The sequence below is a fragment of the Musca domestica genome, unplaced genomic scaffold (genome assembly GCF_030504385.1).
Source record: "Musca domestica strain aabys unplaced genomic scaffold, Musca_domestica.polishedcontigs.V.1.1 249, whole genome shotgun sequence".
NCBI classification, from domain to species: domain Eukaryota; kingdom Metazoa; phylum Arthropoda; class Insecta; order Diptera; family Muscidae; genus Musca; species Musca domestica.
The window spans coordinates 131,196-273,194 of NW_026712276.1; the positions used below are offsets into that span (position 1 = coordinate 131,196).

The 141,999-nt window shown below is 33.1% G+C and overlaps 14 protein-coding genes and 1 non-coding gene across 19 annotated transcripts; 10 read left to right on the plus strand and 5 right to left on the minus strand.

Moving 5' to 3' along the window:
- The first annotated feature begins 10,173 nt into the window (after window positions 1-10,173).
- On the plus strand, window positions 10,174-66,834 carry LOC101892060 (nuclear RNA export factor 1). 3 transcript variants are annotated; one of them, XM_059123462.1, is made up of 10 exons: window positions 10,174-10,455; window positions 10,514-10,692; window positions 10,756-10,884; window positions 54,601-55,122; window positions 55,190-55,299; window positions 63,510-63,546; window positions 63,662-64,066; window positions 65,184-65,471; window positions 65,752-65,876; window positions 65,943-66,834. In XM_059123462.1, exons 1-10 carry the CDS (start codon window positions 10,353-10,355, stop codon window positions 66,040-66,042), a joined length of 1,998 nt encoding a protein of 665 aa, XP_058979445.1. In that variant the 5' UTR covers window positions 10,174-10,352; the 3' UTR covers window positions 66,043-66,834. The 3 variants fall into 3 exon arrangements, with proteins under 3 accessions (XP_058979445.1, XP_058979446.1, XP_058979447.1); XM_059123463.1 differs by having other exon boundaries at window positions 10,174-10,443; XM_059123464.1 differs by having other exon boundaries at window positions 10,175-10,455; window positions 10,774-10,884.
- Window positions 11,629-11,731, plus strand: LOC131802816 (U6 spliceosomal RNA). Its single transcript, XR_009342400.1, has one exon. It is a non-coding gene; the product is annotated as a U6 spliceosomal RNA (small nuclear RNA).
- LOC101893997 (putative sodium-dependent multivitamin transporter) lies at window positions 14,377-26,374 on the plus strand. Its single transcript, XM_005187933.4, has 2 exons — window positions 14,377-15,917; window positions 24,130-26,374. Exon 2 carries the CDS (start codon window positions 24,267-24,269, stop codon window positions 26,286-26,288), a length of 2,022 nt encoding a protein of 673 aa, XP_005187990.2. The 5' UTR covers window positions 14,377-15,917; window positions 24,130-24,266; the 3' UTR covers window positions 26,289-26,374.
- On the minus strand, window positions 50,520-51,144 carry LOC105262107 (uncharacterized). Its single transcript, XM_011296037.3, has 2 exons — window positions 50,883-51,144; window positions 50,520-50,820 (listed from the first exon to the last, which is right to left on the minus strand). The coding sequence occupies exons 1-2, from the start codon at window positions 51,006-51,008 to the stop codon at window positions 50,602-50,604; spliced, it is 345 nt and encodes a 114-aa protein (XP_011294339.2). The 5' UTR covers window positions 51,009-51,144; the 3' UTR covers window positions 50,520-50,601.
- Window positions 66,835-68,397: 1,563 nt separating the features above from the next.
- Window positions 68,398-71,203, plus strand: LOC101892348 (pre-rRNA 2'-O-ribose RNA methyltransferase FTSJ3). The gene is made up of 3 exons (XM_005187923.4): window positions 68,398-68,556; window positions 68,618-69,893; window positions 69,954-71,203. The coding sequence occupies exons 1-3, from the start codon at window positions 68,490-68,492 to the stop codon at window positions 71,065-71,067; spliced, it is 2,457 nt and encodes an 818-aa protein (XP_005187980.2). The 5' UTR covers window positions 68,398-68,489; the 3' UTR covers window positions 71,068-71,203.
- Window positions 71,204-71,234: 31 nt separating this feature from the next.
- LOC101892516 (mitochondrial outer membrane protein SLC25A46) lies at window positions 71,235-75,965 on the minus strand. 2 transcript variants are annotated; one of them, XM_059123465.1, is made up of 9 exons: window positions 75,701-75,965; window positions 75,481-75,627; window positions 75,268-75,422; window positions 75,097-75,150; window positions 74,816-74,939; window positions 74,590-74,748; window positions 74,478-74,534; window positions 74,204-74,419; window positions 71,235-72,097 (listed from the first exon to the last, which is right to left on the minus strand). In XM_059123465.1, the coding sequence occupies exons 1-9, from the start codon at window positions 75,730-75,732 to the stop codon at window positions 71,542-71,544; spliced, it is 1,500 nt and encodes a 499-aa protein (XP_058979448.1). In that variant the 5' UTR covers window positions 75,733-75,965; the 3' UTR covers window positions 71,235-71,541. The 2 variants fall into 2 exon arrangements, with proteins under 2 accessions (XP_058979448.1, XP_058979449.1); XM_059123466.1 differs by lacking the exon at window positions 75,097-75,150 and having other exon boundaries at window positions 75,701-75,964.
- Window positions 75,966-76,305: 340 nt separating this feature from the next.
- LOC101892981 (large ribosomal subunit protein uL3m) lies at window positions 76,306-77,841 on the plus strand. Its single transcript, XM_005187927.4, has 4 exons — window positions 76,306-76,468; window positions 76,552-76,648; window positions 76,712-77,259; window positions 77,318-77,841. Exons 1-4 carry the CDS (start codon window positions 76,431-76,433, stop codon window positions 77,739-77,741), a joined length of 1,107 nt encoding a protein of 368 aa, XP_005187984.2. The 5' UTR covers window positions 76,306-76,430; the 3' UTR covers window positions 77,742-77,841.
- Window positions 77,755-79,085, minus strand: LOC101892810 (beta-lactamase-like protein 2 homolog). Of its 2 annotated transcripts, none has more exons than XM_005187926.4 (4): window positions 78,880-79,085; window positions 78,654-78,820; window positions 78,296-78,505; window positions 77,755-78,242 (listed from the first exon to the last, which is right to left on the minus strand). In XM_005187926.4, the coding sequence occupies exons 1-4, from the start codon at window positions 78,996-78,998 to the stop codon at window positions 77,854-77,856; spliced, it is 885 nt and encodes a 294-aa protein (XP_005187983.2). In that variant the 5' UTR covers window positions 78,999-79,085; the 3' UTR covers window positions 77,755-77,853. The 2 variants fall into 2 exon arrangements, with proteins under 2 accessions (XP_005187983.2, XP_011294341.2); XM_011296039.3 differs by having other exon boundaries at window positions 78,296-78,520; window positions 78,880-79,083.
- A 2,456-nt stretch (window positions 79,086-81,541) lies between these two features.
- LOC101894175 (adenylate kinase 8) lies at window positions 81,542-82,696 on the plus strand. Its single transcript, XM_005187934.3, has 4 exons — window positions 81,542-81,687; window positions 81,740-81,980; window positions 82,040-82,395; window positions 82,457-82,696. The coding sequence occupies exons 1-4, from the start codon at window positions 81,589-81,591 to the stop codon at window positions 82,625-82,627; spliced, it is 867 nt and encodes a 288-aa protein (XP_005187991.3). The 5' UTR covers window positions 81,542-81,588; the 3' UTR covers window positions 82,628-82,696.
- A 3,241-nt stretch (window positions 82,697-85,937) lies between these two features.
- Window positions 85,938-87,921, plus strand: LOC101893160 (phosphatidylinositol 5-phosphate 4-kinase type-2 alpha). Its single transcript, XM_005187928.4, has one exon. It carries the CDS (start codon window positions 86,524-86,526, stop codon window positions 87,733-87,735), a length of 1,212 nt encoding a protein of 403 aa, XP_005187985.1. The 5' UTR covers window positions 85,938-86,523; the 3' UTR covers window positions 87,736-87,921.
- Window positions 87,922-88,005: 84 nt separating this feature from the next.
- LOC101893321 (CXXC-type zinc finger protein 1) lies at window positions 88,006-90,099 on the minus strand. The gene is made up of 3 exons (XM_005187929.4): window positions 89,940-90,099; window positions 89,726-89,847; window positions 88,006-89,663 (listed from the first exon to the last, which is right to left on the minus strand). Exons 1-3 carry the CDS (start codon window positions 89,967-89,969, stop codon window positions 88,229-88,231), a joined length of 1,587 nt encoding a protein of 528 aa, XP_005187986.2. The 5' UTR covers window positions 89,970-90,099; the 3' UTR covers window positions 88,006-88,228.
- Window positions 90,100-92,043: 1,944 nt separating this feature from the next.
- On the plus strand, window positions 92,044-94,127 carry LOC101893823 (E3 ubiquitin-protein ligase RMND5A). Its single transcript, XM_005187932.4, has 3 exons — window positions 92,044-92,663; window positions 92,729-93,510; window positions 93,574-94,127. The coding sequence occupies exons 1-3, from the start codon at window positions 92,405-92,407 to the stop codon at window positions 93,844-93,846; spliced, it is 1,314 nt and encodes a 437-aa protein (XP_005187989.1). The 5' UTR covers window positions 92,044-92,404; the 3' UTR covers window positions 93,847-94,127.
- LOC101893660 (DNA-directed RNA polymerase III subunit RPC1) lies at window positions 93,882-106,060 on the minus strand. The gene is made up of 10 exons (XM_005187931.4): window positions 105,901-106,060; window positions 105,070-105,843; window positions 103,923-105,007; window positions 103,717-103,862; window positions 96,181-96,598; window positions 95,964-96,121; window positions 95,628-95,905; window positions 95,037-95,564; window positions 94,460-94,967; window positions 93,882-94,391 (listed from the first exon to the last, which is right to left on the minus strand). Exons 1-10 carry the CDS (start codon window positions 105,942-105,944, stop codon window positions 94,197-94,199), a joined length of 4,134 nt encoding a protein of 1,377 aa, XP_005187988.1. The 5' UTR covers window positions 105,945-106,060; the 3' UTR covers window positions 93,882-94,196.
- LOC101893493 (brachyurin) lies at window positions 100,835-101,831 on the plus strand. The gene is made up of 2 exons (XM_005187930.4): window positions 100,835-100,995; window positions 101,060-101,831. Exons 1-2 carry the CDS (start codon window positions 100,918-100,920, stop codon window positions 101,786-101,788), a joined length of 807 nt encoding a protein of 268 aa, XP_005187987.2. The 5' UTR covers window positions 100,835-100,917; the 3' UTR covers window positions 101,789-101,831.
- A 1,819-nt stretch (window positions 106,061-107,879) lies between the features above and the next one.
- On the plus strand, window positions 107,880-111,619 carry LOC101899470 (pyruvate dehydrogenase E1 component subunit alpha type II, mitochondrial). Its single transcript, XM_059123459.1, has 5 exons — window positions 107,880-108,099; window positions 108,298-108,369; window positions 109,951-110,140; window positions 110,212-110,414; window positions 110,475-111,619. Exons 1-5 carry the CDS (start codon window positions 108,037-108,039, stop codon window positions 111,150-111,152), a joined length of 1,206 nt encoding a protein of 401 aa, XP_058979442.1. The 5' UTR covers window positions 107,880-108,036; the 3' UTR covers window positions 111,153-111,619.
- Window positions 111,620-141,999: the final 30,380 nt, after the last annotated feature.

Below are 141,999 nucleotides of genomic sequence, written 5' to 3' on the forward strand. Positions count from 1 at the left end.
AAGTATTCTGCACCAAATTTTACTATGGGTCACCAAATATCGGAAATTCATAGGTATCACATATCACAGCGAAATAACACTATCAATTTGGGTATAAACATAAGTGCTTTCTATGGTGGTAAATTGGTCTATTAATTTGGACGTCTTTTGACTTTTGGTTGATTTGAGCCACTTAACTTGATTTTAGGAGTTTGTAGTCAATGGAAAAAGTGTTCTACGTCGAATTTCACTATGAGTCGCCGAAGAGCTAAAGTCGGTAGCTGTCATATATATCAATTAAATATCTCTGTCAATTTGGGTATAAACACAAGAGCACTTAAGTGTGGTAATTTGGTATATTTCTGCTTTGGGCGGCTTGCATACCCTAGACTTCATTTTAGCGGTTTCATGTCAATGGAAAAAGTATTCTACACCAAATTTTACTATGGGTCATCGAAGATCGGAAAATCGTAGCTGTCACACATCCAAGTGAAATAACACTGTCAATTTGTATATAAACAGAATACCTTTCTATGGTGGTAATTTGGTCTACTTTCTGGTTTTGGACGGTTTTGATCACCTAGACTTAATTTTAGCGGTTTCGTGTCAATGGAAAAAGTATTCTACACCAAATTTTACTATGGGTCACCGAAGATCGGAAATTTGTAACTATAACACATCCAAGTGAAATAACACTGTCAAAACAGAGGAGCTTTCAATGGTGTTAATTTGGTCTTTTTCCAATTTGGACGATATTATCCTCCTAAACTTCATTTTAGAGGTTTCATGTTAATGGAAAAAATTTTCTTCAGAAAATTTTACCATGGGTCACCGAAGACAAGAAATGTATAAATATAATTTTTGTTAATCAAAAAATCAATTACATTTTTGGTATAAAACAAAATCAGTTTTTTGGTCTAATTTCATTACCACATTGCATTTGAGTCATTTTGAGCCACTAAACGGCAGTTTAGAGAAATTGTATCAATGGACAAATTGTGCCCCATCGAATTTTATTATAGGTCCCCACATAAACCTAAGCTCTAGCTATAATATCTTAGCTAGAAAATTAAAAATTGTTTCCCATTTTTTTTTTCAATTACATGCCATGTGTTCACCCCCTTTGCATGTTTTGATTGTTGTGGCAACAACCACAATAACAACACTCTGTTTTATTAGATTAATTAGAGCTTAACAAATTTCGCTGTTTTTTGTTTTTTAATTGTTGTTGTTATTGTTTTTTAATTACATTACAATACATAAAAGTATACCGAGGCAGCGCCACTAGGTCTATTCCACAATAGAATTGTATTTCTTTGGGAAACTTGAAATCCATTCACTGCCAGTCAGCCGCCATGCCTTAACACTGGATGAGTATGCGCGCCAGATTGGGTTTTTGTTTTATTGTTTTTAGAATTGTTTGCTGTTGTTGTTTTTGTTTGTGTGGCCAACAAAAACGATGTTGGGTGCTGGTGCCGCCGCCACCGCTGCTGGTTTGTTTGCTGATTGTTTGTTAACGACCCAGTGACACAATTTAACATGTGTAATTTTTTTATTGCTATTCTACACCGATTCCTGCTCCACACATTCCCCGCCGTCGACACCATGTACCCGCTCTAGCTTTTGGCGGATTGGGTTGGCATGAATATAATTTGTTCATGTTGCTTTTTTTTTCAGAAACAAGTTTTTTTATTGAATATTTTTTGTTGTTTAACTTTTTTATGGTGGCTTCCATTCTGCCCACCAATACTGTGCTGGGCGTTTGGAATTTGTAGAACATGTTTTTTGTATTTTCATAGTTGGAGTTTTTTCAATTTTCGTTTTTATCAAAAATATGTTATTAAAATGTGCCTTTTTTAAAGCAGACGATTTAAAAAGAGAAGGAAAGTGAGAAAGAGAGAAAAGGGGTAAAAATGCTCTATTTTCTCCCTCCTTTATCAAGTAAATGCATGTTTACATTTGATCACTCGTTCTTGGAGCACAGCTAATCAGTTGATTTAAGGCAAACATTTGTTTCCTTAGGGTAATGGGAATGGATTTGCAATGAAGTGGCATTAAAAGAAACCCAGGGAATGGGACACAATATCATTCGGTGTGAACCGTATTATGTTTGCCTTAATTAATTGTCCAGCAGAAGCGATTTAATGAAACAAAGAAAGTGAGAAAGGGGAAAAAGGAGTAAAATAATGCTCTCTTTTCCCGCTAAATGTATGTTTACATTTGAACACTCATTTTTTGACCAACAGCTCATCAGTTGATTTATGGCCAACATTTCTTTCCTTAGGTTAGGCGGCCACATTTCAAATCAAATAGATAATGGAAATGGATTTGCAATGAAGTTGCAGTTAAAAGGCAAGGGGAATAGGGCGCACTGAATATTATTTGGTGTGAACCGTATTATTTTTGCCTTAATTAGCTGTCCAGCATAGGCGATTTAATAAAGAAAAGAAAGTGAGAAAGGGAAAAGGAGTAAATGATGTTCTCTTTTCTCTCTCTTTTTTGCCCGCTAAATACATGTTTACATTTGATCACTCATTCTTTGACCAACTGCTAATCAGTTGATTTCTTTAGGGTAGACGGCCACATTTAAAATCGAACGGATAATGGAAATGGATTTGCAATGAAGACGAAGTTAAAAGTCATGGGGAATGCGACACACTGAATATCATTCGATGTAAACCGTATTAATTGTTGTCTTAATTAACTGTCCAGCAGAGGCGATTTAATGAAGCAAAGAAAGTGAGAAAGGGGAAAAAGGAGTAAAATAATGCTCTCTTCTTTCTCTCTCTCTTTTTCCCGCTAAATGCATGCATTTAATCACTCGTTCTGTGACCAACTGCTAATCAGCTGTTTTATGGCCAACATTTGTTTCCTTAGGGTAGACGGCCACATTTAAAATCGAATGGATAATGCAAATGGATTTGCAATGAAGTTGCAGTTAAAAGGCAAGGTAAATAGGGGGTACTGAATATTATTCGGTGTGAACCGTTTTATGTTTGTCTTAATTAGCTGTCTGGCAAAGGCGATTTAATAAATGAAAGAAAATGAGAATAGGGGGAAAAGGAGTAAATAAAGCTCTCTTTTCCCCTCTCTCCTTTCCCCTATAAATCATATTTTCTGTGCCCCATAGCTAATCAGCTGATTTATGGCCAACATTTGTTTCTTTAGGGTAGACGGCCATATTGTAAATTACGGCATTTATTAAAATGGAATAGTTAAAGGTTGTAATTGCAATATGAAGTTGCAGTTAAATGGCATTGGGGAATAGATAAATGAAAACGGCAAAGGCTGATGCGTTGATTTTGAAGAAATTTCACAAGTTTTTGTTCATTAATGTCCTGGAGACTTCTTGTCAAAATATTAATTGAAATATGAATTTTTGTGTTTATTTTCAAACGAATTTATGTATAAATTAGACTGAGACTTGGTTTAAGTCAGATTATTGTTAAGATTTTTTTATTTCGATGTTTTTTTTTTTGTTTTTTTTTTTTCGTTTTTTGTATTTGTCAACTCAAAACTTGTTCTCTAGGCCAAGAATCAAATGTAACACTCACACAAAACCCAAAAGCACACAAACCAAAAAAACATAAACCAAGCAAAAACTAGTTTTTTATTTCATTCATTTAAGACTTTTGACGCAAATCTTTGTTATCGCCCAGCCAGCATTTAGAAGACAAGATTTTAATTCGTTTTTTTTACTTGGGGCCAAAAAAAAATTAAAAAAAAAAAATTAAAACAAATTAAGAATTTTGAAAATGCAGATGACGTTTCTCATTTCACAATGACAGACAAATTCATCAATTACAGTTAAATTTGTTGTTGTTGTTTTTGTGGTTTTATTTACTTTTCAGCCATAAATTAAACAACTTAATTCTTGGGTGTCAGTTATTAATTTTTCAAGCCATTTGTTAACACACTTATTTTTCAAAGATTTCAATAACACTTTCATTTCAATATTCAATTTTTTTTTAAATTACCTTTTTTATAATTTTCAAAATTTCAGATTTTTTTCTTTATTTTATTAATTATCTTTCGTTTTTTGCACAACCGCGCGTTCACACACTTCAATAAACCGTAAAACCGTCGATGTTACCGCCGCGCCTTTACCACGTTACGAATTGAAAATACATTTTGGGGTTTGTTTAGACTTCTCGGCCTGGTGTTTGAAGCTTTATTTTCGTTTGTGTTTTTTTGTTGTTATTTATTTTTTTGTTTTAATTTTTGTTTTTGTTGTCGTTTTGATTTTTTTTTGTTTGGTTTGGTTCCATCCGAAAAGTCAGCCTGCTGCCGCGCTCGTTTTTCTTAGTTCTGTTTTGTTGTTATTACGTTCGGTCCCGTTGTGTGTGTTATTTTTTTTTTTTTTTCTGTTTTTTTGATGTGTGTGGTGTTAATGTTTCGCCGCTCAGCACACGATCACTACTACTTACTGCTACGTTAAACACACAAAAATATATTTAAAGAGTGTTTTAAGCTGCACTAATCCGATCTCATTTATTACATTGGGAGAAATATGTGAAGATTTTGAAAGAATTTTTACCAAAAAAAAAATGATGACCGCGGCATATTTCTACCAGGCTTTTGATAAAACTAGTCATCAGGGAGCTTATGAAATTGGTAAAAAAGTAGACAATTTGATGTGTGGCCATTCACCTTTACTGGTTGGGTGAAAAATATGACCTCAAAAGCAAAACAATGTGTGGCCAGTAAGCTTTACAAATTGGTCTAAAAATCTAACTTTAGTTGAACAGTAATATACATGATTGTATGTGTGGCCAGTTACCTTTATATATAAATTTACAATTTTAAACAAGCATTTGTCTAGGCGATTACTTTCAAATTAAATTTGATGTGTGGCCAGTAATCTTTACTAATTAGGTGAAATATATGGCTTTAGGTGAAACACCTAACAAGCAAAATAATGTGTGGCCAGTAAGCTTTAGAAATTGGTCTAAAAATGTCACTTTAGTTGAACAGTAATATACATGATTGAATGTGTGGCCAGTTACCTTTATATATAACTTTACAAATTGAAACAAGAATTCCTCTAGGCAATTACTTTCAAATTAAATTTGATGTGTGGCCAGTCACCTTTACTAATTGGGTGAAATATATGGCTTTAGGTGAAATACCTCAAAAGCAAAATAATGTGTGGCCAGTCAGCTTTACAAATTGGTTTAGGAATAGTAATCTGGCCGAAAAGTAATATACATGATTGCATGTGTGGCCAGTTACCTTTATATATAAATTTACAAATTGAAACAAATATTCGTCTAGGCAATTACTTTTAAATTAAATTTGATGTGTGGCCAGCAATCTTTATTAATTGGGTGAAAGATATGGCTTTAGGTGAAACACATCAAAAGCAAAATAATGTGTGGCCAGTAAGCTTTAGAAATAAATCTAAAAATATCAATGTAGATGAACAGTACTATACATGATTGAATTTGTGGCCAGTTACCTTTATATATAAATTTACAAATTAAAACAATGATTCGTCTAGGCGATACACTGTATTCAATGTATGGCTAGTCACCTTTACTAGTTGGGTGAGAGATATGGCATCATGAGAACCACCTCTATGTAAAAATGATGTGTGGCCAGTCATTCTTAGAAATTGGCCTAAAAATGATACTCTGGCTGAACAGTGGTATACATGATTGAAAGTGTGGCCAGTTAACTTTACATTTATGCCGATAAAAGTATAAGCATATTAAATCGGTTCAGATATAGCTATAGCTCCCATATATATGTTTCATCCGATTTGGTGTTTAAGCCTCTCACATTCGTAATATGCATTCGACCACAATGATATTTGCTACCAGATATCAGATACAGCCAAGAAATAGCTTTGCCAAATTTTATCAAGATCGGATATAGCTCTCATATATATCTTCAACCGATTTCGATATAATTGTGCCCCAAATGGCCAATATCAGTGCAAATGACCTGCATTTTGGCACACCGAACATAATTCAGCCTAGAATCAAGTACATGAAATTCAATGTATGGCTAGTCACCTTTACTAGTTGGGTGAGAGATATGGCATCATGAGAACCACCTCTATGTAAAAATGATGTGTGGCCAGTCATTCTTAGAAATTGGCCTAAAAATTATACTCTGGCTGAACAGTGGTATACATGATTGAAAGTGTGGCCAGTTAACTTTACATTTATGCCGATAAAAGTATAAGCATATTAAATCGGTTCAGATATAGCTATAGCTCCCATATATATATATTTCATCCGATTTGGTGTTTAAGCCTGTCACATTCGTAATATGCATTCGACCACAATGATATTTGCTACCAGATATCTTATAGAGCCCAGAAATATCTCTACCAAATTTTATCAAGATCGGTTCAGATTTGGATATAGCTCTCATATATAGCTTCAACCGATTTCGAGATAATTTTGCACCAAATTGGCCATATCAGCTCAAATGACCTGAATTTTGGCATATCCAACCGAATTCAGTCTAGGACCAAGTACATGGAATTTGCTGAAAATCGGTTTAGATATAGCTATAGCTCCCATATATATGTTTTATCCGATTTGGGGTTTTAGGTCCCTCACTTAGTAATATGCGCTCCACAACAATGATATTTGGTACCAGATATCTTATAGAGCCCAGAAATATCTCTACCAAATTTTATCAAGATCGGTTCAGATTTGGATATAGCTCTCATATATAGCTGCAACCGATTTCGAGATAATTGTGCCCCAAATGGCCAATATCAGTCCAAATGTCCTGAATTTTGGCACATACCGCCGAATTCAGTCTAGAAGCAAGTACATGAAAAAATTGGTGAAAATCGGTTCAGATACACCTATAACTATAAATTTTTCTTACTGATTTATCAAGCATTTCCCTTTTTTGACAGCGAAATGAATTGAAGGTTGAGCCACAGAGCCGCCTTTGAATTAGGTCGCACTTCTCCATTATACTTTTACCAGAAATGCAGCAGCATTTATTTTTAATATCTGTTTGGAATAAAAAAAAAACAAATTAATATTAGGGTGACAGCTCATATTTGGCTCATAAAACATCCTTCATTTAAATTAAAAACCGAACCGTAGCTCCTCCTATGTGCATTTTTTTCAATTATCTCCCATTCTCTCAGTGTATCACACAACAACTACAGCAAGAGCTTTGTATTTTTTTTTACTTTTCCCCACACAACATTCTCGGTCATGTACTTTAACGTCCATTGACTTTGCATTCCCTTTTTGCCAGAGTTTTCTTTTATTTTTACATTCAACGCTTGCATTTAAGCTGCAATGCTATCTCGAAACAAAAACATGCATACAAAAGAGCAGAGCACAGCAGTTTGACACATTCTCTTTTCCACGAACAGAAAAGAATATTGCACACACATGCATGCATTGCAATTGCATGGCACTGCAAGTGTGTGTGTGTGTGTTGGTGTTACTCGTTTTTTTTCGAAGGGAAATTATGTTCATTCATGAAAAAATTAAATGAATTCATTGTTTGCCTGGTGTGCTTGCTTGTTTGCAATAGCAAAACAGAGAGAGAGAGAGAGCGACAATGTATCCCATCTATGGGAAATTTCACACCTACCAAAATGTAAACAAACAAACAAAGCACTTTCATTAGTGCGGCTCACATGCCAGACAGCTGAGCAGATGTTCATAAAATTTGCATGGTTGGAGAAGGGGAAAAATCAAAGAGAACAGAGAGGACATAAAATGAGAGGATCGTAGAGATAGAAAGGGAGAAAGTGCGCCATGCCAAGATAATGAAATGGGGTAGTAATGTTTATGGAGGTAAAATAGAACTGGGTACCCAACAAATAACATTGCCTTGCATTTGTCTGGCACCCAAACAATAGGTGCCATTATATGCCATGTCTTAGCTGACAACTTAACAATTTTCCCTTTCTTTCCCTTTTGACGTTTAACTAAAGGAATGCAATTTAAATGCAATGGCTCTAGCCTGGCGCTAATTAATCAATTTATTGTTGTTTATTTTTTTTTTTTCACAAAAACTCAGTTCAAGACCCATACAAAACAATTAATTGTTTTGCGGTTGTTTTTATTGTTGTTTTTTCTCTTTCCACGTTCGTTACCAATTAACTGCACGTATTAATTGTTGAAGTGTGAATAAATGACGTGTGAGTGAGTGAATGACATACGCCATGGAAATGCGATAATGACCGACAAATTAAATGGCCAATTAATTAAAAAAAAATATTTTTTTTTGTGTTCAACTGCACCCAACTGAGGTGCCCAGTCGATGTTTTGTGGCAGAAAGACAAGATGTACAAAGTGAGTAGTATATTTACCGGGAAAGTAGGGAATGAATGAAACCATCTGAAAACCTGTAAGGAAAACTTAAAAGCCGGGCGGGGCCGACTATATCTGAACCGATTTCCACCAAATTTGATGTACTTGCTTCTAGACGGAATTCGGTCGGATGTACCAAAATTCAGGTCATTTGGACTTATATTCACCATTTGGTGCACAATTAGCCCGAAATTGGTTGAAGATATATATGGGAGCTATATCCAAATCTTAGCCGATCTCGATAAAATTTGGCAATGGTATTTTCGACGACAGCTCTGTAGACCTCTTTAAAAATCCGTAGAAATTCTTTTGACTGGCGGCCTTTTAAGAAAATCTCCTTCGCAGATGGACTCTAACAAACCCCAAGAATATCTTGGAGTCCTTACCAAAGATCCTTTAATCACTAAAAATCCGTAAAAAATCTTATCTTCAAACTATTTGTATAAATGTCTTACTGGCGCCCAAGCTTTGTGGATCAAAAATTATATTTTTAAGAATGATTTAAAGTTAATAGTCCTGTAAAGTTCAAAAGAAAATATTTGTTTCTCTAAAAAATCTTAGAAATCGCTTTAAATCCAAGAAACAATTTTCTCAAAATGTTTCTATGAATTTCTTGGTGGCGCCCAAGCTTATCCATAAACATTTTTAAGCCTTCCCAAATGGGCTCAAAAAAAAGCCCTAGAATATATTGGAGCCCTCACCAAAGGCCTATGAATGACTAAAATCCATGAAAAAATTTATCTTCTAAATATTTTGATATGAATGTCTTGGTGGCGCCCAAGCTTAGACCAAAAATTATATTTTTAAAGAAAGGTTTTCAGTTAATAGACCTGAAAAGTTCGGAACTTTATGAAATTTCTTGCTCAACATAAGATATGCTTAAAAATGTTACTGGCGCCCAAGCTCAAATATCGTGCCAGCGAAAAAAATCCTACGAAATCATGCAAAGTAAGACATTCTCATTCTGTTCGGAACTTTATGAAATTTCTTGCTCAACATAAGATTTGCCTAAAAATGTTACTGGCGCCCAAGCTCAAATATCGTGCCAGCTAAAAAAAATCCCACGAAATCATGCAAAGTTAGACATTCTCATTGTGTCCCTGGTTTAAGAACGTCCGGATAATAAAGTTGTGGTTACATAATTTGACATTAATATGCATTTTTCCGGATTAAATTATATCTACTTAAATTAAATTAAACCCTACACTTGGAAATATCGTCCATTTCTTTTTCTTAAAGGTGATTTTTTAGTTTTTTTTATGGCGACTTGAACATTAAACGTATTTTAGTACAATACGTCACTTATATGAAATTACTTTTGATTTTGCATTAAATACAAGATATCTTTCTGAAAAGCTTAATGTAAACCTTCTATAACTCGGAGTGCATAAGAAGAGTATGTAAATTCAAAATAAATATATTACCCAGTTTCAGCCGATCTAATATGTTAATGTAACGTTTCATACATAAAATTCTGGAATATCTACTTCTTTTTCTTTAAAAAATCCATTTATTTTCCATTTCAGACAACTGTTATTAAAATACATCAAATAGGATTCACATGCTGTGATACGTCTGGTGATATAATATTTTATATGGATTACAGACCATTTTGATAAAGAATAACATTTAAAGGCTTGCAAAATTTAAAAAAGTCATTTCACAGCACATTTTTATCGTTTAAAATAGGAAATTATCAAATTATTAAAGAAACCCCTCTCTTTTTGTTTTCTCTTTCACATGCACTCCATTATAATGCCTTATTTAGGGTTCACATGCCACGTTAGGTGGCAACACTCACAACTAGTGCTGGATGATACAACGCTGTGTTATCAATTGCCCATGAATGCAACCCTCCTCATGCAAACTTTGACAGCTTCGTTTACACACACACAACAACAACAACGCACACACACGCGGCTGGCATTTACACAAAAAAAGAGACAAAAACGACGGAGTAGAAGAATTTTTTTGCATCATTTCGTTGAAGAAAAACAAGAAGCTCGTGTTACTGGAATTGGAATTATTTAGTTTTTCACAAAAATATATTTAAATACTATTTAAACAAATATGCCTAAACCCAGAGGTGGACAACGTCCAAATTACAACAGTGGCCAAGGTGGTGGTTCACGATTTTCAGCCTTAAATGACTACCAAAATGGTGGGATACATTGTAATTATTGCGAAATACCTGTTTATGTTTTTAATTGAATTTTTTTCATTGTTTTTAGATCACGATGATCGCTCTAACGATGGCCGTAAAAAGGAACGCAACACCACACGTCGTGTCAGCTTCAAGCCATCGGCCTTGCAGAGTAAGGGCGGCATAAAAGGTCGCGTCAATGAATTGGCATTGCGTTCCCGTTTGGAGGACGATGAGGACATGGATGGTTTGGTCACCAACTTAAATGTAGGCAAAGATTTTGTTTTTATTGTGTGATGTTGTTGCCAAAGAATTCATTTAAACATTTAGTCACTTTCTGTGTTGCAGTATGAGGATCGTTCACAGGGCCCAAGGCGTAAAGGCTCGCCAGTTCCCAAGGGGAAATTTGGCAAAGGACGTAAATTATCTATAAGTCAATTTGGCTGGTATCAAGTGACGGTGAGTCCAAAAAGAGATTTTTTTGTTATTATTTTTAGATAGGTTAAGAAGTGTGTAAGAACATTTAACGCAAAAGGGGAACTTCCCTTAATCCAGGGAAAAAAGTGACTTAAGTGACAAAACAAACAAACATGAAATGTGTTCCTTATAAACAAAAGTGAAAAAAAAACTTACGATCCTGAAGGGATTATTTTTTATTTTCTATTATATGTCAATATTGTAGCTGCCTAAATTTAGTTCCAACGAGAGTTGGGTTGATGGTCCAGAACGAGCTGAGATTTACTTAGGCTAAAAAATAACCCAGCCCATTCTTTGATAACAATAAGAACAACAAATAATTGTCGTTGATGACATATGTGACATGGTGAACACCTATCTGGCGGAGCTTATCGAATTCTTTCATGCGAGGAATGTAAAAATACCCGTCACTAAATCAGCGGTCACACTCTACTGTATGGCCTGCGGAGATGAGAACACAGCCGAATGTGCAAATCGGGCAGTAGCACATAATTCAGAACTAACTAACCCAAAATCCTTAGGGTCACACTCGACAGCATATTCAAGTCGTTTGCGCAAACCACAGCTATTTGCAACAAATTGAAAAGTAGGAAGAGCCTTTAAATCAGGAAGACTAGCAAGCAGATCTGAATAGCTTCATACTGATGCAGTGGCGAAATATTTAACGTTTTGGCTCAACTAAAAAGTATTCAGACCTACCAGAATGCCACCCTAAGAACTGCAACAGGTTGTCTCATGACTCCAGTGGATCATTTACATAAGGAGAGAAGATTAGCATGGCCCCTGCGCAAGGATGTAAAGCAAGGATCGTAAAGCGTTCCACATTTTTTAACCAATTGTGGAACTTTCTTGCTAAAAGGTTCTTCCTTTGCGTCAGCATAATCATATGATTTCGTTGCAGTACCTGCTTGAATGTTACCGTATGAGTCATTCTAATCATTATATCGTAGACAGAACTCACCCCACCCAGGTGTGTCTGCAAGGACTTGCATGATCTAGAAAGAAAGACCCAAGAAGCCTATCCGGCAGTTCTGAATAAAATTCATAATAATGCAGTTTACCATTGCAGTTTGAAGCCATCCCCGGAGTCCACTCCCATCTATTGCAGTCGAATAACGGCTGCATGTAACAACTAGGTCTATTGTTGTTACAAGTCCAGGTTTGGGAATTCACCAACTCATATGGGATGTAGGCAAAGATCCACTGGAGTGGGTTGGATAGGTTTGATAGGGCAGAAACATGTTATTCTTTATATTCTCATGCAGACATTTTGAAGAGTGAACAAATTTGTTTCCTCTATCTGGTTTGAGAATGTGTAACGACTTTCGGGCATCACACCAACCGTCCGAGTTACATCCGCTTATATCCTTTAGCAAAATTTCAAATGTTAGTCTGATCTATGTTTGAAAAAATATTGAAATTCTCAATCGGGTGGTGTTCATACAAAATGTCTTCTGATATCATCCGGTTACCGGCAGTATTGGCTTTCGCCTTTCTATTCGCCATTATCCTTTTTGGCCACCACTGAAGCAAACAAGATGGACTGTTGTTCCCTTTGAGACGTCACTATTTTCTTCGGTGAAAATCGGTTCAGATATGTATATTTTTTATCCGATTTGGTGTCCCTCACATTCGTAATATGCATTCGACAATATTGATATTTGGTACCAGACATCAGATACGGTCCAGAAATACCTCTGTCAAATATTATGAAGATCGGTTCAGATTTGGATATAGCTCCCATATATATCTTCAACCGATTTCGGGTTAATTGTGCACCAAATGACCAATATCAGTCCAAATTACCTGAATTTTGCCATATCCGACCGAATTCAGTCTAGAAGCAAGTACATCAAATTCGGAGAAAATCGGTTCAGATATAGCTATAGCTCCCATGTATATGTTTCATCCGATTTGGTGTTTTAGGTCCCTCCCATTCGTAATATGCATTCGACACCAATGATATTTGCTGCCTGATATCTTATAGATCTCAGTAATACCTTTGCCAAATTTTATCGAGATCGGCTCAGATTTGGATATAGCTCCCATATATATCTTCAACCGATTTCGGGTTGATTGTGTACCAAATGGCCAATATCAGTCCAAATGACCTGAATTTTGGCATATCCGGCTGAATGCAGTCTAGAAGCAAGCACATCAAATTTGGTGAAAATCGGTTCAGATATAGCTATGGCTCCCATATATATCTTCAACCGATTTCGGGTGAATTGTGCACCAAATGGCCAATATAAGTCCAAATGACCTGAATTTTGGTACATCCCACCGAATTCAGTCTAGAAGCAAGTACGTCAAATTTGGAAAATAGGAGAAAATAGGTTCAGATATAGCTATAGCTCCCATGTATATGTTTCATCCGATTTGTTGTTTAAGTCCCTCACATGGGTAATATGCATTCCACAACAATGATCTTTGATACCAGACATCAGATATAGCTCTAAAATAAGTCTATCAAATTTTGTCAACATCGGTTTAAATTTGAATATAGCTCCCATATATATCTTCAACCGATTTCGGGTTAATTGTGCACCAAATAGCCAATATCAGTCCAAATGACCTAAATTTTGGTACATATCACCGAACTCAGTCTAGAAGCATGTACATCAAAATCGGTTCAGATATAGCTGTAACTCCCATATATATGTTTCATCCGATTTGGTGTTTAAGGTCTCTCACATTCGTAATAAGCATTCGACAACAATGATATTTGGTACCAGTAATCAGATACAGCTCTGAAATAAGTTTATAAGATCTTGTCAACATCGGTTGGATATAGCTCCCATATATATCTTCAACCGATTTCGTGTTAATTGTGCACCAAATGGCCAATATCAGTCCAAATTACCTGAATTTTTGCATATCCGACCAAATTGAGTCTAGAAGCAAGTACATAAAAATCGGTTTAGATATAGCTATAGCTCCCATATATATGTTTCATCCGATTTGGGGTTTAAGTTCCTAACATTTGTAATATGCATTCGCCAACAATGATATTTGCTACCAGATATCAGATACAGCTCTGAAACAAGTGTATCAAATTTTGTCAAGATCGGTTCAGATTTGGATATAGCTCCCATATATATCTTCAACCAATTTCGGGTTAATTGTGCATCAAAATGGTCAATATCAGTTCAAATGACCTGAATTTCTGTACATCCCACCGAATTCAGTCTAGAAGCAAGTACATTAAATTTGGTGAAAATCGGTTCAGATATAGCTATAGCTCCCATATATATGCTTCATCCGATTTGGTATTTAAGTTCCTAACATTTGTAATATGCATTCGCCAACAATGATATTTGGTACAAGACATCAGATACAGCCCAGAAATACGTCTGATAAATTTTATCGAGATCGGTTCAGATTTGAATATAGCTATAGCTCCCTTATAAATGTTTCATCCGATTTGTTGTTTAGGTCCCTCATATTCGTAATATGCATTCCACAACAATGAAATTTGCTACCAGATATCTTATAGAGCTCAAAAATACCTCTGCCAAATTTTATCGAGAACGCCTTAGATTTTGGGTATAGCTCCCATATTTCTGCAAAAAGTTATCTCTTGGTTTTTTATATAGCCATTTATTTACCTACCCATTTAATTTGTTGCATTTTATTGCCATTTGTTTGCCTACATCATCATCATCATCATTATCATCGACATGGAGGATATATATATTCTAAATTTTACAACGAGATATCAAATCCATATATAAACAAAGCGATTTTCTGCTCTACACACAACAAAACACCTTCAGTGTAAACAAATAGCTATATTTATGGCAACACTAAACAGATGTAAATATAATTAAGAAAAAAAATGTGCAACAAAACGTTTAAAAAATTTATGAAAACCGGCAGAGAGAAGAGGGTTAGAGATAAGAAAATGACTAGGCTATTTGTGAGGGAATGATGGTAACGATAGGGGCAATGAAGGTTGAAAATAAAGCGGGAAAAGATATGGAATATTTTGAAAAACAACATTTTGGAAATAAAGAAAAATAACTATTGAGTCTCCTTAGAAGTCCCCATTTAATTTCCGATTTCTTACGACCGTCTTGTATCTTTTTTTAATTAATTTTTATAGCACCTCTTTTATAGCTCTACTTTCATTTCGCTATAAGCCCCCCTGTTGTTGTGGGCACATGTGTTTGCCAATATTTGCGTTAATTTTCCACAGGCGTTAAAAACAATTGGTAATTCTATTCTGGTATTTGTACTTGTTTTTGCTGCTGCTGCTTCTGCCGCGATATTTGTACTCAAGTTCAGTTAATGTTAATCTCTTTACGCCATTGAAAATTTTGTTATTATCTCAATATCAACAATGTTGTTAATTATTATCATAATACCGAAAAACACAACGATTTCGATTCAATGCATTTGTTTGGTGTAGCTGAACGGAATAGGAAGTCTAAAATCGCATTGTCTAGAGGTACAGCACGACCCATTGAAAACGTGGAACCACTTGCCAGTCAGTGGTCGCAAAAAAATACCCAAGAAAACAACTTGTAAATCTTGTTATCGTTTCAAAAAACTGCTATTGTTCATCAATTCATCTAATCTACCATCCGCTGGTTGGTTGTTTGCTTGAAGTTACCGGGTTGAGAGTGAGTGAGAGCGCGTCGAAATTGGTCTCATAAAATTTAATTATAGTACCGTACCCTGCCCTAAATATTTCCCTCCCGACACAAAAACTATTGTATAATCGCATCAACCAACCAAGTGTTTTTTAAATGGTTCAATTTGTTGCCGAGAATTATTTGCCTGGGATTGGTGTCTGATTACCTACCTACCTGTCTGGATAGATGTCTGGCTGAGTGACTGCTGATTTTTATTTTCCCTTGCACCCGTCTGTCGATGGTAAAGATAACTAAATATCGCTTTAAGAGCTTTATTTTGCCAAAAAATAAGACGAGACGAAACGAAACGTTTTAGCCAATATCAGCCAACATCCGAGCGCCGCGTATCATTCATTTCAAAAACGTGTTGCAAACAAGGTGATTATAAGTTCAGATCAAAAGACCAACAATTAAAAGAAAACCGAACATAATTTGATAATTCCAAATAAATCAAGAAAAGATTTGCTAAAAAGAAATGGCAAAGATTAACTGAAGTAATAAAAAATTAAAAAAAAAAATAATAATATTTTAAAATAAAATGCAAAATAAATAAAATTTAAATTAAATGTGGTATAAATGAAAAATAATAAATATTGTTATTAAAATTTCTGAATGTTCTAAATTACAAAATCAATAAAAAATAAATAAAAAAATAAAAAATAAATAAATACAAAATATAAAAAAACGAAATAAAAAAATAAATAAACAATAAAAAAAGAAATAAAGATAGAAAAAAAAAAAAAAAAGAATACAAAAAAAAAAAAAAAAATACAAAAAAAAAAAAAAAAAACAAATAAAAATAAAATAATGGCAACGAATAACTAAAATTGACAAAAAAACAAAAAAAATGTATAATTAAATACGAAATAAATGAAATTTAAAATTAAAGCTAAATTAGAAATAAAATAAATGAAAAATAATAAATTCTCTTTGAAAAAAATCTGACTGTTCTAAATTAAAATAAAAAAATAAATAAATATACAAAACAAATATAAAAAAATAAAATATCAAAAATAAAATAATGGCCAAGAATAACTAAAATTAACAAAAAAAAATATATATTTTAAAATTAAAAACGAAATAAATGAAATTTAAAATTAAAGCTAAATTAGAAATAAAATTTATTAAAAATAATAATTTCTTTTTAAAAAATTTGACTATTCCAAATTAAAAAATCAATAAAATAAAAATACAAAACAAACATAAAAGAAATTAAATTCAAAAATAAAATAAAATATCAAAAATAAAATAATGGCCAAGAATAACTAAAATGAACAGAAAAAAAATATTTTAAAATTAAAAACGAAATAAATGAAATTTAAAATTAAAGCTAAATGAGAAATAAAATTTATGAAAAATAAAAATTTATTTTCAAAAATTCCGACTATTCTAAATTATAAAATCAATAAAAATAAAAAAAATAATTAAAAATACAAAACAAATACAAAAAAAAATTAAAAAATATAAAAACGAAAGAAATAAAAAAAAAACAAATGAAAAATTAAAAAAAAAATAAATAAAAAAATATCAAAATACAAAAAAAAAAAAAAAAAATAAATAAAATAATGGCCAAGAATAACTAAAATGAACAGGAAAAAATATTTTAAAATTAAATACGAAATAAATTAAATTAAAAATAAACCCTAAATTAAAAATACAATAAATGAAAATTTATAATTACTATTAAAAAATCCGACTATTCTAAATTAAAAAATCGATAAACATAAAAAAAATAATAAATAAAAACAAATACAAAAAAATAAATTCAAAAATAAAATAATAGCGAAGATCAACTAAAATTAACAAAAAATAAATAAATAAAAAATATTTTAAAATTAAATAGAAAATAAAGTAAAATAAAAATAAAATAATAAAAAAAAAATAAAAAAAAAACAAAACAAATACATAAAATAAAAAAATGTTAAAATAAAATAAAAAACAAAAGGATTAACTAAAATTAACAAAAAAAATATTTTAAAATTAAAAACAAAATAAATTACTTAAAAATAAAATTTATTAAAAATCTGGCTTTTCTAAATTATAAAATAAATAAAATTTAAAAACAAAAAAATAAAATAATGCCAAAGATTAACTAAAATAAAAAAAATCTGATTGCTCTACATTAAAATATATAAAAAGATTGAAATAAAACATAGAAATAAAATAAAAAAATTGATTCCAATTCTTAAAAAATTTATTAAAAAAAGTCTGCAAAAAACAATGCTCTTAATATAGGTTGAAAAATTTCTTAAAAATTTCACAATCCATAAAAAATCCTCTATAAAAGGTCTGCCGGTATTTAAAGATCTGATGCATTATTTTGCCCTAGGTCCAGATTTCGACCATAGGTTAGGCTTGTCCATTGTGTTCATTCTAAAGTTCAAGAGAAAAAGGAAAGAGAAGAACGAAAAAATATAGAAATAATATGTGATCTACGAAGAGATTAACATGTGTCGTCTTTAGCCACTTTAGTCTACTGACTGCTGGCTCAGTTTCGGTGAATAGTAAGAAATCATGCAGAATTTGCTTCCCCATAAGCCTATGTCTAACACTGAAAAGAGTTGGATAGTGGCAAAATAAGTGCTCCACCGTTTCAGTTCCCTCTTCGTCTTGTGTCGTCATCCCCCCACTGTTAAGTCATGGACCTTACGTTGCAGTGACCTGTAATTAATTCCACCACAAGTAGGACCTTGAACTCTTCTCAAAGAGCACCGGCCAATTGCACCCCCTTTCATTTAGACAGTTTTGTTGTTGAAATCGCCTGTAGAATTTTTTATGTATCACTCGAAAGAAGTGCCAAAAGGTTGGCTTCACCGAGTTCTCCATATCCTGATTGATTGGCTCGGATCCACATCGGCCTGGAACCTAACAATGCTTAATGGACGACTTAATGTTTCTCCAGTGTATTCCTACAATCAAAAACATGAATTTAGAGCTTTCAGGGCCTCTTGAAGTCGCCGGTTCAATGTTTCTCTTTGCCAGCAGACCTTTCTGCCTGGAATACGCTGCAATTGTTGTTTAGTTTGAAGGAGTTTCTGATATTCAGGCTTTCGCAGAAGACACGCACACCCGTTGCACTTTCCATTATTAAACCATCGGCATACACGGCTTTACCATTGAAAGGTGGGTGGTTCCGGGTTCAGATCGCTCTGTTAGGTAAATTGATGTCCAGTGATTCGAAGTTGAGCTCAGGAAAAATGTCACTGGTTTTGACCCTACCTCCTATATTCTCCACATGCCTTAAAACAACCGAATGTCCACTGAGTTCAAGTTCTCTGAGTCTCAGGACATACCTAACGGCATGTTGCTCTACAAATAGACTTAAGGTATTCAAGATGTGTAGGGTGTCAAACACAGATTAGGGTAAGCTTCTAAATGCATATGTGATCGGCAGATATGCTTCTCTTTTAAGATGTTCTTCTTAAAGAGTGCCACCAAACGAGTGCTACATAGGTGAGAATTGTCGAACAATTGACTCCATTTGATAATATGAGGTAATAGACTCACAGTTTTTACCTAGAGAGTACTTGCATGAGTAGAATGCGAGTAAGTAAGTACGCACGCTACTCGAAATTCCTCTTCCAGTTTAGTTGTTGGTCGACAACAGTATTGAGGTATTTGGCTTCCAAATATAGGCTTAGCATGACTCCATCCAACATATGTGACGAGAACTCTGGGAATTCCCGTTTTTCTGTCAAGAGAAAGAGCTCCGTTTTAGATGGGGTTCACACACAGACCGTGTGTTAGTTTGACAAGATCTCCTCGCATTAGATCTGATATAGTTTGCAGGTATTTTCCTGCAGCCTATGGAAAATATGTAATTTATCACAAGACACCTTGTGATGCGCCTCTAGTAACCGATCTCCTAACGAAGCTTTCCCCGATGGTTGAGTTAATGATTCTGCTACTGAGAACATCATCGATCCACTCAGTGAGAAACATATGAGTTTTGAAAGAGGAAACAGTTAATTGCCTCAAGTGTGGCATTGTTAAAGGCCCCCCTAAATGACGAGAAAGTCTGTCAAAGTGAAACAAGAACAATTCAAGTTTTTCCTCGACAGATTTGCCTTTCTTGTTGGAATGTTGAGCAGTGCTGATCGAAATGTTGACCATATGTTAGGCACTTTTGTTCCTCCAGATTATTATTATTTTTTTATTTTATGGCCATATTTTTCAAAACATTTCAAGCGTTTCAAATCGAATGGGCATTAACATTATCGCCTGTAATAAAACAGATTTTATTTTGTTAATGGTGCTAACTTATCTCAGGTTGCATTGATGACAAAGCAAAATTTCTGTATAGCACGTGAAGATTAAACTTTAAAGGTAGTAATATTTCCTGGAAATAATCTCTAAAGGAAAGAGGTGTTTTGAAATAAAATTCAAGAGAGAGAGAGAAAAGGAGACAAGGAAGAAAAAAGCCTTAATATACATTTAAGAGAAGTTTTCGAATAATAACCTGGCGGAAGGAAAAAGCTATATTTATGTCTGATATCCCGTCAAAGAAGTAATTTTTTTTAGCAACTTCAGATAGTTTTGAAGTTCAGCATTTAATTACCATCGAAAGGCGACCATGTTGGAAACTTGAAATTGTAAAAAAAAAAAATTATGAAAACATATTTCAACCAGTTAAAAGCAATATTTTCAAAATAATATCCGAATTCTTTTACCACACCATAATTTGCACTTTTTTGCTAACATTTTGGCTTTTCCAACACTTGGGATTTCCCAATATATGAGCTTTTTCCCCTTACATATTTCATTTCAATGGTCTGGTCTAATAACTTGATTCAATTAACCCCTTTAATAAATAACAATAATCATAATAATTATATTTAATTTTAATCTTATCTATAAATAATATATAAAAAATAATAAGTGAAACAAGCAACCAGATTATTAATCTACCAAAGAAGCCAGAGCCTACGCAATAATATAGAGCAAAATAATCGCGGAGATTGTAATCAATGAATGGATGACATCGTTCAGTAGTACTCGAATCAATTTGAAAAAAATAACAGATAATGTTGCCTAATCCCCAGAAATAAATATCGGAAAAACAACCATAAATCTATATAATGAAATTATGTTCGGTTTTCTTTTTTTTGTATATATATTTTGCTATATAAATCATAGCTGTTGTGGCCATGAACCCGCAAAAGGGTAATGTGTAATTGTGGTCTTGAATACAATGGTGTGGAACAAAATTTACAAGATTTTGCAAATGGATTTGGAAAAAGGAACAAAGGAATTAGCTCCATTTCTCGTTTTGGGATAGGGTCTCAATAGAGAAAATGTTCTCCATAAAATGTTACTCTGGGTATCTAATATGAAGAGAGGGCGTATAAGAAAAATCGTTATAAAAACGGGTACAATTTGGGAATCTGTATTTGGGTAGTCTAATTTCGTTTATTTTCAAATGAAGGCGTTTTCTCCTATCATACTTTCCTTAAGCGACTAGGTCTCAATGGAAAAAATATTCCCGACTAAATTCCATTATTGGTCCTAGAATACGAAAAATCGTTATATATAATAGAAAGCACTACAAACCGGGTACAATTACGGGTATCTGTCATTTTTAAAGGTTATTTTCATTTATTTTCTAAAACAAGAAATTTCTCCCTTCAAAATCCCTATTTGCGGCTAGGTCTCAATGGAAAAAATATTCTTGAATAAATTCCACTATGGGTTCCTGAATTAGAAAAATTGGTATACATAACAGAACTCGTTAAAATATCGGGTAAAATTCGGTTAAAAATAATTGTGTACGTTAATTTCGTTTATTTTCAAATGGAGGCGTTTTCTCCTCTCATACTTTCTTTTAGCGACTAGGTCTCTATGGAAAAAATATTCCTGACTAAATTCCACTATGGATCCCCGAATAAGAAAAATCGGTATATATAATAGAACGCATTAAAAAATCGGGTACAAATTGGGTAGAAATAATTTTTTTTTGTTAATTTCATTTATTTTCAAAAAGAAGTCTTTTTTTCGTCCTACATATTCTTTTAGAGATTAGATCCCAAAGGAGAAAATGTTTTCGACTAAATTCCACTATGGGTCCCTGAAAAAGAAAATTCGGTATATATAACAGAACGCATTAAAAAATCGGGTAAAATCTTTAATTTTGTAGGTTAGGTTCGTTTATTTGCAAAAAACAGGCTTTTTCTCCCTTCATACTTTCATTTAGAGACTAGGTCCCAGTGAGGAATATATTCTCCATTGAATTTCAATATGAGAGCCCACATAAGAAACATCAGTATATATAATAGAAAATATAGAAAACCCGGTTACAATTACGGGTATCAATAGTTTTTGTAGGTTAAATTCGTTTATTTTTAAAAACAAGAATTTTCTCTCCTCATACTTTCTTTTAGCGACTAGGACCCAATGGAAAAAATATTCTCGACTGAATTCCATTAATGGTCCCTGAATACGAAAAATCGGTATATATAATAGAACGCATTAAAAAATCGGGTAAAAACTTTAACTTTGTAGGTTAAATTCGTTTATTTTCAAAAACAGGTTTTTTCTCTCTTCATACTTTCATTTAGAGACTAGGACCCAGTGAAGAATATATTCTCGACTGAATTTCAATATGAGACCCCAAATAAGAAAAATCGGTATATATAATAGAAAGCATTAAAAAATCGGCTACAATTAAGGGTATCCATAATTTTATAGGTTAAATTCTTTTATTTTCAAAAACAGGCTTTTTCTCCAATCATACGTCCTACTACCGACTAGACAAAATAAAAAATAAAAAATTATCCTCGACTAATTCCACTATGGGTCTCTGTATAAGAAAAATCGGTACATATAATAGAAAACATTAAAAACCGGTTACTATCACGAGTATCTATCACTTTTATAGGTTAGTTTCATTTATTTTCAAAAATAGACATTTTCTCCCCTTATACTTCCTTCTAGCGACTAGGTCTCAATGGAAAAAATATTCCAGACTATGGGTCCCTGAAAAAGAAAAATCGCTATATATATTAGAATGCATCAAAAATCGGGTAAAATCTTTAATTTTGTAGGTTAGGTTCGTTTATTTTCAAAAAACAGGCTTTTCTCCCTTCATACTTTCATTTAGAGACTAGGTCCCAGTGAGGAAGATATTCTCGATTGAATTTCAATATGAGAACCCGAACAAGAAAAATCGGTATATATAATAGAAAGCATTAAAAACCCGGTTACAATTACAGGTATCTATAGTTTTTTTTAGGTTAATTTCATTTATTTTCAAAAATAGACATTTTTTCCCCTCATACTTTCTTTTAGAGACTAGACCTCAATGGAAAAAATATTCCTGACTAAATTCCATTATAGGCTCCTGAATAAGAAAAATCGGTATATTTAATGGAACACATTAAAAATCGGCTACAATTTGGGTATCTATAAATTTATATTTTAAATTCGTTTATTTTCAAAAAAGACCTTTTCTCCCCTCATACCTCCTTTTAGCGACTAGGTCTCCATGGAAAAAATATTCTCGACTAAATTCCACTATGGGTCCCTGAAAAAGAAAAATCGCTATATATATTAGAACGCATTAAAAAACGGGTAAAATCTTTAATTTTGTAGGTTAGGTTCGTTTAATTTCAAAAAACAGGCTTTTTCTCCCTTCGTACTTTCATTTAGAGACTAAGTCTCAATGTAGAAAATATTCTCGATTGAATTTCAATATGAGACCCCAAATAAGAAAATTCGTTATATATAATAGAAAGCATTAAAAAACCGGTTATAATTACGGGTGTCTATCATTTTTGTAGGTTAGATTCGTTTATTTTCAAAAACAGGCTTTTTATCCCTTCATACTTTCATTTAGATACTAGGTCTCAAGGGAAAAAATACTCCCCACTAAATTCCACTATGGATCCCCGAATAAGAAAAATCGGTATATATAATAGAATGCATACAAAATCGGTTAAAATCTTTAATTTTGTAGGTTAGGTTCGTTTATTTGAAAAACAGGCTTTTTCCCCCTTCATACTTGCTTTTAGCGACTAGGTCTCAATGGAAAAAATACTCTCATCTGAATTCCACTATGGGACCTGAATAGGAAAAGTCGGTATATATTATAGAACGCAATAAAAAAATCGGGTAAAATCTTTAATTTTGTAGGATAGGTTCGTTTATTTAAAAAACAGGCATTTTCTCAACTCATACTTGCATTTTGAATGTAGGCCCTAAAGGAGAAAAGTTTCTTCTCTTATTTCCACTATGGGTCCCCAACCACGAGAAATCGGAATATATAAAATATAGCATTCAAAAATCGGACAATAATTTTATTTTCGGGCAATTTTAATAAAATTAAATTTACTTTAAATTACCTCCCCCAGACTTTATTCTAGAGGGGAGTTGTCAATGGCGAAAATATTCCATACTGATTTCCACTATGGGTCACCAAACAAAAGTAATTTGTAGCTTTCGTATTTATCACAGGAATCTAACAATTTTGGGGTACATTCTAAATCCTTTGGCAAAACCTTGTTCCACCGAATAAATTTCTTTCGATTTGTATGGCAAAATATATGGCAAAAAACGTATCTAAGAAATCAGTGATAAAACTCCCTTCCATTCACAGAATCAGCAATGACCCACTGAGCAAACTCAACAGCTGGAAAGAATTTGAGAAACCTCGGGAGCAAAAAAACATTAAAGGATCCTGAAGTAAATTTCCACACCCACTCGAAGAAAATCTACTCAGAAAAACACCTGAAAATGGCTCAATTTGGACCATGGGATTACACCATATTGGCCATTGTGCTGCTTGTGTCGGCTGCCATTGGTGTCTATTATCGCTTTACCGGTGGCAAACAGAAGACGACCAGAGAATATCTGCTGGCTGATCGTTCCATGTCTGTGGTGCCGGTGGCCTTTAGTTTAATGGCCAGTTTTATGTCGGCTGTCACTCTGCTAGGTGTCTCGGCGGAAAACTATCAATATGGCACCCAATTTGTAATCATTAATTTATCCTACGTTGTTGGAACACCTGTTGCAGTCTATTTAATACTGCCCGTATTCTATCGCCTGAAAACGGCCAGTGTTTATGAATATTTGGAATTGCGTTTTGGTTATGCTGCCCGCCTGTGTGCCTCATTGGCGTTTTCTTTGCAAATGATCCTCTACATGGGCATTGTGCTCTATGCCCCAGCCCTGGCCTTGGAAGCTGTGACGGGGCTGAATTTGGTATTCTCCATTATCATTGTGGGTGTGGTGTGTACCTTCTATGCCACGGTGGGCGGCATGAAAGCTGTCCTGGTTACGGATATTTTCCAATCTCTACTTATGTTTGCCTCCATATTTGCCATTATCATTTCGGCTGCCATCAAAGCTGACGGTCTGGAAGAAATTTGGAACACCGCCAAGGAGGGTGGCCGCCTGGAGTTCTTTAATTTCAGTGTCGATCCCACAACGAGACATACCTTTATTACCCAAATGATTGGTGGCCTGGCCACATATCTGGCCATTTATGGTGTCAATCAAACCCAGGTGCAACGTTTACTTTCCGTACGCACCCTCAAGGAGTCAGGGCGAGCCCTGTGGTGGAGTTTGCCCATTTTGATATTGCTCAGTGTGACCACCTGCTTTTCGGGGCTGTGCATGTATTATTACTACAAAACCTGTGACCCCTTGCTGGAGGGTAGAATCACCTCCCGTGATCAATTGATGCCCTTATTTGTGGTGGATACCATGGGCCATATACCAGGCATATCGGGGCTATTTGTATCCGGCATGTTCTCCGCCAGTTTGTCGACAATTTCCTCGGCCATATCATCATTGGCCGCTGTGACCCTGGAAGATTACATCAAACCCTTGGTTAGCTATCGCAAAAAGGAAGAGCTCTCCGATGCCAAGACCACTTTCTATTCCAAATTGTTATCGATTATTTATGGTGGAGTTTGTTTGGGCTTGGCCTTTTTGGCAGGATCCATGGGTGGCCTGTTACAGGCTGCTTTGTCGATTTTTGGTATCATTGGAGGACCCTTGCTGGGGCTCTTTACCTTGGGCATGTATTTCCAAAAGGCCAATCAGAAGGGAGCATTGACCGGCTTGGCCCTGAGTTTGGCATTTTCATTTTGGATTGGTTTTGGCCAGCCCCGGCCACCCATACCCAGTTTGCCGCTGGAAACTGATGGGTGTCCGGCCACACCCACCACCACAAGTCACATAAAAGAGATTTTTAATCCAGCCTTCGAAATGCGTAAGGAAGATTCCGATTATTTCTATTTATATCGTGTGTCCTATATGTGGTATGCCGTCTGCGGTTTCCTAATATCCGTGGTAATTGGCTGGCTAAGTTCTTGGGTGTATGAAAAACTCCATTGGGCTAGTAATGACAAAATCTACACCGATCAAAGTAGGACCGTGATAAAATATGATCTCTTTGTGCCACCCATTGCCAAGAGAATAAGGCAGAGGCAAATGCCTTTGGTTGTGGTCACAGCCAGTTCGGAGATTGGTGGCAACTCATCGAGGACACCGAGTTTTGTGGAAGAGGAAAACGGTGGGAATTTAAACAAAGCTTATAGCCACTCAACGGAGCTGAATGCAATTGAGGGGAATGAAAGTGGTGGAGATGAGTCCAAAACGGAGCAAGTATCTGCCAGTCGAAAAAGTTCCACCAGCAGTGGCAAAGGCAGCATGGAGGCCATACCCGAGGAACAGGAACAGCAACCACAGCAAATGAATGGTTCCATTAAAAGTGGGGCATATGAAAATCAAGAAAAAAGTATTAAATGAATGAATGCATTTTTTAATTTTTAAGTTTTGAAAAAATAAATTATTTTTATTTAAAAAAAAAATTAAACAATTTTAGATGAAATATTGAAAAATAAGTTCCATTATATGTTAGAATAGTTATGTGAACTCAAGAACTTTGTATGTACTGAATATAATTAACATATCGATGTAACCCACCGGATATATGTATTTTATGTCTACATCTGAATTTTTATTAAAATCGCCTTTTATACTTAATTTTAGATGAGGGGACCTAATGGAAAAAATGTTACACAGATAATTTTACTATGACCCTCCAAACAAGAAAAATTAGTATATATAATATATATTATGAAAATATCGGTATAACCTTGGATAGATAAAATTGTAAGGTTATTTTATACGAATTTTCAAATAATAAGGATTTCTCATAAAGAACTTCGTTTTTGAGATATGGTCCCAATGGAAAAAATATTATTCACTAAATTTTACCATGGGTCCCCACATAAAAGAAATTACTATATATAACATATATCATATAAAATGGGCGTAACCCCTGGGGTATAACACATTTTTGGATTTGTTAAACGTATTTTTCAAATGCGGTATTTTCTTTTAAAAAACTTTATTTTAGAGGAGGGGTCCCAATGGAAAAAATATTCCCCTCAAAATTTCACCATGGGTCCCACATAAAAGAAATTATTATATATAAAATATATCATAAAGATGTGGGCGTAACCCATGGGGTATAACACATTTTTGATCAGTTAAACGTATTTTTCAAATGCGTTTTTTTCTCTTAAAAAACTTTGTTTTAGAGGAGAGGTCCCAATGGAGAAAATATTCTACACTGAATTTCACAATGGGTCTCCACATAATATAAATCAGTATATACAACATATATCATAAAAATGTGGGCGTAACTCCTTGGGTGTAGAACACAATTTTGGATTTGTCAAAAGTATTTTTCAAATACGGCCTTTTCTTTTAAGAAATTTTATTTAGAGGAGGCGTATCAATGGAAAAAATATTCTACACTGAATTTCACTATGGGTCTCCACATAATAAAAATCAGTATATACAACATATATTATAAAAATGTGGGCATAACCCATGGGGTATAACACATTTTTTGATTTGTTATACGTATTTTTCAAATACGGTCATTTCTTCTAAAGATCTTCGTTTTAGAGAAGTGGTCCCAATGGAGAAAATATTCTCTACTTAATTTCGCATGGGTTCTCCAAACAAAAGAAATTAGTATATAAAATATATATCATGAAAATAGCGGAGTAACCCATGGGGTATAACAATTTTTTGCATTTGTTAAAGGTATTTTTCAAATGCGGTCATTTCTTCTAAAAATCTTTGTTTTAGAGGAGGAGTGTCAATGGAAAAAATATTCTCCACTAAATTTCGCTATGGGTCTACACATAAAAGAAATTAGTATATATTACATATATCATAAAAATGTGGGCGTAACCCATGGGATATAACAATTTTTTGGATTTGTTAAACGTATTTTTTTGAAATGTGGTCATTTCTTCTAAAAATCTTTGTTTTAGAGGAGGAGTGTCAATGGAAAAAATATTCTCCACTAAATTTCGCTATGGGTCTACACATAAAAGAAATTAGTATATATTACATATATCATAAAAATGTGGGCGTAACCCATGGGATATAACAATTTTTTGGATTTGTTAAACGTATTTTTTTGAAATGTGGTCATTTCTTCTAAAGTACTTTGTTTTAGAGAAGAGGTCCCAATGGAAAAAATATTCGTCTCAAAATTTCACCATGGGTCCCCACATAATAGAAATTAGTATATATAACATATATCATAAAAATATGGGCGTAACCCCTGAGGTATAACACATTTTTGGATTTGTTAAACGTATTTTTAAAATTCGGTCTTTTCTTTAAAAAAACTTTGTTTTAGAGGAGGAGTGTCAATGGAAAAAATATTCTCCACTAAATTTCGATATGGGTCTACACATAAAAGAAATTAGTATATATAACTTATATCGGGGAAATATGGGCGTAACCCATGGGGTATAAGAATTTTTTTGGATTTGTTAAACGTATTTTGCAAATGCGGTATTTTCTTTTAAAAAATTTCGTTTTGGAGTAGTGGTCCCAATGGAAAATATATTCTCTACTTAATTTCACATGGGGTCTCCAAACAAAAGAAATGAGTATATAAAATATATATCATGAAAATAGGGGCGTAATTCCTGGGGTGTATAACACATTTTTTGATTTGTTAAACGTATTTTTCAGATGCGATCTTTTCTTTTAAAAAACTTAGTTTTGGAGTAGTGTTCCCAGTGGAAAAAATATCCTCCACTACATTTTACCGTGGGTCCCCACATAATAGAAATTAGTATATATAACATATATCATAAAAATGTAGGCGTAACCCCTGGGGTATAACACATTTTTGGATTTGTTAAAGGTATTTTTCAAATTTGGTCATTTCTTCCAAATAACTTTGTTTTAGAGGAAGGGTCCCAATGAAGAAAACGTTCTCTACTTAATTTCACATGGGGTCTCCAAACTAAAGAAATAAGTATATAAAATATATATCATAAAAATGTGGGCGTAACCCCTGGGTTATAACAATTTTTTGGCCTGTTAAACGTATTTTTCAAATGCACTCTTTTCTTTTAAAAAACTATGTTTGAGAGGAGGGGTGTCAATGGAAAAAATATTCTACACTAAATTTCACCATGGGTCCCCACATAATAGAAATTAGTATATATAACATATATCATATAAATATGGGCGTAACCCCTAGGGTATAACACATTTTTTAATTTCTTAACCATGTTTTTCAAATGCAGCCATTTCTTCTAAAGTACTTTGTTTTAGAGAGGTCGTCTCAATGGAGAAAATTTTCTTTATTAAATTTTACTATGGGTCCTCAATCGAAAGAAATCGGGATATAGTATATATATTGGTCAAATATCGGCTTAATCTTGGATATTTCCTAATAAAATGTTGACCATTTCTGCCTTGGAACTTCGATTTAGAGTATTGGTCCCAATGGAAACATTTCAATATTCGTCTTCAAAGAAAATAAATCGGTATATATAATTTATCAGGGTCAAACATCGGCTTAAACTTGGATTTTTAATTTCTTTAGGGTTATTTTTTTTAGTTCCGAATTGAAGGCTTTTCCACGCAAATTTGTGATATTAGTGTGGTGGTGCCAATAGAAAAAATATTCTACACCAAGTTCCACTATAGATCCTCAAAAAAATGTGTAAATATATATATTTTATGTCTCTAAAATATCGGTGAAAACTTTCGTACATTAAAAAAATCTGTTAAATTCAAACCTTTATATTTGGAGGCGAATTCTCCATGCTATTTCACTATAGGTCTCCAAAGACCCGAAATCTGTATATATAAAAAATATTGCTCAAATATCGGAATAATTGAGGTTCACATTTTTCATGTTATTTTAATTATTTTTATTTAGACCTTTGACCATTTCTGCATTAGTACTTCGATTTAGAGAATTGGTCTCAATGAAAAAATACTTTTCACGAAATTTCACTATGGGTCTTCAAATAAAAAAAATCTGCATATAAAATATAACAGGACCGAATATAGTATCAAACTTGGATATTTAAATTTTTAGAGGTTATTTTTAGCCTGCCATAATACTTCGATTTAGAGCATTGGTCACGATGGACATTTTTTGGGGAAATTCAATCCTTTGTCTTTGAATGAAAAATAAAAATTTGGAAAATTTGTTTGAAAAAAATATATATAAATATAAAATATATTTTGTATTTTTTTTTTATTTGATTTTTTTCAATTCCATTTTGGTTGAACTTTGGAAAAAATAAAAAGATTTTTTTGGGGAAAATTCAAGACTTATTTGTCTTCAAAAAAAAAAAAAATTGAAAACATTTTTTTCGATAAAATATATATTTTTTGTTTTAAAACGGGAAAAATATTTTTTTTTTCAAAATTAAATTTTTTAATTCCATTTTAATTGTATTTTTGAAAAAAGGAATTTTTGGAAAAATTCAAGCCTTTGTTTGGAAAAAATTATTATTTTTTTTAATTTGTAAAAACATATTTTTTCCAAAACTTATTTAAAAAAAAGATAAAAAGAAATTTTAGGACAAATTCAAGCCATTTTTGTCTTTGGAAACAATAAATAAAAATTGGAAATTTGTTTGAAAATAATATTCTTTTAAATTTTAAAAAAAATATATATTTTTTCAAAATTTCATTTTTTTAAATTCCATTTTAATTGATCTTTGACCATTTTGCAACAACAAAATATTAAAATAATTTTTTTTATGAATTTTTTTGTCTTTAAAAAAAAATAAAAATTTGGAAAATTTGTTTCAAAAAAAAAAAAAAAAAGTTTTTTTTAAATTTGGATTTTTTTTTTGAAAATTCAATTTTTTTAAATTTTATTTTGGTTAAACTTAAAAAAAATAAAAACAATTTGTTTTTGGGGAAATTCAAGCCATCTTTGTCTTCGAAAACAAAAAAATTTTTTGGAAATTTTTTTCAAAAAAATTATATTTTAGAAAAATATGTATTTTTTCAAAATTTAAATTTTTTTAAATTCCATTTTAATTGATTTTTGGAAAAAATATCAAGCATTTTTTGGGAAAATTCAAGACTTCTTTGTTTTTGGAAACAATAAATAAAATTTGAAAAAATTGTTTGGAAAAAAATATTTTTTTTTAAATTTGAAAAAATATATTTTTTTCAAAATGTATTTTTTTTAATAAATTTTGGAAAATTCAAGCCTTCTTTGTCTAAAATTTGGAAAATTTGTCTGAAAAAAATATATTTTTTAAATTTAGAAAAATATATATTTTTCAAAATTTCCATTTTTTCAATTCCATTTTAGTTGATCTTTGGAAAAAAATAAATAGAATTATTTTTGTCTTTGGAAACAATAAATAAAATTTGGAAAATTTGTTTGGAAAAAAATATTTTTTTAAACTTTAATTTTTTTTTTCAATATTTCATATTTTTAATTCCATTTTAGTTGATCTTAGGAAAAAATGAAAAGATTTTTTTTTTGGGAATTGTTTGTCTTTGAAAAAAAAAATTAGAAACTTGGAAAATTTGTTGGAAAAAAATACATTTTTTTATATTTTGAAAAATATTTATTTTTTTGAAATTCCAATTAATTGATTTTTGGAAAAATTAAAAAAAAATATTTGTGAATTTTTTGTCTTTGATAATAGATTAAAAATTTACAAAATTTGTTGGGAAAAAATATATATATTAATTTTTTATTTTGAAAAATACATATTTTTTAAAATTTGATTTTTTAATTCCTTTTTGGTTGATCTTGAAAAAAATAAAAATAACTTTTTTTGGCAAATTTAGGTCTTCTTTGTTTTCAAAAAAAAAAAAATATAAAAATAAAAAATAAATAAATAAAATAAATAAAATAAAAAAAATTCCTTTTTTGGAAAAATAATTTTTGGAAAAAAAAAAAAAAAAAAAAAAATATATATATATATATATATATATATATATATATATATATATATATTTATATATATATATATATATATAAATATATATATTTCAAAATTTGCATTTTTTTAAATTTCATTTTAGCAGAACTTAGCAAAAAATTAATATTTTTTTTGGAAAATTTGTTGGGAATTTTTTTTTTTTTTTTTTGAATTTTGAAAAATATATATTTTTTCAAAATTTTAACTTTTTAATTTCATTTTGGTTGATCTTAAAAAAAATAAAAAAAGAAATCCTTTAATACATTCTTATATCAAAAAATCAAATTTTGTGATTTTAAAAACATCAATTATATTTTGGTACACCCTGTCTACTGCCTTTTCTAGCCCCTCCAAATGAGTACAACATCATCGAATGTAGAATGAATGTTTTTTATTTGTTTTTTAAAATATTAAAAAAAAAAACACTTGATAAACAATGCTTCCCCCCAAACACTCACGCCGCCAGCTCCGTTGCTGCTGCTGCTGCAACCCCTCAACTCTTTATCAGTTCACTTTTATTTGGATTGGCATTAATTTTATTTTGCCGACAAATGAATCTCAAACAACTTAATTAAAAAAATAAAAATAGTATTAATACAATTAAATTATTTTGTTCTTTAGATCGTCTCCCCTCTTTCCCCCTCTCTCTTTCTCTGCAACTAATTTTCTTTCAAAATAGCACCACCTTCCGTTTGCATTTCATAGAAATTCTGTTCGCGGGCCAATTGCCAGAGGGCCACAATTTTCATGAGCTGTGTATAGGTCACCGTATCTTCGCCACCTTCTTCATTGGTCGGCTCCATTACCTCGGTATTGCTTAGCTTGTTCGATCCAATGAAATTGATAATCTCTTGTAGATTTTCGGGTTCTTTTATCTCTGAAGGTTTTACAATTTTTCCAATGTGACTCCATGCTTCAGAGGTACTGTCGCCGCTGGTGGTGGTGGTGGTGAATTCATCGTCTTCCGCCACGGCCTCAATACGACGCCCTTCATCGTCGATGTGTTGTGGATGTGTGGTCTGAACGATAACATAACAATGCAAATGGGCCATAAACAAGCCGATTATTAACAATTTTATAAAATTAATCATTTTTATTTATTTATTTTCAATCGAATATTGTGGATTCAAGTGTCGTAGCTCTGATGCGCCGTCGTCTCTCTCTATTTCTATTAAATGATTTTGTGACAAGTGTCAAATTGAAACTAGACTTGAAATCTTGAGATTTTATTTTGATTTTCTTTATTTTTTTTTAATTTTTTTTTGTTCTGTTCTCTTTGTTGTCTTGCTTTTGGGTTCACAGAAAATTGATATGATGCTTTTCATCATCCGAATATTGGGGGTAGGAATAAGTTAAGATGGTGTAGAAAAGGTTTTTTTTATTCTTTTAGAAAAAAAAACACACAATTTGGATTTTTTAAAAAAAATATTTTTTTTTTGAATTATATATATATTTTTTTGAAGCACAAAACTTGGATCTTTTTTTTTTTTTTTTGAAGAAACAAAAAGACCCTAGTTCTCTTTGGACCAAATCTGTTTCAGGACATTTGGAGTCTATCTAGCGATGATAACTCTCGAAGGGAGCATCCGATTTGATCCAAACTTGGTACATCGTAATATTTTTGCCAAACTTAGATCGAGTTCGGAAATGGGCAGTATCGTTCCACTCCTTCTGGTACCTCCCCCACAAAATGTCGAAATTTCAAAAAAAAAATATTTTTTGCACAGAAAGGGAAATAATAAGCCGATTTTGCTCCAACTTTGCGAATCCTTATATTTGAGTTAAAGCTAGGTCAGGTGCGAAAATGGACAACATCGGTCCACTCCATCAAGTATCTCCCCCACGAAGGGTCAACATTTTGAATAATTACAACTCTCATAAAATGTAAAGGAAGAGTCCGATTGTCTTCAAATTTCACACATCCCAATATTTTTATTAACCCCAGATCTGGTGTTAAGATGAAATATATCGGTACACTCCTTCTGGTACCTCCCCCACAAAAGGTCGAAATTTTCAAAAAATATTTTTTCTGCATAGAAAGAAAAACCATAATCCGATTTTGCTACAACTTTGCAAATCCTAATATTTGCGTCAGTGCTAAGTCTGGTGCGAGAATGGACAACATCGGTCCACTCCATCAAGTACCTCCCCTACAAAGGGTCAAAATTTTGAATAATTATAACTCTAATAAAATGAGAAGTAATAGTCCGATTGTCTTCAAATTACACACATTCCAATATTTTTATTAACCCAAGGTCTGGTGTTAAGATGGAATATATCGGTCCACCCCTTCTAGTACCTCCCCCACGGAAGTTCGAATTTTTCAAAAAATATTTTTTCTGCACAGAAAGAGAAGCGATAATCCGATTTTGCTCTAACTTTGAAAATCCTAATATTTGCATCAGTTCTAGATTAGGTTTAAAAATGGACACTATCGGTCCACTCCATCAAGTACATCCCCTCACAAAGGGTCAAAATTTTGAATAATTAAAATTCTCATAAAATGTGATCAAAGCATCTCATTGTCTTCAAATTTCACACATCCCAATATTTTTATTAACCCCATATCTGGTGTGAAGATGGAATATATCGGTCCACTCCTTCTGGTACCTCCCCCACAAAGGGACAAAATTTTGAATAATTACAACTCTTATAAAATGTGAAGTAAGCGTCCGATTGTCTTCAAATTTCACACATCCCAATATTTTTATTAACCCAAGGTCTGGTGTGAAGATGGAATATATCGGTCCACTCCTTGTAGTACCTCTCCCACAAAGGGTCAAAATTTTAAATATCTATAAAGCTCATAAAACGCGTAGTTAACACCCGATTCCATTCAGACTTGGTACATCTCAATATGTCCATAAACACAAGATATGTTATAAAGATGGTAGAGATCGGATCACTCCTTCTGGTACCTCCCCCACAAAGGGTCAAAGTTTTGAATAACCAAAACGTTTATAAAATCCGAAATAAGCATCCGGTTCTCTTCATTTTCCACACATCCCATTATTTCATCTAACACAAGATCTGCTGTGAAGATGGAATATATCGGTCCACTCCTTCTGGTACCTCCCCCACAAAGGGTCAAAATTTTGAATATCTATAAAGCTCATAAAACGCATAATTAACACTCTATTCCATTCAGACTTGGTACATCTCAATATTTCCATCAACACAAGATCTGTTATAAATATGGTAGAGATCGGACAATTCCTTCTGGTACCTCCCCCACAAAGGGTTAAAATTTTGAATATCAAAAACGACCATAAAATACGAAATAAGCATCCAGTTCTCTTCATATTTCACATATTCCATTATCTCTACTAACACAAGATCTGCTGTGAAGATGGAATATGTCGGTCCATTCCTTCTGGTACCTCCCTCACGAAGGGTTAAAATTTTGAATATCTATGAAGCTCATAAAACGGGAAATTAACATTCGATTCCATTCAGACTTGGTACATGTCAATATTTCCATCAACACAAGATCTGTTGTAAAGATGGTAGAGATCGGACCATTCCTTCTGGTACCTCCCCCACAAAGGGTTAAAATTTTGAATATCAAAAACGACCATAAAATTCGAAATAAGCAACCGATTGCCTTCATATTTCACATATCCCATTATTTCCACTAACACAAGATCTGCTGTGAAGATGGAATATGTCGGTCCATTCCTTCTGGTACCTCCCCCACAAAAGGTCAAAATTTTGAATATCCATGAAGCTCATAAAACGCGAAACTAACATTTGATTCCATTCGAACTTGGCACATCTCAATATTTCCATCAACACAAGATCTGTTATAACGATGGTAGAGATCGGACAATTCCATCTGATACCTCCCCCACATTCGATATTTTGGAAAACAAAATGCTCAAAGAAAACGACTCTCTTCAAGTTTCTCAAATACATTTTTTTTAAATAATCAGCAAATCATTGCCTGAAAGGCCTTCAAAAAAATTCCTTTAAAATTCCCACCAAATCTACGACCCTGTTCTTTTTTTTCTTCTTCTGAATAGTCCATTTCACTCGAATTTTAATGCCATGCGACTGTTATCTTTCTTCCTCCCTCTTCAGGGGTAAAAATTCCTTAGTACAATCTTATCAAACATATTTTCAATGCAATGATGGCATAATCCGCAAAAGTATTAGTCAAACTATTCAAACAAGGGACGTCATTTAATAATTCCCGAACTTAGTCACACCACTAATATTGACTCTATTACGTCTTGGGGTGATTCAATTCTTAGATAAAAGGGGTTTGGATTTCATTTTTCTTCTTCGTCTTTTTTTTCGTATCCGCTGAGAGATAGTGAAAACAAATTCAGGGCGTTAAAAAAAAATTCCCTTATTTTTATAAAATTATATTTTTATAAATTATAAAATATATAAATTTCATTTTTTTATATTTATCTTAAAATTATATTTTTTTGTTAATTTTTTTTAAATATATATTATTCTAAAATATATTTCGTTGATGTCTATACAAGTCGTTTATATATTTTTTTGGCTGAATTTCATATCGATTCTCGCGGTGTTTTTGTCTCCACAATTTCTGTGACCAAAACTGGGGGTTCGCTGGTCTCTGTTGTGGGCGTGGTAATGGTTCTTCTAAAGGTTCCCGTATCACTTGGCTGGGCAACAATTGTGGAGGTTGTGCTCTGCAAAGGAAAAAAATTAGAAAAAATTAAAAATTTAAAATTTCTCGAAGTAGGTCCGTAATTATTTTGTTTTTGAATATCTAAAATTTAGTTTTTTTTTTAATTCAAATTTGTTCGGATTATCCTTAATTTGCTCCTTTGATTTATTTAGAAAAAAATTGAAAATAATTATCTCAGACTAGCGAGTGGCCTCTACTTCGTCAGCGAAAGGTCCACCTTAAAATGTTGCAAAACTTTTCGAATGTCTCTACTTCGTCAGCGAAAAGTCTACCTTAAAATTTTGCAAAACTTTTCGAATGTCTCCATCTGTAAAACTCCGAAAAACCAACAAGGACCTCATTATTATATTTGAGGATTTCAGCCCTATCCCACCAGCCAATACCAAATTTAGTAACATTTAGTACGCATGTCGAAAACAATCTGCATTTCTCCATTCTAGATGCCAAGAGTAATCCCAAAATAAGTACACATTTCCAGAACCATCTCCATATCTAACCATCCAGACACCAACAACGACATCTACATCGGATTTCAGGATTTCCGCTCCTATTCCTAATTTAGTACTACGATCCTATTACCAAATTTAGTACTTTTCGTACAATTATAGTACACATTAACAAAACCACCTCTATATCTCAAATTCCAGACCATTTGGATTCCAACCCCATTCCCTTCTCCCAATACAAAAGTTTTGGTACCATTTAGCCAAATCTCAAACGCAGATACCATCATCAAGCTAAATATTAAACTTCAGAATTTTATCAAAATTTTGACCATTTGTTGGGGAAGTACCAGAAAGAGTGGACCTATATATCCCATCTTCACAGCAGATCTTGTGTTACTAGAAATAATGCGATGTGTGAAATATGAAGAGACCCGGATGCTTATTTCGGATTTTATAGAAGTTTTTGTTATTCAAAATTTTGACCTTTGTGGGGGAGGTACCAGAAGAAATGGTCCAATCTCTACCATCTTTTTAACAGATCTTGTGTTGATGGAAATATTGAGTTCTTCCACGTCTGAATAGAACCGAACGTTAATTTCGCGTTTTATGAGCTTCATGGATATTCAAAATTTTGACCGTTTGTAGGGGAGGTACCCGATAGATTGGACCGATATATCCCATCTTCACAGCAGTTCTTGTGGTAGTAGAAATAATGGGATGTGTGAAATATGAAGTGAATCGGATGCTTATTTTGGATTTTATAATCGTTTTGGTTATTCAAAATTTTGACCTTTTGTGGGAGAGGTAGCAGAAGGAATGACCTGATCTCTACCATCTTTATAACAGATCTTGTGTTGATGGAAATATTGAGTTGTTCCACGTCTGAATAGAACCGGATGTTAATTTCGCGTTTTATGAGCTTCATGGATACTCAAACTTTAGACACTTTGTGGGGGAGGTACTAGAAAGAGTGGACCGATATATCCCATCTTCACAGCAGTTCTTGTGGTAGTAGAAATAATAGAAAAATCGGATGCTTATTTCGGATTATATAGTAGTTTTAGTTATTCAAAATTTTGACCCTTTGTGGGAGAGGTACCAGAAGAAATGGTCCAATCTCGACCATCTTTATAACAGACCTTGCGTTGATGGAAATATTGAGATGTCTCACGTCTGAATGGAATTGGATTTAAATTTCGCGTTTTATGAGCTTCATGGATATTCAAAATTTTGACCATTTGTGGGGGAGGTACCAAAAGGCGTGGTCCGATATGTTCCATCTTCACAGCAGATCTTGTGTTAGTAGAAATAATGAGATATACCAAGTCTGGAAGGAATCAGATGTTAATTTCGCGTTTTATGAGCTTCATGGATATTCAAGATTTTGACCTATAATGGGGGAGGTACCAGAAGGAGTGGTCCGATATATTCAATCTTCACACCAGACCTTGGGTTATTAAAAATATTGAAATTCAAGAAATTTGAAGACAATCTGGTTCTTAAATCATATTTTATAAGGGTTATAATTCTTTAAAATTTTGACCCTTTTTGTGGGAGGTACTTGATGGAGTGGAGCGATATTGTCGATGTGCAAAAATAAAATATTAGGATTTGCAAAGTTGGAGCAACATCGGATTATCCTTTCTTTCTCTGTGCAGTAAAATATTTTCCTTGAAATTTTGTGGGGGAACTACCAGAAGGAGTGGTGCGATATTTTCCATCTCCGAACTCGATCTATGTTTGATAATAATATTACGATGTACCAAGTTTGGACCAAATCGAATACTTCCTTCAAGACTTATTGTGCGCACTATCCAGACGGATGGACATCGCTAAATCGACTCCAAATGTCCTGAAAGGGATTTGGTCAAAAGAGACCAAGGGTCTAAAACCCTTATTTCTTCGAGTCACGTTTTGGCCGTATCAGCTGATATTTACCCTCTCTAGCCATATGGCTGAGAGTATAAAAATTGGTCATCCACGTTTTGCTATAGGCCCCATATAACTGTATCGGCAGATTTAAGGTGATTTTAGTCACTAATTCAAACCGAATTTGCCGTAAATTGGAAGTATTTGTTCCCAGAAGGTAGGAAACATTCTTGCAGAGAACTGTCCATATATAGGCCCAAGTTTATGTATAGTCCCCATATAACTCTAGCCTCCGATATTCGGTATTTTGTTGATTTGTGTCACACGTTTCACCGGAATTGTATCAAATTTGGGTATTTGGAGTTCTTCCTCCTCCCATCGTAGAAAATCGTCTATAGAGGTCCCCTTATTCGTATAAATACCCTATATTCGGTATTTTCCGGATTTTAGCTACATTTGTCAAAAGAATTATCTCAAAGTTGGTACATATTTGGAGTTCGTAATAGACACCTTCTTCTGACAATTTTTAAATTTTTAGACACTTCAGAATATTTTTTATACCCTCCACCATAGTATGAAGGGTATATTAAATTTGTCATTCCGTTTGTAACACCTCGAAATATACATTTTAGACCCCACAAAGTATATATATATAAGTGATCAGCATGAAGTCCGTCCGACTATCCGTCTGTGGAAATCACGCTAGCTTCTGAACGAAATGAAGTAGATTGATAAATTGAAAAAAGCCCCCATATAGGGGTAACTCCCGATATTCGGTATTTTGATGACTTTAGCCACATTATTCATCGGAACTGTTTCAAATTTGGTATTTGAAGTTCGTAATGGATACTACAGCCTAAGGCAAAAAGTTGTCTGTGCAGGTCCCCGTCTTCATATAGCCCTCATATAAGGTTACCTCCCGATATTCGGTATTTTGATAATTTTAGCAATATTATTCACCGGAATTCTTTCAAATTTGGTATTTGAAGTTCGCAATGGATACTTTAGCCTAAGAAAGAAAATTGTCTGTGCAGGTCCACGTCTTCGTATGGCCCCCATATAAGGTTACCTCCCGATATTCTGTATTTTGATGATTTTAGCGACATTATGCACCGGAATTGTTTCAAATTTGGTATTTGAAGTTCGCAATAACTACTTCAGCCTAAGACAGAAATTTGTCTGTGCAGGTCCACGTCTTCGTATAGCCCTCATATAAGGGTACCTCCCGATATTCGGTGTTTTGATGATTTTAGCGACATTATTTGCCGGAATTCTTTCAAATTTGGTATTTCAAGTTCGTAATGGATACTACAGCCTATGACAGAAAATTGTCTGTTCACGTCCACGTCTTCGTATAGCCCCCATACAGTGGTACCTCCCAATATTCGGTAATTTGTTGACTTTAGCTCCATTATTCACCGATTTTTTCTTCTAAGTTTCGCATTTGAATATTCTAATGGATTATAAAAAAATTCACCTATGCAGGCCCATGTTGTCGTATTGACCGTAATATAACAGCTACATTCGGGGTATTTCTAAGATTTTAACAGAATTTTTAACGGATTTTATTGTTTATACTGAATTTTTGGATTTTTTTTTAAATTTATTAATGAATTTTGAATGATTTTTTTAAGAGATTTTAGAACAGTAATCCGGAATTGTTGATATTTGTTTTTTTATACAAAAATTCCCAATGTTATTCTGGAATATGTCGATGATTTTGCTTCCGCATTTCACTTGCCATAAATAAACATTTTTTTTTGATTATTTATAAAATTGTAAATAATTCCGAGTCGAAAAATTCTTGCCCATAGCCAGAAGATTATTTTAAAATTTTGAAAAATTTTTTTTAACTGATATCCTGACCTGTACCACCAAATTTTCAAAATTTAAAAAAAATTTCCTAATGAATAACAAATAAAAAAATCCAAATTGAAACCATATTTTCATTTTGGAACACAACCTACATCATTATTTCCCTCCGAGGGACTCCATGATTTCTTTTTGTCCATATCCTTGGAGCCACAGCAACCCATGTTGATTTTTTTTTTCGTTCTTTATTTTCCACTCGTTAAAATTTCGAAAAATAAATATTTTCCTTTCAATATTTGCAATTGCCACAATTATTAATTAAATTATTTGCAATTTTGTTATTATTATTGCTATTTGTGTTGTCTCGAGATTTCACTTTCAAAGCTTCGGCGAACGTACGGAACGTAACTGAATTTTTTTCATAAGAAAAACCGCAACTTCACCTCAAAAACCTCAACGATTTGTGTGTAAGTGTTCTTAATGCGGTCTTTTTGTTGTTGTTGTATTTGCTCCATTCATTTGTTGTTAATGTACAACAATAACAGAAGATAAAGTAAATAATAAATTGGCAAAAAAAAAAAAACGACACCAACAACAACAATGTACTTGTTGTGCATATATACAAGTCATATTTTTTTATCAGAAAGCAACAACAAAAAACAACAGAATTTTTCAATACAAACCGAACAATTCATCCAGACGCAACACAGCACCATATGAGTAATAAGACATTGTCCGGACATGTTCTTTCAGGAAAACAAAAAAAATAAGTCATATTTTTATTTTTATATATATTTTGAAAAAAAAAACTGATAATTGCTATAAGGAGAAAGGGAGAGAGAGCGCGAGCAAGAGAGAGAGAGTGAGTTTGGTGCAATTACTGTTTTATATGCACTCCCAAATTAGAGTTGCCAGATATTTTAGCCAAAGAAGATAGCCTTTTTTATAACCACAACCATATGTCTAGAGAAGGTATATAATATTTGATACGGCCAAAACGTGCCTCATCCTCAAATCCGTTTCAGGACATTTGGTGCGCACGATTTTTTTATGAGGGAAATTGAGAGAATAAATCATTCATTATAAAGAATTATTTTAAAGGACCTTCAGATCAAAATTCCAGGCTGTATAAGTGATCTTCAGATTAAAACTCATAATTTTTTTTATGAGGGACACCAGATCTGACATCTTGTAATTTTTAGAGTATTTTTTTATTTTTTTTTTTTTTTTTTGAGAAAACTTTTAATTAAAATTCTGACATTTTTTAAAAAGAAATGTTTGAAGCTCATAAAACATCTCAATATTTTCATCAACACAAGATCTGTTATAATGAAGGTAGAAATCAGACCATTTCTTCTGGTAATGTGTGCCCCCACAAGGGATTAAAGTTTTGAATAACCAAAACGATTATGAAATCCGAAATAAGTATTCGGTTTACTTCATATTTCTCACATCTCATTATTTCTACTAACACAAGATCTGATGTGAAGATGGTACTTCCCCCCCCAAAGGGTTCAAAAGTTTGAAAAAAAAAAAAAGAAAACAAAACGCTCATAAAACTCGAAATGAGCATTCAACTCTCAATTTTTTTTAAAGGAAAAGTCAGAGTAATAATCTTTAATTTTTAAGAATTATTTTATGGGTCCTTCAGATCAAAATTCCAGGATATTCAGCAAATTTTTAAGGTTTTTTTAAGGGAGCTTCAACTCATGATTTTTTATGAGGGAAATTCAGAGAATAAATCATTCATTATAAAGAATTATTTTAAAGGACCTTCAGATTAAAACTCATGACTTTTTTATGAGGGATCCCAGATCTCATATCCTGCAATTCTTAAATATTTTTTTTATTTTGTGAAAACTTTCGATTAAAAAAGTCTTCAGATCGAAAATTCAGTATGAATATTCAGTAAATTTTTAAGGATTTTATAAGGGACCTTCAGAGCAAAAGTCATGATTTTATATGAGGTAACCCAGATTACATATCCGACAATTTTTTTAAGATTTTTTTTTTGAGAAAACATTCGATTAAAATATTCTGGAATTTTCAAAAAAAAATTAAAGGAATGTGAAGATGGGATATATCGGCGCACTCTTTCTGGTACTTCCCCCCGAAAGGGTTCAAAATTTTGAAAAAAAAAAAAAAAAAACGCTCATACTCAAACATTCAACTCTCAATTTTTTAAAGGAAAATTCAGAGCAATAGTCTTTAATTTTTAAGAATTATTTTAAGTGGGACCTTCAGATCAAAATTCCAGGCTGTATATTCAGCAAATTTTTAAGAATTTTACAAGGGATCTTCAGATTACAAATCATGATTTTTTTTATTAGGGACCCCAGGATTCACGTCCTGTAATTTTTAAAGTTTTTTTTTTTTTTTTGAGAAAACTTAAACTTAAAATTCTGGCATTTTTTAAAAAGAAATGTTTGGAGCAATAATCATTAATTTTAAAGAATATTTTTTGGGGATATTCGGATCGAAAATCCAAGGACCTTCAGAATAAGTCATGAAGTCATGATTTATATGAGGTAACCCAAATTAGATATCCGACAATTTTTTTAAGATTTTTTCGTTAAAAAAATTCTGAATTTTTGGAAAAAAAAATTAAGAATTAATTTAAGGGACCTTGAGATCAATATTCTAGGATATCCAGCATATTTTTAAGGTTTTTTTTAAGGGAGCTTCAGATTAAAAGCCATTATTTTTTTCATGAGGGAAATTGAGAGAATAAATCATTAATTTTAAAGAATTATTTTAAAGGACCTTCAGATCAAAATTCCAGGCTGTATATTCAGCAAATTTTTAAGAATTTTACTGGGATCTTCAGATTAAAACTCATGTTTTTTTATGAGGGACCCCAGATCTGACATCCTGTTTTTTTTTTTTTTTTTTTTTTTTTTTTTTTTTTGAGAAAACTTTCAATTAAAATTCTGGCATTTTTTAAAAAGAAATGTTTGGAACAATAATTATTAATTTTAAAGAATATTTTTAAGGGATCTTCAGATCGAAAATCCAGTATGTATATTCAGCAAATTTTTAAGGATTTTATAAGGGACCTTCAGAGGAAAAGTCATGATTTATATAAGATAGACAGACAGATTACAAATCCGAAAATTTTTTTAAAATTTTTTCGTTAAAAAAATTCTGCATTTTTCAAAAAAAAAAAAAAAAAAAATTAAGAATTATTTGAGGGGCCTTCAGATCAAAATTCCAGGATATTCAGCAAAATTTTAAGGGAGCTTCAGATCAAAACTCATGATTTTTTTATGAGGGAAATTCAGAGAATAAATCATTCATTTTAAAGAATTATTTTAAAGGACCTTCAGATCGAAATTCAGGCTGTATATTCAGACAATTTTTAAGAATTTTACTAGAGATCTTCAGATTAAAACTCAGATCTGACATCCTGTATTTTTTTTTTTTTTTTTTTGAGAAATCTTTTGATTAGAGTTCTGGCATTTTTTAAAAAGAAATGTTTAGAGCAATAATCATTAATTTTAAAGAACAATTTTAAGGGAGCTTCAGATCGAAATTCCAGTATGTATATACAGCAAATTTTTAAGGATTTTATAAGGACCTTCAGAGCTAAAGTCATGATTTATATGAGGTAACCCAGATTTTTTTGAGAAAACATTCGATTAAAATATTCATTTTTCAAAAAAAAATCAACAATTTGTAAGAATTTTTAATTCCAGAATGTATATTCAGAATTTTTTAGTGCTTTCATAAAGGACCTTCAGATAATAACTCTTGATTTTTTAATCAGGGGCCCAGTTTACATATCCTGCAATTTTTTAAGATTGTTTTTTTAAGAAAACTTTGGAATACAATTCTGTTTTTTTTTTTTTTTTTTTTTTTCTAAGGGTCTTCAGATCAAAATTCTGAATTTTTTAAAGTTCGATTTGAAGTTCGAATTTGAAGGGCATTCAGATCAAAGTTCATGAATTTTTGAGGGACTCTCGAATTCAACTTTTGAATTTTTCAAGGATTTTTTAAGGTTTTCGTCTCCCGATTATTTCCACTTAGAAAAAATAACCCATTATAACTTAAATGAAAACAAACAAGGACTTGAAGAGTGCGTTAGATTACTTCCCATTAGAAAAAATACTCCATCAAAATCAAAATAAAACAATTTACCTGGTGAAGCTGGAAATTTGTCCTGAAGTAATAATGCCTCTAAAATGTATGTCAAAAATGGTCCAAAAATTTTTTTGAGGGCCCTTCATGAGTTATCATCATCGATTTTTTTACAGGAGATTTCCTAAGGATTTAGACCATCTCTGACATTTTTTTTTTATAATTTTTTTCTGAGAGTCATTTAGATTTGTAATACTTGAGGAGACCGTCTCGTAAAAAATATCAAATTTTTAAAAAATCTTCACGTCAAAGTTCCTTAATTTTTAAGGGGATCAACTCTCGAATAATTCTCCTTAAAAAATGGAAATAATAAAAAAAATAGTGAATATTGTTCCTTAAATGTAGATTCCCCCAAAATCGAACAGTGTGGCTTGTTTGTTCGGGATACCGTAGTATTTTGTTGTTGCAAAATGGTCTGGCTTTATCCCTTTATTGTTGTTTTTATAAAAACAACGTTTGTTTATTAGTGGAGAACGATGGTAATGTTTACCAGGGGGTAAGGCAGGGAATACCTAGGTTTCGGAAAGAGCCACCAATCCTCATCAGTTCCCTTGTTTTTGTCTGGGATATTCTCCCCAGAAGTTATTTTAAAAATAACTTCTATGACAAAAAACATTTTTTACCCAAGTGACGAGATCGTAAGCTCAATAGAAGAGGAACCAAAGAATTAAATAAAACTAAAATTCTCTTGGAAAGTCTTCTAAATCTTACAACCGCACTTATAAACATTTACATCTTTCTCCACTTGTTATGCTTTCGTTCAGCCTGAACGAAGTAGCATAACCATGTAAGTTGGTTTTGTCTGTTACAACAAAAACCCCTTCGTCGACCGTGCCTTGTCTATTAATAGAACAGTGTGGCTTGTTTGTTCGGGATACCGTAGTATTTTGTTGTTGCAAAATGGTCTGGCTTTATCCCTTTATTGTTGTTTTTATATCTATCCCAAAAATTTCTTATGATTTGGAGGGACCAATAACAGCAATCACCACCGTTTTTTAGGAAAATATTGGGAGAGTTCAGATCATTTTCCGTCCATTTTTATGATTTTTATACCCTCCACCATACTATGGAGGGTATATTAATTTTGTCATTCCGTTTGTAACTCCTCGAAATACTCACGTCAGACCCAACAAAGTATATATATTCTTGATCAGCGTAAAATTCTAAGACGATTTAGCCATGTCCGTCTGTCTGTCTGTGTGTCTGTCTGTCTGTTGTAATCACGCTATCTTTCGAACAAATTGAGATAGAAGGCTAAAATTTTGCACACATGTATATTTTGCCAGTAGGCAGGTTAAGTTCGTAAATGGGTTATGTAGGTCCAAGTTTTCATATAGCCCCCATATAACGGTAACTCTCGATATTCGGTATTTTGATGATTTTAGCGACATTATTTAACGGAACCGTTCCAAATTTGGTATTTGAAGTTCGTAATGGATACTACATCCTAAGTCAAAAAATGAGCCATGTAGGTCCACGTCTTCCTATAGCCCCCACATACCGTACCTCCCCCGATATTCGGTATTTTGATGATTTTAGCGACATTATTTAACGGAACCGTTCCAAATTTGGTATTTGAAGTTCGTAATAGATACTGCAGCAGAAAACAGAAAATGGACCATGTAGGTCCACGTCTTCGTATAGGCCCCATATACCGTACCCACCGATATTCAGTATTTTGATGATTTTAGCGACATTATTTACCGGGATTGTTTTAAATTTCGCATTTGAAGTTCGTAATGGATACTTCAGCCCATGCCAGAAAATTGTCTGTGCAGGTCCACGTCTTCGTATAGCCCCCATATAACGGTACCCCCTATATTCGGTATTTTTATGATTTTAGCTACATTATAAACAAATTTTTCTTCAAGTTTCGCATTTAAATGTTGTAATAACTTATGACAAAAGTTGCCTATGCAGGTATACGTCGTCGTATAGACATTCGGTATTTTTAAGATTTTAACAGAATTTTAAAGGATTTTTTTATTTTATTTATTTATTTATTTTATTTTTTTTTTTTTTAGAAATTGCCAAATTAGTACCAAATGGTGGAGGGTATTAAAAGTTCGGCCCGGCCGAACTAACAGCTTTTTTACTTGTTTTTACTTTAGATTAAATTTCTTGAAAAGATCCAAAGGTTGATTCGTTTTTTATGATTTTCTAAGACCTTCGGACCATTAATCATTAAAAAAGAGGCCTTGAAGGAGCCGTCAGATAAAAATGTTGGCCTTTTAAGTAACTTTTTGAGGACCTTCAGACCAATGAGGGACTTTAAACCGTCAACTAAATTAGTGATTTTTAAGGACCTTTCAGATTCTTGATATTTTTTTTCGATTTTTTTTTTTTTTTTTTTTTTTTGAAGTCCCAATGAGCGACTATGAGCCGTCAACTAATTTAGTGATTTTTAAGGACCTTTCAGATGCTTAATATATATTTTTTTTTTTTGAAGAGTATATTTAAGAGTCTTCCGATCAAAATGATTGAATTATATAGGCAATTTTGCGAAGGACTTTAGTTTAAATTCCTAGAGACGATATAAGAATTTTTTTAGGGATCTTCAACAGCATTCTTTAAAGATTTTCCATTTTCCGTGGATTTTTTTTATGATTTTCTGAGAGTCCTTCAGACCTTCGGAAATCATTGAAAAAGAGATTCCTCGAAGAAATCTTCAGATAAAAATGTTAAATTTTTTATATAATTTTTTGAGGAATCTTCAAGTCAAAATTTTCTAAATCTTTTAAAGGATTGTCGAATGAAATTCCTGTTATTTTTTTTATAAGAAATTCTCTCCACGTCCAAATTAATATTCTGCAATTTTTCAAGTAGATTTTTTTATGGAACCTACGGATTAAATTTCCTTGAAGTGTTTGAGGAATTTTATATATTTTTTCTGAATTCTTCTACAGAAGATATTCATCTCGAAAATTTTCTCCCTGGTCGTTCTTATCCAAAAAATTGCAGGAAAATTAGTCAGGAATTCGACAACTCTATTTCCATATTTCGATTTTCAATACATAGAGAATTTACATAGATCTGCATAGATGACTGACTTACTCTCCATGGCATGTGCGGCATGGAACCTACGGATTAAAATCCTTTAAGTGTTTGAGGAATTTTATATATTTTTCCTGAATTTTACTAAGGAAGATATTCATCGCGTAAATTATCCAAAAAATTGCTGGAAAACTAGTCAGGAATTTGACAACTGTATCTCCATATATGGATTTGCAAAAAAAAAAAGAGAATCTACCTTGCTCCATAGATGACTGACTTACTCTCCATGGCATGTGCGACATAAACAGACAAGGTGTTGGTTTGTTTGTTTATTTGTTTTTTTTTTTCAATATTTGTCAAAATTCCACATCAAACTCAATTATTTATAGGTTATGGCCGATGACACCGAACGCCCAACCCAACCAACATTCCTATCTTAATTGCTCACAAGTGACTGTGTGTGTGTGTGTGTCAGAGCTTTTATTCATTCATTTATTGTGGGCACTTTGTCAGTGTTGTTCTCTCCTATTAATAAATTGGAGGTCATCAACAGTTGGTTTATTGCGATTACACGAACAAAAGGATTTTTGCGCGTTTTCTCTTTTTTATAATTTTACAACCTTCTTTTGGAAACGCACGAGCCGTTATCAGGGAATTTGAAATTATTTTTAAACTCAAAATAAATGCAAGGGCATAATTTCATGGCTCCCTGGGGGGAGCCTTCTTAAATATTCATCTGGGATCACATTGTTGTTCTTGTAGAATTTTAAATCAAAAATCAGGATCAAAAATTTTCCACAGGCCCCGGAATTTTTTGTACCCTTTCAAATCTCCCTTCCTTGATATTCGGTTGACTTTAAGTTTCTTTAAAATGATTTCCAACTAATTTTGAATCTTATCAGTATGTTCTCACTGAATTGACATGAATGATTGCTGCATGGCCCGTGTGAAATTTCAAATCAAATCTTTTATGAATTGTGGGTATTATCTGAAATACCATTGATTGAATTGGGGTTTCTTGTGTGACATCAGTGGGAAAAAATAAATATTATTGATTTTTTTTTTTCTAAAAAAAAGTACACTAAGTTAGACTTAAGGTCATCGAACAACAGAAATCGGCATATATAATATTTTTGAGTAAAAATATCACTATTAACATGAAAACCTATATTATCGGGTTCTTTTTGATATACTACCAAATTGGTGTCAAAATCTCCCTCAAAACATTATTTTAGAGGGATGGTGTCAAAGGGAAAAATACTCTACACTAAATTTGACTTAAGGGCACCACGCACGATAAGTCGGTATATATAATATTTGTGAATAAAATAGCAGTACTAAAAAAGAAACATATTTTTGGGCTCAAATTGATAAGTTTTCGAATTGGTGTCAAAATCTCCCTCAAAACATTATTTTAGAGGGATGGTGTCAATGGAAATTATGTTCCGCATAAAATTTCACTATAAGCCTCCATACAACATAAATCGGAATGTATAATATTTTAATACAAAAATAACGGTTTTAAAATCACTATTAGCAGTTTAGGGTTAATTTTGTATGTTTATACTTCTCACCCAAATATCTCTTTAAGACCTAAGTTTAGGGCATTGGTGTCAAGGGAAATTGTGTTCCGCATAAAATTTCAATATAAGTCTCGGAACAACCGAAATCGGTATATATAATTGTTTTCAAGACAATATTGTAATCAAAATTGAAATGTAAATTTTCTGGTATATTTTTTGTTTGGTTACAGAAATAGAGGCAAAATCGACTTAAATTCTCCAATTTTTCGGGATGGTGTCAAAGGGAAAAATACTCTACACTAAATTTGACTTAAGGTCACCGCGCACAATAAGTCGGTATATATAATATTTTTGAATAAAATAGCGGTACTAACATAGAAACTTACATTTTTAGGCTCAAATCGATAAGTTTTTGAACTGGTGTCAAAATCTCCCTCAAAACATTTTAGAGGTTTGGTGTTAATGGAAATTGTGTTCGGCATAAAATGTCACTATAAGCCTTCATACAACATAAATCGGTATATATAATATTTCAATACAAAAATAACGGTTTTAAAATCACTATTTCCAGTTTTGGCTCAATTTGGTATGTTTATACTTTTCACCCAAAAATCACTTTAAAACCTCCTTTTAGAGCCTAGGTGTCAATGGAAATTGTGTTCCGCACAAAATTTCACTATACCACTCCAAACAACAGAAATCGGTATATATAATTGTTTTCAAGAAAATTTTGTAATCAAAATTGAAATATAACATTTTTGTTAAATTTTTTGTTAGGTTACAGAAATAGAGGCAAAATCGACTTAAATTCTCCAATTCTTCGGGATGGTGTAAAGAAGAAAAATATTCTACACTAAATTTCAGTTAAGGCCACCGAGCACCATAAGACGGTATATATAATATTTTTGAATAAAATAGCGGTACTCACATATAAACTTATATTTTTGGTCTCAAATTGATAAGTTTTCGAAATGGTGTCAAAATCTTCCCCAAAACTTTATTTTAGAGGGATGGTGCCAATGGAAATTGTGTTCCGCATAAAATTTCTTTATAAGCCTCCATACAACATAAATCGGTATATATAATAGATTCCAAGAAAATAATGGTATCAAATTGATGATATAAAATTGTTGACTATTTTTTTTTTGCAATACAACCGAAATGGGTCAAAATCTTCAACAGTTCTACATTTTTTCAGGGTAGTGTAGAAGGGAAAAAAATTCTGTACAAAATTTGACTTTAGGTCCCAGAACAACCGGAATCGGTATATATAATATTATAAAAAAATATTTAAAAAAAAATTCTTTATCTTTTCTTCTTTTATTTGCGATATAAAACATCATCTTCTTAAAATAGTTTCATTTGTTTATTAAAATAATTTAATTATATCTTATCTAAACTCATTTGACTTTTATAAATTATGGCTGCCATATCACCGAAACGTTCATTTTCAAAGATATTCAAATTTAAATCAATTTTTGATACGGAGGCACCATCATCGCCATCACTTGCCATGGAGTGGTTTTTCGAACTGGGGGAATTTTCAGCAACAGGGTCTATTTGTTTGGGATCACTTGCTGTAATTGTCACTTTTGGCGGAGCCTAAAAAATTTTTTGATTTATTTGTAAAATTGATTTGAAAATTTATTTATCAAACTACGCACTGTTACAACGGTGTCTTCTTTTTGAAAATTCTCATTGACCCTACCGGCTGTCCATGATTTTACCGACTGTGTGTCTTGCGCTTTTCGGCAACAGCAACAACAACAAAAACGGCATTTTAAATTCATTATTGTAAATATCAATCTAATTGAAATCACTTTTGATCAGTTCTATGGCGATTTTAATACTACCATATTTGATATATTTATCGGCTGATAGTGGCCGGTCTGATTATGGCATGGCTTATTTTTACACTAGACCACAAAAAGAAATGCCCAAAAATATATTTAAAAAAAAATTGTATGAATTTCAATATTCTATTTGATTTCCAACACAAATTCACATGTGTATATTTAGATTATAATTTAATTTTAATTAAATAATAAATAAATATTCAAAACTCACTGTTGTTTAGTGTGATTGGTTAGTTATCTCTCGGTGTATAATAACCAAACCCAGAAATAGCTCTTTCAGTATCGATGGTGGTGTTGACTGACTCAACATTCATTAGTAGCCTTTGTTAAAATAACATTCAGTATTACTAAGTATACTGGCTCGTTATGAGGGTCTTTTACGGCAGCCATAAAAATCCGCAATTGAAGAAGAAAATAGTCTTCGACAAATTTTACTATGGGCAGAACAGAAAAAAGAAATCGGAATATATTATCTTTCAATTCAAAATAACTATCTCAAAATCAATATTTACATTTTTGGGTCAATTTGGTATGTTTATGAATTTCTACCAAAAATCTCTTTAAAACCTCATTTTAGAGCCTTGGTGTCAATGGGAAAAGTGTTCTGCATAAAATTTCACTATGGGTCTCCAAGCAACAGAAATCGGTATATATAATATTTCAATACAAAATAACTGTTTCAAAATCACTTTTTAAATTTTTGGGTCAATACGGTATGCTTATGCTTTACTTCCAAAAAACCCTTTAAAACCTCATTTTAGAGCCTTGGTTTCAATGGAAAATGTGTTCCGCATAAAATTTCACCATAAGTCTCCAAGCAACAGAAATCGGTATATGTAATATTTCAACACAAAAAATAACTGTTTTAAAATAATTGTTTCCATTTTTGGGTCAATGCGGTATGATTATGCTTTACTTCCAAAAATCCCTTTAAAACCTCATTTAAGGGCCTTGGTGTGAATGGAAATTGTGTTTCGCATAAAATTTCACTATAAGTCTCCAAGCAACAGAAATCGGTATATATAATATTTCAATACAAAATAACTGATTTAAAATAAATATTTACATTTTGGGGTCAAGTTGGTATGCTTATGTAATTCTCTTAAACATCCCCTCTATCTCTAATTTTAGAGCCTTGGGGTAAATACAAAAAGTGTTCCGCATAAAATTTCACTATGAGTCTCCAAGTAACAGAAATCTGTATATAATATATTTCACTACAAAAAATAACTGTTTTAAAATAATTATTTCCATTTTGGGTCAATACAGCATGCTTATGCTTTACTTCCAAAAATCCCTTTAAAAACTCATATTAGAGCCTTGGTGTCAATGGGAAAAGTGTTCCGCATAAAATTTCACTATAAGTCTCCAAGCAACAGAAATCGGTATATATAATATTCCAATACAAAAACACTGATTCAAAATCAATATTTTCATTTTTGGGTCAATTTTGGAAGTTTATGCATTTCTACCAAAAATCTCTTTAAAACTTCATTTTAGAGCTTTGATGTGAATGGAAATTGTGTTCCTCATAAAATTTCGCTATAAATCTCCAAGCAACAGAAATCGGTATATATAATATTTCAATACAAAATAACTGATTCAAAATCAATATTTTCATTTTTGGGTGAATTTTGGATGTTTATGCATTTCTGCCAAAAATCTGTTTAAAACTACGTTTTAGGGCCTTGGTGTCAATGGAAAATGTGTTCCGCATAAAATTTCGCTATAAGTCTCTAAGCAGCAGAAATCCGTATATATAATATTCCAATACAAAATAACTGATTCAAAATCAATATTTTTTAATTTTTGGGTCAATTTTGGAAGTTTATGCATTTCTACCAAAAATCTCTTTAAAACCTCATTTTAGGGCCTTGGTGTCAATGGAAATTGTGTTCCGTATAAAATTTTACTATAAATCTCCAAGCAACAGAAATCGGTATATATAATATTTCAATACAAAAAATACCTGTTTTAAAATCACTTTTTTCCTTTTTTGCTGAGTTTGGTTTGATTATGCTTCTTCTAAAAATCCCTTTAAAACCTCATTTTAGGGCTTTGGCGTGAATGGAAATTGTGTTCCGCATAAAATTTCACTATAAGTCTCCAAGCAACAGAAATCGGTATATATAATATTTCAGTACAAAAAATAACTTTTAAAATCACTTTTTCCTTTTTTGGGTGAGTTTGGTTTAATTATGCTTTTCTTCCGAAATTCCATTTAAAACCTCATTTTAGAGCTTTGGTGTCAATGGAAAATGTGTTCCGCATAAAATTTCACTATAAGTCTTCAAACACCAGAAATCGGTATATATAATTGATTTCAAAAAAATGTTGTATTCAAAATTGAAATTTAAAATTTTTGGCAAAATCGACTTCAATTATCCAAATTTGTAGGGTGGTGTAAAGGGAAAAAATATTCTATACTAAATTTCACATCAGGCCACCGAATACCAAACTTCGGTATATATAATATTTCAGAATAAAATATCGGTATCAACATGGAAACTTATATTTTTAAGCACAATTTTATAAAATTCCGAATTAGACTCAAAATCTTCCACAATTTTATAAGATTCCGAATTAGACTCAAAATCTTCCACAAAACTTAATTTTTGAGGGATGGTGTCAATGGAAAATGTGTTCTGCATAAAATTTCACTATAAGTCTACAAACACCAGAAGTCGGAATGTATAATACTTTTCGGAAAAATGTAGCTATAAAAATCAAAATATAAAATATTTGATCTTTTTTTGTTAGGCTACAGAAATGAGGCCTAAATGGACTAAAATTCTGCATTTTTCGGAATGGTGTGGAGGGAAAAATATTCTGCATTAAATTTGACTTAAGGTCACCGAATGACAAAAATCGGTATATATAATATTTCTGAATAAAATATCAGTACCAACATGGAAACTTATATTTTTGAGCTCAATTTGATAAGCATCAGAATTGCTCTCAAAATTGCTCAAAACTTAATTTTAGAGCCTTGGTGTCAATGGAAAAAGTGTTCCGCATCAAATTTCACTATAAGTCTTCAAACACCAGAAATCGGAATGTATAATACTTTCGGGAAAAAATTTTACTATAAAAATCAAAATATTTTATTTTATTTTTGTGTGGTTACAGAAATGAGGCCCGAATGGATTAAAATTCTCCATTTTTCGGGATGATGCGGAGGGGAAAAATACTCTACACAAAATTTGACTTTGATCAAGGTCACCGTACAACGGAGGTCGGTATATATAGTATTTCTAAAGAACATATGTGGGTTAGAATATGACTTCCTTCATTTTTGGGCTCAATTTACTAAATGTTTACATTTCCGTCAAAATCTCCTCCAAAACATGATTTTGGGGGGTTAGTTTCAATGGAAAAAGTGTTTCCCACAAAATTTCACCCTTAGCCTTCAAACACCAAAAATTTGTATCTATAATTTTTACCCTCTAAATATTGAATTTTTAATTTACAAAAATATCTCAAATTCTATATCTCACATTTTTTCTTTTTTCTGCCTTTCTTACAGATCCACTGCGGTCAACGCTATGCCAAAGATGATCTCATACGTGCCCTACTCCACAACCTTACTCCCGATGTTTTCTTGCCACTATTTTGGCGTACCGAAAAGAATTGTGTCGTCTTTTTCGTTGACGACTATGCCATGGCTTCACGTCTCATGCAACTCGATCGTAGCGTACAAATGTCCGATGGCTGCCGTCTGGCCATACGGGTGCGGGAGAGTTGTCCCATGGTACCGGTCGATGAAGAATTCAAAGAGAAAATGAAAATAGTTATGGCCAAACGTTATAACCCGAATACCAAAGCATTGGATCTATCCAAATTCCATGCCGATCCAGATTTTCGCCAAACGTTTGTGGGCCTGCATCGTACGGCGGTAATGTCGGCTGCCTTGGATATTATACAAAAGAACATACCCGATTTGCAGGCTCTAAATTTGAATGACAACGATTTGAGTACAATGGAAAGTTTTCGAAATATTGAGACTAGGTTGCCGCATTTGAAGATACTCTATTTGGGTGGCAATAGTGTAAGTATAAGAGATATTTCCAGAAAATAAATTGCTATATTAATGGTAATTTTCTTTGATCTTTCAGATACCCTCTTTGGCCACATTACTGGTGTTCCGTAATGCGCCCATTATCGAGTTGGTCCTGAAGAATAACCCCTTGCGTCAACGCTATAAAGACCATTCGCTCTATGTCAGGTATCAAAATTTAATATTTCTCTAATTTTAATCGTTTTTCTTGTTTTTTTGTATGTTTGTGAGTGTGTCTGTTTAACAACGATGCAATGGCCTGGTTTTCTCTTCAGAGAGTGAGTGCTTTGTGCAGTTTGATGGTACACCAATGAACTGTTTGTAAGCCTTTTGTGTATCTGTGGTTTGTAAACGGCCTGAAGTGTGTCGAGAAACCATTTACAAAATACCTTTGACAAAGAGACAGAAAACACCAAAATTATTTTAATTTATGTTATTTTCCTTTAATTTTACCTACATTATATATTCCACAACACTTATATTCTACATACATCTCCGATTTGACAATTAGTTTTTTGAGTTTTGTTCACATTTGAGTTTATACCAAAAACCTCTCCAATTCTCCATTTTAGAGGGTTGTTATTAAGGGAAATTATATTTCATACTAAATTTCATTGTGGGCCTCCGAACAGAAGAAATCGGTATATATTATATATCAGTGACAAATTTTAACAACAAAAATGCCGAAATCCATTTTTTATGTTATTTTTTGAATTAATTTGGTTTTAGTCAAAAACTCCCTCAATTCTCAATTTTACCAAGTTGTTGTCAGTGGGTACTATGTTCTACACTAAATTTCATTATGGTTCACCGAATAAGAGATATTGGTCAAATTACGAAATCAGTGTGAAATGGCAACTTCAAAATGACTTCATCTGTTTTTTCATTTATTTTGGTATGTCTTTAGGTTTCTACCAAAAACTCGTCTAAGTCTCCATTGTAGCGAAGTGATCCCAATAGAGAATATATTCTACACTAAATTTCGAGATGGGCCACTGAATATTAGATGCTAGTATATCAAATATTTTTCTGAACATTTTTGAATTTAAAATGTCTTAACCCATTAATTGGCATATTTTAGTATATTTTGGTTTTTATACCAAATCTCATTGAACTCCCCATTTTAGCGACATGTTTCCAATAGAGAATATAATATACGCTTAATTTTACCAATACCCACTGAATATCAAATGTTGGTATATTAAAAATTAATTAGGAAATTTATGGTATCAAAATACTTACAACTGTTCCTTCGCTTTTTTTTGTTACGTTTTTGTTTTTATATCAAATCTCATCTAATTATACATATTAGCGTATTGTTGTCAATGAAGATTGTATTCTACATTAAATTTCACTAGGGGTACCTGAACAAGAGGAAGCGATATATAGTATATATTTGTGGTAAAATTTTAGCATCAAAAATGTATAGCCAATTAATTTAGCTAATTTCGTATATCTTTGGTTTTTAACAAAAAAAACTCCCAAAATTCTCCATTTTAGTGAGATATTTTGACTAGAGAATATATTCTACACATAATTTTACTATGGCCCAATGAATATCAAAAGTTGAAAATTAATCTGGGAAATGTTCACATCAAAATGTTTATCGCCATTCATTCGCTTATTTTTGTCAATTTTGGTTTTTGTACCAAAAACTCGCCTAAATCTCCATTTTAGCGGGTTGTTCTCAATGAATACTATTTTCTACACTAAATTCTACTATGGGTTCCAGAACAACAGAAATTGATACATAGTATATATATGTGCTAAAATTGTAGCATTTAAAATTCATAAATTTATTTTTTCGAGTTATTTTGGTATATTTTTGATTTTATAACAAAATCTCCCCCAAATCTCTACTTAAGCGAGGTGTGATCAATGAAGACTATATTCTACACTAAATTCCACTATAGGTCCCCGAACATCCAAAGTCGGCATACACAATATTTGTTTGTAACGATGTTAGCATCAAAATTACATAAATCTATTCTTTGAGTTATTTTGACATATTTTTGGTTTTATACGAAAACTCACCTAATACTCAATTTTAGCGGGTAGATTTCAATGAAGACTAAATTCTGCACTAAATTTTACTAAGGGTCCCTGAACAAGGGAAAACGATACATATTATATATCTGTGCTAAAATTGTAGCATTAAAAATGCATAAATTTATTTTTTCGAGTTATTTTTGATTTTATAACAAAATCTCTCCCAAATCTCAACCTAAGCGAGGTGTGGTCAATGAAAACGGTATTCTACACCAAATTTCACTATAGGTCCCCGAACATTCGAAGTCGGTATATACAATATTTGTTTGTAAAAATGTTAGCATCAAAATTATCTAAATCCACTTTTTGAGTTATTTTGGCATATTTTGGGTTTTATACGAAAACTCACCTAATACTCAATTTTAGCGGGTTGTTCTCAATGAAGTTTATATTCTACACTAAATTCTACTATGGGTTCCAGAACAACGGAAATTAATACATAGTATATAGCTGTGCTAAAATTGTAGCAATTAAAATGCATAAATTTATTTTTTCGAGTTATTTTGGTATATTTTTGATTTTATAACAAAATCTCCACCAAGTGTCAACTTAAGCGAGGTGTGGTCAATGAAGACTATATTCTACACCAAATTTAACCATTTAAGGGAAATCAATATATAGATTATATCTGTTCTAAAATTATAGCATTAAAAGTTCCTAAATTTATTTTTTGAGTTATTTTGGTACATTTCCGACTTTAAACCAAAAACTCACTCAAATCTCATGTTTAGCGAGGTGTAGTCAAAGAAGACTATGTTCTACACTTAATTTTACTATGGGTCCCCATTTAAGGGAAATCAATATATAGTTTATATCTGTGCTAAAATTGTAACATTAAAAATGCTTATATTAATTTTTTGGGTTATTTTGGTACATTTCCGACTTCATACCAAAAACTCCCCCAAATCTCATTTTTAGCGAGGTGTGGTCAAAGAAGACTATGTTCTACATCAAATTTCACTATAGGTCTCTAAACAGCAGAACTCGATACATACAACATTTGTGTGTAAAATTTTAGCATCAAAATAGTTTTATTAATTTTTTGGAGATTTGGTTATATTTTCGAATTGTGATACCCTTATCCACACTGAAACTTTTTTCCAGAAGAACCATGGTAATGGAAAACTAGCCCTCGCAAGATTTTAGCTTTATTTTTGTGCATTTTGCTCTATCTCTCGATGTATGTTGGTTACAGATTTCCATGAAAGGAAACAAAAAGTTTATTTTTTTAAGAATATTTTTTCAATACCTTATATTTATAGTGGAAACGTTTATCTGAACTCAAGAGGTACATAACTGTTATAATTTTTAAATATTATTTAGAAAGCATAAACATTTTCTCCTAATTGATTATGGGTGTCGATAATGAGGATACCCTTAAAAGGCTTAAAGGGATTTTCGTAAAAAAAAAAAAAAACAAAAATAAAAAATATGAAAAAAAAAAAAAATAAAAAAGAGGAAAAAAACAGAAAAAAAATTAAACTTGAGTGGCAAGAAATGGGCATTTTCCAAACCTTCAATTTAAAAATGTTTTCAAGCATTTTTGTGTTTTCTTTGTCTATAAATTTTAATATATATATATATATATAAATCCATAAAAACGTGTTCCAATGCCGCCATCTCCTAATAGAACCACTTACAATTTTATTGTGTGGTTTCTTTGAATAAAAGTTTTTTTAAAGCATTTTGTGTTTATGGTGTTGATATCTCAAAATTTTTATTTGGGATATTCTAAAAAAAAACACTGCACAAGTGCTGAAACTTGAACCTCAAGGCGGGCAAATAAATTCCCAAAATAATTACATGTTTTGGGATAAATTAAAAAACAGTTTCCCTTTACCTCCATGTTTTTAAAAGAGATTGGAAAATATGGTGTGCCAGCTCTGGCCTTTTTTAAAGGTTTAGAAAATACACCAAATAAACAATCTTAAAACATATCTTAAACCTGCAAGGGAACTGTGTAAAAAATAAAAATTATAAAAAATATAAAAAAAAAAAAAAATATAAAAACATATAAAAATAAAAAATATAAAATATAAAATAAAAGAAATATAAAAATAAAAAAATATAAAAATAAAAAAAATTAAAAATAAAAAAAAATATATATATTAAAGTATAAAAATAAAATCATTTTTATAAAAATTAAAAAAGTTTGAATAAAATTCAAAATATGAAGCTATAAAAAATAAAAAATACAACAAATTATATAAATAAATTAAAGAAATATAAATATATAAATATAATATTGATAAAAAATAATAAATAAAATTATATATATGGACAAGAAGTGCACATAATCTTGTTAGAACATCGCTCGATTATTGTATTTTTTTATATAACAATAACCATTTTTGTTAAAGTATTATTAAACATTTATTAAATAATGCTAATGGTTATTTAGAAAAATACAATAAATCTAAATAATATATAAAAAATAAAAAGTTAATATATAAAAAATTAAATAATTAAATAACAAATATGTTCATAAAAGTAAAAATGTATATACTAAAATAATAATTAAAAAATATGACACATAATAATAAAATTATATTTATTAACTGATTTAAAAAATAAAAAATAATAATAAATAATAAGTAAAAAGAAAACACAACTATTGCATTAACAATTTATATAAAATATATTGATATCATATTCAAGATATCCCAATACAAGGCTAGTTTATTGCTACTCCAAAAAAAAAATTAAAAAAAAATAAATAAATAAGAAAATATAAAAAATGAAACAAAAAAATTGAACGAAGGAAGAAAATGAAAAAAAGAAAAAAACAAAACAAAATGTATATAAAACAAAATCTCTTTTTTCCTTTGAAAATATTATTTTTTTTCAAAGCCTTGAAAATATTAGGCTGCAACATCATGAAAATGTGTTTGCTTTTTCAATAATTGTTTTTTATTATAATTATTATAAATAACATACAGTATTTTATGATGATTTTGACATCTAATGAAACAAAAAATTATCGTTTTTCAGTTGAGTCTTCAAAATAATGGACTTTGGATTCTGTGTTATAACATTGAATAAAAATTGGAGAACTGTGATCGATTTGCTTTGGGAATATCTAATCTATTAGCTATCCCCTAAACTCGAATCCAAGCCGATAATGGAGTCTTTGGATTCTTTATTATAACATTTAATACATATTGGATAATTGATGCCTATTTTTTTGGAAATATTTAATTTATCAGCTATCCACTGAACTCGAATCCAAGCTGTTAATGGAGTCTCAACTGAGTGTAAAAGAAGTTATAACAGTTATGTAGATCTCTATATCTTTTTTTCCATCAAATTTTTATAATTTAAACCTTTTTGCAATTTCTCACGCTAAGGAAATATATGGTATGTTCCAGAACTGCAAGAAAGTAAAAGTTTTTACTACGATAAACGATTTTCTCTTTATGATATCAAAAAAAAAAAATCCAAAACTAGTAGATTCTTGCAGGCCTTGGAACAGAGCAATAATTACAAATTTTTCCGCTTGAAATTCATAATTTGAAACTCAATAAATAGCCAAGGTTCGAATTATGGAAATATAAACACGAAATATATATAAAACAAAAAAAAAAAAAAAGATTCAATACTACTTTTTTTTTTTGCTAAATCATTAAAAAAATTAAATCGGTCTTAATTCTCTCATATGGAAAATTTCTTTATGAAATGTTCTTATTTTAAATTGCCTAAATGTAAAGGCAAAATATTACAATTAACTTCAAAATATTAGATCAGAACTTTTTGTTTTTTTTTTTTTTTTGCCTGGAATCTGTAAGACATTTAACGACAGTTTTATGTAGGCCCATGGGAGAATCAACATCCTTTGGAAACTAAAGGGAATTTTTTTTACCTTTAACAACAAATTGCGAGTAGTAGGTTTTCTGTATTTGGCGCTCCATCAAAAGATGGGAAGTTTAAGAATACAATTCGGAATATTCCTCTGAAAACCCATAAGATGTATTTTATATGGCAAATGAAAGTTTCCTTAGGAAATGTTCTTATTTCAAATTGCCTAAATGAGAAGGGAAGATATTGCAACTTAACTTGAAAATTTTAGTGCAGAACTTTTTGTTTTGTCTGGAGTCTGTAAGCTATTTAACGTCAGTGTTTTGTAGAACCATGGGAACACAGACAAGAAAAATCGGGAAAAATAGGTTTTTTTCCTTTTTGAAATCTTTAAAGACATTTTGGAGCTGAGGCATTATTGTATTTCAAACTAATTACTATTGAATAAAAGGTCATACATAAGAAACAAATTGCGAGGGGTATGCGCTCAGGTTTTCTGGATTTAGCCCTCCATGAAAACATAGAAAGTGCAAGAAAACAATTAAAAAAAAAATTCCTCTGAGAACCCAAAAATCAAAACTTTTTGTTGTTTTTTGGTATCTGTAAGCCATTAAACGTCAGAATTATGTATGGGAAAGAAAATATGCTTTTGAAAATATGGAAGTTTATTTATTTTTATACCCTCCACCTTGAAAAGTAGGTTATATAAACTTTGGCATTCCGTTTGTAACATTCCAAATATTCGTCGTATACCGCATAAAGTATATATATTCATGATCAGCATACAAATCTAAGTCGATTTAACGTTGTCCGTCTGTCTGTCTATTGAAATTACGATACAGCCCACATTATTTTACGTAGGGCTTCAAAATTTGGCACATTTTTTTTTTTGATTTTCACCAATTTTTTTCCACGGATTTGTCCACAAATTTGTATTTGTAGGTCATAATGGGTTCTAGCTTCGGTGGCGAAATATTGTATGCTTAGGTCTACGTTTTTGTATAGCCTCCATATAACGGTACCTACCTCTAATAATTGGTATTTGTTGGCCATGATGGGTTCTCGCTCCGGTGGCGAAACATTGCATATATAGGCCCACGTTTTGGTATAGCCCCCATATATTGGTACCGCCCGATATTCGGTATATCGATGATTTTTGACATTTTTCCACGGACTTGTCTAAAAATTGCTATTTGTAGGTCATAATGGCTTCTAGCTCAGGTGTCGAAACTTTGTATGTATAGGTCCACGTTTTCCTATAGTCATGCGTCATACCCCCGAAATCATTTCAAATGTGGTATTTAAGAAGATTTGGTAGATGACAATCCTTGAAGTATAAAATTGCCTATATGTGTTCCCGTTTTGGTATGGCCCCACATAACGGCCTCACCCACTTACGGTCCTTAAAATAATAAAAAATTGTTTTCTTTACCCAATGGTGGAGGGTATTAAAAGTTCGGTCCAAACTTAATGGTTTTTTTAACAACATTTTTAAAGAAAATACATAATATTGAAAAATATTTTTTTATTATTTCAAAATAATTTTAAAAAATTTAATATTGTTTGTATCTTTCTTAAATTAATTAATTTTTTATTTATAAAAAATACAAGTTTTCCCAAAAAAATAAAAATTATGACATTAAAAAAAAATAGGATCTTTTGGAAAATTTTTAATGCATTTGTTTTTGAATACGTCTCAAAGGAGTTTCTTTTTTAATTTCTTATTATTTTTTATTGAAAATTTTAAAGAAAATATATAAAAAAAAATATTTTTTAATATTCCAGAATAATTTTAAAATTAAAAAATGTAATATTTGTTTTTTTTTTTTTAATAATTTTTTTTTTTTGTTTACAAAAAATTCTAATTTTCCCAAAACAAAAAATAGGAAATTTAAAAAAATGGGATATTTTGGAAATTTTTATTGCATTTTTTAATGCATCTCAATGAAATTTTATTTCCCACGTTTTTTTTAACTTCTTATTATTTTATATTCAATTTTTTAAAGAAAATATATAATAAAAAATATTTGTTTAATATTTTAAAATAATTTAAATAATTAAAAAAAATGAAATATTTGTTGTTCGTTTTTAAAAATAATATTTTTTTTATTTATAAAAAATTCTAATTTTTTAAAAAAGAAAAAAATAAAATTAGGACATTTTTAAAAATGTAAAATTTTGGAATTTTTTTAGTGCAACTCAAAGAAAATGTATTTTTAGGTTGTTTTTCAATTATTATTCTTATTATTTTTTACTTGTTATTTTTATTAGTTTTGTTATTTTTTTTATTATTAAACCTCAAAGGGATATTTCTTTTCTTATAATTCTTTAAATTATTATTTTTTATTTTTATTAAATTTTTCTCTTTAAAAAATTAGTTTCTGTATTATGATCCATTTCTAAATGTCTTATATAAAATTCAATTACAACAACAATGTTTATTATTTATTTCTTTAACCTCATCTTGCCTTTCCATTTCCATATGCAAATCATCTCTTAACCTTTTATACATTCACCTTTTTTCCAATTCACAGCGAAGTAAGACGCAAATTCCCCAAATTAGTTAAATTGGTAAGTGTTTTTTTTTTTTTAATTAAATTAAATTTTGATTTCAATAATTTTTTTTTCAAAAAATTTCTAACAAATTCGAAACAACATCAAAAACCAACAACCATAATCATTTCAGGACGGCGATGACTTGGAACCCCAAATTCTATTCGATGTCAATGACAGTTCCGTAATGCCCAAGGCGCAGGCTTCATTTTTATGCGATGCCTCCGGTGCGGATATTATACGCCAATTTTTGGAACAATATTTCATTATATTCGATTCGGATAATCGTCAACCGCTGCTGGATGCATATCATGAACAGGCTATGATGTCCATCTCTGTACCACCGGCCAGCCAGGCAGGCCGTCTGACTTCATTTTGGAAATACAATCGTAATTTCCGACGCATTGTCAACAATGAAGATGTCTCGAAATTGCGTCAATTGAAGGTGGGACGATTGCAGGTGGTTTCAACACTGGCCGAATGGCCTAAGACACAGCATGATCCGCAATCGTTTTCCGTCGATTTGACACTGTTTACGGTAAGTAAGAAGAAGAAGGGCAGAACATTGGGAAAGATTTTCGTTAAAAAAAAACTCGGAGATTTCACGTCCTGTTTTTTTAAAAACCAAATTTTTTCCGAATAGCCTTTGGGAAATCTGTTAAAAAAAGCTAAAAAAGTATCTGTCGCTTTTGCCGACAGATGTATACCCTCAGCCAATATTGGATTATTTAAATATATCTTGACTTCTGTTATGATTATTCAAATTGTTGACCCTCTATGGAGTAGGTTCGGAAGGAATGGACCAATATTGTCCAGATCTTGTTTTGATAGAAACATTGAGGTGTGCCAATTCTGGAGCGGAATCGGATGTTAATTTCGCTATTTATAATTTCATGGATATTCAAAATTTTGAACCTTTGTGGGGGAGGTACCTGAAGGAGTGAACCGATATATCCCATCTTCATAGCAGATCTTGTGTTAGTTGAAATAATAGGATGTGTGAAATATAAAGAGAACCGGATGCTTATTTCAGATTTTATAATTTTTTTAGTTATTCAAAAATGTAACCCTTTGTGGGGGAGGTGCCAGAAGAAATTGTCCGAACTCTACCATCTTTATAACAGAGCTTGCGTTTATGGAGATATTGAGATGTGCCAAGAATGGAATGGAATCGGATGTTAATTTCGCTATTTATGAGTTTCATGGATATTCAAAATTTTGACCCTTTGTGGGGGAGGTACCAGAAGGAGTGGACCGATATATCCCATCTTCATAGCAGATCTTGTGTTAGTTGAAATAATAGGATGTGTGAAATATGAAGAGAACCGGATGCTTATTTCGGATTTTATAATCGTTTTTGTTATTCAAAACATTGACCCTTTGTGGGGGAGGTACCAGAAGGAATGGTCCGATCTTTACCATCTTTATAACAGAGCTTGCGTTTATGGAAATATTGAGATGTACCAAGTTCGAATGGAATCGGATGATAAGAAAACGTCAATGTCCCCTCTTAAAATTTTGTAAATTTGTCTGGTGGTACCCCACAAAAATGCCAGATGTTGGACTGTGAAATCCAAAAAAAAACCTCAAGACCCTCAAATTTTATGTTCCATTTTCATTATTAATATAACATTTTATTTTCTATTTTTTTCCAGCCCAAACTCATATCTTTCACCGTGGCCGGTCTCTTCAAAGAGTTTGAATCATCGACCTCGACCACAGGCGAAATTCGCTATTTCCAAAGACAATTTGTGATTGTACCCGCTGGCGGTGGTTTTTGTATACGCAATGAAATGATTTTGGTGACAAGTGCCACAGGACAACAGGCCCGTACCTTCCTCAAGCCACCAGTTATAACAGAACCAGCAGCTGGTCCTGCCACAAGTTTACCGCCCACAGCTGCAGGCAGTCTGCAAAGTCGTTTACAAATGCAACAACCATCGGTGAGTAAGAAATTAAGTTTCTTCCTCAGGCTTCCTTACGAAGGGAAAAAACTCTGAGAAGGCAATTTTTTTTTTTTTTTTTGAAATTAATGAATATCTCAGGCTTCCTTACGAAGAGAAGAAACCTGAGAACACAAAAAAAATCAATTTTTGAAATTAATGAATATCTCAAGCTTCCTTACTAATAAGGAAGGCAATTGAAATACCTTGGCTTTGAAAAGAGTATTTGATTGTCAGAGTTATTTGCTAATTTATTTTCGTATATTTTCCTCTCTTCCAGACCTCTGCTGCCGCCGGTTTAATGCCCCAGCCCACACAACCCACCCAACCAGACGATGCAACAAAAATGCAAATGGTCCAGGCTATGTGCAGCCAAAGCAACATGAATATCGAATGGAGCAGAAAGTAAGTGGTAATCTTTGTTGATTTTTGAAACCCATTTAAAAATCAAATTTTCTTCTCATTTTCCAGGTGTCTAGAAGAGACCAATTGGGACTATAATCATGCAGCTTTTGTCTTTGATAAATTACACAAGGAGGGTAAAATACCTCCTGAAGCTTTTGTAAAATAAAAACTCCTAGTTATTTAGCTAAACAAACACATTCTTTTGACTTTGCAACAAGTGCTTGCAAACGACCATGTGAACTCTAGCATGGACTTGCTTTTGTTTGACGGATTTACCTTCTTCTGATTTGTCTAGAATCCGGTTAATTTTAAGATTCTACTTTTGCTATTCAATAAATAACAAGAATATACAAAACTTTGTATGGACTTTGTATAAAAACAGAGATTTTTTGCAATAATTTTTGTAAAGCTGTCTAATTTAATAATTACATAATACTAATTATCGTTGACTCAGTTTTTTTATAAATCAAAAAAAAAAAAATACTAAAATAAATTCCCCAATTCATGCTGCAGTAAAAAAAATTGAAAAAAAAATATTTATTAATTTTTTTTATGTTTTAGTAAAATAAATTATAATAAATAACAAGTTACACCCCACTTAAGAATATGATATCAAACGCTAGAAATTTGATTTTCGAATAACATTATGCAACATATTTTGTATCTCCTCTCAATGATGGGTCACACCCCCCCATAACTGATTATTTAAAAAAAAAGAATTTAATGAATGGTCTATGTAAATATTTTTCACAATTTTGTTTTTCTTTTTAATTTTATAATCTCTCCAACACACACTCTCTCTCTCTCTCTCTCAGTAGTAATATAATCTATAACTGTGTAAGACAATTTCATATAAATCAAAAGAAAAAAATGTTAACGATTTATATAAGAAAAAAAATATAAAAATTATAAACAAAAAATAAATAAAACCATAAATTGTATGACCTTTAAGCGTAAATCAATGTCTTTTCATTTATTCTACAGGTATTTAATAATGTTCTTGGGATGAGGGATTATTACCAGAGAAATTTTAATAAACGGGATCTTCTAGGGTTGCCAACAGGATATCATAACTATAAAACTTGATGATATGATCTTTTTTAAAAACATATTCCATATAAACGTAGCGTAAGACATGCGTTGTATACATGCAGGGTGAGATGAAAAAACTACAACCAACTTCAGACTGCTGTCATTTCATGGTAGAAGAATATGGGTAGACGCATCGACACCGCTGCTGGGACAATGAACTTTCAAACCAATTTTGGAATTGAAAATGTTGAATGAAAAATTAATTGAAAATTGCAAAAATTGTTGGAAACGCGTATTATAATAACCTCCGAATGACGTCGTATAAGAAAACATATAAAAATCTACTTATATTTGAATAGATATTTAAATTTTTTTGATATATCAATGTCCCCATGCGTTGATGCATCTACCTGTATTCTTCTACCATGTGTCATGAAAATATTCTGGAGGGTGTATTAAAGCCTTGGGCACTCAAACATTTTGGCCGCAGACATTGGACATTCCAACAGGACTCAGTACCATCGCACACAGGCACGCGCCACCCAAGAATTGTTACAAAATGAGGTTCCTCGCTTCATTTCCAGCCTCCACAATGGCCACCAAAATCTCCGGATACCAATCCGTTGGACTATTATGTCTGGAGTATTTTGGAAAGCAAGGTTGGCACTAAGAAATCCTAAAGTGTCGATCACCTTAAGCAAACGCTTCTACGGGAATGGTCCAAAATACCGCAGAGCAACATTCGGGCAGCGAGTGACGGTTTCATTGGCCGTTTGGAGGCCATTATTCGTGCCAAAGATGACCAATTCGAACAAATCTAAACTTTTTTTAAAATTTGACATATTTAGCTTCCATTCAATATAATTTAAAAAAAATGTATGAAGCGATATTGTCCTACTATTTCAGAAATAACCCCGAAATTCCATTCTTGTTTCGCTAGTTTTTCAAAATTTAAGAATTTGGATAAAAAAATATTTAAAAATAAACAAAGCCAACTGTTGCATATTTAAAAGTCTATTTGACATTATGAAACTCCAGCACAGAGTTGCATTTTTGTAGTTTCTTTGAAGTTTTGAGAAATGTAAACACGCCAACATGGCCAATAGCAATTCATGTCAAGTACACTAAATTAAATTAGTGAATAAACAATAATAGTAATAAATCAATGGACAATAATGTACATTATTTTCGTTAATTTCCTTTAATATATAAAACACCGAAATATTTTCATCTCCCTTTTATCGTCTTCCACATATTTTTCTACAGTTTTTAATTGCTGTTATTCTTTTTCTAGTCATAATACGAACAACATAATGTGAACCGTTCTAATGCCGTACACACTCATGCAATGTGATCCTGTGGCAACTCTTCTTATGTTTTTCATTGTTGTGACAGCAGCCGCCACCGTGAGAGTTTGACAACATTACAGTTCTCCTTCTCTTCTAGCAAAAACACGTGCTGGCGCATCGTTTTTATTTAATCGGTGCATTTTTTTGATTTTTCATAGTTTTAAGAGGATTTTTTTAACAAAAAACCAAGAGAAAATAATTCCTAGAACCCACAAAAAGCTAAACAAACACCATGGGTAAAAAGACCAAAGTTGGAAAAGCCCGTAAAGATAAGTTCTATCAGTTGGCCAAAGAAACAGGTATGATCATAAGTTTTCGAACCATTTTCCATAGTTAAACTAAAGTAATTGCCCGTTCCAGGTTATCGTTCCCGTGCTGCCTTCAAATTGATACAATTGAATCGTAAATTTGGTTTTCTCCAGCAATCTCAAGTATGCATAGATTTATGTGCTGCTCCCGGTGGTTGGATGCAGGTGGCCAAACATAACATGCCCGTGTCGAGTATTGTTATTGGTGTCGATTTGTTTCCCATTCGAGCCATTCCTGGATGTATTAGTTTAGTGGAAGATATTACCACAGAAAAGTGTCGTCAATCGTTGACCAAAGAGTTGCAATCGTGGAAGGCCGATGTTGTGTTGCACGATGGTGCTCCCAATGTGGGTCGTAATTGGTTGCATGATGCCTATCAGCAGATCTGTTTGACATTGATGTCCTTGAAATTGGCCACCGAGTTTTTGCGTGGTGGCGGTTGGTTTGTCACCAAGGTGTTCAGATCGAAGGATTACAATGCCCTGTTGTGGGTGCTCAAACAGTTGTTCAAGAAGGTACATGCCACCAAGCCCAGTGCCTCACGTAAGGAGTCTGCTGAAATTTTCGTGGTTTGCCAAGGTTATTTGGCCCCCGATCGCATTGATCCCAAGTTGTTGGATCCCAAATATGTCTTCGAAGAACTTGATTTAGAGGGCGGCAAGAAGGTCAGTCTGCTGCATCCTGAAAAACAAAAACGCATCAAGGCCGAGGGTTACACTGAGAGTGATATTGCTCTGCGCAATGATTTGCCTGCCACGGAATTCATGAAAAGTGAAAATGGTTTGGCAGCCCTGCAAGGTATTGGCTCGATCACAATTGATGATAAACGCATTGCTGAACATCCCAAGACCACAGCGGAAATTTTGGAATGTTGTAAGGATATTAAGGTTTTGGGCCGCAAGGATATCAAAGGCCTTTTGGCTTGGTGGAAAGCCATTAAAGATGAGCTATTCAAAGAAGGCGAGACCACTGTCATTGAGGAAGAGGAGGAGGCCCCCATCACTAGACCATTGACTCAAGAAGAAATTGAAGATATGGAAGATGAAGAATTGCAAAAACAAATCCATGATTTGGCTGAAGAGGAGGAAAAGGAGTTGAAACGTAAAAAGAAGAAAACCCTGAAGGCCAAGGCAAAACTCCAGGAGAAAATGAACTTGAAAATGGTCATAAAAGGCGATGATGGTCCCAAGGAAGAGGCCGATCAGGAGATATTCGATTTGAAGGAGGTCAAGACCCAAGAAGAGCTGGATGAGATGTTGGATGTGGTGCCAGATTTTGAGGTGGAAGCGGAGGAAACGGATATGCCCAAATTGCCAAAATATAAAAAGTAGGTATTCCCATTTTTTCGACAAAAATCCTTTTTTACTTTGTTGTTCTCTTCTTTAAGGTACGACAAAGATGACAAACGTTTGGATGATGATGGCAACTATGAAAATGATGATGAACCGGAAATCTCTGAAGATGAGGAAAGTGAAAGTGATATGGAAAAGGAAGGTTTGGGATTAAGTGATGACGAGGAAAAAGACCCAAACAAAACTGTTAACAAAAAGAAAAAGAAGAAGGCCGAACATCCCCTGATCAAATCCAGTGATTTCCGTGACAAGGATACCAAACGTCAACAAAGAGTCCAGCTGTGGTATGAAAAGGAGAATCTACAAAATCTCGATGATGATGACGATGATGAAAATTTCGATTTGGATCGCCTGGCCACAGAGTACAAGAATAAAGGCGTTACAGTGTTGGGAGAAACCCAGGATTCGGCCAGCTCCTCCAATTTATTGTTGGGTAAAAAAGCCAAACGTAGGGCCCGACATGCCGAGGCAAAAGAAGAATCTTCCTCCTCAGAGTCGTCGAGTGATTCCGAGGAAGAAGTAGATGAGGATGATGAGGAAAAAGTCGCAGGCGATATGTCCAAGGAACCTAAAGCCAAAAAGATACGCCTCTCCGAGGAGGAGTTGGCTCTGGGTGCCATGATGATCAAGGGCAAGAAAACGAGAAGAGACCTCATTGATGGTGCCTGGAATCGTTATGCTTTCAATGATGAAAATCTACCCTCCTGGTTTGTACAAGATGAACAGGTGCACATGACCAAACCCACGCCCGTGCCCAAAGAACTGCAAGAGGAATATCAGCGCAAGGTGCAGGAACTTAATGTCAGACCAATTAAAAAGGTCATGGAGGCAAAGGCACGCAAACGCAGACGTGCTGTCAAACGTCTGGCCAAGGCCAAGAAAATGGCTGAGAAAATTATGGACAGTCCCGATGCCACAAATCAAGAAAAGGTGCGACAAATCAAGAAGATCTACAAAAAGGCCCAAGAGAAAAAGAAGGAAGTCACCTATGTTGTGGCCAAGAAACATCAAACAGGTCGCCGGGCCAAACGGCCGGCTGGCGTCAAGGGTCGCTATAAGGTTGTAGATCCCCGTGAAAAGAAGGACAAACGTGCGCTGAGGGCCAAGGATAAAAAGCAAAAGGGCAAAGGAAAGAAGGGTCGTAAATAGTTTAGAAATTTGTTTCTTTAGGTTTTACAAAAAAATTAAATAATCTTAGATAAGTTTTAAATGAAAATGTAAATTATAAAATATTTTTATAAATAAAAAAATATTTAGAGGAAATTGTTTTATATTTTTCATTAAATTTGTTGTTTATTTACGGGAAAATAAATAAGTTTTCTTTTTTTTTTTGTTAGTAGGGTTAACAACAGTTTGGCCAAAAAATATATTATTAACATTTACAAAAAAATGTTGGGGGTCATGTTCTTGGAAGGGGTTCTTTAATAATCATGTGGTAACGGAAGTATCACAGTACAACTCAAGATTTGTTTATACCTTATTTAGAAAAAAAAAAGAGAGAATAACAAAACAAAAACATGCATGTTCCCACGCCCGTATTCCAGTTGAGCGAGAAACTAAAATATATAGCCATTAAATATACAGAAGAGTTTTTTCGCATTGCTAATAAAACCACTATCGAATTTAGTCAATCGAACGATTTCCCACACTATTCTCATCCATATCACTACCGGAACTTAGGCTACGCGATATCGTTGTTGAATTCGAATTCATGCCACGATCTAAATTATAATATTGTACAACTTTTTGTGGAGGACGACTGGATATAACTTCCGTTATTTGATTAACAACCCATTTGGTTAGTTTGATGACAGCAATGTGGGCTGCGAATTGTAATACAATGGCACCGAAACCTTTATACAGTCCAGAAAAGCCCTCCGTTGCCACTGTGGTGCGATAGCAATCGATGGCTCCCTGATAGTTGGTTAGGATGGGTACCACGGCATAGCCATTATCGAGATTATCAATGATGGTACGTGTACCCTGCAGCTGAATGCGATGTAAAATTGTTTCCAATGGGAAAAATATAACCTCTGTTGTCAGCATCGATATAAGATTCGAGTAGATTTCAACATTTTGTGTTTCGAGTGAGTCATCTTTAAATTTAGCTCCCTTACGTTCTTGGGCCTGTTGAATGCGTCGACGCATGATGCGTGATGAAATGCCTTTAATGACCAAACTGAAAAGAGAGAACAAAACCACAATTATTATTGAAACCACAACAAAAAAAAAAAAAAAAAAAACAATTTAAATTTCTTAAAGCAACCTATTATGGGGCTATTTTAAGTTTGATACTTTTCAAAAAAATTGACAAAATCTCCATCCTTTCACATTTTTAGTGATTGGAGTGAAGGGATAATGTATATTCAACAATGGATTTAGGTCATCGAAGAATTTTGTTTAGGTTATGTTGGCACTTTTTCAAAAATTGCCAAAATCTCCTAGAATTCGTCATTTTAGAAGGAAGGTGACAAAGAAGACTTTATTCTACATCAAATTTGACAATAGGTCACGGAGCAAAAGAAATATCCAAATATCATGTTTAACCCCAAAAATATTGTTTTTAAATTGCTATGCTGTATCTGGTATTTTAGGTTAGTTTGGGATTTTTCCAAAAAATGCCGAAATCTACCAAAATTCTTAACTTTAGAAGAAAGTTGACAAAGAAGACTACATACTACATTAAATTTCACCATAGGTCACCGAACAAAAGAAGTTTCCAAAGGTCATATTTAACCCAAAAAATATTGTTTTCAAATTGCTATGCATCTGGTATTTTAGGTTAGTTTACAATTTTCCAAAAAATGTCAAAATCTCCCAAAATTCTACACTTTGTAAGAATGTTGGCAAAGAAAACTATATTCTACATCAAATTTGCCCATAGGCCACCGAACAAAAGAAATTTCCATAAGTCATATTTAACCCAAAAATATTGTTTTTAAATTCCTATGCATCTACTAATTTAGATATGTTTGGGATTTTTTTTCAAATACTGCCAAAATCTCCTAGAATTCGTCATTTTTTAGAGATGCTGACAAAGAAGACTTTATTCTACATCAAATTTACCCTTAGATCGCCGAGCAAAAGAAATTTCCAAATGTCATAGTTAACCCAAAAAATATTGTTTTCAAAATGCTATGCATCTGGTATTTTAGGTTAGTTAACAATTTTTCAAAAATTGTCAAAACCTCCCAAAATTCTTCACTTTAGAAAAATGTTGATAAAGGAGACTATATTCTACACCAAATTTGGCCATAGGTCACGGAACATAAGAAATTTCCAAATGTCATATTTAATCCAAAAAAATTGTTTTCAAATTCCTATGCCACTACTTATTTAGGTATGTTTGAGACTTTTTTAACTACTGCCAAATCTCCTGAAATTCTTTATTTTTGAAAGATAGTGACAAAGAAGACTTTATTCTACATCAAATTTGACCATAGGTCACGGAGCAAAAGAAATTTCCAAACGTCGTATTTAACCCAAAAAATATTGTTTTCAAATTGCTATGCATCTGGTATTTTAGGTTAGTTTACAATTTTTCAAAAATTGTCAAAATCTCCCAAAATTCTACACTTTAGAAAAATGTTGATAAAGGAGACTATATTCTACACCAAATTTGGCCATAGGTCACCGAACATAAGAAATTTCCAAATGTCATATTTAACCCAAAAAAATTGTTTTCAAATTCCTATGCCACTACTTATTTAGGTATGTTTGAGACTTTTTTAACTACTGCCAAATCTCCTGAAATTCTTTATTTTTGAAAGATGGTGACAAAGAAGACTTTATTCTACATTCAATTTGACTATAGGTCACCGAACATAAGAAATTTCCAAATGTCATATTTAACCCAAAAAAAATTGTTTTCAAATTGCTATGCATCTGGACTTTTAGGTTAGTTTATAATTTTTCAAAAACTGTCAAAATCTCCCAAAATTCTAAACTTTAGAAGAATGTTGATAAAGGAGACTATATTCTACACCAAATTTGGCCATAGGTCACCAAACATAAGAAATTTCCAAATACCATAATTAACCTGAAAATTGTTATTTTGAATTGCTATTCATCCTGTAGTTTAGGTTATTTTGGAGTCTTCCCAAAAATTGCCCAAATTTGCCATTACATACATTTTTAGGGAAGGTGCTGAAGGCGAAAATATTCTTTATGAAATTTCGTTAGAGTTTTTAAGCAAATAAAAAATTTAGAAATTTTGTTACCAATTTAAAACCGTCAAGTTTTAGGTTAATTTCATACTCCTCTTTTCAAGGGTTATTCCTCTTACCCAAACAAGTATTTTGTTATGCCAACGCCCACTGTGGGACCAATTAGACACCACACGGGTAGCATGCGACCCTTTTGCGGTGATTTCCAATACAACAAACGCAGACTACCCTCACGAAAGACATCGAAGAGACCAGGCTTTTCACTAGCTATATCACTTTGGACACTCTCCACCAATGAGGCTGCATAGAAAGGCATTACAACAGCAATGCTAATGCTACAAAGCGGAAGGAAATTCATTAATAAATTTACCTTTACCATATTAGCAGATTTACCATTTCAGTATAACATGTTGGCCAAAACGTTTTAAGGAAGTACGGCTATCTACCTCTCTGTAAATTATAGAAATTATTATTTTTGTCTAATTTCTGTTTCAAAACACCTTACTTAGGCCATGAAGTAACTTTGGAAATAACATCATCCATTGCCAGGGACATGCCTCGTACCAATAGGCAACTTCCCAGGCCTTTCCATAAGGTTGTCACCCCCTGGCGTCTGTGTAAATGTATTATGGAAGGCATTAATGCAAAAGGATGCAGATGGTATCTGAAAGAAATAAAGGAGATTTCGATTTAGACTCAAAGAGGAAAAAAATCAGATGCTGTATATTTACCTTTGTGAGGCATTGTATACTTGACACTGCCGTCTCAGTACAATAAAAGGATGTGAGAGCAGGTTTTCGGTAACCAAGCTAACCCATTGAACACCAATTCCCAAATATTTACGTATTGATATTTCTAAATAATAGAAAAGATATTAAATTACTACAATTTAATATACATTGTTACTTGACAACAGATTTAGTATTGGAATTTTTTTGGATATAAAACCAAAGAATGAAGTAGAAGAACATGCATGTTATGGTACAAAAAGAAACATTTGATGGCTACATACTTTTCGTATCGTCAAAACTTAACAAATTCGTTACAGTGTGCTGCTCAGGATACTCTAAAACAGGGGAGCAAGGGTTGTGTGTGGTATGTAACAACAATGAATAACACAAAACAAGGCATAAACAAAAGAAAAAAACAACAAAAGTCACATAACTTTGTCTTGGATTCTTACCATCTTCTTGGCTGTCATAGAAATTTTCCAAGGCATGATGTTTTTCAATTGGCAAGGACAAGTCCCTTTCAGAATTGACATTTTTCAGTCCCGAGTCAGGTCCAGAATTCATGCTGGCCATGTAAATTTGATATTGGTCGTCATTTAATTGAAATCTGTAAGGAAACGGATGTGATTAATTCAAAAAATATGGTCAATGGAATAGCTACTCACTGCATTTGAGATTGTCTTGGATATGGCATACCGCTGCTTGCTGAAGCAAAATCTCCCGCATATGGACCATAGACATTACGTGGACGCTCTGGCCTTTGGTCAGTCATATCTTCACCGGGTTCCATTGGTTTTTTATTACTGCCGTACCTTTAAGTGGTTTTTTGTTACAAATTTTATTTCTTTTTCTATGTGATTTTAGTTTGTTTTTGCGGAAATTTACATTAATGTTGAATAATTGTCCATGCCTGCCATCGGGGGAAGTGAACAGAATTTGCTAATACAATTACGTTATATATTCCAGTTTGTTTCGGGCCAGCTCAATATCAAATCAATTTCCTTCGCAATAAGTAATAAAATTCAAGTCCCCAGGTTATTCCGTTTGCAAAAAGTCAAGCTCTATCTGGTATCCAATTCACCCAATTTGTTCCAAAAAGAAATTCGCCCGTCGAAGAAGAAGGTTTCAATTTGTCATTTAAATCGTTGCCATATGCCAGAGAATGTAACATAAACAAACCATATGTCAGAGTTGCCATAACCAACAAATACAGAAACCAACAACGGCTGCCTTGCTATAACTGCTGCACATAAAAATGCAGGAAAATAAAATAGCTTGGTATTAAGGAATAAATTGGGAGTCCCCAGATAATTCAGCAGACCCAATTATTCCTTTCACAAAAAAAAAACAAGTTTTATCTGTTATCCCAATGACAAAATTGGTGTCACTCGTTATTCAAAGAAGGCATTTTTATTTAAATCGTTGCCATATCCCTGTGAATGTAACAAACAAACCGTTAGGGTTACCATGACCTACAAATACCACAAAACAGCTGTTTTGCTGTCACTGCTGCACATGAAAACAAACGCAGGCAGAGAGGTGGCACAGACAATTCACCTCAAAACGAAAAAAGTATTGCATTTTATTTAAATTATTAAAATAAAACGGATATAAAATGATTAAATCATTAATTTTAGATTTAGGTCGACTTAGGTAAGGCCAGTTAAAACACAAAAAATCAACATCAAATCAAAGAGATACTTCTAACCTCAATTTTTGTTTTGTTTCATGCAAAGGCTTACTCCACTGGCTGTTACACAAGTGCGCGAAAAGGGTCAATTGAGTAGACCGCATCTAAGGAATCCAACATGGTTTCTACGCAAAGAGCGCAAGGTATTTAGTACACATTCATAATTAAATTCATGAACCAATAAAAACCCAACCTTCCCCAAACAGATGCGCGATAACCATGTCACGTCGGAAAACAAATCATTTGTTCAGGAAATCGTACAAGATAAATATGGTCCTCCAGCTCTCATAAAAGGTGTAGCCACATATGATCAAAGCAAACGCGAAGAATTGGTTAAAACGGAGAAAATTGAAAGTGAACCCTGGACAACGGCTTCTCGGCGCACCGGTGTAATTGCCCGTAAAATTGGTCAATATCCTTTGTGGTTGAAGAATGGTGAAAGAATACGCACCACCCTATTGCAAATTGTTGATAATCATGTCGTTAAGTATATACCACCGGAATTGTATAAGCCAGCCCAAGTGCCAAGTGTGGCCAAATTGAATAGCTATGGCTGTTTGCTGGTGGGTGCCGAAAGCTGTGATCCCTCCACACTAACCAAAGAATATTGTGGCCTCTTCAAGGATTCCGGTCTATTGCCCAAGAAACATTTAGTACGTTTCTTGGTTAGCCCAAATGCTGCCATACCTGTGGGAACACCCTTGAATGTCACACATTTTAGGGTGGGAGATTATGTAGATGTTAGAGGGAAGACGTGAGTATCATAAAATGATACCTTACTTTTAAAACATTAACATTTTTTATTCTCGTAGTGTCGATCATGGTTTCCAAGGCGTGGTTAAACGTCACGGCTTCAAGGGTATGCCTGCTTCTCATGGTGTGACCAAAACCCATCGTCGTCCCGGTAACATTGGTGGTGGTGGTGAAAAGGGCCGTGTTTGGCCGGGTACCAAACTTCCCGGTCACATGGGCAACAGATGGCGCATTTCCAAGGGTCTGCGTATCTGGCGCATAAATACCAAATACAATGTCATGTGGGTTAGCGGTAGTGCCATTCCCGGCTCCACCAATGGCCTTGTCTATATTTACGATACAATTTTGCCACTGCGTAAACACAAAACAGCACCACCATTCCCCACCATGTTCGATCAAACACTGGAAGGCCCCGATGACATATGGTTTGATGCCGTACACAATTTCAAAGATGAAACCATAACATTTCAGCCAGAGGAATAGTTAAATGCCAGGCTTTGCTTTGCTCTACGTTAGTTTATTATAATCACACTTTTTTGTTAAACAGAAATAAAACATAAAACTTATTATTTAAGAAATTTAATTCCCATATAGTTTACAAGCTGCTCGACTTTTGGAAGACATAAAAATTGTCATCAGCATTGTCGGGATTTGGCAACATTTGCAGTTTTCCCTCTTTTTGTAATTTGGTTAAATGGTGGCTAACATTGTAGGCTGCAGCAGGCCAGAGCTGTTCGGGTGTTTCCTTGTAGACAATTTTTACCACATCCATGGCTTGCATTTTTTTATCCTTGTGCTCGACAAAACAATTGAAGATTTGTTGTTCCCGCTGATTTCGATGATTGATATAGTATTTAATTTTCTCCAAGGGATCTTCAATTACATTGCCATGGCCGGGGTAGATGACAGAGGGTTTGATATTGAGGATTTTGTCTAAGCTTTTCATGTAGTCATAAAGGTCTTCAAAGACTGCGGTGCCCTCACCTAAAATAAAAACTCATTAGAATACTTTCCGTTTTGAAAGCCCCTCTACTTACCCAATATACAATCGCCACTGAACAAAGTACCCTCCTCGGTTGTTAGAATCACATGATCTGTGGTATGACCAGGTGTGTGATGGATTTTCACTTTACCACCTTCCACCTCGAAAACTTGTTGATCCAGCAACTTTTCTACTTTAATGTCACTTGGTATTTCAGGGCACACATCTTCAGCATCCGTGCGAGGAAATTTAAATACCTGGCAATCTTTATGAAGATTTACTTTAAATATACAAAATTATGAAAAAAAAACAAAAGCGCTATAAATAAGATAAAATGAACCCGTTGATACCACAACAAAAAGACAAATGAAGTAATGATCATAAATTCGTTCAAGATGTTATAAAATAGTTACCTTTATCGGCGCATGTTTTCAAAACATCTTTAACGCCACCAACATGATCATGATGCCAATGAGTCAGCAAAATGGTACCAATGGAAGCCTTTTCTTCTTTCAACACCCCATTAAGATGTTTGATATATTCCGGTACATCGGGGTCTCCAGTATCTATCAATATACGTCTACAAGGGAATGGTTTTTATTGGCGCCTTTTGCAGCAGTGGTAAATTAAACATCTTACCTTTTACCCGTCCCCACCAGATAGGTGTTGGTTCCTTGCAATGTCATCGGCCCGGGATTGCATCCCAAAATCCTTATAATGGAAGAGGATAGTCGTGTAACGGGCGGTATCAGTGCCATTCTTACCGTCAATGTACTTTGGAATGTTTAGTGTTATCAACTCGCATGCGCTGGTCAGATATCAATAATTTCATGAGAAAGAAACCGCAAGTGTGGGTGAATTAGAAGGAGAGAGAAACTTTGCCACAATATACTTTACTTCAGGGGTGCTCAAGAAGAAATATCTCTTTTCAGTCAAACTTCTCTTTGCTTTTTTAAATCAAGAACAAAACAGTGTTAAGTCATTATTTATACAAATATTTTTTATCCATTTGCTTTATAAATTATTTTGGCAAACATTCGTATTTAAAAACAATTAAATAGAACCGTAAAATATAAAGAAAAACAGAATTTTAATTTTCTCTTAAATTATCTCTTTTTTCTCTTCATGTTCTAGAACACGGTTTTGAGCACCTCTGCTTTACTTTCACATGAAACTTCCACTGTCTAATTGGAATTTAAAACATAGGGTTCTAAAAATCGTTTTTCTTCTATCAAATACGAAGAAACAGCGAAATATGAAGATATTTCCTTCATCTATTAAACTCCCTAATTTCGAAATATATACTGAAGGGTAAAGTTTATTTTATCTAAATGTTTGCTTCTTCACACAAAAATATAGTAAGTAACAAAAAAGAAACCAGACAAGAGAAAAAAGTGCTCCATAGATCGATTTTTGCCCCAAGTAAATATGAATGATACATGTGATAGATAAAATGTAACTAAAAAACAGGGCAGGTAAATGAAATTTGAAGTATTTAACTGTGAATCTGATATATTGTAACTTCAAATACACTAATAACAAAGAAAAATTGTTTTATATATTTGACAAATGGGGAAAAATGGAATCCAATATGGAATTACTGTTAGTTTTTGTTATTGTTTTGAAAACTAAAAACAAGATATTTTCAAAATCAATGATTGGAAGACGCGTAAATTGCGAGACGGGCATTAAAGCTATTTGACAGTTTTGCCATGAAATTGTAAGATAGAACTGTTTAGATCATATTTTTGATAAAAAAAAATCCGGGCATTTCATTCATTTTCCCGCTCTTTAAGTGATTTTAAAAATGAGGAATAATATTGAATAAATGGAAACAATTTGCTTCATGCAAATTCGACAGAAAGCGGGCATAGCCTCAGGGCTGTATTTCTGTAGTTTTACGAAGTTCTACCTCCTTATTATATCATGGGACCTATAATCAGGTTTTCCTTTATGATATCAAAAAACATACAAAACTAGTAGATTTTTGCACTTTCTGTAACAAAGCAAATAATTGTATCCATGGTAACAAAAATGCTGGTAGATGCATCAAAGCTTGGGAACAGTGATATGTCAATATTTTTTGAGTTTTAATGTTTTTCAAAAATAAGGATATTTATATATGGTACAATGAATTAAAGGTAGGGTAGAACTACCATATGATTTTAATTTTTTTATTTTTCTGGCTTTATATGTCACCTTCATTTGTTTATGTGTGTGTATTCTTTTCAATAATAAAAAAATTATTCAGAAAATATTCAAATTCGGGTGTTTTCAAAATGCTTATTGCGACGTATGCATCGACAAAATCTACAATTTTTGTCACGAAATAAACCATAAGAGACATATAGAACATGATTTTGAAAAGAAATGTTGACCTTTCATTGAGTTTTCGCGGTTTTAAATTATTTATTCAAAATCAATGCAACAAGTTGTTTGTTTTTTTATTGTTTTGATAGTAATTCTGACATTACAAGCCAAACAGGTAGACCTCTATACTTGCAATTCTTTCAAAAGTAGCCTACCTTGTATTCATTGCACCATGGATTTATATATATTTTCTTATACGATGTCAATTGGAGGTTATTATGATATGCGTTTTCAACAATTTTTACAAATTTGAATAACTTTTCATTCAAATTTCAATTACAAAATTATCGATGCGTCTACCCGTATTCTTTTACCATGATTATGTTTACGTATAATAAATCTAGTGGATTTAAATATTCTATTTAATTTGATATACCCCATAACCCATGGCAGAAGAATACAGGTAGATGCATCAACGCTTGGGAGCATTGATATGTCAAAAAATTTTAAATGTTTTTTTCAAATATAAGTAGATTTTTATATGTTTTCTTATACGACGTCATTCGGAGGTTATTATAATTCGCGTTTTTCAATAATTTTTACAAATTTAAATAATTTTTCATTCAACATTTTCGATTCCAAAATTGATTTGACAGTTCATTGTCCCAACAGCTGTGTCGACGCGTTTACCTATATTCTTCTACCATGCCATAACCGAAATCCACCAGATTTTAATTGACTTGTAATAAAGTTAACAAATGAAAGTTGCTAGATTTTTATATGTTAACATCATTTAATCAATAAATTAAATTACTATAGCCAAATAATGCGTTTTACGAAGATTCGTCATTTATTTGAAGTATGTTTCAAGAAATTGACAACCTAAACAACGCCTTTTTAAAAACATGTACTGTGTAAATACTACTAAAGGCAAAACATATTTCCGTTAAATTTTAAGCATCCACCCATGTCTATTTATGTCTCCTTTGAAGTTTGAATTGGAAATTTTAATTTTTCATCCCATTTTTTTTTGCAAAAATGTCATTTATTGTGGATAAAAATAATTACAAATTAATTGAATTGGCCGCCGAGATATTGGTTTATTTTGAAAAGCATAAATTAATTGAAATTTCCAAGGTAAGTCAAAGTTTCTTTTTCTAACTCCGGTTAAAATTGGTTAAATGTTTAGAGAATTCTTGTGGAGTGTGCCTTGGAGCGTCCTCCCAATGTCCAGATGTGGATAGCAAAAAATATTAAACGTATTGCCTCAGAGATTTATGAAGATTGTTTGAATCATGGAAAATGTGGGTATATAGCAAATTTACATTTAACATCTCGTTTTCTGTATCGAGTGGTAATTTTTGGCCGTCCTGGCTCCGGATGTAAGACCCAGGCCCAATATTTAGTTAAACGTTTTAATTTGGTCTTACGTAAGTTGTGTAAATTTGAAGATTATAATAATTATTCTAATGTTTAATATTAATAATAGTCGATGGGGAAAATCTAATATATCAACATCTTCGAGGAGATGATAAGGAACCAAATGATCCTCTGGCTCGGGAGTTACAACGAGCATTTTATTATGATAACTGTGAGGCGAAATCCAAAGCATTAGCCAGTATTATTGCAAGACGTTTATTGGAATATGATTGCCTGAGTCGCGGTTGGGTTTTGATAAATTTCCCCAATGGCTTGACAGATTTTAAGGAAATAATGGAACATTTTAAAATACCACCCAATAAATTGGTATATTTAAAATGTCCCGAGAAGGTGTGCATGCTGAGACTTATAAATATGCCAAATTTGGGACAACCTCAAATGAATTGTAACTATTATGAAGAAGAGGTAGGTAAACAACCAAACCAGCTCAGTTTTAAAACCTAACTATGTTTTGTTATATATTCAGATGCGTTATTTTAATCGCCATTGTAGTGAAATAGAGGAATACCTCCTCAGACGCCATGAAACAATTTTTGTAGATGCATCTCGGCCTTCCAGTGTGGTTAGAAATGAAATGTTATCATTACTTGAGCAAAGCCCTTATCTTATGGGTTTTAAACAAGATCTTAGAGAATAAATATTGACATATTATCACCATATTTCAATAAAAAAATTATATATCAATTTTGCGTTACTAAAAAATACAAGCAGATGATTTACGTCTAAAGTTTTATAGTTTATAACTGTTCTTCTGTACCCTTTTTATTGTGGTAGATGTCTATGCACTTTATTATTTTGATCGGCAAGAAATCCGACATCTATTTTGTTTAAAAAATAATAAAAAAAAATAAATGTAATATCCATGACAAACTCTTTTGTTAAATTTTATATGGCAACCCTTTTTTTTTTGACGAACTCGACCCTGTCATTTTGTGAACTGCCGAAATCGGTTTTCTCCGATGAGATAACATTTGTTGTCCAGCAGTTTGTAAACCAAGAGAATGATCGTATTTACTTGCCAAAGAGGTCAGCTAAAAATGTGCACCTTCGAGTGGCCACCAGAACTCAAGCGACGGCCATGGTGATGGTGTGGACCGCCATAACAGCCGAAGGTCGTTCTCCGCTCGTATTAATCGACCGTGGCATCAGAATAAATGCCGTATATTATCGCGAAAATATTCGGGAGTGTGTATTAAAGCCTTGGACGACACGCAAACAGTACTTAGCTCCATCGAACTCAGCATGCGCCAACCAAGAATAGTTACAAAATGAGTTTCCTCGCTTCATTTCCAGTGCACAATGGCCACCAAAATCTCCGGATACCAATCCGTTGGACAATTGTGTCTGGAGTATTTTGGAAAGCAATGTTGGCACTAAAAACTACTAAAGTGTCGATCACCACAAGCAAGCGCTTCGCCGGGAATGGGCCATAATTCGTGCCAAATCGTGACCAATTCGAACAAATCTAAACTTATTCTAAAATTTGATGCTATTTCCGACATTTTTTTCATTTAATAAAATTTAAAAAAAATGTAAAAATTATGGCGTTTGACTGTGTTTTTTTATCTCACCCTGTATTTTTTATCTCACCCTGTCATAATATGCACTCTGTATAAACGATATTCAGGGAAATACATCAAATATTTGGATATAGTCGGCCTTGCACTACTTTAAGACTTTCATTACTGTTTTTTGTTGTTGTTGCAAAATGGTCAGGCTTAATCCCTTTATGGTTTTTAAATTAAAACAACGTTAAAACAACGTGGTATATGCTCTTAAAAACCCCTGAACCAAAATCATGGCAATGTAAACGTTCTATAAAATATGTTTACAATGTCATACCTACATAGATTTCAATCTAAATGAATTTAAATTCTTCATACCTATCTACTGTCTCAATGAATTTGACACCACGATGACCCCATATTTACATAGTTACTAATAAACAATTAATTAATATTATTATTATTATTCACACATTCCTCTGTTTTTATTTCAAATATAACCGTCAACAGCAATTTCCTCACTCTATTTAAGCTTCTATGACAAACCGACCGTGTTGTGTGTGTGTGTTTTCACGGCAGACAGACAGGCAGATAATTAAGTGTCAACAAAAGCAGCAGCAGCAGCAGGGACAAGAACAACGCATCAGCATTTAAATTATCTACTCAGGGAATTTGTTTCCCAAAAGTAAGTACACCCGCCCTTGTCAAACTCTTCTTCCTTCTCTCCATTATCTATCTATGATACGCACAAACATTATTTTGTTGTGGTTTGGCAGATTATTACTCATTCACTTTGTTTGCATATACTGCTGCTTTCAGCACACTGCTCGCCCAACAACCCCGTCCCCACCCCCTCTACACATTGCTCCGGTATACAGCAACCCACAAACCGACCCACCACAACAAATACTACAAATACTTTTTATTCCGCTGTTGATTTGTTTCTCTCACCCTAGCCGCGAAAAGAAAATAAACAATAAATGTTAATTAAAAAAAGACCATGGTAAATGTTTAAAAATGTGTTAGTGATACAATTTTCTGTGCTCGCCTTGTCCGTCCCGTGCAGCGCTGACACTTATCACGTCTACAAAATAGTAGAATTTGCACACTTTTTCCATGATGATAATGTTGGTGGTGGTCTCCTCCCTTTTCGTGTCCGAATTTTTTTGGCATTTCCTTCCACTTTCTTTCATATTTTTGCAACACTCCATCTATGATCTGTCAAGATGGCACAGTGGCTTGAATTGGTTTTTTCAAAAGGAAACCTGTAAAGGAATGCTAAAAGTAGGGCGGTCGGACTTTATGATACCCTACTCCAATTCCCATATTTAGGGAAATAAATGGGAAATTAAATCATACCAGAAGACTTCAAGTTGTTTATGTAATTACACCTTAAATTTGACGGAGGCATTTGTGTCTGAGCCGATACTCATCAAAATCCATTCGATTGAACTGATATGCTTTTTAGGATCAATAAACCTGAAATCACATGAAGATATATATGAGAGCTTTATCCAAAACTGAACCGATCTCTTTTAAATTTAGCAGATGCATTTCTATGCTGTATCTGATAGATCGGATCAAAAATAGTTGTTGTGCAGAGCATTTTACGGGTGTGAGGAACTTTAATACAAAATCGGATAAAACATATATATGTGGGACCTCAAGGCTCAATTCGATTCTTTTTGGACTAATGTTACACATTTGGTGCGCAATAAAAGGCAAATCGAGCGCAGATATATATGGGAGCTGCACAAAGCTTAAAAAAAAGTTGCAGCTTCTAGAACAGAGCAAATGATAGACTATTGCTCTGTTGCAGAACCTGCATGAATCTACTAGTTTTGAATTTTTTTTTCGATATCATAAAGGCAAAGTCTGTTATCGTAATAAAAACCTTTGCATTCGTGTAGTTCTGGAACAGACCAAATATAAAAAACGAATGCTATAACCGCATTGCATTTTCTTAAAAGGCTCCAAATATTGGTAGTGGACTTTGTTTAGGTGTTCAATAGTATCAACAATAAAAAATCATTGAAAAACATGAACAATCAGAATATAAATATTTTCCAAATTTGGAAGTCGTATACCCTATATATAGGAATCATCATTTTGTATTACCGGAAAACATTAGGTAATTAGGAATATGTCATAAAATTTCTTTGAAATAAATGAATAAAAATTTCTTGAAAATAGGATTTAGTCAAGGCAATAATATGACACATTTTTTTACTCATACCTTCTATTTAGTGGCATATTTAAAGCTTTTAATTCTATTTTTCCTTTTAACAGAAAGACAAGTATTTCTGTAACCGATACCAAACACAGCGATTTCTCCAAGATAACAAAGAAATTTGCTTCATTGTATTTCCATTATATTTAATTTATCTACATTATCAGTATTCATAGTGCCATGACTAACACTATTGTTTTATTGCCCTTCAGTGATTAGAATCTTTTTTTAAATGTAAACACATCATAAAGCAAGTAATAAGAGAACAACAACAACAAGCAACGCAATCAATTCCGTTTGTTTATTTATAAACTCAGTGCAATGGCATCTCTGCATTTTTGTTACTCGTGACACTGTGTCATGTTTTTAATGGAGAGCGAATGAGAGAGACATGACAGTAACTTGAGAAACAGCTGATAGACGAACAACCACACATAGGAAAACGTCAAAAACAAAAAAAAAAGAATTTTTTTACTTGTGAAGAAATAAAAAGAGAAAAAACGCAAAGAAATATATACGCAAATAATGGATGAGCAGCAGCAGCAATAGAAACAAGAAACACCTCTCGCAGGATTTACTACCGCCCGCAGTAAACGGAGAACAAGTAAAATAAGAGCAGCAAAAACGAAAAGAAAAAAACACGAAAACATTGATTTTTGCAGAACACCTAATTGAACATCACAAGAAGGAAATAATTGAAGCAGCCAGTAGTGGAAAAGAAAAAAGTGTGTGTGTTGTGTAAAACGGCCGAGAAAATAACAAGAAAAATCTATATTCGTTCTTTGAAGCGACGACAAAATGGATAAGAAAGGTTCAGGTGAACCACGTATACTGAAAAAGAAGCATTTTCGTGTCAAACACCAAAAGGTGAAGCTATTCCGGGCCAATGAGCCCATACTCAGTGTCTTGATGTGGGGTATAGATCACACAATTAACGAACTGAGCCATGTGAATATACCTGTGATGCTGTTGCCGGACGACTTCCGGGCCTATTCCAAGATTAAAGTCGATAATCATTTGTTCAACAAGGAGAACATGCCCTCGCATTTTAAGGTTAAGGAATATTGTCCATTGGTATTTCGCAATTTGCGCGAACGCTTTGGCGTCGATGATGTTGACTACCGCGAGTCGTTGACCCGTTCCCAGCCAGTACGCATTGATTCGTCGGGTAAATCGGGTGCGCAGTTCTATGAGAGCTACAACAAGTTCTTCATCATTAAAAGTTTGACCTCCGAGGAGATCGAACGCATGCATGCATTTCTAAAACAATACCACCCCTATGTGGTGGAACGTCACGGCAACACCTTGTTGCCCCAGTACTTGGGCATGTATCGCATCACCGTCGAAAGTGTGCAGTATTATTTTGGTGTGATGCGTAATGTCTTCAGTTCCAGTCTGACCATACACAAGAAATTCGATCTGAAGGGCAGCACCGTGGATCGTGAGGCTTCCGAAAAGGAGTTGGAAAAGCCATTGCCAACATATAAAGATAATGATTTCATTAAGCAAAAGGTACGTATCGAGATTGGTGAAGAGGCCAAAAAGAAACTAATGGATGTGCTGAGCAACGATGTGGAGCTGTTGACAAAACTACACATAATGGACTACTCACTGCTGGTAGGCCTGCATGATTGTGTACGCGCCGAGGAGGAGGAACTGCAGGGTGGGGGTCCTCAGAGTGCTGCTGGACGCAGCGAGAACAGTGAAAGTGAGGAGGGCGACAGCGGCGAGCGATGGACCTATAACACACCGCCCGATTCGCCACGATGTGCCCAGTACAAGGAGGTGGTCTACGAGGTGGATAAGTATGCAATTCCCAGTATTGAAGAGAGACGCGAGATTTACTTCATTGCCATTATCGATGTGTTGACTCAGTATGGCGTCAAGAAGCAGGCAGCCAAGGCTGCCAAAACCGTAAAGTATGGCAGTAATGTTGATGGTATTTCAACATGCGATCCAGAACAATATGCCAAAAGATTTCTTGATTTCATGGATAAGGCCATAGAATAAAAAAAAAAACGTAATCGTAACGTAATAATAATAATAATAATAACTAACTACTATTACTCTTATTTACTGTATTTATAACTTTAACGACGAGACAAGAAAACAACTCACAACAACAAGAAAAAAAAAAAAACAAAACAATTATTATTATAAAATAAAGAAAGAAAAGAATATGAAAAACCCATTTAAGCGCGATGAGTAAACAACATATTTAATAAATAATAATAAAACATTAAACAATAACCCCCCTAAAGAAATTTTGGCCAGCACTCATTCTTGTTCTTCTGTTTGAATTTCTTTCACTTTTATTTCTTATTATTAGTACTACGCAGTCAGTCTGACGGACAGTCAGTGGGTGATTTGGTTAGACATGATTGATAGAAATGTACTTCTATTCTCGTTCGTTCGTCGTCCGTCTTAATATCAAAATTCTAAAGATAATATTTTGATTGTTTTGTGTACCCGCTGCTGCCTATTGTTGCTGTTGTTATTGCTGTTATATGATATGCATTTCCTGTTGTTTTTCCAACAATTGCTGTTTTTGTTGTTGGGCCGCCGCTAATTGCTGCTGTTGACGGCACAACTCTTCCATAACTTCATGATTGTAGGTGGAGTGAAGCATTAGACCCAATACTCCGGCTCTGGAGGCCATTTGATGTCTTATTTGTCGTTCCTGTTCCAAAAGTTCATCCATTTTCAGCCATTGGCGCACCCGCTCCAAATCGATTTCGGCCCGTCGTATTTTTTCCCATACATAATGTTTGTAGCAACTCTTCTTGGGTGCCCTACAAAACTCTCCCGTGGGTGTGAAGACATTGGAAACCAGCGGACAACCACACACATCCGCATCACTGACCTTGGGATCTTTACAGTGTTCGGGACACAACACTTTGAGCCGCTTACAATAGGTTTTACTGGCCGGATTATAGAAATCACAGAACATGGATTGCCCCTCAATTCGTGTCTTGAAAATGCTACCAAACGAAGCCTGAGATTCGTATTTGTTAAAACATTTCTCCATGTGTTTTATGGCGGTACGGGAATGTATTTCATGGCCACAGGTAATGCAATACATCGACTGTTCATCTTCAATGTCGTTGTGCTCCTTGAGATTTGGATCCAAGGTACTGTGTTTGGCTCTTTCCACCACCATATCCAGTTCCTGGTGCCGTTTATCCAATTCAGCCAGAGCAAAACGTACCAGGGATTGCTTGGAACGTATTTGATCGAGTTGTTTTTTGTTTTCTTCCTCGGCGCGACAGCGTGTCAGGTTCCATTCTTGTACACGTTGCGGCAGGACTTGGAAAATTCGAGCCGTTGCCAAGTTTAGGCCACACTCATCACTGCAGTACTTCGATTGGGGGCGAGCATTGCGTCGACAGCTGGGACCATAACATTGACGTATACCCTCCAGTTCGGGATTGTTGAAAACTTCTGGGGTCAAGGAGCGTTTACGTTTCCGTTGGCGTTCCTTGTTCGGTTTCACCTTTTTCCTTTCTTTGGCAGGCCGTGGTGCTGGAACCTGACCGGTCAATTCAGCCTGTAACTGTACCGAACAAACCCGTTTCTCACAGCGTGGCTTATGGCCCACACGAATACGGCATGCCTCACAGACATTGCAATTGGGTGTGCGGCATCCTTCACAGGTTCCACAAAGATTGACCTTTGTAACAGATTTTCCACCACCACTAGCACTCCCGCCTTCAGCCGATAAATCTTTGGATTTCTTGCGTTTTTCTTGGTCCACAGGCATTGATGTGTTGCCCATGGGATTTCCTGTTTTCTCCACGGGTATCACACGAAACACTGTCTGTAACGAGGGATCCTCTTCCTTACATCGCTGACAGTAGTAGTGTTTAATGTGTTTTGCCTCCTTTTCGGTAATATTGATGCAATCACCATGATACCACTCTTCACAGCCATCACAGCAACTAAAAACAGAAATAAATTGAAAATGTTCTTCATATTTTTCTTTTACACAGATTCCATTTACATCATAAACCGACTGCAGTCGGATGTGCGACATATACAATAAGCCTGACCATCCTGCTTCATTATTGTGGCTATTTTCGATTTACGTTCCGGCAAGTCAAACTCTTTGGCTATCTCTTCCTTCTGCAAAAAAACAAAAAAGAAATGACGAAAACAAAGCCCATAATGATGATTCAATTTCGTTGCATTGTGTGCGTGCTTTTGGGAGTTCATACCGATTTTTTGTTTTTCTTTCTTTCGCTCATTTTTTTGTCTTCAATAAATGAAATAAACAGCACACAATTTAAAAACAAAACAATTCCAATTTGACAAAATCTCAAAGGGGGGGTAATCTCAAGCAAGAGGTTGAAGTAGACGTCAAATGGATAAACACAGGTGAGAGATGGTAGTGAGATAGAGAGAGTGCGAGAGAGAAACCTAAATGGCGGGATTTGCGCTTGACGTGAACGCAAGGCTTTTCTTGATAAGTGTATGTTTACATCACCACTGAAAATTGTGTTTAAATAATGAAAAGACGGACTAATGTAAATTGACTTCAGAGCATGGTAGAAGAATTGGAATTGAAAATGTTGAAGGAAAAATTATTGCAATTTGTAAAAATTGTTGAAAAATGCGTATTACAACAACCTTTGTATAAAAAACATATAAAAATCTACCTTTTTTTGAAAAACAGTTATAAAATTTTGGCATATTTATGTTCCCAAGCGTTGATGCATCTACCTGTATTCTTCCACCTTGCTTCAGATGCTGGACTCTTGATCTATAAAAATAATAAATGACATATATTCCTTGTAATAAATTTTTAATTTGACATTTCTTTCCTTTGTAAATATTTTCACTTCTCATTTTCACAGAACAAAAATTAATGCTAATGAGAGCTCTAAAGTGACTCTTATCCACAGAAAAGTGTATACTTGATAAAAGAACACAGGTAATGGTCCTCTGGGAACTTCTTTCTAAATTAAGTAGATTTTTACATGATACAATAAAGAGGTAAAACTACAGAAATACAGCTCTGAGGCTATGCCCGCTTCCTGTCAGAATTATTCAAAATTATAGGCAACTAGTTGTTTTCATTTATTTGATATTTTTGTTCATTTCTAAAATGAATCAAAAAGCGCAAAAGATGAAAGAAATGCCTGGATGTTCTCTCAAAAATATGATCCTGAGTGTTAAATCTTTCAATCCCATGGCAAATCTCGTTAATATTATTAATGCGCCCCCCGCAATTTAAGTTTGTTCCAATCATTGATTTTGAAAATATTTGGTTTTTATTTTTTAAAACAACAAATACATACACAAAATTGGCAGAAGTCGGGCGCACTTAGAAACAAATTGTAATCAGCTGGGAGCCTACCTTTTTATTGTACCATGGATTTTTTTATAAAATAAGTAGATTTTCTTATACCATGCCAATCGGAGGTTCTTATGATATGAATTTTTCAAACATTTTTACAAATTCCATTAATTTGTCAATCAAAATTTGCAATTCCAAAATTGGTTTGACAGTTCATTGTCCCATCAGCGACTACCTATTGATTCACGAGAAAGTTTTCTTGCATAAAAACCCACATCTAAATAACTTAAAGAACGTTTACATTGTATCTTTATCAGAAAGACCAACTGACCAACACGGAACGCTAGAAGAAATGAATCAAGATTGCCATGAAATGGACGAATTAAAAACTTTCGTTCTCATTTCAGAAAAAAAATCTAGTAATTTCATTCATGTTTTTGCGATTTTCCGTTAATTTTAAAAATGATGAAAAATATCAAATTGGCTTGAAATCTTGATATAAACATAGAGCTTATAATTTTCTAGATAAAGAATGAAAATAAAAGTATCTCCTTATTTTCGGCAATTCAAAGGTTTGGCCCCGATATTCTCACAAAAATTATTTATCGTATTTTCGTAAAATTGCTAACTAAATCAGCTGTAATTTGAAATTTTGCGTTCTCGTTGGCAATCTTGTTTTTTTATTATTGCCATACAACGGTCTGTATTCTTTTTATTGACATTCTGTTATATTTTTATTCTACTATTTTTATTTCATTTTCATGTCGCAGGTTTATATGCACTTTTAATAACCAACTATACATTTTTACCATCATTAAGCTTGTTTACATATACCAATCACTGAAATTCCATTTGAAATCCACTATATTTCGTATATGTAAACATGCTTTTAAATTGGTGTAGGGTTACACGTGAATTCGACTTGTTGCCTTTTCACTTGATTGATTTTGTTTGTTTACCTTTACCCCCTTTGCTAACATTGCCACACGGAGAGCGCCATAATTTAAGGTGCCACCCATCTTTTGTTCTGCATTTTGTTTTGTTGTCAACTTTCGTCGTCGATGGTGTCGTTGTATTTTTTGTATTTTGTACCAACAAAATAAGAGAAAAAAAAACAGCAAGCAAAAAGGTATATACTACTTGAACATATCTTTGATCCGGTCGGAACAGCGCGCTTAGAAGTCATTGGCCTATATTTGGGTAATGCAATTCATTGTTTGCCAATTGTCAAGGAGAGATCTATCAAAGACCCAATAAGAAGAAGAAGAAGAAGAAGAAGAAAGAAAGAAGAAAAACAAAACGTTGTTGCAGGAGTTTGGTTGTTGTTGTGGAGATTTTATTTTGTGTGTGTTCGAGGGAACTTTGTGTCGTTGTTCAACAAACATGACTAGCAATACTCCAGCGGCTGAATTGGAAGCCATAACTGCTGTGGAAAAGGAATTGGATCGTGTTATTAACAAATTCTCGGAGATACGTGAAAATGCAGCGGCGGAAATAAATGATGTTGCCTCATTGTTGGAGGAGCTGTTACAGGTATTGGCCCGGGCTGAGCAGGAAATGACGGGAACCATTAACACAGGCACCCAGGTGGATGCGGATGATCACATGACCGATGAGGCAGAAATGCTTGTTGAAATGGAACGTAAGTGATATGGGATTTAAATGCAATGTATTTTTGTAATAATGTTATTGTTTTTGTTTGTTTAGCCTCCACTCCCCGCTTAACTGATAGCCAAATTTCAATTATCACTGAGGCTTTACAAAAAACCAACGAAAAATTACAACGTCTCTCTAGCGAACATCGAGAATTACATGGAGCCGTCTCAAAGGTGGGCAAAGTTATTGATCGCAATTTCATATCGGATTTTACGGCCACCACGAGGACAGATGCCCTGCAGGATGAGGAGAATATTATGCTTTTGAACAAGGTTATGGCAAAGCACTATTGTCGCCAGGGTATGGACGATGTGGCCCAGTTGCTGATTAAAGAATCCAAAATGCCCGAAGATATGGCCCGCGAGGTGTTCGAGTCGGAACGTAGCTTTGCCGAAATCTTTCGCATTTGGAAAGCCATACAACAGCATGATTTAAGCTTGGCCTTGGAATGGACTTCACGTTACTCCAATGAGTTGATTGCGAAAAATTCAACTTTGGAATTTAAGCTACATCGTTTGGCATTTTTGCAAATTATTTCGAAGGGCATTAGCGCACAAGCAGAGGCCATTGCCTATGCACGTAATAACTTCCATAAGTTCATTGATCGTTTTGAGCAGGAAATACCCAATTTAATGGGTTGTTTTATATATTTGCCCACGGGCATTGAGAATTCGCCGTATAAACATTTGATCTCGCCCGAAATGTGGACTGAAGCTTCGTATATATTTCTAAAAGATGCCTGCCATACTTTAGGTATAAGTAAGAATTCAGCCTTGTCGGTGGTCATTAATGCGGGCTGTACTGCATTGCCGGCTTTGTTGAATATTAAACAGGTAAGGGGAGGGAAGGAGGAGAGGGTTTCCTTATAAATTGTAATTAAATTTCTTTAAATTCAGGTCATGCAATCCCGCCAAGTCCTTAATATATGGAGTGGCCGCGACGAGTTGCCAATTGAGATTGATTTGGATCCCGAATATCGTTATCACTCAATATTTGCATGCCCCATCCTAAGGCAACAGACCACAGAGGATAATCCACCCAAAAAGCTAACCTGTGGCCATGTTATATCCAATGATGCCCTACACAAGTTAAGTAATGGCCACATACTCAAATGTCCCTATTGTCCAGTGGAACAAAATGCCGAAGAGGCCGTCAGGATTTATTTTTAAAAGAAGGAAAAAAGAGACGTTTTTTTGTTCTACTACTTCTTCTTCTTCTTTATATTCGTAATTTGTAGGCTTAGTCTTTATTATTAAATATTATTGTATCTAAATAACCCATGTTTTGCTAGCGAGTTGATGCGATAACCTGCTGTTGAGAGAAAATGCCCATTTCTTTTTCCTTTATATCCAAAAAAGATTTTAAATCGGGGGACGTTTATATCCCCCCCATTCAAGAGCGATATATAACAAATATAACATAACACAAAATATATAGGAAAGTAACCAGATGTTGGAGTCTTGTTTGTTTTTTTATTTTAAAAAGGCATTTTCAAAAAGCATTAAAGGACTCACTGCTATCACGCCGCAGCCGAAGAAAATATGGGGGCTTGTATTTCGGGTAGTTCGGTGTCTTGATGATTGTGTACCAGTTTAAAGAGGCCAGTGCCAATGGAGGCTGGCATACCCAATATAATGCGTTCCGAGACACCATCTACCGCATCGGTTTGACCAAAATAGGCGGCATCGAACAAATGGTCCGAGGTTTTTTCAAACTAGAATTGAAATTTTAAATGATTTTTTTAGGAGGATTTTTAAGTGGCATGTCTTTGCTACAACTTACCGAGGCCAGGTTGAAAACACTTTCCCGCATTTTGGCCAGGCCATGACGTGTTATACCCAAAACCTCACCACGTGATGTCATTTGACTAGCCAGCAACATAATGTGGCGATGATCCACACTCATGCCATGACCCTCCATGACATCGGTAATTTCAGTCATAATTGTTGTGCGTGCCGCCTCTATACCCAAGGTGTTGTAAACCTCCCAAATATTGTTGCTCTTTGTCTTGGTACCCACAACACCATATGTGGCCATAACATCCCTTAGGCCAGCACCTTCTATACATAACTTATATGTGGCCGGTTGTCGGGAATCATCAATGGCAATAACAGCCCTGGAGATATGTGGCAGACCAGCTACCACCACATTTTGTATGGCCGAGGATAAACGTTGTAATTCAGCATTCAAGGCAGCTCCATGTTTGGAGCTATCAATGCGCACAATAATAATGGAGGAACCCATAATGTCCACCAAGGCTGGTTTGATGCGCAATTTGGAGGTACAAATCCTAAAGGATAATAAAATGGCCATAATTTTAAGAAAAAATAAAAACAAAAATTGTTATCCCAGGACTTACGAATATCGAATGGTCTCCGCATTGATTTCCAAACCCAAAACCTTAATACGATTTAAATCTAAGTTGATGACCAAATAACAATCGTCCAGTTTGTAGACTTCCTCAATGTACGACGAAATCTCTCCCAAGGTGGTCTTTTCTATGCGTGACTTAACCTTACGGGCAAATTCCATGCTTGTGTTATTGGCTATTTCCGCTGTGATAATGGGTGTCGATATGGTCTTGGTGGCATTGATAATTTCCACAATACGCGGTACACCCTGGGTAATGTTCATGGAGGCGACACCGGCAAAATGGAAAGTTTTCAATGTCATTTGAGTGCCGGGTTCACCAATACTTTGGGCGGCCACAGCTCCCACCGCTGTGCCGGGTTCGGTTACGGCTCGATTATATTTGTCATTGACCCAGCGCATAAAGGTGCGTATTTGTCCCTCCGTCAAGCGTTCTACTTCATGGCCCAGTTTGGGATGATCTTTGTATTTCTCCTGGACTTTGGTGATTTTCTGGGAGACCTTTTCGATGAAGGATCTGAGAGTAAAGCAAAAAATAAATTTAAATTAGATTCCTAAAAATTCGAAATGCCCGACTTACACAACTTCATTTTGGAAATCCTTTCGGCTCATGGTAAACTCTTCTTCCTTTAAAATATTTTTCGTTGTTTCCATGATTTTCTCGGCCGGTAGCGGTTCCTCATTGCGATAGGGGCAACAGGCTCTTAGGTGGTTCAGTTGCCTTACCATATCCACAGGTTTGTTTTTGACTTCCATAAAGACTGGATCCAAACCATCACCACCATATATGAGTTCCACAATTTCACCAATGGCATTGCGCACCGAACCATCATAGTGGACCACCAGATCTTCCAGACACTGGGAAAATGGAAAATTTTAATTAATTTTGATTTGGAAAAAAATTGTATTTCCCTACTTTGACCAAACGTCTTTGAAGGTAACCAGTTTCGGCGGTTTTTACGGCCGTATCTACCAGACCCTCTCTGCCAGCCATGGTGTGGAAGAAAAACTCGGTGGGTGTTAGACCGGAATAGAAACTGTTTTGCACAAAACCTCTGGCAGCGGGAATGGCAGCTAAAAAAATTGAATTATTTTTATTTCAAATCTAAAGCGAATTTTTTCCCGCAACTTACAAAACTTTTCAAAATGCGGCAGGGCACGATTTTCAAAACCATTTGGCACACGTTTACCATTAATGGCCTGCTGGCCCACACAGGCAATCATTTGTGATATATTAATGTTGGAACCCTTCGAACCGGATAGAGCCATAATCAGAGCACTGTTTGTGGGATGCAGTTCGCGGAAACATGCCTTGGCCGCTTGCTCACGAATACTGGAGAGTTCTCTTAACATAACCGCTTCTAGTGTCTGTTCTGGGGTACAACCCGGCTGACATTGCAGTGTACCCTTTTTCATTTCCAAAATATATTCATCACACTTGGCATAGCCCTTCTCCAGCAGACGTTGTTTTTCCTCCAATAGTCGGGCACTGGGTGTCACATCACTGATGCCAAATGAAAAACCGCGATTTTGTATGAAATAGGAGGCGATCTGGAATGAAGATAAAATTTTAATAAACCAAAGGTTTTTTATAAATAAAGGAACAATATAAGGTATTTTGAAAATCTTTCTAATATTTATGGGACATTTAGAGGTCCTGGAAATCCTTTTTGTGGCTTATGTAAACATAAGACTAAAAAATCTGCCAATATCAAGATAATAGAAATGCCCTTTGTAAAATTTGGGTATTTTTAGGTATCTTTTTCCAAAAACGTCCAAATCTCCCATAAAACTTAGTCATAGCTGTTTGGTGTCAAAGGAAAAGTAAGTCTACATCAAATTTCACTATGAGTCTCTAAAGAAGTGAGAGCTGTAGGTCCTATACATTTCCAGAAAATAACACAAACAAATTGGGTACATAAAAAATGTATGTGAATTTTGGTTATTTTTGGGTATCTTTTTCCAAAAATGTCCAAATCTCCCATAAAACTAAGCCATAGCTGTTCGGTGTCAAAGGAAAAGTAAGTCTACATCAAATTTCACTATAAGCCTCCAATGTTGAGAAAACTGTAGTTCCAATACATTCCAAGAAAACAACCCAAACAAATTGGGTACATAAAAAATTATGGACAATTTTCACGAGTTCGGTTATAATTTTAATTTAGGTGTTTGGGAGGTCTTTCATATACCTCTTTATTTATACTCCCGATTCATTGGAACGTGCTTGCGTTCCTGAAAAAAAGATTTCTTTTATGATACCAGATCATAGAAATGCCCTTTGTAAAATTTTGGTTATTTTTGGGTATCTTTTTCCAAAAATATCCAAAACTCCCATAAAACTTAGTCATATCTGTTTGGTGTCAAAGGAAAAGTAAGTCTTCGTCAAATTTCACTATGAGTCTCCAAAGAAGTGAAAACTGTAGGTCCTATACATATCGAGAAAATAACACAAACAAATTGGGTACATAAAAAATGTATGTGAAATTTGGGTATCTTTTTCCAAAAATGTCCAAATCTCCCATAAAACTTAGTCACAGCTGTTTGGTGTCAAAGGAAAAGTAAGTCTTCATCAAATTTCACTATGAGTCTCTAAAGAAGTGAGAGCTGTAGGTCCTATACATTTCCAGAAAATAACACAAACAAATTGGGTACATAAAAAATGTATGTGAATTTTGGTTATTTTTGGGTATCTTTTTCCAAAAATGCCCAAATCTCCCATAAAACTTTGTCATAGCTGTTTGGTGTCAAAGGAAAAGTAAATCTACATTAAATTTCACTATGAGTCTCCAAAGATGTGAAAGCTGCAGTTCCAATACTTTTCAAGAAAACAACACAAACAAATTGTGTACAAAAAAAAATTATGTAAAATTTTTACGAATTCGTTTACAATTTTGGTTTAGTTGTTTAGGAGGTCTTCCATATACCTCTTTATTTATACTCCCGATTCATTGGAACGTGCTGCTTGCGTTCCTGAAAAAAAAGAGATTTCTTTTATGATACCAGATAACAGAAATGCCCTTTGTAAAATTTTGGTATTTTTTGGGTAGCTTTTTCCAAAAATGTCCAAATCACCCATAAAACTAAGTCATAGCTGTTTGGTGTCAAAAGAAAAGTAAGTCGACGTCAAATTTCACTATGAGTCTCCAAAGAAGTGAGAGCTGTAGGTCCTATACATTTCGAGAAAATAACACAAACAAATTGGGTACATAAAAAATGTATGTGAAATTTGGGTATTTTTGGGTAACTTTTTCAAAAAATGTCCAAATCTCTCATAAAACTTAGTCATAGCTGTTTGGTGTCAAAGGAAAAGTAAGTCTACATCAAATTTCACTATGAGTCTCCAAAGATGTGGAATCTGTAGACATAACGCATTCCAAGAAAACAACACAAACAAATTGGGTACATAAAAAATGTATGTGAAATTTGGGTATTTTTGGGTAACTTTTTCCAAAAATGACCAAATCTCCCATAAAACTTAGTCATAGCTGTTTGGTGTCAAAGGAAAAGTAAGTCTACATTAAATTTCACTATGACTATCCAAAGAAGTGAAAAATGTAGGTCCTATACATTTCGAGAAAATAACACAAACAAATTGGGTACATAAAAAATGTTGTGAAATTTGGGTATTTTTGGGTAACTTTTTCCAAAAATGACCAAATCTCCCATAAAACTTAGTCATAGCTGTTTGGTGTCAAAGGAAAAGTAAGTCTACATCAAATTTCACTATAAGTCTCCAAAGAAGTGAGAGCTGTAGGTCCCATACATTTCGAGAAAATAACACAAACAAATTGGGCACATAAAAAATTTATGTAAAATTTTCACGAATTCGGTTACAGTTTCGGTTTAGTTATTTAGGAGGTCTTCCATATATCTCTTTTGTTTATATCTCCCGATTCATTGGAACGAGCTTGCGTTTCTGGAAAAAGAGATTTATTTTATGATACCAGATGATAGAAATGCCCTTTGTAAAATTTGGGTATTTTTGGGTATCTTTTTACAAAAATGTCCAAATCTCCCATAAAACTTAGTCATAGCTGTTTGGTGTCAAAGGAAAAGTAAGTCCACATCAAATTTCACTATAAGTCTCCAAAGAAGTGAGAGCTGTAGGTCCTATACATTTCGAGAAAATAACACAAACAAATTGGGTACATAAAAATGTATGTGAAATTTGGGTATTTTTGGATATCTTTTTCCAAAAATGTCCAAATCTCCCATAAAATTAGTCATAGCTGTTTGGTGTCAAAGGAAAAGTAAGTCCACATCAAATTTCAATATGAGTCTCCAAAGATGTGAAAGCTGTAGTTCCAATACATTCCAAGAAAACAATACAAACAAATTGGGTACATAAAAAATGTATGTGAAATTTGGGTATTTTTGAGTAGCTTTTCCCAAAAATGTCCAAATCTCCCATAAAACTTAGTCATAGCGGTTTGGTGTCAAAGGAAAAGTAAGTCCACATCAAATTTCACTATGAGTCTCCAAAGATGTGAAAGCTGTAGTTCCTATACATTCCAAGAAAACAACACAAACAAATTGGGTACATAAAAAAATTATGTGAAATGTTCATGAATTCGGTTATAATTTTGGTTTAGGTGTTTAGGAGGTCTTCCATATACTTATTTATTTATACTCCCGATTAATTGGGACGTGCTTGCGTTCCTGAAAAAAAAAAGATTTCTTTTATGATACCAGATGATAGAAATGCCCTTTGTAAAATTTGGGTATTTTTGGGTATCTTTTTCCAAAAATGTCTGAATCTCCCATAAAACTTAGTCATAGCTGTTTGGTGTCAAGGGAAAGGTAATTCTACATCAAATTTCACTATAAGCCTCCAAAGAAGTGAGAGCTGTAGGTCTTATACATTTCGAGAAAATAATACAAACAAATTGGGTACATAAAAAATTTATGTGAATTTTGGGTATTTTTGGGTAGCTTTTTCCAAAAATGTCCAAATCTCCCATAAAACTTAGTCATAGCTTTTTGGTGTCAAAGGAAAAGTAAGTCTACATCAAATTTCACTATGAGTCTCCAAAGAAGTGGGAGCTTTAGGTCCTATACATTTCGAGAAAATAACACAAACAAATTGGGTACATAAAAAATTTATGTAAAATTTTCACGAATTCGGTTATAATTTTGGTTTAGGTGTTTAGGAGGTCTTCCATATATATTTTAGTTTATATCTCCGGATTCATTGGAAAGTGCTTGCGTTCTGAAAAAAGATAATTCTTTTATGATACCAACAACAAAAAATCAAAAGCTTAATTACAAACAATTATAAAATGTTTTGCTACTTAAGAAACAAATCTTTTTTCCCAAGAAACATCATTAAGCAATTGAAAACGTCGAAATAAAAAACGTCGTGAAAGATAAGATTCCAATGGGGTTGGTGGTGATAATGATAGTTGGGGGGGTTTACACCGAAGCCCAAATAATATCCCAATAAGTCAAGGTGATAATTTTCTTTACACCTGACGCCAGACAACATTGTGGTCGGAGTTGTTTCTCTTCATTTGCTATGCCAAACGCCATCATCCCTGAGAATCTTCTACGGAATTTTAATCTTTATTGCAATTGAATGAGAAGAGAAAAATAAAAAGCTTATTTTCATTTTTCCTAAAACAAACCCATAAACTTTGCAAAATATCTATCCGTGGAAAGTGATATAGGCAGGCCTTATCTTAACACTTGAGCACACATATCAGACTGACAGCAAAAAAAAATCGACAACGATCAATAAGAGTAAGAGAAGCAGGCATGCCTTAGGCAAAACTTCATATAGTCTTGGTAGGAGCTTTAGCTGGGCAACAACGAACGCATCGCATTGTCGCATACAGAATCAACTGAGTCTAATAGCAGAAACAACGGCAGAAATGACAAGGATTACCATTGCTTTTTTGATAATATGTTTATCAGTGGGATTACAACAAATACTGGCAGCTAAGTTAGAGGTAGGTTAAGATTTTTAAAATTAAAAAGAAAAAAAATTAAAAAATCCCCAAAAATTTTTCCCAGGGCCGCATTGTCTCCGGCTACAAGGCCTCACCGGGCCAATTTCCCTGGCAGGTAATCATCAGACAGGATGAGTTCGATGATCTTTTGTGTGGTGGCTCGATTATTTCCGATTCCTGGGTCTTAACTGCCGGCCATTGTTGTTATGGCTTTGAATCCCTGCTGCTTGTGTTTGGAACCATCGAATTATTCGATGATACGGCTCTCAACATGACCGCCACAAATCTAAACGTTCATCCCCAATATAATCCCACAAATTATAACAATGATGTGTGTCTCATAGAGTTACCCGAACCGCTGACATTCTCCACAGATATTGCACCAATTACCCTGATGCCAACGGCTTTGGTAACGGAAAATTTGACGGGTTCGGTGGCAGCAATTTCCGGCTTTGGCATCATGAATGATGAATACATGGACGCTTCGGAGGAATTGTTATGGGCTCAGGTGCAAGTGATTGATAACAGTGATTGTAGTGGTGTCTATGAACCGGGTTTGGTCATAGCATCCACACTGTGTGCCAAGGGTTATGACATTGCCAATATGTCTATTTGTAATGGTGACTCGGGTGGTGCTTTGGTTAAACGTGATCCCAATTATAATTGGATACAAATCGGTATAAATTCATTTGTGCCCATGGATCAGTGTACGGAGGCCTTGCCATCGGCATATGCCAGACTTTCGTATTTCCTTCCATTCATTTACAGTGTAACAGGATTGCCAAGAGTTTAGAAAAAATGTTTGCAGAAAAAATAAAAAAAGAATTTAAAAGAAATCATTTTTTGAAAATATTCCAATTAAACAGCGGGTGTTGGAGGTATAAAATATTGTTTTTCTTGTTCGTGGTCAAAGGAGAACATATTTCTCATCAATTTTCACTAAGAGTCTTGGAGACAAATGAAATTCATAGCTACAATAAATAACAAGATAATGTCAATTTAAAATTTCTTTTTGGTCAATTTAGAATTTTTACTAAAAACATTAAAATCTTCCGTGTGACCTTGTTTTTCCTGTTCTTTGTCAAAGAAGAACTTATTCTACGTCAAATATTAATATGGGTCTTCAAATAAATCAAAGCTGTATCAGTAGTATGTATCAAGAAAATATCGGTTTTAAATTTGTTGAAAGAAATACCCATTTTGGTCGAAAGAGCTCTTTTTTCAAATTCATTAAAATCTGCCATACAACATTGTTTTTGTTGTTCGTTGTCAAAGGAGGACTTGTTCTACACCTCATCTTACTATGAGTTTCCTAACAAATTAAATTCGTAGCTATATTAGATAACAAGGAAAAATTAATTTTAAATTTGATAAAAAAATACCAATTTTGGTCCATTAAGCACTTTTCCCAAATTCGTTAATATCGTCCATAAAACATGGTTTTTCTTGTTCGTGGTCCAAAGAGAACTTATTTTGCACCTTTATTTACTATGAGTTTCCTAACAAATGAAATCCGTAACTATAATAAATAGCAAGAAAATATCAATTTCAAATTTGATAAAAAAATACCAAATTTGGTCAATTGAGCACTTTTCCCAAATTCATTAAAATCTTCCATAAAATATTGTTTTTGTTGTTCGTTGTCAAAGGAAAACTTATTCTACGCCTTATTTTAACATGAGTCTCCTATAATAAATAATAAGGAAAAATCAATTTTAAATTTGATAAAAAAAAACAATTTTGATCATTTGGGCACTTTTCCTAAATTCGTTGAAATCGTCCAAAAAACATTGTTTTTGTTGTTCGTTGTCAAAGGGGAACTTGTTCTACACCTTATTTTACTATGAGTCTTCTAACAAATGAAATCCGTAGCTATAATAAATAACAAGAAAAAATCAATTTTAAATTTGATAAAAAATACCAAATTTGGTCAATTGAGCAATTTTCCAAAACTCGTTCAAATCGTCCAAAAAACATTGTTTTTGTTGTTCTTAGTCAAAGGAGAACTTATTCAACAACTTATTTTACTATGTGTCTCCTAACAAAATAACACCGTAGCTATAATAAATAACCAGAAAATATCAGTTTTAAATTTGATAAAAAATACTAATTTTGGTAAATTTTGTGATTTTCTAAAAGAAAATTTGTCCATCATTTTTGGATTGTTTGGCGGTACATTTTTGAAACTCTAAAAACTACACGAAATCGCTTTGTCTGAAAATTTTCAAAACCAAACATGCTCACAACAAATCCCCGCAATCAGATTAGATAATGAAAAGAACAATAACAAAAAAATTAACCGAAATAATCAGATTTTAATTTGCAAATGACAAGGCGGCGGTCTTGTTAGCGTTATTATTTACGTATTATCAATAGCAGAAAGTACAAGAAATAATTCTTTTTTTAATGAACGAACACCTTGCGAGACAATGATAAAAAGTTTAAAGACGAAGGCATTTAGCTTAAGGGGTACAAATACGAAGAGAGACAGGGAGAGAGGGTAGATAGTCTCCAACTCATGCCAATCGTAATGAATGGATTTTGACGTAAATCGACAGTTTTCTTAGATAATTTTCAATTAAGATTACTTAATAGTTCCATGACAAAAGATATGAAAACAAATATCAAAACAGGTGTTTTGTATTTGTTTGGTTGTAGCTTCCCTTACATGCCTATTAGACAAACAATTAGGTTTTTTTTTCTCAAAAGAATAAAACTTACCCTTGCCAGACGCCACATGCATTTGGTGGCAAATGTCTCACCAAAATCCCTAAGGATAACATAGAAAACACAGTTTTTGGTACCCGAGCCCATGGTGCTTTTATCCATGGAACCACAAAGTAACTCGGAATTACGTATAATGACCCCTAGGAGAAAATGAAATAATAAAAACGTGCAACAATTTGATACGAAGATTGTTCACTCACACGAATCCTTGGCACACAAATCATAATTGCTCGTATAATTCCTGCCCTTGGTAATGAGATTCACATTAACCGGACACTGTTTGTTGGGTTTGAGCAGTAAACTGAAAATCTGTTTGCCTGTCCAAAGACGACGCGGCTTCATAATGGCCGGTGGTGGCATATCAATTTGCATGTTTGCATCTGGACCAGCCAAAAAACATGCCACCAACTGCATTGCTTGTTCCTTGGTCAAAAACTCATCTTTTTGTGTCAACAAATAACCTCCGGTTATGAAATCCTGGGTGGCTGCAATTAAGATTTCACCATTTTTGGGGGTAACTAAATTCGATTTGTTGCCCATCAATATCAAGGCTTCAGCTCTGGCCTCTTCGGTTTGGGGTAAATGCAAATTCATTTCATCGCCATCGAAATCAGCATTGTAGGGTGTACAGGCACACTCATTAAAACGAAAGGTTCGCTGCGGTTGCACCTTAGCCTGGTGACACATAATGGACATTTTATGCAACGAAGGCTGGCGATTGAACAGCACAATGTCACCATCACAGAGATGACGTTCCACAATATCACCACATTTCAAATCATGGGCCACCTTGTCGCGATTACCATAGGCCAAATACTTTTTAAAAGTCGATCCCCTTTGCTGGACATAATTGGCACCGGGATGGACATTGGGACCATTCTTGACAAGTTCCTTCATTTTTTGTATATTTGCCGGATTTACGCGTTCCGGATAGGTGAGGATCTTGGCCACCCTTTCTGGTACACCTACTTGATGTATCATAAGATTTGGATCGGGAGATATGACAGTACGTCCCGAAAAATCCACACGTTTGCCGGAGAGATTACCACGAAATCTACCCTGTTTGCCTTTGAGACGTTGCACCAAACCACGAGTGGTTTTCTTGGGGGCCATGTTCAAGGGAATACCAGAGATTTCACTGTGGAAATACAAGGCCACATGCAATTGTAGGAAATCCCAGTCTTCTTGGATCAATTCAATTTTTCCACCACCTGTCATGTGTTTTTGTATCACATCATTGATGAGCAAGATTTCACTTTGTTTCATGGTCAAGTCATCTTCGGTTCTAAGGAAAACAACAATTATTTTAATAACGGAATTTATAAAAAACATAAGAAGGGTACTTACGTTCCCGCCTTAACCTCCGACACCACCGATGGCCTAATACACACCGGCGGCACAAATACCCTGGTCACAATCAAATTCGCCGGATTTGCACCCTCACAGGTCATACCCAACAAGGGTATGTCAGGTTTGGGTATACTTTTAAACAATTCCAACACCGTCAAAGGATTCAGCTCCTCCATGTGATTGTAGCTACTCAACATTTGATTTAGTTCACGATTATTATCGGTAGCCTGCATTAACTCATCCAAATCTTTGCTCATCAAGGGATCCTGTTTCTTACCCTTATAGGGATCATGTAGAATTTTCAATAAACCCGGTCCCTTTTTAACGCCACCATTGACGGCATCACAATTTGGACATTTTGTGGACTTTTTAGCCTTGGTCAAAATTTGACCATGCAACGCCTTCTTGGCCAAATAGCTAAAATTTGGATTCAGCAACTTTTTCTCATAGATTTTCTTCTCCGATTCCTTGAGCATAACATGCGAACAGGATTTACAGATCATTTGTAAAATATTAATGGTCGAGCGAAAGTGGCCAATATGAAAGACCGGCAAAGCCAAATCCAGATAACCAAAATGCCCAATACACTCATTAAGACCTTGGCCGCAGGTCTCACAGGTGGCATCTTTACTGCTCACGCCCATGCGACGATCCAAAACGCCATATGGAACGGGTTGGCGTTGTGCCTGATAGAGGTTTTTAGAAACTATCCGTAGGTGAGATTCCTGTTGAATCTCCTCGGGGCTGCTGATGCAAAACTGAACATGTGATCTAAAAATTCAAGCACAGAAATGAGTAGAAGAAAACCGTGTAAATTGAGAAACTTACATTTTCTTTATCAAATCCGCCTCGCGGAACTGTTCTTTAGGCATTTTGTGTTGATTTTATGTTAAATTTCTGTAAAATGTACGATATTCATTAACAAATTGCGAAAAATAAATTAAACTAGCGTGCGCCCTTAATAACAACAAATGCTTCTTCTTTCTAGTAAGAAATCAGTATGCTATATGAATTGATATCCAAGTGCAAGTGCTTCTTCTTGCCGGTAACTAAAACAAAGCGTTCTAAATGAATTAATAACACAATTCTTATGCAAGCCATATACGTTACAACTAGAAAATGTTTTATTCAAAATTGTATCATTTGTAATTGGGCTGTACGAAGTTGTGTCTCGGTTGTACAAGAGATCACAAATCAGCCTGTTAAATTTGATAAATTATAAAAAATTCAGAGCTGGATATAATAATTTAAAATGGGTTTCCTTGATTTAATTGTGCAATGGGTCTGGCTAACAAAATACAGGACCAACAAGTTAATTTATTAATCTTAAATATCCTCAATGAATAGTCTATACTTTTGTTTATTTTTAGAATTCTTATTCGTTTGTTTATTATTTTCTTTTGTTTTTATAAATATTACATTCTTCCATTACGTCCTTGATAAAATAAGGAGATAAAACCATTTTCTTGTCGAGTGAATTTACCTTGTCAAATTTCACCGAATAAAAAACAGGTTCCCATCTCTGATTTCTGTGTACTCCATTAATTTATAGATATAAATTTTGACAATAAGATGTTGTAAAAATGAATAATTTAAAAAAAAACGTATACATATGATTGCATGACTTTACCTTCTTAATACTACCATGGTAATGTCCATGGCTCAATAAGAAAGGTAGCTTAACTTTAAAGAAACTAGAAAAATGCAACTCTGAGCTGGAGTTTCTTTTTTATTTTGAAACCAAATTATTTTATGACAGAATAAGGGCAACAAATGAAAATACTGTATTTAGGGGGTAACTTTGTTCTACATTCTGTAGTTATGCCATGGTAATATCTACCATTTTCTAGTATTTACTGTCTTATGCAAGGACACAATTGGAGCGAACGACGAATTTTTTCGCGGCGTATGTTCGTCGTCAAAAATAAAACACATATGTGTATATGGAAGTGCACACAATCACGGCACCGGCGAAAATTTCGTCGGTCGCCGCGAACTCAATTAGCTTTATTTCTATTTCATACGCCGGCGACCGGCGAACAAAACAGTACAAGGTGGCCATACTTGTACGAATTTTATGTGTTTTAGTAAATAAAGTTACTTTTTACTTTAAAATTTGTTATGGTCACTCTACTATCTGTTACTCGTATAAAAAAAACATAATTAATTTGTTTATTTATTTGTGTACTTGCGCCTGAGTGAAGATGGATATCAGTGAATTTATAATAGAGAAGATGGACATAAGTGAAATTATAATAGAGAACGTAAAGAATTATGTGTTCTTGTATAATTCATTGTAGTCAACAAATGAGCAAAAAGTAAACAACTTCATCAGCTGTTTTATAATTTCGTCGGTATTGTGTTCCATACGACGAATTTTCGCGGCTCATTTTGTCGCCGCGTAGGGCGAAATTCGTCGTTCGCTCCAATTGTGTTCCTAGCATTAATTGGAAAAAAAGGTTTGTAGGTGGTAGTAAAATACAATTCTGATTCAAGACAATTTGTCTTGTGTAAATGCCAGATAATAATATAAAGGTAGGACACAATTCATATTGATTTTAAATTATTGAATAAACGGATAATGGTATGACAAAAACTCAATTGAAGTATGACAGCAATATGCTATTCTTTAATCCCCAATAAAGGCAGACAACTACCAACAAAAGCATCAGAAATAACCATATATTTTCCTTTTACCTTTTATTAATTTAATGTCCATTCATAGGGAAAAAAATCGATTAATGGCCTAATCGAAAGTCGACTTACATATCCCTAATTTCTGATTGACAATCTTTTCCGATTAATCGAAAGTCGACTTACATATCCCTTGGATTCGGGCTGTCATTGTGTTACGCGACTTTCTTTCATCCGCGAAAAATTTACATATTTTCCTCTCGCGAGTTTCCCACGAAAACTCTTTCCAAAACGCCTAAACTCGTGAAATTAATCGAATACAGCGAAAATATGTTGCGTCAAATAACACGAGCCACCGGTGGAGCACCAAAAGTACTCCAACAATTGCAAAAAGTAGGTTATCCATGCTGCTGCAGACCGCTAAATAGGCAAATTTCGTCGCATAATCTTAGACAATTGCATGTTTGTGTGTCATCTTCGTCAAGGGTTGCTGGTTGGCCAAAAGCGGCGAGCGCCCATCATTTGTTGTCTTGTAGTATTAGCCAGCCAAGAGGACGCTTTAATTCAAGCTCATTTTTCGGTTTATTCCAGAGTTCAGCCGCCGTAACCGGAACACAAAAATCCAATAATTATGCTACCGAGGCTACCGTCCAAGTGCAACGGGTAAGTAAGTGGTTTGCGAAAAAAAACGAACGTTACATAACAAACGATTTCTAAAACAAAATTTTCTCCTTGTCTAATTTGTTTAGAATGTTAGAGGTGAATGGAAATTGTGGGTGTTAATGTGTGCCGTTTGGGAGTAGGTTGTGCAAAATGCGATTTCTTAAAAATTGCTATTGTTTGATTGGCTAGTTCAAGGTCATTGCTCTAATTGCTGTGTAGACCACCAGCAGCTAACCCCCTTATGACCGCTTATTGTTTATGTTTATTAACATATTTGTTGTTGTTGTTTTTTTACAGTTATAGACGTCATCGATCATACGTTCTCTTTTTGTAAATGCGTTTTGCAATGAAGCCATATTTCCAATCAAAAATTTGTTGGGAATCTTTAGAAATGTCCATTAATTGCCTGTTATCTATTGTTTGTGTGGGGTAGCGTAATATTCTGTGCTGCTATCTCAAATGTATCATAAAATTTAAACAGCTTTATATTTTAGTAGTTAAATCCAGCCGACTTTGATTTGAAGGGGAACCAAATGCGGAAATTATGAAAATTAAAAAAAATAAATAAAATAAAAAAGCAGCTTAGTTTGACCGGACCGAACTTTTTATACCCTCCATAATTCGGAGGGCACATCAAAATTTTCAAAAAAAAAAACGACGAAAAATACTGCTCAAATGAAAACCTTTATATGGAAGATATACATAGACGTGGGCCTGCATAAGTCCTTTTTTGTCATAGGCTGTAGTAGCGATACCGAATTTTATATATAAAATTTGAAACAATTCCCTTGAATAATGTCGCTAAAATCATCAAAATACGGAATATCGGGAGGTCCCGTTATATGGCGCCTATACGAAGACATGGTCCTGCACAAACAATTTTCTGTCAAAGGCTGTAGTATCCATTACGAACTTCAAATACCAAATTTGATACAATTCTCTTGGAATAATGTCGCTTAAATAATCAAAATACCGAATATCGGGAGGTACCGTTATATGGGAGCTATACTAAAACGTGGGCCTGCACAGACAATCTATTGTCATAGGCTGTAGTACCCATTACGAACTTCAAATACCAAATTTGATACAATTCCGGCGAATAATGTCGCTAAAATCATCAAAATACCGAATATCGGGAGGTGCCGTTATATGGGGGCTATACCAAAACGTGGACCTACATGGCCCATTTTCAATACCAAAAGTCCTGCAGACATAATATACATTGGAGTAAAATTTATTTGAATTTTATCAACCTACTTCAGTTCGTTCGGAAGCTAAAGTGCTTTATTTCCTCGATCTCTGTATTATTCCCGGGGATTGGGATAAGTTTGATATCTTCAAAAATTTTCCCAAAGCTCCGATACTATTATGAAATTCATATCCAGAATATAAAGGCACTTTTGTATTCCAAAAGGGATAACTCCTTCGATCCTGGGTTTGGGAAGGGTTATCACACACTCTTTCGATTCTGGGTTTGGGAAGGGTTATCACACCCCATTTCTATTCGGTCTCATATATTAAGCCCACAAAATATATCTTATTTTAATTTAATAATCCATAATTTCTACCCCTTTCTCTCAGCCCTTCAAATTACATCGCCTGGACCAGGGACCCGAAACCAATGTAAAACTCACCAAAGAAGATGCTCTCAAATACTACACACAAATGCAAACCATTCGCCGTTTGGAAACATCGGCTGGTAATTTGTACAAGGAAAAGATTATCCGCGGTTTCTGTCATTTGTATTCCGGCCAGGAAGCTTGTGCTGTTGGTAAGTGGTAGTCTTTCTTTTTTATGAGGCCTAAATGAATTGATTTGTTTTCTTTTTCTATCTCTCCACAGGCATGAAGGCTGCCATGCGTGATGTCGACAACATTATTTCAGCCTATCGTGTCCATGGCTGGACCTATTTGATGGGTGTACCACCATTGGGTGTTTTGGCTGAATTAACTGGTCGTCAAAGTGGCTGTGCCAAGGGCAAGGGTGGCTCCATGCACATGTATTCACCAAATTTCTATGGTGGCAATGGTATTGTGGGTGCCCAGGTAAGAGAAATCCGCATAATTTTAAATAGCTTCTTTAATTTGATAACATTTACGATTTAGGTTCCCCTCGGAGCTGGTGTTGCATTTGCCTGTAAATACAAGGGTAACGGTGGCATGTGCTTGGCTTTGTATGGTGATGGTGCTGCCAATCAAGGCCAGGTCTTTGAAGCCTACAACATGGCCTATTTGTGGAAACTGCCCGTCATTTTCGTATGCGAAAACAACAACTACGGTATGGGTACCAGTGCTGAACGTGCCTCCTGCAACACCGACTACTATACCCGTGGTGATGTGTTGCCCGGCATTTGGGTTGATGGTATGGATGTCTTGGCTGTGCGCAGTGCCACAGAATTTGCCATTGATTATGTGAATAAGAACGGCCCCATTGTCTTGGAAACCAATACCTATCGTTATTCCGGCCACTCAATGTCTGATCCCGGTACCAGTTATCGTACCCGTGAAGAAATTCAAGAGGTGCGTCAAAAACGCGATCCCATTACCTCATTCAAAGAGCTGTGCATTGAATTGGGTCTCCTCACTGCCGATGAGATTAAGGCCATCGATACCAAGGTGCGCAAGGAAGTTGATGCTGCCACAGCCCAGGCCAAGGCCGATGCTGAATTGCCACTCAGCGGTCTCTGGACTGATGTCTATTCGCAATGTTTGGAACCCAAAATTCGCAACTGTGTTGAGTACAATATTAAGCATGTCCAACAGAATAAGGGTGTCAATCATTAATAAGATATCCTTGATCCCTGTTACATCTTCAGTTGCTGCCTTGTAGGAGAGAAACCGAAATTTGACTCTCTCTCCCTCTCCAATCATGTTAAACTCATTTTCTTCATTTTTTGAATTCTGTCAAGGCAAGGTAGTCACTTATCTCTGGTTGGGCTATGCAAAGAAGGCTATACCATAGCCTTAAAACAAACTGGCTTTAATTTTTATATTTTTAATTTGTTTTTCTAAAAAACGACAAGAAAACTTTATCTCAAATTTGTAGAACCATAAAAAAGGAGGAAACGATAAACGATGTAAAAACAACAAAACTCTCATTCATTCTTTCTATTTTTTCAATCTATGTAAGACAAAAGAACAGAAGAACGTAGTCACGAATTAAAATGGCGAATAGATTGAATATTGTTACAAGATATTAAATAATATAATATAAAATATTGAATAAAGACCATATTAGTTAATACCACAAATATTGGTTACTTTTTAATTGAAGGGCTACATTTTGGAAATTATCGCAAAGGGGAGATTAACTATCATCATTTGAGAGACTTCGAAAAGCTAAAACTGAGGTGATAGATAAAGGATCCTATATTTCCTGAGTTCCGAAGTAATTAAATGTCGGAAGGATAGGAAGATTACTTGGCATAACTTTGGTTTAGTAACAACTCTTCAATTCTTTTAACGGTGGTAGGTATTTTTACCCTGATTCCGGGAAACTATATATGAGGGGGGAGGGGGGTCGACCCAGGAACCCCAGATTTTTGGCCCGAAAGTCCGGGTTCAAGACCCGGTATCAGAGATATCCACAAATAACTGCAAGTTTCATAAATTTGCAAATTTTTGGTTTAAATCTGGTAATCACTTCCCAGGGGCTTCAACTTTGGAATTAATGGATTTTCTTCAATAAAAGATCATGTTTTTTGAAAGCAGGACATCCGTTCTTTAAATTGAAATTAAATAGGAAACTATTAAAGACCCGTTAACAGAGATATCGACAAATAACTGCAAGTTTTGTAAATTTGCAATTTTTGGGTTAAATCCGGTAATCACTACCCAGAGGCCAGAACTTTGGAATTAATTGATTTTCCTCAATAAAAGATCATGTTTTTTTAAAGCCAGACATCCGTTCTTTAAATTGAAATGAAATAGGAAACTATTAACAGGCAAATACCATAGATATCGGCTAGATAAACTCACTAACACAAATTTTTAATTTTTATTATTTTTTGAGTAACCACTTTCCAAAGCCATGAATTGTAAAATAATCGGTATTTCTCAAAACTTTCCCACAAATTGTGAAACTGAGTAGCTGGTCTTTAAATTGATGTAAATTCAGAAATTGTAGCTGACTAAATGCCAGAGATATGGCAAAATATATAAATGTTCTCAAATGTCTCTTCAGCTTTGAAAATTCTAGCAATTCAAGTTCTTGAGTCCATAACATTGGTTATAATAAATGTATTTCTATAAAATAGCATAATTTTGAAAGACCAATTGCTGGCATTTAATTAAGTATAGAATATGTCAATATGGCTAAGAAAATAATAGAGATATTGGTCAATTATAACCAAAAGGAGAAATTGTAGTTTTTACTTTTTGGTTAAGTAACCACACTCTGAAGGCAATAACTTCTAAAGTAATCGGTATATTTTAGTATAATTGTCGAGATTTTGAAAGCTTAGTATATGGTCTTTAAATGAAAGTAGACAGAGAAAATATAGCTGATCAAATACTAGAGATATAGCAAAATATGTAAATGTTCTCAAATGCTTCTCCAGCTTTCAAAATTCTAGCAAGCTAGCTCTCGAGACCATAACTTTGGATATAATAAATGTATTTCTAGAAGTTGTCATAACTTTGAAAGACAAATTGCTGGCATTTAATTAAGTATAGAATATGTTAATATGGCTAAGAAAATAATAGAGATATTGGCCAATTATAACCAGAATGAGAAATTGTGATTCTCACTGTTTGGTTAAGTAACCACACTCTAAAGGCAATAACTTCTAAAGGAATCGGTATATTTTAGAATAGTTGCTGAGGTTTTGAAAGCTGAGCATCTGGTCTTTACATAGATGTAGATTCCGAAAATATAGCTATCCAAATACCAGAGATATGTGGGATTGAATAAATTTTCCCGTATTTTTCTCTAACTCCCAAAATTTGAGCAAGCTAGTTTCAGAGGCTATAATATTGGAAATAGTGGATGTATTTCAATAAAATAGCACAATATATAAAGAATAACATCTGATGTTTATATCCGAAAAGAATATGGTTTATATTGCTCACAAAATGCTAGAGATATCTGCCAATTTTATACGGCATTGTAAATTTTTAATTTGCATTATTTTCTAAGTAACCGATTTCAGAAGACAATAATTTCTGGATTAGTCGGTATTTGCTAAAACATCCTCCATGTTGTGAAAGCTGTATATCTCGGCTTCAAATTGACGTAAATTTAGAAACTGTAGCTCACCAAATACCAGAGATATGTGGGATTGAATAAATTTTCCCGTATTTTTCTCTAACTCTCAAAATTTGAGCAAGCTTGTTCCAGAGGCTATAATTCTGGAAATAGTAGATATATTTCAATGCAATAGCATAATTTATAAAGAATAACATCTGGTGTTTATATCCGAAAAGAATATAATTTATGTAGCTCACAAAATTCCAGAGATATCTGCCAATAGTTTTCGGTATTGTAAATTTTTAGTTTTCATTATTTTTAAGTAACCACTTTCCGAAGGCTATAATTTTTGAATTAATTCGTATTTCGTATAATTATTCTCTAAGTTTTGAAAGCTGTATATCTGGGCTTCAAGTTGATGTAAATTTTGGAAACTGTATCAGACCAAATACCACAGATATCGGAGATTGAAAAAATGTCCCCAAATTTTTTTCTTGCTTGCAAAATTTGAGCAAGCTTGTTGTCGAGGCTATAACTTCCAAAATATCTCACGATATTTAATAAATTTATATTATATTAATAACAGAGCTTCATATCTTAAATTTTATATAAAAATTGTGGGTATAGTTAACAAAATTCGCGAGTTATCGACCAATTTAAAGCATTACGAAAAATTGCATTTTTCTTTCTTTTATTAAGTAACCACATTGTAAATGCAATAACTCGTGAAGTAATCGGTATATCTTAAGATAATGTTCCACATTTCGAAAGCTCAATATGTGGACTTTAAATCGACATGAATTTAAAAATATAGCTGATCAAATACCAGACCTATAGACAAATGAACCAAAGTACCCAAATGTATTTCTTACTCCCAAAATTTAAGCAAGCTTGTTCTCTAGACTATAAATTGGGATATATCTTATGAATTTCAATAATATAAGATAATTCTGATGGAATAATTTCCGATCTTTAATTTCATATGAAATATTGTCGATATAATAATTAAAATTCTAGAGTTATCGGTCAATTGTTAGCAGTACTAAAAATTTCATTTTTTCGTTTGTTTTTAAGTAACCACTTTCGAAATGCAATAACTCCTCAAGTAATCGGTCTTTCTGGAAAATTTTTTTAGATTTGAAAGCTCAATATCAGATCTTAAAATAAATGTAAATTCGAGAAATATATCTAATGAAATAACAGAAATATGGGCAAATGAAGGAACGCTCCTAATTTTTTCTCTTTCTTTTAAAATGTGAGCATGTCTGTTTCAGAGCTTATAACTTTCAAAATAATATATGTATTTTAATAAAATGCCATAATTTTATAAAGAAGACTTTTAGCAAGCAAGCTCTTCGCCAGGATTGGGCCAAAATACTGCAGAGCAACATTCGGGCAGCGTGTGTGGCAGCGGTTTCATCGACCATTTGAAGGCCATAATTCGAGCCGAAGGCGGCCAATTCGAACAAATCTAAAATTATTTTAATTTTTTTACTATTTCCAAATTTTTTTTGCTTTCATTCAATAAAATTTAGAAAAAAAAATGTAAAAATTATGGCGTTTGATTTTGTTGCAGTTTTTTTATATCACCCTGTATATATATATTTTTTTATTTTTTTACGACGTTCTCGGTTTTTCCTGTGTTTTAATATTTTTTTGAATATATTTTTTTGAAAAATTTGCAATTATATCTCCGAATTTCCTTGATTAATATTTTTAATTGAATTACTTTTTTCTTTGGCTGTATTCCCATGCCTCCAAAGAGAGTCATTGTTTGTTGACATATTTCTCTTGAATTCTGATCACCTTGATGCGAGAAGAAGAGAGAGAGAGAAAGAGCACAATCAAGCTTTTATGATAATTTGAATAATATTCATAAGGCTTACTAACTGTTAGTTAGCAGAAGATTGTGTGGATGCTTTTCAGTGGGCTATTAGCCGACGACAGAGGACGTTAAGCGAGCAAAAATTTCGGACGGTTTAGTTTGATTTGGTGCCAAAAAAATACAAAACAACAGCAACAGCAAAAATTGTTGCAAAATTAAAAAATATATATATAATTATTTAAAAGTATAACAACAAATATTAAGCCGTAAAATAAAATATACCCATTAAAAAATAGAAAAAATCATAAAAGAGGATTTTTTTTTGAAAAATTTTTAAAATAATTTTTTTTCCAAGTGCCAAAATTTCCTATGATGCCAAATTGTGATTTTTTTGGATATGTTTTTGAAAAAAGTGTGTGTTTTGAACGAAAATTTCTAAAAGCAAAATATGTGTTTTTGTGTGTAATATAATTATACCCATGTATAAATGGTTGATGTATTGTTTATAAATAAATGTAAATTTTTTGTGACAAAGAAGAAAACCAAAAACAAAACACCAACGACAACATTTTTTTTGTTTTTTTTTCTAATTTCCTTTTAAATTGTTATTATATATGTATACATATTGTGCATGTAACATATAATTTGAGGGTGTGTTTGATTTGTTAAAAAAAAATAATAAAATTATGCAAAAAATAAATTTATGCATTTGAAAAAAAAAAACAAAAAACGAAAGAACAAGTGGATATCGACATCTGTTAAAAATATGCAACATTTAAATAATTAAAATAACTAAAAGGTAATTCATGTTTTCCATTTTTAATTTAACCTTTAAACATTGTTTTGTTATTGTCAAATGTCAAATACAGTAAGGGGAGGATTTTTGCTACAGAGAAAAATGTGTTTTTTTTGTAGAAATTAAAAACAAAAAATAGATTTGAGAAGGGAAAAGCTTAAATATTCCTACCTTGGCCTTTGGGGAATTATATTTCACTAAGAAATTTGTCCAAAAACTAAAAATAAGAAGATTTTCAAAAAAATATCCTTCAGCAAAATTTCCCTTTCTAGGGAATTTTTTTCTTAAGGGAAATTTAATTTTTTTAGCTTTATTTTATCAGAAATTTTATCTACGATACAAATATGAAAGAATTTTTCAAAAATATGCCAGGATACAAAAAATGAGAAGATTTTCAAAAAAAAAAAAAAAAAATCCTCAACAAAAATTTCCTTTTTTAAGGATTTTTTTTAAACAAGAGAAATTTTTAATTTTTTCATGCCATTTCAATGAGGATTTTTTGTAGAATATTAATATGAAAGATTTTTTCAAAAATATGACAGAATAAAAATTTCCCTTTTGAGGGAAATTTTTTTGATCAAGGGAAATTTATTTTTTTTACTCTATCTCATTAGAAATTTTATTTACAATACAAATATGAAAGAATTTTTCAAAAATATGCCAAAAGTAAAAAATTAGAAGATTTTCAAAAAAAAAAAAAAAAAAATCAAAAAAAATTTCCCTTTTTAGGGAATTTTTTTTTTCAACAAGGGAAATTTATATCTTTTTCATACCATTTCAATGAATATTTTTTGTAGAATCTTAATATGAAAGAATTTTTTGAAAATATCCCAAAAGAAAAATGTTCCTTTTTTTGGGAAGTTTTTTCCACTGAGGGAAATTTAATTTTTCTAGTTCTATTTCATCAGAAATTTTATTTACAATACAAATATGAAAGAATTTTTAAAAAATATGCCAGAATAAAAATTTCCCTTTTATGGGAAATTTTTTTGATCAAGGGAAATTTATATAGTATTTCATTAAGGAGATTTTGTACGGTCTAAATATGAAAGAATTTTCCGAAAATATGACCAAACAAAAATTTCCCTTTTAAGGAAATTTTTAAAAACAAGGGGAATTTCGTTTTTTTTTTTAATTCTATTTCACTGATAATTTTGTCCAAAAACTAAAAATGAAAGAATTTTTCAAAAAAATCCCTGACTAAAAATTTCGCTTTTTTGGGAAATTTTTTTCATTAAAGGAAATTTAATTTTTTTAGCTCTATTCCATTAGATATTTTATCTACAATACAAATATGAAAGAATTTTTCGAAAATATGCCCAAACAAAAATTTCCCTTTTGAGGGAAATTTTTTTGAACAAGGGAAATTTATAATTTTTTCATAGTATTTCATTAAGGAGTTTTTGTACGGTCTAAATATGAAAGAATTTTCCGAAAATAAAGAAAAAAAACGAAAAATTCCCTTTTTAGGGAAAATGAAAGAATTTTTCAAAAATATGCCAGAATAAAAATTTCCCTTTTTTGGAAATTTTTTTTACAAGGGAAGTTTATATTTTTTCCATAGAATTTCATTAAAGAGTTTTTTTACGGTCTAAATATGAAAGAATTTTTCAAAAATATACCAAAATAAAAATTTCCCATTTTGGGAAATTATTTTAATCAAGGGAAATTTATAATTTTTTCATAGAATTTCATTAGGGAGTCTTTGTACGGTCTAAATATGAAAGCAATTTCCGAAAATATGTCCAAATAAAAATTTCCCTTTTCAGGGATATTTTTTAAAAAAGGGAAATTTAGATTTTTTTAATTTTATTTCACTGAGAATTTTGTCCAAAAACTATAAAATGAAAGAATTTTTAAAAAATATGCAAAAACAAAAATTTCCCTTTTATGGGAAATTTTTTTAATCAAGGGAAATTTATATTTTTTTCATAGAATTTCATTAAGGAGTTTTTGTACGGTCTAAATATAAAAGAATTTCCGAAAATATGTCCAAACAAAAATTTCCCTTTTCAGGGAAATTTTTTAAAAAAGGGAAATTTAGATTTTTTTAGTTTTATTTCACTGACAATTTTGTCCAAGAATAAAAATGAAAAAAATTTTCAAAAATCTATCTAATTGAAAATTTCCCTTTTTAGGGAATTTTTTTTTTTTTCATTAAGGGAAATTTATTTTTTTTAATCTATTTCATCAGAAATTTTATCTACAATACCAATATGAAAGAATTAAAAAAAAGTCCCTAAATAAAAATTTCCCTTTTTTGGGAAATATTTTTGATTAAGGGAAATTTATAGTTTTGATTTCTATTTCACTATAGCTTTTGTCCAGAAATTGAAAATGAGAGAATTTTTCAAAAATATGCCCAAACACAAATTTCCTTCTTTGGGGAAATTTTTTTCATTAAGAGAAATTTAATTTTTTTAACTCTATTTCATTAGAAATTTCATCTACAATAAAAAATATGAAAGAATTTTTCAAAAATATGCCAGAAAAAAATGTCCCTTTTGAGGGAATTTTTTTTGGTACAAGGGAAATTTATAATTTTTTCATAGTATTTCAGTTTTTGTACGGTCTAAATATAAAAGAAATTTCCAAAAATATGCCCAAACAAAAATTTACTTTTTCGGGAAATATTTTTAAACAAGGGAAATTTAGATTTTTTTTTGGGGAAATTTTTTTTAATTAGGAGAAAAATATATTTTTCTAACTCTATTTCATTAGAATTTTAATCTACAGTAAAAAAAGTAAGAATTTTTCAAAAAAAAAAATCCCTGGAAAAAAATTCCCTTTTTTGGGAATTTTGGTTGATCAAGGGAAATTTATAATTTTTTCATAGTAAATAAAATATTAAAGAATTTCTCGAAAATATGTCCAAACAATTTACTTTAATACCCTCCACCATAGTAGAATGTAGCCAAAATCATTAAAATACCGAATATGGGGAGGTACCATTATATGAGGGACTATACGAAGAAGTGGATTTGCACAGACAATTTTCTGTCTTAGGCTGTAGTATCCATTACGAACTTCAAATACCAAATTGGAAACATTTCCGGTGAATAATGTCGCTAAAATCTTCAAAATACCTAATATCGGGAGGTACCGTTATATGGGAGGCTATACCAAAACGTGGACGTACATGGCCCATTTTCAATACCAAAAGTCCTGCAGACATAAAATACATTTGAGTGAAATTTCATCAATCTACTTCATTTCGTTCGGAAGCTAGAGTGATTTCCACAGACGGAAAGATGGTCGGACATCGCTAAATCGACATGTAATTTTATGAAAATAAAGAATATATATATACCATGTGGAATCTAAAATGTATATTTCGAGGTGTTACAAACGGAAAGACGAACTTAATATATCCTCCATATTATGGTGGAGGGTGTAAAAATTATCAATTTCGGGGAAAATTTTTACATAAATAAATAACTGGGTGTTTTGGGTCTATTTTATTTTTCTATGTACATTTTTGTTTTTTTTTTATATATTTTTTATTATTTATATTTATTTTAATTTATTTTAATTATAAAACATATATTTTTCTTTATAAATTTGTGGTCATTTATATTTTTATTCATTTAAATATTTATTATTTTTTTAATTATACCTTTTTTAATCGATTTTTATTATTCTCAGTTATATTTTTGTCAAATTAATAAATAGTAAAAAAATATTTATTTATCAAATAATAAATACATGTATTTTTTAATTCTTTCATATATAAAAAATAATCATATTTATTATTTAAATAACGTATATTAATTTATATAAGGTTCTTTATAAGGGAATTTTATTTAATTTAATTCCACATTGGTATTTATCCAAAAACATATATTTTTAAATTCCATGAAAAATTTTGAACGGCAAAATTTTTAGGTTTTTTGGTCTGTTTTAGGTCACGGCCAGGCATCACGGTAGGCGCGTGTATCTTGAATTAGCATAATTTTCTTCATACAACAATGAGACCGATTTAAAACATAAATGGGCAAAATAATGAGAGAGAGAAATACTTAAGAGAATTTTAAAATTTTTTTCTTACTATTTTATAATTTTCAAACAAAAAACCTTACCAAAAAAATGGCCCCAAAACTAATTTATAGAAAAATTTGATAAAAAAAAATAATCCCTTTATGTCCGTTTATTGATGTTTTGATTATGTCAGAGATCAAGAGACACAAAAAGGCTAGACATGCACACTTGCGCTCAGCTTTGATTTAAAAACAATGTAATCAGAGAGTAACTTAATTGGGAGAACATAAATGAGCAACTCTCACTCACTCTCTCACTCCCGGCCCTTGTATAGATTCCATAAAAATGCATGCAAAAACAAATCAATTTTTTTGCAATTTATATTTCCCCTGACTGGCCTGGAATCTAATTCATTGCCACAATGCAGACCCTACTGTAAATATATCATCATTTCTGTATTAATTACAATAAATAATTAAACACAAAAAAAAAATTATCTGATAAATTTATGTAAATCTGAGTCCAGACTCCTCTCTCACTCCCTTTTCTGCCTCTCTGTCATTCTCTCTTCTTGTGATTTCTTAGACAACAAATAAATTTACATATCCGTTAAATTAGCCGGTGTAGCGCATTCGATGTCTGAACATTAAATTGAATAACGACATTTTTAGCTTTGAGAAGCTCTTCTTTATTCTTAGATTCTTCTTCTTCTTACGTTTGAATTAAGTGGCATTTCAAAATATAAGTGCACAGCATTAGAGGAACATTGTCTCCAATTTCTCTGTGTGTGTGTAGAAATGGATGTGGATTTCTGTCAGATTTATTTAAATATTTATGTCTATCTCTCTGATTTGTTTGGTATACCTCTGGTCCCGGCATTTGTCTGGCATTTGGGTCTGACAATAGTTGAATACACACACACACCCCTCTCACACACTCAGTTGATTAGAGTTTATTAAAAGTTATTAGAGGAATTAAAAAAATTTAAAACAGTTTATTTAAGATGTCTCCCCCAAGATGTCTGGGTGGAGAGCATAAAAGAGGGGAAATTGTAGAGAATTTCTCAGCATAATTTTTTTGGGAGAATAAAAAATAAAAACCCTTAATTCTCAGATCAAAAAAAGAGAAATATACTTTTTTATGGTCTCAGAGGGAAGGATTACCCTATTGCCCTGAAAAATATTTTTTTTTATTTTTTGGTTCCTCCCCTTTACCTCTTTTTAGGTTTTCTTTTTTTTAATTTATTTTAAATTTTTAAAGTTTTCCAACTCCATTTTGAAGGGTGTGTTGTTGCTGTTCCTCAACGCATAAATTGCAAATCAATAGGCTGTTGTTATTGTTGTTGTCAGATGTAAATATTTATGTCTTCATGGAAGGAAGCTTCGAGTGTCATTTTCAGTTAAATCAATACCTTGAATGAACGTTGCTTCAGAGCTGTGGGTGTGAAGAGTCACTCCCTGCCTTAAAATAAAATCAAATTTGTTAATGAAATTCAGCTGAAGATTTTTATTGATTTCGAGGGGGCATGATGTGTGTTGACATTGAAATGTTGAAAAAATGAATGAAAATAAAAAGGGAAATCCCAAAAAAATATTTTCGAAATCGCCAAAATTTGGGAATTTTTTTAAAAAAATGGAAAAAATAATCATGAAGAGGCGGTGTTTCACGGGAATCGAAGTAAGAGGTCTTAACATAGTTTTTATTCCAAATAAGCCATTTTTTCATTAAAAAAAATTAATTCCTAAAAAATTTTCCAAAATCCCCAAAATCTGGGATTTTAAGGAAAATGCTAAAATTACTAGAAATTGGAATTAGAAGTTGTTGAAAAGTTAATTCTGTGATTTTTTCGAGTTTCAGTTTGAAGGAAAAAAATCCCCAAATTTTGGGATTCTAAACATTGAATGAAAGTAGAGCGGCTGATCAATCACAGGGGAGGGAAAGAGTGGAAAAGGATTTTTAAAGTGCGCTTTTATTCCATATAAGCTATTTTTGATCAAAAAATCTGAATTCCCAGAAAATATTTTCAAAATCCCCAAAATATGGGATTTAAAAAAATTGTAAAAATGATCATGAAGAGGCGGTGTTTCACAGGAGGTGTAGTAAGAGTACTTTATAGTGTTTTTATTCCAAATAAGCCATTTTTCATTAAAAAAAAAATTAATTCCTAAAAAAATTTCCATAATCCCCAAATTTTGGGATTTTAAGAAAAATGCATTTTGAATCAATAAATTTTAATTCCCAAAAATTTCTCGAAATCCCCAAAATATGGGAAAAATTATAAAAAACGAATAGGAAGAGGAGAATGAGAAGTGGGAATGTTTTGAAAGTACTATCCTGTGATGTTTGTGTTCTATTTATATGAAGTTAAACAAAAAATACAAATCCCCAATTTCTAGGGTTGTAAAAGAAAATAGTAAAAATGTCTAGGAAGAGGGAAATTTTAATTAGGAGACTTTCTAAAGCACTTTCCTATTATTTGTATGTTTTATTCTAGCGATTTGAAGAAGAAAATAAAAATACCCAATTTCTGGGATTTTTACAAAAAAATTCTAAATTATCGTAGTGTCTATAATTGACGTGAGAGGATTACTTTATAACAATTTATGTTATTCTTTCCATAAAAACAATTTTAAATTAAAATTTATAAATTCCCAAAAAAAATCAGAATCCCCAAATTCTGGGATTTAAACAAAGTTGCTAAAAATGACCATTAAAAAGGGAATATGAAGTGGGACTATTTAATTTTATGGTGTTCTAAACATTGTTTTCTCTATTTCAGAAAGAAAAATCCATAAAATTTAAATTCCCAAAAAATTTTCAAATTCCCCACTTTTTGGGATTTTTTTTTTAAATAGATTTAATAGTCTACAGTGAAGAGGAAGTTAAATAATAGCAACAAAAACTGCATACACGTTATTTTTCAACCAAAAAATGGATTTGAAAAGAAAGATAAAAATCCCCTCAATTGGGGATTTTAAATAAATTGCCACATAAAAGAGAAATATCAGCGTGGGATTTTTAAAAGTGTTGTACCTTTTAGAAATTTGTATCAAATAATTCATTTTCATAAAAAAAACTAAATTCTTAAAAACTTTACCAAATCCCTAATTTTTGGGTATTTTTTAAAAATGGGCTAAAACAGATTACAGGGAGGTTAACATTAAATGGGAGTTGTAGAAAATGTTATAACATGCTGTTTTCCTAAGTTTAAAGCGATTTCGGGTGAAAAATAAAAATCCCCAATTTTGGCGATTTTATAAAAAAGGCCTGCAGAAAAGAGAAATTCTTTAAAAAGTTTTGACACTCAGAAATACATACTAATTTACAGTTTTTTTGTAAAAAAATCTAAATTCCCAAGAATTTTTCAAAACCCCTAATTTTTGGGATTTTTTAAAATTCATAGGAAAACTTGTCTAGGGAGAAGAGAAAATAAATTAACAATTTTAAATGTTGCATTTATGTGATTTTTGTACCATATAAACAGATTTGAAAAGAAAAATAAAAATCCCCTCAATTGGGGATTTTAAATAAATTGCCACATAAAAGAGAAATATCAGAGTGAGATTCTTAAAAGTGTTGTATCTTTTAGAAATGTGTATCAAATAATTCATTTTCATTAAAAAAATCTTAATTCCTGAAAACTTTACCAAATCCCCAATTTCGACGATTTTAAAAAAATAGGCTAAAATAGATGGCAGGGTATGGAACATTAAATGGGAGTTGTGGAAAGTGTTATAGCATATGCTTTTCCTACGTTTACAGCGATTTCGGGTAAAAAATAAAAATCCCCAATTTTGGGGATTTTACAAAAATGCCCGCAGAAAAGAGAAATTTAAGTGTGGGTTTCATTAAAATGTTGTAACTGTCGGAAATCCATACCAAATTACAGTTTCTTGTAAAAAAATCTGAATTCCCAAGAATTTTTTCAAAATCCCACATTTCTGGTATTTTTTTAGAAATGATAGGAAAAATTGTCTAGGGAGAAGAGAAATTGAATTAAAAATTTTAAAAGTTGCATTTATGTTATTTTTGTGTCACTAAAGCAGATTTGAAAAGAAAAATAAAAATCCCCTCAATTGGGGATTTTAAATAAATGGCCACATAAAAGAGAAATATCAGCGTGGGATTTTTAAAAGTGTTGTATCTGTTAGAAATTTGTATCAAATAATTCATTTTCATAAAAAAACTAAATTCTTAAAAACTTTACCAAATCCCAATTTTTGGGAATTTTTTAAAAATGGGCTAAAATAGATGACAGGGCATGGAACATTAAATGGGAGTTGTGGAAAGTGTTGTAACATGTGGTTTTCCTACGTTTACAGCGATTTCGGGTGAAAAATAAAAATCCCCAATTTTGGGGATTTTATAAATATGCCCACAGAAAGGAGAAATTTAAGGGTGGAATTCATTAAAATGTTGCAACTGTCAGAAATCCATACTAAATTACAGTTTTTTGTAAAAATAAACTGAATTCCCAAGAATTTTACAAAATCCCCAATTTCTTGGATTTTTTAAAAATGATCGGATTAATAATAATAAAAGTTGCATTTATGTTATTTTTGTACAACTAAAAGAAATTTGAAAAGGAAAATAAAAAATCCCCTCATTTGGGGATTTTAAGCAAATGGCCACATAAAAGGGAAATATGGGTGTGGGATTCTTAAAAGTGTTGCATCTGTTTAAAATGGGTATCAAATAATTCATTTTCATAAAAAAACTAAATTCTTAAAAACTACCAAATCCCCAATTTTGGAAACTTTTAAAAAATGAGCTAAAATAGATGGAAATTAAATGGGAGTTGTGGAAAGTGTTATAACATGCTGTTTTCCTACGTTTAAAGCGATTTCGGGTGAAAAATAAAAATCCCCAATTTTGGCAATTTTATAAAAATGCCGGCAGAAAAAAGAAATTTAAGTGTGGGATTCTTTAAAGTTTTGTATTTGTTAGAAATCCATACTAAATTTCAGTTTTTTCTGTGAAGTATCTGAATTCCCAAAAATTTTACAAAATCCCCAATTTCTGGGATTTTTTAAAAATGATAGGAAAATTTGCCTTGGGAGAAAATGAAATGAATTAACAATTTTAAATGTTGCATTTCAGTGATTTTAGTGCCACTAAAGCAGATTTGAAAAGAAAAATAAAAATCCCCTCATTTGGGGATTTTAAGTAAATGACCACATAAAAGAGAAATATCAGCGTGGGATTCTTAAAAGTGTTGTACCTGTTAGAAATGTGTATCAAAAAATTCATTTTCATAAAAAAACTAAATTCTTAAAAACTTTACCAAATCCCCAATTTTTGGGAATTTTTTAAAAACTGGTCTAAAGCAGATTACAGGGAGGTGAACATTAAATGGGAGTTGTGAAAAGTGTTATAACATGCTGTTTTCCTACGTTTAAAGCAATTTCGGGTGAAAAATTAAAATCCCCAATCTTGGGGATTTTATAAAAATGACCGCAGAAAAGAGAAATTTAAGTGTGGGATTCATTAAAATGTTGCAACTGTCAGAAATCCATACTAAATTTAAGTTTATTCTGTAAAGTATCCGAATTCCCAAGAAGTTTACAAAATCCCCAATTTCTGGGATTTTTTAAAAATGATAGGAAAACTTGTCTAGAGAGAAGAGAGAAAGAAATTGAATTAGAGATTTTTTTGCTATGCCTTTAGATATGCTTCTGATATTTTTACAAGAAAATATTGTTAAATTATTTTGAAATTTTATATTCTTTGGCATTCCTAATCCACAGCAACTTGACTTGTCTCGATGTGTGTATCATCGGTATGCCATCACTTCTGATAGTATTTCCGCTCAGATATATATTCGAATATTTGCAATTCTGGAATTGAAGGACATTGAAGCCGCAGACAGGCGAATTCAAATAAATTATTGAAATGTCTACAAACATGAAACAAAAAAAAAAAAAAAAACAACAAAATAAAAAACAAGTGGTTTGAAATCAAGTTTTTTGTTTGCCTTTTTTTTGTATCTATCAATGGCAATAAAAATGTTGCAAAGCGGAATATATTGACAGATGTCAGATAGTGATTCAAAATTGATGACTTCCAGGAAATTAATTCATTAAATTATAAATTAAAAAAAAATAAAACAATTGAGAAAATTACGTTTTTTTGTGTCAAAAAAATATTTTCTTCTAAAAATTTAAAATTTTGCCATATTTTTGGGGTAATATTTTTAAAAATTACATGGGAGTTAAATCAGACCTTTCCCTTTAATAATAAAACCATTTCAGGGATCTACACTCATATTTTTGGGGAATTTGGAGCCCTGAACTGTTATTACCCAAAAATGACTGAATTTGCCAAAAATGTGGGTAACTGTGAAGTTTTGAAGATATCTCCAGCATTTTGCAAGATAAGTGAACGTAATATGTATTGGTATTAAGATTTGCTAAATGTCTTTCCCAATTATATTATATCAGATTAGATATAACAATATATTTTCAAGTTTAGGCCCAAGACATTTGTTGCAGAAAAAAACACAACATTTGTTTAAAATTAGGTATTGGTGTAACTTTTCTCATATCTTTGGTATTTGTTGAGTTTTATCCACAAAAAATATGGCAACATCAGGTGAGATGTTCTTCTTCTAAAATTCAACTACTTTATGTATATATGGCAGGTATTATAGAAGTCGTGGCCCCTACAATACAATTACGCAAACAATGATGAATTTCAATAATTTTGAGTTATTGTGGAATTTGGGCGATATCTCGGGTATTTGGTAAGATATGTTAAAGTAGCATGCAGAATTTGAAACTAAACATGCTCCCCTTTTTCAAATCGTGTTGCTTCATTTAAATTCATCAACAATTTCTAAAGCTACGGGCTCTCAAATATATTTGCGAAAAAATAAAACAATTCTAAAAATTAGGTATTTTTAAAAATTTTCCCATATCTATGGTATTTATTGAGATATATCTATACAACTAACGTTACGGTAAGCTAAGATTAGCCCTTTTCCAAATAAAATTATCTCATGTAGATATCTCAACAATTTAAGAAGTTATGGTCTCAAAAAAGTCAGAACGCAAAAACTATTAAAATTTTATAGATTTGAGTAATTGTAGATTTTTAGCGATAACTCTGGTATTTGCTGAGATCTATGAACAAACTTCCTACGATGTAAAGAGCAGATAATAGTCTTTTAAAATCCGTTTATTTTATCAAGATCCATTGGTGACTTCCAAAGTTAGAGCCATTTGTAAACTTCAACTGAACAAAATCAACCTTTTTTGAAATTTTGGGAATACATTATTTTTTTCCAATAACTTTGGTATTTCTTGAGTTATATCCGTAAAAATTATGGCAACGATAGCTGAGACATTGCTCTTCTCTAATATAATTATTTCATGGAGATATCTCGATTATCTTAGTTATTATGGTCTCCAGAATGTAACTACGCAAAAATGTCTAAAATTCAATAATTTTGAGTAATAGTGAATTTTTAGCGATATCTCTGGTATTTGCTCACATCTATACATATATTTTATACGATGGAAAGAGCAGATAATCTTCTTTAAAAATCAGGTTGTTTCATCAAGATCCATTGACTACTTCCTAAATTAGGGTCACTTTAAAACTGTTATCAAACAAAATCCACTTTTTTGAAATTTGAAATTTTTTCTTCGCCTTTCCACAACTTTGGTATCTATTGAGATATGTTCACAGAATTTATGGCAAAGATAGATCAAGTGCTCTTTCTTTAAAATTAAAAAAAAAATATGCAAATATCTTGACTGTCTTAGAAGTTATGGCACCTAGAACACAGTTGCTCAACATAACCTTAATTTCAAAAATTTTGAGTAAATGGGAAATTGTTCCGATATCACTGGTATTTTCTGAGATACAAAAACGTTAGTTTTATAGTTTGTAGAGGAGTTGATCTTCTATTGTAATCCTGTTATTTAATTAAAATCCGTTGATTGTTTCGAAAGTTAGAGCCCCTTAAAAAAGTAGTACGAAAAAAATTCAACATTTATAATAATTGGAAAAATGTTTAAGTTTTTCATAACTATGCTATTTGTTGAGTTATATCTATAAAAATCGTAGTAAAGGATGATAAGAAACTCTGCTTTAAATGTGTAATAAATTTATTGATATATCTCGATTATTTTAAAAGTTATGGCCACTAGAAAGTAATTGTCCAAAATATCAAAATTTTCAATTATTTTGAGTAATGTTGAAATCGCTCCGATATCTCTGCTATTTGTAGAGATTTATAAATGTAACTTTTGGTGTGTAAAGATAAGATAATTCTCATTTCAAAATCAAGTTATTTCATATAAATCAATTTATAATTTCAAAAGTTATGATATGTCAAAAATTGTAAAAGAAATAATTCAAAATTTTTCAAAAATGAGTATTTTTTAAATTTACGCCATATCTTTGGTATTTGTTGAGATATATCTATAAAAATTATGTCAGGGGAAGAAGAAAAGATGACCTGCCTTATAAATTAAATTACATAATGTAGTTATCTTAACTATTTTCCGAGTTATAACCCATAGAAAACAATTACGCAAAAAATGTGAAATTTCAATAATTTTGAGTAATGGTGGATTTTCTCCGATATCTCTGATATTTGCAGAGATATATTAATGTAACTTTTGCGCTTTGAAGATATGGTAAGTATCTTTCAAAATCAAGTCGTTTCATAAAAATCTGTTTACAGTTTTAAAAGTTATGACCTCTCAAAAATTATTAAAGAAAAAATTTAACACTTTGCCAAATTGGTTATTTTTTAAATTTTTACCATATCTTTAGTATTTGTTGAGATATGTCAATAAAACTCATGTCAGGATAAGGAAAGATGATCTTCTTTTCAAATAAAATTATATCATGTAGATACCTTTACTATTTTTGAAGTTATGGTCCATTAGAACTTTTTGCGCAAAAACTATTAAATTGTAGTAATTTTGAGTAATTGTAAAATAGGCCCAATATCTTTGGTATTAGCGGAGATATAATAATGTAACTTTGGGGGTGGAAAGAATCCCGAATCCCCTTTCAAAATCTGGTTGTTTCATAAAAATCCATCTTTAATTTCAAAAGTTATACCACCTTGAAAATTATGAATGAAATAATTCAACTTTTTTGAAAATTGAGTATTTTCAAATCTTTTGCCATATCTTTGGTATTTGCTGAGATATATCTATAAAACTTATGTCAGGGTAAGAGGAGATCATGCTCTCTTAAAATTAAATTACCTTATGTAGATTTCTTGATTAGTTTAGTAGTTATGGTCACTAGAAAACAATTACGCAAAAAATGTGAAATTTCAATAATATTGAGTAATGGTGGATTTGCTCCGATATCTCTGGTATTTTCAGAGATATATTAATGTAACTTTGGGGTTTGAAAGAATCCCGAATCTCTTTTCAAAATCTAGTTGTTTTACAAAAATCCATTTATATATTCGAAAGCTATGATTCGTTAAAAATTCTGAAAGAAATAATTCAATTTTTTTGAAAATTGAGTATTTTCAAAACTTTTGCTATATCTTGGGTATTTGTTGAGATATACCTATAAACCTCATGTGAAGGTAAAAAGAGTCGATCTTCTCTTTAAATTAAATTACATTATGTAGATATCTCGATTAATTTAGAAGATATGGCCCCTAGAACCTTAATTCGCAAAAAAATTAATAAATATCAATAATTTTGAGTAATTGTAAAATAGCCCCGATATGTTTAGTTTTTGCAGAAATATATTAACCCTAGTTAGATAACGTTATTTTTTTTCAGTCAAAAGATAACGATACGTCTGAACGACGTATGCCCGTTTAAGGACTTAAAAAGGATATTAAAAGAAAGAATATTGAAAATTTTTTATTGATATCATTTATTTACTTCAGTTCTTTTTATATAAAAGTATCTATACATTAAAATTAATATTAGAAATAAAATAAAAAATAAAATTCAATTTGGCTTCAAAAATAGTTAAAAAATAAGCAGTCTTCTCTGAAGGACCTTTAATTCGGTTCTATAAACTAAAAAAATATATATTCTTTTTATTTAAACTTGTTTTTTATATCTCCATTATGTAATGTAAACCAAAAAAAAAAAAATCGGTAAATATTATATACAACAGTTACAAACTAAATTTTTGTGGCCTCCACATAGAGGTGTATCACATTTGCAACATATCATTTTCGACATACGTCGTATTTTTGATGTACAGAAACCACAGTATCTTCTCTTTTTTGAGACAGGCTGATCTCCACTGCTGCCGCCATCATTGTTGACTTCGTCGGACACTGCATTTTGAATATTGTTGAGCAAGGTTTTCGACAAAGTCGGAATTTCCATTCGTTTTTCCATCCATGGGTTTGTTAAAGAAGCAGAAAATACCTTCATATATTCCTTGCGACTTAAAGGCTTTTTTTAATAGAAATCAAATTGTGGGCATAAATGACGTAGGAGTTTATGAATGCTGCGTTAAGCATTCCATAAAATACTGCCATGGGCCACCTGTTGGTTTTCGTGGAGCATGACGTCAACGAACACATTTGGTCGAAAGTATCGACACCACCCTTTGTTTCATTATAGTATAATATTATATCCGGCTTTCCAGTTTTGTCGTCAATCGTACCTTTTTCATTGCCGGAAGACAGCAAATAGACCATTTTAGATGGCTTTGGTTTGTACGATAAGAGAGTTAAAGGGCCATCATAGCAAAACATGGTAGTTCCAACCTTTCGTGCTCGGGTGTTTTTCATTTCCTCCGGTATTTCTCGTTTATTAGATCTTATGGTTCCCGCTAGAGTCAACTTGTAAGGTTTATTAAGTAGACTAAAGGAATAAAATACCTTAAAAATCAAACGAAAATAAAAAAAGTACTCATTAAAAAACAAACCTAAAGTTGCTCAAAAGATAACCATACGTCTCTCAGACGTACGCTGATTCTATTAGTGTCTTTTTCTAAGAAAATATCGAACTTACCGCAAAAAAACAACCACCACCGCCAAGTTGTTGCTACCGACTGAGATAACAGAGCATGAGAGGTTTCTCTGTTAATGATCGGCAGAGAGAGAGAGTAAAAAATTCAAAAGGCCAACGTCTCGCAGACGTACGTTATCTAACTAGGGTTAATGTTACTTTGGGGGTTGAAAGAATCCCGAATCTCCTTTCAAAATCTGGTTGTTTAACAAATATCCATTTATATATTCAAAAGTTAGGATTATTCAAAAATTGTGAAAGAAATAATTTAACATTTTTTCAAAATTGAGTATTTTTTAAATTTGTGCCATATTTTTGGTACTTGTAGAGATATATCTATAAAACTTATGTCAGGGTAAGAGGAGATGATGCTCTTTTGAAATTAAATTACTTCATGTAGGTATCTCTATTAGTTTGGTAGTTATGGCCACTAGAAAACAATTACGCAAAAAAATGTGAAATTTCAATAATTTTGAGTAATGGTGGATTTGCTCCGATATCTCTGTTATTTGTAGAGATATATTGATGAAACTTTTGTGGTTCGAAGAATCCGAATCCCTTTTCAAAATTTAGTGGTTTTACAAAAATCCATTTATATATTCAAAAGTTATGGTTCGTTAAAAATGTTGAAGGAAATAAATCAATATTTTTCAAAATTAGGTATTTTTTAATTTTTTACCATATCTTTGGTATTTGTTGAGATACTTCCATAAAAATCATGTCGCTGCATAAAGATGTGACCCTCTTTCGAAATTAATTTATTTCATGTAGATATCTTATTTAATGTAGAAGTTATAACTTCTATATTATGATCACGCAAAAGGTGTTAGTTTTTAATAGTTTTTAGTAATTGTAAAATAGCCCCGATATCTTTGGTATTTGTTGAGATATATGTATATGTCCTGTATAATTTAAAGAGCATATCAAATGCTATTAATAACAGTCCATTTCAGAAAAATCCATCCATAACTTCTGGAGTTATGAGCCATTTAAAATTGTTTCGGAAAAAATTTAATATTTTTGAAAATATGTCATTTGTATAACATTCACCATATCTTGGCTATTTGTTGAGTTATTGCTATGGAATTAATACCAAAGCAAGATGAGATGTTGCTCTTCTTTTTGCAGATATAGCAAATATTTCCAATTTAATGGCGCCTAGAAAATACTTACCCAAAAAAAGGCTGTATATTGAGAATATTTGGAAACTTGAAAACTATTTCGTTTATCCCTGATCCAGATGTCCAATTTAATTTAATTGGACATATTTGAACGGCCTTTTGTTCATTCTTATCCAATTCATTATCAAAATTCTAATACCTTTTCAAACATATGTAAATATTTTGTCAAATTTTGATCGTTTTTGTTTTTTTTTTTCAACTTAATAAATATTTAATTTATTTCACCTCTCTTTTGTGATGGCCCATAATTAATTTTAGTTTTATTAGGTTTTTTTATGTGTTTTGAAACAAAAACAAAATATAGCAAAAAAACATACACAAAGTAATGCCTTTTTATTGCCACCATATGTTCGGATTTGAAAATATGCTTCTTTAGTTTAGGTTTTTTTGGGTGATCTTTTAAGAATGTGATGCTGCTGCTGCTGCTGATGATGATCAGCATCATTAGTGGGTGTCATACATGGGCGAAATCACATTTTACGGATGATGTCGAATTTCATACACATGACAGGGTGTTGTTGTTTGTTTTGGGTGTGTGTGTATGTGTTTTCCTTCTCTGAGAAAAATAAACGTTTTTCACAGTTGATGTTGGGATTTTCATGTTGTTTGACATAAAGTGGTATTTTTTATAGGTTGTACCCTACCATCAGCATATTTTATGGAAACATTATGGGGAAGGTTTGTATCGTGACCGTTTCATTCACCTTGTATCTTCGAAATAAACCAGAAATTTCTAAACTCATACAAAGAAATTCTCATTCATTCTCATTCTTTTCACCGAATTTGTCGAATTCCGGCGACAAAGTACGAAGTGAAATAGACGTGTGGCTCGTCTGCGGTCTCGGAAACTAGTACTCGTTAGCAAACACTTCGACCACGCTCATAGCAAGCTCCACGCTTACAGCAATCTCCACGCTCTTAGCAAGGTCCACGCTCATAGCAATCTCCGCGCTCTTAGCAAGCTCCACGCTCATAGAAAGCTCCACGCTCATAGCAAGCTCCACGCTCTTAGCACGCTCCACGCTCATAGCAAGCTCCACGCTCTTAGCACGCTCCACGCTCATAGCAAGCTCCACTCTCTTAGCAAGCTCCACGCTCTTAGCAAGCTTCACGCTCATAGCAAGCTCCACGCTCATAGCAAGCTCCTCGCTTGTAGTAAGCTTTAAGCTCATAGCCAGCTCCTAGCGCTTTTTCGCTTCAACTAATCAAAGTCTCTTCCGACAGCAACCCGAAAACTTCGGAGAACCCGAATCGACAACGACCCGAATACTCCCAAATTGATATCAACCCGAATACTACCGAGTCGACGTCAAACCGAATGCTCCCGAGTCGATATCTATCCAAATACCTACGAGCCGACAACAATCCTACAACTCCCGAATCGGCATCAGCCGAGATACTTCCGAGCCTACACCTACGACAACTTCAGAGGACCCGAATACTCCCGAACCGACAACTCACGAACAGGTGATAGCTTCGAACTAACTGTAACCCGCCTCCATATGTATCGAGCAATCTGAAAATCACACCATATCCTTCACATATTAGTCGTAATTTAAGCGCCAGAGAATTATAATAAAACCCTGAAATTATAAACACTTGTGTTTTACTTAAGGTTTGTGGGTCCTTAGGTTGATCCTGGCAACGACTGAACTCACCTCAGCCCAGATAAAACCACCCGTTATAGATTCTTTTTGATGTAGAGAGAGAGAGCAAGACAGACAGATAGGGAGAAACAGAGAGAGACAGAAAGAGAGAGAGAGAGAGAGGTAGGGAGAGAGAGGTAGAGAGAGAGAGAGAGGTAGAGAGAGAGAGGTAGAGAGAGAGAAGGATCCAACGGTACAAAAGTGGGCCTCTAGATCAGCAGGCCCTATTAGGAAGGTTCTTTTTGATGTAAAGAGAGAGATACAGACATAGAGAGAGAGAGAGAGCGAGACAGACATATAGGGACAAACAGAGAGAGAGAGAGAGACAGAAAAAGAGAGATATAGAGAGAGCAGGATCCAACGGCACACAAGTGGGCCTCAAGATCAGCAGGCCCTACTTACATGGGATTTCATAAAACAACCGATTTGGCGACCCTAGTATCATGGAACATATGCTTAACCGAGGAGCCCACTGTGCGAGGATACAGAAAAAGAGAGATGGAGAGAGAGATAAGGATCCAACGGTACAATAGTGGTCTCTAGATCAGCGGGCCCTATAGGGACGATTCTTTTTGATGTAAAGAGAGATATACAGACAGACAGAGGGAGAGAGCGAGACAGAGAGATACAGAAAGAGAGAGATCGAGAGAGAAGGATCCAACGATACAAAAGTGAGCCTCTAGATCAGCAGGCCCTACTTTTATGGGCTTTCATAAAACATCCGATTTGGGGACCCCAGTACTAGGGAACATGTGCTTCACAGAGGAGCCCACTGTGCGAGGATACAGGAAAAGAGAGATGGAGAGAGAGAAGGATCCAACGGTCCAAAGTGGCCTGTAGATCGGCCTGCGGCCTGAGAGAGAGATAGAAAGAGAGAGAGAGAGGGACAGAGAGAGACATCGAGACAAACAGAAAGAGAGAGAGACAGAAGAAGAGAAATAAAGAGAGAAGGGGACCAACGGTACAAAAGTGGGCTCTAGATCAGCAGGCCCTATGGGGAAGGTTCTTTTTGACGCAAAGAGAGAGATACAGACAGAGAGAGCGAGACAGACAGATAGAGACAAACAGAGAGAGACAGAAAAAGAGAGATAGAGACAAGGAGATTGAGAGAGGCGGATCCAACGGCGCAAAAGTGGACCTCGCAAGAAAGTGGACCTCATTAAGAAAAACAACATACAGCTATAATACGCACAAACCACTAGAAGAAAACATCAATAAAAGGAACTAACAATCGATAACCGATAACTTAGCAACTGGTACATGAATACTTCGGGTATCGGGTATCAACTACTTCTTGAGGAAGAAATCAACTATCGAGTCCAAAAAAAAAGTGGACCTCTAGATCCGATGTGGTGACCCCAGAACCATGGAAAAATGTGCTAAACAGAGGAGCCCACTATGCGATGATACTCAGCCTTCAATAAAACTTTCAGAAAAAAATGAAAAGGAGGATACTCGGCCTTCAATATAACTTAAAAAAAAATATATAAATAAATATAAAATTTGGGCCTTGGCTTTTGAAAGCTTAGGTTATTTGGATCATTCTGAAAATAATATTTTTAAGAGAGACACCTATTTTTCTAAGGTTGTGAACAGGCCAGGGATGGGGTTTTTTTTTTAATTATTGGAGCATGGAAAATTTTGCCTTTATAAAAATTGAATTTTTTTCGAACTTTGCAAAAGTTGTTCTTTTCCCTTTTTCCTTTGTGAAATGTCAAGTGAAGCAAATGTGCGAAAAAGTGAATGACTAATTTCAAGGAGACAGCCCACTGTGCCAAGATACTCAGGCCTTTATACACCTTTTAGAAAAAATATGAAATTTGAGGCCCCGGCTTTTTAAAACTAAAGATATTTGGACCATTTTCAAAATAAAATTTTTAACAGAGACACCCATTTTTCTAAGGTTGTGATCGGGTCAGGGATGGAGTTTTCAGAAATTAATGGATATTCGAATATTTTTCCGTAAAATTTTTTTTTTTGCGAAATTTTGCAAAATTTGCATTTCGTAGGGCATCGCAAGGTCGACCCTGTTGTGAATAGTTTTCATTACTTGTTTGTTTTGTTTTTGTTTATCTTTTTTTCCTTTGTGAAATGTCAAGTGAAGCAAATGTGCGAAAAAGTGAATGACTAATTTCAAGGAGACACTTAAATTTATTTTGAAACAAAAAAAAAAAATAGAAAATTTATGATGATTTCGAAGAATGCTGTATGAAAGTTTTCGAAATTTTTCATTTAGGGATATTTCAAAAAAAAAAAAAAAAAAAAAAAAAAATACTCAAAATCCAAATAGGATCTTTTTTATCTACATGGAAAAAAATTCGAATTATACCTTCAGTCATATGGCTACAGAGGGTATATTCGCTTGATACGACAAAAATGTACATCATTTTAGACCCCAGGTCTCTTTGGACTAAATCCGTTACAAGACATTTTGAGGTGCTCACCCCACCCTATGGGTGTTCATTTGCCGTCCATGTGTCTGGTTGGTGGGCACAATACCTTTTGAAAGCATTACCCGATTTAATGCAAATTTTGTACATCCTAATATTATTATCAAACTTTACTCGAGTTCGAAGATGGACACTATCGGTCCACTCCTTCTGGTACCTCCACCACAAAAGGCCAATATTTACCTCATAGAACCAGAATTGAACATCCGATTTGGTTCAAACTTTGCAAATCATAATATTTTTATCAGTGCTAGGTTGGGTATGAAAATGAACAATATCGATCCATCGCATGAAGTACCTCCCCCTGAAAGGGTCAAAATTTTGAATAATCAAAATCCTCATAAAATGTGAAATAAGAGTCCAATTGGCTTCAAATTTTACACATCACAATATTTTTACTAACACAAGATCTGGTATGAAGATGGGATAGATCGGATTCTCCTTGTGGTACCTCCCCCTCAAGGGGTCAAAATTAATTAAAATCCTCATAAATTGTGAAATAAGCATCTGATTCTTTTCAAACTGGGTACATCAAAATACTTACATCAACACAATATCTGACGTGAAAATGGAACAGATCGGACCACTATATCAAGCACGTCCCCTTGAAAGGGTCAAAATTTTGAATAATTACAACCCTCATAAAATGCGAAAGAAGCGTCCGATTCTTTAAATTTAAATTTGGCAAATGCCAGTATTTCATACAACACAATATGTGGTGTGAAGATGGGATAGATCGGACCACACCTTCTGGTACCTCCCCCACAATGGGTCAAATTTTTGAAAAATTACAACCCTCAAGAAATGAGAAATAAGCATCTGATTCTTTTCAAATTTAGCACATGCCAATATTTCTTCCGACACATTATCTGAAGTGAAGATGGGACAGATCGGACCATTTCTTCTGGTACCTCCCCACGAAGGGTAAAAATTTTGAATATTTATAACCCTTATAAAATGTGAAATAAAAATCCGATTCATTTCAAATTTGGCACATGCCAATATTTCTTCCAACACAAGATCTGATGTGAAGATTAGATATGACGGACCACTCCTTGTGGTACCTTCCCCTCAAAGGGTCAAAATTTCGAATAATTACAACCCTCAAAAAATGAGAAATAAGTGTCCGATTCTTTTAAAACTTGGCACATGCCAATATTTCTTCCAACACAAGATCTGATGTGAAAATGGGATAGATCGGACCACTTCTTCTGGTACCTCCCCCACAATGCGTCAAATTTTTGAAAAATTACAACCCTCAAAAAATGAGAAATAAGCATCCGATCCTTTTCAAACTTTGCACATCCCAATATTTCCGTCAACACAAGATCTGATGTAAAGATGAAACAGATCGGACAATTTCTTCCGGTACCTCCCCCACAAAGGGTCAAAATTTTGAATAATTACAGCCCTTATAAAATGCGAAATAAGCATCCAGTTCTTTTCAAATTTGACACATGCCAATATTTCTTCCAACACAATGTGTGATGTGAAGATGGGACAGATCGGACCATTTCTTCAGGTACCTCCCCCACAAAGTATCAAAATTTTGAATAATTGTAGCTCTCATAAAATGAACAATAAGCATCAGAATCTCTTGAAATTTCATACATCCCAATATTTTTACTAATAAAATATGTGCTGTGAAAATGGTAGATATCGATCCACTCCTTCTGGTATCTCCCCCACAAGAGGTCAATATTTTAAATGCCCATAACCCTCATAAAATGACAAACGACATCCGATTCTTTTCTAACTTGGCAGGTGTCAATATTTCTCACAACACACCACAAGATCTGATGTGAATTTGAGATTTATTGGTCCACTCCTTCTGATACCTCCCCCACACAGGAAAAATTTTCGGCATTTCAGCTCTATCCCTTCTCAAAATACCAAATTTAGTACCATTTAGTACTTTTTGTACAAATATAGTACATATTTTAAAAACCACCTCCTGATCCCAATTCCAGATACCAACAGAGACCTCAATTTAAAATTTCGGAATCCAGCTATATTCCTTCACAAATACCCACCTTTAGTGCCACTTTGTACTTTTCGTACAAATATAGAACACATTTTCAAAACCACCTGATCCTGATCGCAATTCCAGATACCAACAGAGACCTCAATAGCAAATTTTGGGACTCCAGGCATATCTCTTTATCAAATATACAATTTAGTACCATTCAGTACTTTTCGTGCAAATATTGTACACAAATATTGTACTTTTCGTGCAAAGATTGTACAAATTTCCAAACCACCTCTATATCTCAATTCCAGATAGCAACGGAGACCTCAATATCAAATTTGAGGTTTCCAGCTCCATCCCTTCACCCAATACCAAATTTAGTACCACTTAGTACTTTTCGTACAAGTATAGTACAAATTTCCAAAACCACATCCATTTCTTAATTCCAGATACCAACAGAGACTTTGATATCAAATTTGAGGATTCCAACTCTTTTCCTTTACCCAATACCAAATTTAGTACCATTTAGTACTTTTCGTACAAATATAGGACGCATTTCCAAAACCCCTTCCATATCTCAACACCAGATACCAACAGAGACCCCAATATCAAATTTGAGGTTTTCAGCTCCATTTCTTCAAACAATACCAAATTTAGTACCATTTAGTACTTTTCGTGTAAATATAGTACACATCTCCAAAATCGCTTCCATATTACAACACCAGATAGCAACAGAGACCTCAATACCAAATTTGAGGATTCCCTGCCCTCTTCCTTCACCCGATACCAAATTTAGTACTGTTTAGTACTATTTGTACAAATATGGGAAGAATTTCCAAACCGACGTGAAATCTCAACAAATATACTATAAATAATGTAAATATGAAATTTAAGAATTTTTTCTCCATCCCTTCACAAAATACCCAATATAGTACTATTTAGTACTTTTCGTGCAAATATAGTACGAATTTGCGAAAACCACCTTCATATCTTAGTTCCAGATACCAACAGAGAATTCAACATTAAATTTCGGAATTTTAGCTCTATCCGTTAACCCAATGCCAAATTTAGTACTATTAAGTACTTTACGTACAATTGTCCACCTTTCCCAAACCAGCTCCATATGTCCAGGCTACCTACCCTACCTACCTTAATACCAAATTTTCTGATTCCAATCACTATCTGTTCACCCAATAGCAAATTGTACCCAACATAGTACTATTTAGTACTTTTCGTGCACTTGTAGTACACATTTCCAAAATCACCTCTTTCTCACAAACCTACCACCACTACGGACCCCAATACAGAATTTCATAATTTCAGCTCCATTCGTTTATCCAAAATAGAAATGTACCAAATTTCGTATCATTTAGTACGGTTTGTACACTTAGTACGTATTTCTCACAACCACCTTCATACATGAATTTAACTTTCCAACCTTGATGCTCTCCTACCAAATTTCATGTTTTTATCTCTATCCGTCCACATTATTTCAAAAATGGTACCATTTTAGAGGTTTTGTAACATTTTGGAAATTTTTGTAGCCTTAAAGTACGAATTTCCAAAAACCCTTTTCTTTATCAATCCTGCACTTCATCAGTGACTCTCATTCTGTATTTCAAGATTTTAGCTCTTCCCTTTTGTCCAATACAAATTATTTAATTTTTTGGTACATTTTAAGTACTTTTTGTACTTTTTTAGGACGAATTTGTACGAGTTTCCAAAAATTCTGCATATGGTACATTTTTGTATTTTTCATGGCATTTTAATATGAATTTTCAAAAAAAAAAAACAGTCAATAGTACATTTTAGTACTTTTCGTACCCTTCTGGTACGAATTTTTAAATAATCCAGCCTCTTCACATGTCTACGCACCAAGTCTGCCTCTCCAAATTTTAAGTTCCTAGCTTCAGCCGTTTCATCTGGGAGTTAATTCTTGGTCATCCAAAAAAAAAAAAACAAAATTTTCTCTTTCATTTCTTCCTCTCTCGCTCTCCCTCTCTTTTCGTAGCCTTAAAGAACGAATTTCCAAAAACCCATTGGTACATCTATTCTGCACTCCATCAGTGATTCTCATTTTATATTTCAGAATTCTGGCTTATTTCTTTTGTCCAATAAAAATATTTAATTTTTTGGTACATTTTTGTACTTTCTGTACTCTTCTAGTACGATTTAGTACGAGTTTCCAAAAACCCAGCCTGTAGTACATTTTTGTATTTTTCGTGGCATTTTAGTATGAATTTTCAAAAAAAACCCAGTCTATAGTACATTTTAGTACCTTTCGTACCCTTTTGGTACGAATTTTCAAATAATCCAGCCTCATCACATGCCTACGCACCAAGTCTGCCTCTCGAAATTTCAAGATCCTAGCTTCAGCCGTTTCATCTGGGCGTTAATTCTTGGTCATCAAAAAAAAAAAAGAAAAAAAAATTTCTCTTTCATTTCTTTCTCTCTCGCTCTCTCTCTCTCTTTTCGTAGCCTTAAAGTACGAATTTCCAAAAATCCTTTGTTGCATTTATCCTGCATTCCATTAGTGATTCTCATTTTATATTTCAGAATTCTGGCTTATTTCTTTTGTCCAATAAAAATATTTAATTTTTTGGTACATTTTTGTACTTTCTGTACTCTTCTAGTACGATTTAGTACGAGTTTCCAAAAACCCAGCCTGTAGTACATTTTTGTATTTTTCGTAGCATTTTAGTATGAATTTTCAAAAAAAACCCAGTCTATAGTACATTTTAGTACCTTTCGTACCCTTTTGGTACGAATTTTCAAATAATCCAGCCTCATCACATGCCTACGCACCAAGTCTGCCTCTCGAAATTTCAAGATCCTAGCTTCAGCCGTTTCATCTGGGCGTTAATTCTTGGTCATCCAAAAAAAAAAAAAAGAAAAAAAAAATTTCTCTTTCATTTCTTTCTCTCTCGCTCTCTCTCTCTTTTCGTAGCCTTAAAGTACGAATTTCCAAAAACCCTTTGGTACATCTATTCTGCACTCCATCAGTGATTCTCATTCCATATTTTAAGATTTTAGCTCATCCCTTTTGTCCAATACAAATTATTCAATTTTTTGGTACATTTTAGTACTTTCTATACTCTTCTAGTACGAATTAGTATGAGTTTCCAAAACCCAGTCTATAGTAAATTTTTATATTTTTCGTGTCATTTTAGTATGAATTTTCAAAAAAAAAGCTTGTAGTAAATTTTAGTAATTTTCGTACCCGTTTGGTACGAATTTTCAAATAATCCAGCCTCATCACATGCCTACGCACCAAGTCTGCCTCTCCAAATTTTAAGTTCCTAGCTTCAGCCGTTTCATCTGGGCGTTAATTCTTGGTCATCCAAAAAAAAAACAAAATTTTCTCTTTCATTTCTTCCTCTCTCGCTCTCTCTCTCTCTCTCTCTTTTCGTAGCCTTAAAGTACGAATTTCCAAAAACCCTTTGGTACATCTATCCTACACTTCATCATTGACTCCCATTCCATATTTCAGAATTCAAGCTCATTCCTTTTGTCCAATAAAAATATTACATTTTAAGTACATTTTAGTACTTTTTGTACTCTTTTAGTACGAATTAGTACGAGTTTCCAAAAATCCAGCCTGTAGTACATTTTTGTACTTTTCGTGTCATTTTAGTATGAA

What these genes read in the sequence shown, in the direction of transcription:
- LOC101892060 (XM_059123462.1), top strand. Translation starts at nt 10,353, where the DNA reads ATGCCTAAACCCAGAGGTGGACAACGTCCAAATTACAACAGTGGCCAA. An exon ending in TCTATTTGGGTGGCAATAGT is followed by an intron (nt 55,123 to 55,189) that starts GTAAGTATAAGA and finishes TTGATCTTTCAG; the next exon opens with ATACCCTCTTTGGCCACATT. An exon ending in TCCCCAAATTAGTTAAATTG is followed by an intron (nt 63,547 to 63,661) that starts GTAAGTGTTTTT and finishes TAATCATTTCAG; the next exon opens with GACGGCGATGACTTGGAACC.
- LOC101893997 (XM_005187933.4), top strand. Translation starts at nt 24,267, where the DNA reads ATGGCTCAATTTGGACCATGGGATTACACCATATTGGCCATTGTGCTG.
- LOC105262107 (XM_011296037.3), bottom strand. Translation starts at nt 51,008, where the DNA reads ATGAATTTAAAATGCCGTTTTTGTTGTTGTTGCTGTTGCCGAAAAGCG. An exon ending in AAGAAGACACCGTTGTAACA is followed by an intron (nt 50,821 to 50,882) that starts GTGCGTAGTTTG and finishes AAAATTTTTTAG; the next exon opens with GCTCCGCCAAAAGTGACAAT.
- LOC101892348 (XM_005187923.4), top strand. Translation starts at nt 68,490, where the DNA reads ATGGGTAAAAAGACCAAAGTTGGAAAAGCCCGTAAAGATAAGTTCTAT. An exon ending in TCAGTTGGCCAAAGAAACAG is followed by an intron (nt 68,557 to 68,617) that starts GTATGATCATAA and finishes TGCCCGTTCCAG; the next exon opens with GTTATCGTTCCCGTGCTGCC. An exon ending in AAATTGCCAAAATATAAAAA is followed by an intron (nt 69,894 to 69,953) that starts GTAGGTATTCCC and finishes CTCTTCTTTAAG; the next exon opens with GTACGACAAAGATGACAAAC.
- LOC101892516 (XM_059123465.1), bottom strand. Translation starts at nt 75,732, where the DNA reads ATGGCAGGCATGGACAATTATTCAACATTAAT. An exon ending in CCAAGACAATCTCAAATGCA is followed by an intron (nt 75,423 to 75,480) that starts GTGAGTAGCTAT and finishes GTTTCCTTACAG; the next exon opens with ATTTCAATTAAATGACGACC. An exon ending in CTATGACAGCCAAGAAGATG is followed by an intron (nt 75,151 to 75,267) that starts GTAAGAATCCAA and finishes CCCCTGTTTTAG; the next exon opens with AGTATCCTGAGCAGCACACT.
- LOC101892981 (XM_005187927.4), top strand. Translation starts at nt 76,431, where the DNA reads ATGATTAAATCATTAATTTTAGATTTAGGTCGACTTAG. An exon ending in TTAGATTTAGGTCGACTTAG is followed by an intron (nt 76,469 to 76,551) that starts GTAAGGCCAGTT and finishes TTTCATGCAAAG; the next exon opens with GCTTACTCCACTGGCTGTTA. An exon ending in TTCTACGCAAAGAGCGCAAG is followed by an intron (nt 76,649 to 76,711) that starts GTATTTAGTACA and finishes TTCCCCAAACAG; the next exon opens with ATGCGCGATAACCATGTCAC.
- LOC101892810 (XM_011296039.3), bottom strand. Translation starts at nt 78,998, where the DNA reads ATGGCACTGATACCGCCCGTTACACGACTATCCTCTTCCATTATAAGG. An exon ending in GAAAACATGCGCCGATAAAG is followed by an intron (nt 78,521 to 78,653) that starts GTAACTATTTTA and finishes GTATATTTAAAG; the next exon opens with TAAATCTTCATAAAGATTGC. An exon ending in CAGTGGCGATTGTATATTGG is followed by an intron (nt 78,243 to 78,295) that starts GTAAGTAGAGGG and finishes TTTTTATTTTAG; the next exon opens with GTGAGGGCACCGCAGTCTTT.
- LOC101894175 (XM_005187934.3), top strand. Translation starts at nt 81,589, where the DNA reads ATGTCATTTATTGTGGATAAAAATAATTACAAATTAATTGAATTGGCC. An exon ending in AATTAATTGAAATTTCCAAG is followed by an intron (nt 81,688 to 81,739) that starts GTAAGTCAAAGT and finishes TTAAATGTTTAG; the next exon opens with AGAATTCTTGTGGAGTGTGC. An exon ending in GTAACTATTATGAAGAAGAG is followed by an intron (nt 82,396 to 82,456) that starts GTAGGTAAACAA and finishes TTATATATTCAG; the next exon opens with ATGCGTTATTTTAATCGCCA.
- LOC101893160 (XM_005187928.4), top strand. Translation starts at nt 86,524, where the DNA reads ATGGATAAGAAAGGTTCAGGTGAACCACGTATACTGAAAAAGAAGCAT.
- LOC101893321 (XM_005187929.4), bottom strand. Translation starts at nt 89,969, where the DNA reads ATGAGCGAAAGAAAGAAAAACAAAAAATCG. An exon ending in GAAAGAAAAACAAAAAATCG is followed by an intron (nt 89,848 to 89,939) that starts GTATGAACTCCC and finishes GTTTTTTTGCAG; the next exon opens with AAGGAAGAGATAGCCAAAGA. An exon ending in GACTGCAGTCGGTTTATGAT is followed by an intron (nt 89,664 to 89,725) that starts GTAAATGGAATC and finishes TTCTGTTTTTAG; the next exon opens with TTGCTGTGATGGCTGTGAAG.
- LOC101893823 (XM_005187932.4), top strand. Translation starts at nt 92,405, where the DNA reads ATGACTAGCAATACTCCAGCGGCTGAATTGGAAGCCATAACTGCTGTG. An exon ending in AATGCTTGTTGAAATGGAAC is followed by an intron (nt 92,664 to 92,728) that starts GTAAGTGATATG and finishes TTGTTTGTTTAG; the next exon opens with CCTCCACTCCCCGCTTAACT. An exon ending in CTTTGTTGAATATTAAACAG is followed by an intron (nt 93,511 to 93,573) that starts GTAAGGGGAGGG and finishes CTTTAAATTCAG; the next exon opens with GTCATGCAATCCCGCCAAGT.
- LOC101893493 (XM_005187930.4), top strand. Translation starts at nt 100,918, where the DNA reads ATGACAAGGATTACCATTGCTTTTTTGATAATATGTTTATCAGTGGGA. An exon ending in TACTGGCAGCTAAGTTAGAG is followed by an intron (nt 100,996 to 101,059) that starts GTAGGTTAAGAT and finishes AATTTTTCCCAG; the next exon opens with GGCCGCATTGTCTCCGGCTA.
- LOC101893660 (XM_005187931.4), bottom strand. Translation starts at nt 105,944, where the DNA reads ATGCCTAAAGAACAGTTCCGCGAGGCGGATTTGATAAAGAAAAT. An exon ending in GCATGTGGCGTCTGGCAAGG is followed by an intron (nt 96,599 to 103,716) that starts GTAAGTTTTATT and finishes TCTTCATTCCAG; the next exon opens with ATCGCCTCCTATTTCATACA. An exon ending in GTGTTTTCAACCTGGCCTCG is followed by an intron (nt 94,392 to 94,459) that starts GTAAGTTGTAGC and finishes TTTCAATTCTAG; the next exon opens with TTTGAAAAAACCTCGGACCA.
- LOC101899470 (XM_059123459.1), top strand. Translation starts at nt 108,037, where the DNA reads ATGTTGCGTCAAATAACACGAGCCACCGGTGGAGCACCAAAAGTACTC. An exon ending in TACTCCAACAATTGCAAAAA is followed by an intron (nt 108,100 to 108,297) that starts GTAGGTTATCCA and finishes GGTTTATTCCAG; the next exon opens with AGTTCAGCCGCCGTAACCGG. An exon ending in CCAGGAAGCTTGTGCTGTTG is followed by an intron (nt 110,141 to 110,211) that starts GTAAGTGGTAGT and finishes ATCTCTCCACAG; the next exon opens with GCATGAAGGCTGCCATGCGT.